Source organism: Chelonia mydas, chromosome 8 (assembly GCF_015237465.2).
Source record: "Chelonia mydas isolate rCheMyd1 chromosome 8, rCheMyd1.pri.v2, whole genome shotgun sequence".
Taxonomy (NCBI): Eukaryota; Metazoa; Chordata; order Testudines; family Cheloniidae; genus Chelonia; species Chelonia mydas.
This window is the reverse complement of record NC_057854.1, coordinates 72,276,711-72,411,102: the sequence shown is the minus strand read 5'-3', so window position 1 is coordinate 72,411,102 and position 134,392 is coordinate 72,276,711. Positions and strand designations below refer to the sequence as shown.

General features: G+C 41.4%; 2 protein-coding genes across 6 annotated transcripts; one reads left to right on the top strand and one right to left on the bottom strand.

Annotated features, from left to right (window-relative positions):
* Positions 1 to 12,984: 12,984 nt before the first annotated feature.
* Positions 12,985 to 81,968, top strand: ABCD3 (ATP binding cassette subfamily D member 3). Of its 5 annotated transcripts, XM_037906534.2 has the most exons (24): positions 13,149 to 13,287; positions 29,167 to 29,280; positions 43,359 to 43,395; positions 50,757 to 50,855; positions 52,670 to 52,758; positions 55,901 to 55,970; positions 57,027 to 57,124; positions 57,348 to 57,471; positions 60,575 to 60,631; positions 64,595 to 64,737; positions 65,101 to 65,170; positions 69,458 to 69,527; positions 69,660 to 69,757; positions 69,852 to 69,943; positions 70,681 to 70,772; positions 70,866 to 70,938; positions 71,646 to 71,709; positions 74,428 to 74,505; positions 74,613 to 74,678; positions 74,787 to 74,876; positions 75,555 to 75,674; positions 77,017 to 77,121; positions 78,532 to 78,588; positions 80,142 to 81,968. In XM_037906534.2, exons 4-24 carry the CDS (start codon positions 50,829 to 50,831, stop codon positions 80,217 to 80,219), a joined length of 1,761 nt encoding a protein of 586 aa, XP_037762462.1. In that variant the 5' UTR covers positions 13,149 to 13,287; positions 29,167 to 29,280; positions 43,359 to 43,395; positions 50,757 to 50,828; the 3' UTR covers positions 80,220 to 81,968. The 5 variants fall into 5 exon arrangements, 4 of the variants coding, with proteins under 4 accessions (XP_037762460.1, XP_037762461.1, XP_037762462.1 ...); XM_037906532.2 differs by lacking the exon at positions 29,167 to 29,280 and having other exon boundaries at positions 12,985 to 13,287; XM_027827515.3 differs by lacking the exons at positions 13,149 to 13,287; positions 29,167 to 29,280 and adding an exon at positions 17,702 to 17,793.
* Positions 81,969 to 112,276: 30,308 nt separating this feature from the next.
* F3 (coagulation factor III, tissue factor) lies at positions 112,277 to 122,637 on the bottom strand. The gene is made up of 6 exons (XM_007065182.4): positions 122,145 to 122,637; positions 119,874 to 119,988; positions 115,539 to 115,723; positions 114,912 to 115,093; positions 114,618 to 114,777; positions 112,277 to 113,253 (listed from the first exon to the last, which is right to left on the bottom strand). The coding sequence occupies exons 1-6, from the start codon at positions 122,230 to 122,232 to the stop codon at positions 113,108 to 113,110; spliced, it is 876 nt and encodes a 291-aa protein (XP_007065244.2). The 5' UTR covers positions 122,233 to 122,637; the 3' UTR covers positions 112,277 to 113,107.
* Positions 122,638 to 134,392: the final 11,755 nt, after the last annotated feature.

The window sequence follows — 134,392 nt, the reverse complement described above, 5'->3', positions numbered from 1 at the left end:
ACCAAGGGACACACCCCACCCATGTACCTATTCGCTACACCAATACTGACTTGGACTCTAAATTCATTCTATGGGTGGCTTATTCACTGACACTTTAAAAACTACCGCACCCCAATCTGGGTCTATGCTGGTTATGTACTATGTATGTATCTTGTGAACCTTGTAACCGATACTTATAATCTCTCATAACTCAAGCCTGACCCCAGATGTACAGTACCTTCCTTCTTAACTTGTGTAAACTTGATTTTAAACATGAACTGCTAATGTGCAGCACCAAGGTTTACACGAAAATTTCATTAGTTCGCTTTGGACTTGATCAAGGCAAACTATTAAACTGTTAATATCTGGCAGCAGGGTTCATATAAATCAGGGTTGGCCAACCTGTGGCTCCGGAGCCACATGCAGCTCTTCAGAGGTTAATATGCAGCTCCTTTCATATTACTATGAAAGCTACAGGCACCAACTTTCCAATGTGCTACCGGGTGCTCACTGCTCAACCCCTGGCTCTGCCCCAAGCCCCAGCCTCAGCCTCAGCCCCATTCCACTGCTTCCCCAAAGCCCCCGCCCCTTCCCCTGAGTCTGCTGCACCCTTGCTCCTCCTCCCTGCCCCCTCACCCCTCACCTCCTGCACACCACAAAACAGCTGATTGCGGGTTGGCAGGAGGCGCAGGGATGTAGGGTTAGGTGCTGATCGGCAGTGCTGCTGGTGGGTGGGAGACACTGGAGGCAAGGGGTGGGAGCTGATGGGGGGGCTGCTGATGTGTTAATGTGGCTCTTTGGCAATGCACATTGGTAAATTCTGGCTCCTTCTCAGGCTCAGGTTGGCCACCGCTGATATAAATGGCAACATTCATGGTCACAGAAGCTGGGAAGGGGCTCCTGAGGGAGAGAGACTAGGTAGCATGCAACAGCCTGCATGAGGAAGGACATTCTGCCCTGAATGGGCCAGATGGTTCCTCAAGGACTCACAAGGGAAGGGTGAGATAGGAGGTGTGGGATATTGCCATTTCAGATGTTTATTGTTTTGTATGAGCTGTGCTCTCCTGTGCCTTATATAATTAAGTATAAAAGAGCATAAAAGTGTTGGACTGTGTTTAACTACTTCACAACTGTTGTGTGTTCTTGAAAGAGTTAAACTGTAAACCAGAAGCTTCACAACTGTTGGGCAATAACATAGCGCTGGAACCATCTTGTGCCCCCAGCTTCCATCTTCACTCCCCACATCATACCTGCTCCCTGCCCCTTCCTCCCCACTTGGCCCTGGCCCTGCATGCTCTGGTCTACACTTGCCCCTCGGCATAGGTGTCTTGTGGATTGGGGGCTCAGAGTAGGGGAGGTTTTAAGATGTGGGTTTATTGGGGAATAGGGCTTGAGAAAATGATGAGCAGGGGCAGGGTGGGGATGTGGGGCTTCGGGGAGTGGAGATATTTTAGGGGGGTGTTTATTTGGTGTGTTGCAACAGGGAGTGGGCTTATTTGGGGAGATGGGGATTGGTGTGGTAGTGAGGGGATGGGCGGGTGGCTAAGGCAGGACGAAGTTTTATGGGGCTTGGGGTTATTTGGGGGATGGGAGTGGGTTGCGGTGTTTATTTGGGGATGGGGTAGCAGGGTCTGTATGGGTTTAAGCAGGGGCTAGGAGGTTCAGTGTGGACTGTGAGAGGAGGTCAAGGGGAGGTGGGTGAGCTGTGCGGGGTGGGGTGGAGGCTATGGTGGAAGCAGTGGAATGGGACTGTTAGCACAGGGAGCTGTGTGGTGTGGTGACTGCACCTGGCTGTGTCTCGCTCCCTCCTCCACAGCCTCTTCCCTGTCTCCTCTCCTCCCTGTATCTTGCTCCCTCCCTTGCTGGCTCCAGCTCTACCCTCAGGCCCCAGGGGAGGATGGACTCACCGCCAGTGCACCAGGGACAGAGCTGGCTCGTTGGGTGCTGGCAGCAGCATGCCAGAGCCTCACATCATCGGGAAAGGTGGGAATGGGGCAGAGTTGGAGGAGGAGGGAGAGGATTGGGGAAGGAAGGACAGACTTGCCACGGGGCTCTGGGGACTCCCTCTGCTCATCCTGCTGCTGGACAGCCCGGTGGCTCAGAGCCAAATTGGCCCTCATGCTACCAGTGGCAGGGTTTCACCTGCTGAGCATCAACCAAGCAACAGACACAAGCCAGGCAGCAGAGATACCAAGGAGCAGCAACAGAAAGCGCAGCTGGTGGGTACTCATTGCTGCTGCTGAATGATACCTGAATGGCATTCTGGCATGTTCCGGCTTGACTACACCACTGCTGTTGGGTGGAGTTATGGGAGAGGGCTGTGTGTAAGTAACTAGTGTATCTTGGGGGTCAGCTCTGGTTCTGGAGGCCTGAGGTGGGCTGAGAAGCCCCATTTCGGAGAAGGGGTGGCAGACTGAGTCATTGCCCAATAAATGTGCCAGAGGCCAACAGAGGAACCACTGCTGCAGCCTGCTAAGGCTCTAGAAGTTTACCACTCCCCAGGGCACAGACAACACCCTTCAGCTTTCTCTGGGGGTGCTCCATCCCCGCTCGGCCCTGCCCCCACTCTGCTTCTTCCCCCAAGGCTCCACCATTGCCCTGCCTCTTCCTGCCCCCACTCCGCCCCCTGCCCTGAGGTTCCACCCCATCCGCCTCTTCCCGCCCCCGCTCTGCCCCCTCCCCTGAGCACACTCCACCCTTGCTCCACCTCTTCCTGCGCCCGCTCCTCCTCCACCCTTCCAGGGCCTCTGGACCAGTGATCTGCTAGGTCACTCCAATCCCTGACTCTGGGAGCCAGCTTTACCCTGCTCTACTGTGAGAACCCCCTCTCCCGGGTTGTTCATGCACAGCCTCTAGCATGTAAGCTGCTCCCAGCTACCGCTGCTTGGATCGTGCAACCAAATTACACTAGCCAATATCTCCAGTCCCAGACACAACCCTAGGAACCGCCGACTTGCAGTGTCCATTTATGCTCACTGGACGCTGCAAGCTTATGAGAGTTTGTCAATTTAACAAAGAAATTGATATGTACCAGGCTTGTTATCCCAAGGGGAGTCTCTGACAAGCTTCAAATCAATCTCACTGCTTCAGGTAGAATAAGCAAACAAATTTATTAACTACAAAAGAAGCATGTGGCTTCCCCCTGCTGCAGAAGAATCAAGGAGACTCTCTCCCATTCTCTCAGCAGTTCCTGAGACTTTACCCTTTCCCTTGGGGGTCCCAGCATAAAACTTCCTCCTGCTGCAGGCAAATACTTTAACCTGAGCTACATGGAAAAAATCATTACAAGAAGCAGGTCGACTAGGAGGTGTTCTATTACCTCCACAGTCAAAACACTTTCTAAACTTTCCCACACCACATGGATTTTACCTAGTGATACGAGGAATCTGCTTTCGCCCACCCCCACAATCTCTGCCATTTGGCCAGATAGCATACTGGCCTTTGGGACCACATTCTGCTTAACCAGAGAGATCTGGGCCCCTGTATCCCTCTGCCCCAAGCACTCCCTGCCATTAATTTGGACAGCCTTAACATGCTCCATATCTGGTTCTGCAGAGGCTAATCTCACAAAACCAATATGACAGGTTTCAATTGCTTGGGGGGTTTCTGTGTTGAGGACAGCAGAACTAACGTGAGCTATTGGTTGCCTGCTTCCTCCTAGCACTGGGCATTTATCCCTCTTCTGATCAGTGGAATTACACTGATAGCACCTTCTGGGCTCTTCTGCTTTTACAGGAGATTTGGGATGAGGGTTAGAGGAATGTTTTTAGGTAAGAATGTTTAGGCTCCCAACCCCTTCTCTCTTCCCAGGGGCAAAATGGGATCGTCCCGTCCCACCAGTTTTGAACCCCTCTTTCTGTGGCCTGCCCTCAATAGATACCTGAGTCTGTTCAAAGGCATCAGCTAAAAAAGCCATCTCACCCACAGACTTTACATCTTTACCCCATAGACACTGCTTTACTTCGGCCTCACATATGCTTAGGAAATGCTCTTGAGCAACAAGATCAAGCATTCCTTCAAAACTTGCCACCTCTTTACCCCTCACCCATTTTCCCAACAAATCTTTCATTTTGTTTACACTCGAAGGAGTGGGTGAAACTGGGCGAGAAGAGGCAGGGCAGGGGTGGAGCCTTGGGGGAAGGGGTGGAATGGGGGCAGGGCCTGGGGCACAGCTGGGGGTCAAGCAACCCCCAGCACTTTGGAAAGTCAGCACCTGTGGATCAGAGATTTAAGATTAGCTTTCTACTCCTTCTTCCATGTACGTTGAAAGGTCAGAACTGACCTGAGATTTCAATGGTACAGCATAACAGCCCTTTTTTCTCTTCTGATCCTGTTCACGTATGGTTCTGCATATGAGCAGCAAAGTAAAATTGACAAGATCTTGACAAGATAACACTAAATTCCTTATTAATAAAATAGGCTTAACCTATTGATTATCTTGCAAACTATGTGTGACCCATACGTAACTCTATAGTTGGGATACACAGGAAAAGATTGAGGGCTTGGCTACACTTGCAAGTTAGACGCATTAAATCAGCCCCGGACGCCTTAACTCCTGAGGTGTCCACACTGGCAAGGCACTTAGAATGCCTGGACTCCGTGGCTGGAGCGCCCCGGTAATCCACCTCCACGAGAAGAATAGAGCTTGCTGTGCCCTGGCTGAAATGCCAAGATGTCAGTGTAGACGAGGTGTTCACAAAAGATGTGAATTAAAAATCTTTTAGTCATTTTGGTGCAAGTTAGTTTGTGTGACACTTTTACTGGAGGGGTGGGGGGTTAAAGGGGATTTTGTCAAAGTTAGCTTTAGTTAGTTGAGGGGATAGGTTAAAAACCCCTGTAGTGTGGGCACAACTATATCCGTATAAAAGTGCATTATACTACTATAATTATTCCTGTACAGGAATGGGAATAACGATACCAGTATAAAGCCACGTCTACACTAGAAAGGGTTTGCCAGCATAGCTATATCAGCAAACCTTCCTGGTGTAGGCCTAGTTTGCCAGCAAAAAAGTGCTTTTGCTAGTATAGCTAGTACTGTTTTGGCAAGCAAAATAAAGTAGATTGTCCAAACAGCTTTCATGCTGCTATAATTGCATCTACACTAGGGTTTTGCTGGGTGGCACCTGTGGATGGGGCAGCGTGCAGCAGAGCCGCCTGGTCGCGCCTCCACGTAGGAGCCGGAGGAGAACATTCCGCTGCTTCCGGGAGCCGCTTGAGGTAAGCGCTGCCCGGAGCCTGCACCCCTGAGCCACCCCCTGCCCCAGTCCTGATCCCCCTCCTGCCCTCCAAACCCCTCAGTCCCAGCCCAGAGTGCCCTCCTACTCCTCAAACCCTTCATACCCAGCCTGGAGCCCCCTCTCTCACTCTGAACTCCTCATTTCTAGCCCCATCCCAGAGCCCACATCCCCAGCCAGAGCTGTAACCTACCTGCACCGCAACCCCATTTTCGTGAGCATTCATGGCCTGCCATACAATTTCTATACCCAGATGTGGCCCTTGGGCCAAAAAATTTGCCCACCCCTGCCTTAGTCTCTGGCTAGTCCCCACTCTATGTTCATCTTCACTATTTTGCCTTCAGAGTGGTGCTTTGCATACCTGTTGTCAGTTTTCTCCTGTTCCTGACTCTTGGCTGGCCTGCTACTTCTGACTGGCTGTATCAGGGAAGGTAGAGAGTGCCAGATTGCCATTCCTATTCCCTACAGCCACTCTTAACTGACACACAAACTACAAAATATTCCTCTTTAAGGACATTTCAAACCCACAGTGGCTAGGAGTTTTCTAAACTACCAATAAATTAGCTGAACTTTTCCCAAGTCTGATTCCTTTCTTAGTTATTACAATAGTAACGGGTCATACAGGTACATGCTTCCTTGAAATCTTCAGCCCAGAGCCCATCCTGAATAGCTGGGCTGAGCACTCTGTTCCACCTGTTTAACAGGAAAACCTCTATCCATCCTGTCTCTCTCATCCCCCAACCCCAACCCTGAGTTCTGGGCATGTTATCATTTTCATCCCCCACCGACATAGTATAGGCATTTTTGGAGTGAGGCGCAAGAGAAAGTGGTAGGAAGAGGTATAGGCAATCAAATGGCTTCATAGTGCCCCAAATTTTTTTCAGTTGGCCCTGCCTCCTGCACTCTTTGCATCTTCAGTGTGTCTGCATATGCCTTTTTCTGCATTGTCAGGCAGTGCACATATTTTTGTTACATTTGTGATGATCTAGTCCCTGGAATCTCATGTTCCTGTATTAAAGTAGAGTCAGCATACAGAAAGACAAAGCATGCATTTTCTGGAGTCAGGACTACTTTATCTACTTTTTTTTCTCTGCCACTGACTCACTATATACTTTGGACAAGTTGATAATTTCTCTGTGCTTCAGTTTCCCCATATGTTAAGTGAAATCTCACAACAATGTTTTGAGGAATAATGCATTAATATTTTAAGGGCATGAGATCCTCAGAAGAATAATGCTAGAAGTATTATTGTTGCCCCTCTTATTATTCAGAGCCATGCGGATGTTCCAGTTGGTAGTAGAAATTGATGCAGTCTGATATTTTCTTTGATGCAATCTTGTTTACGAGGAATGTACAAAGTCCTGCTTTTCCAAATGCAAGAACTACTAAGAACAAAAGGAGCAATTTCTTAGATTACAACCCTAAGCCTCTTCAGCCAGCAGACACAGAAGCTCTCTCTCTCTCGCTTTTTCCAGGATCCCAGCGTGTTCACCAACTACTGCTGGGCTTTCTTGTTTTTTTTATCCTCTGCCCCTCTCTCTGTTCTCAATTTCTGTATGTTCCATCTTCCCTCACATGCAAACATACACCCCAACCTGGTGACACTAGCCAGTGGAACCACCTGCCCATGCAGTGCTAGACCTAGTGTACACTTAAAATTTTGATTGACCTACCTATGTCAGTCAGGGGTGTGAAAAAATTCACACCCCTGAGCACAACAGTTAAGCAGACCTACACCCTGCAATACATGCAGCTAAAATTCTTCCATCATCCTAGCTACCACCACTCAAGGAGGTGAATTACCCACATCGATGGAAAAACCCCTTCTGTCCATATAGGCAGCATCTACACTATGGCGCTGAAGCAGCATAGCTGTAGTCCCACAGCTGTTCCACTGTAACACTCATAGTTTAGACATAACCCCAGTTCCTAGGCAGATTCTATTAGGGTTTGGTTTAGGAGTGGCCCCATAAGTGTTTCTTTCAACTACCTTAAGTGAAGGGTGTGTTCACACATCAGTCTGAACAAGGTTGTAATTTAACCCGTAACAAATTTTCTCCCAGCTCATAACAATACCTCTCCCTGGAGTGTTTTCCCCAGGAATTGAAATTAGGGGGGGTGTCTGAATTTACGGGGGGGAGGCACGGTCAGGGCCTATGAGGGGTGAGACTGTGAGGATGAAGGTGGGCTGTATGGCACCATAGTAAAAACTGAAAAATATTTCATGTCCATTTTATTAGATTTAACTCATGTTTCAAAATCATCACACATATTAAAGTTGGCTACTCAAGTCTTCTATGAAGCGCTACATCTACATCCTTCTTGGATTTTTGTTATAATTTTGCACAACCTTGTTAATGAACTTCTTGAATGCAATGCGTTCATCTTTGGTGGCTTCTCGTGTGTCCGGTACTTCCATTCCTTCAATTGATATGCTCACTAGTTCATTAACATGATCAGGTAGAAGATGACTTCTTTCAGAACACAAAATTCTGTTCCATGATGAAAAAGAACGCTCAACTGTAGCTTTTGTGACTGTAGCATGAGATGAATTCCTACTTCTTTCATCCCAGAAAACACAGCATAAAGATTGGGTCAAGCCACTAGTCGTGATAAAAAAGAAGTTGAAGTCAAATCTTCATTCATTCGTTATATGATATTCCATTCTGTGTTCAAATTCTCTATTCTGTCCTGAGCACATGGCAGTCCCATTGCTGGTAGTGCCTCACTCCACTCAAGTGGAGGTGTTTTATAGGACAGGGATCTGTAAAAGCTACGCAGAGGTTCAGTAGAATCTAGAAGTTGCTGTTGTACATTTGTAAGAGACAAGTCTGTGTACTTTTTTAGTTGTCTTAACAAACATTTCTTGTCCTCTTCACGTAAGGATTCAGTATAAATGCCTTCATTAGTCAACTTCTGGACTCAAGTCTTTGCTTCTTGCAGTACTTTTTCAATGGATAGCTCTCTGATTGATCCAAATGTACCTTCTATTGCTGGACAGAGCTCTACTACTGTTGTAGCAGGTGCCTGCATGGCATTGTTTAATGACCCAAGTGGTTTCAACAGTAGACTTACAAGAGAGCCAATGGCAATAGACTTCTCTGAATGTAGTAGCAAAAGTAATCCACCAGCCTCACTACTTAGATCCATCCCATTTTGGTAGATACTTTTCAAAGCCAGTAACAATGGCTGGAGTAATTTTGAGACAACAGCCAAGGATCTCTCATGAGAAAGCCAGTGGGTTTTCCCAGGTTGGACTAATTTGAACTTCAGTCCCAGTGTATCTTCTATATTTTCCAATATATTCAGTCTTTTTGGACTCTTGCTGAAAAAAGAACATAATGAAGACATTAAATTTGTAGCTTTTTTAATGTCTTTTGAAGAGTCTGCAGCTTGTACTAGCGCTAGTTGGAGTAGATGGCCTCTGCAGTGTGTATAGGAGAGATTAGGGTTACACTTTTCTCTGAGCAAAGCTTGTACTCCACCATGTCTTCCAGAGAAGTTTGCAGCTCCATCAAATGCACAAGCAGCCATCTGTTTGGGGTCCAACTGACAAGCATTTAATTCTTCTAAAATGTGGGTTGTCACAGATGCAGCCAATGTGTCTTCTATAACTTGAACATACAGAAATGCATCTACTGGCCTACCACTGACATCAAGATAATGTACACAATGACTTAATACTTGATGCCCATTTGCATCTGTGCATTCATCAGCCATGTACGCAAATTTTTTAAATGTGGTGAGAGAGTTCTTCACTTTTTCAGCTGTTGAGTCTTTCACTGTTGCACCACATCCTTCTAGCCAGTCAGTTGAATTTCTTGCAGAAAGATAGTGAGCATTTGCTGGTCTTGTTTGGAACCAGTGTTCAACTTCAGGATGAACAAGTGACAATGCACTTAACATTGGCCTCCAGTTTGTAATGTGTGGTATCTCTTGCTTAAACAGAAAGTATGATGCCACAGCCATGTTTGTTCGCATGAACTGTTTTGTGTCTCCAGCATTCTTAACAGCCTCATTAACAGTCACCGGTGTTGTCCTTGGTCAGTGGAGACTCAAAGTTCAGAGGTGCTTTCACATGAGTTCACCTCCCAGGTTGGGGGCAAGAGGGCACCTTACTTGTTCCTCCAGCTGCTCACTGTTCGCTCTGGCCACTGTTTGTTGTGCCACTGTTCACTCCATCACTCTGTTGCCAATGGCTCTGCGCCATCACCTTCTGCTGCCACCTGCCACTGTGACCTCTGTGAGTTGGCCTCTGGAGGTTCCACCCAGCTCTCAGGGATTTCAGCTGAGCTCTCAGTGGGGGAACCTTGCTGCTAGTACAGACTGGGCCATCTCTTCCACAGAAACACTGTCTCACAACAGGTCTAAGCACTTAGACCCGATTATCAGTGATTTCAGCTGCAGTGGTCACTTAAGAAAACAAAAGACTATCTATGGAGCCTAATCAGCTCTGTCTTTAAACAGCAGAGAGGGTGAAATAGTACTTGTGACTCAGGCAGACCATCAAGCAAAACACCTGTCCCCACCCTCTCTCTTGATGCCCTCAGTGAGCACAGGCTACGTACAGTTCTACTGCCCTTTACTCATACAATAAAAATAACATTTCATTACCCCCCCCCCCACCCCGCATTCAAGTGATTTGTAACCCAACCCCAGCCAAAATCTATCACTTGGGCAACACAGCTCTGTTTGCTGGATACCTAGGTAGATTAGGTGTAAATGTGAATACAATCTGGTCCTGAAGCCTTTCCCCCCAGCCCCTAGCTCATCACTAGGTGTCAGGGAGAGCTCATTTAGACTTTGCTTACAGATCATAATTTGAAATTATTAGGTTGGCCAACACCACTGAAATGAATGCACTGACATTGTCATAAAAAACAACAGCTGTATAAGGAAGCTAGCCTACGTTCATACTTTTCAAATCTATTATACTTTTTCAGATACACGTATTTTATCATACACTTTATATACTTTTAAAGTGTGTATTAATGTTTCAATTTCAATTCAAATGTCCAAACAATCACTAAATTGGAAATACTGCATGTAACTAGTTCACAAAACTGGGGGGGGGGGAGGGGTTAGGAAAATTCAGGGGGGGTGTACACCCCCCAAGGAGGGTGTAGGGAAATCCCTGTCTCCCCCACCCCTACTGCCCGCCTCAGCTTCACCCTTCATCCTGATGAGGCCTAAAATGGCGATGTGCCAAATTCACATTCCCTTTTTCCTACACTCAGGCTACGTCTACACTTGCAGATGTAGAGCACTGGGAGTTAAACCAGCCCTTGGAGAGTGCAGCAGGGAAAGCACTGCCGTGTGTTTACACTGTCAGCTGCAAGCGCAGTGGCGTGGCCACATTAGCAGCTCTTGCAACGCCACAGAGAGTAGTGCATTGCGGTAGCTATCCCAGTGTGCAAGTGGCTGCAGCGTGCTTTTCAAATGGGGGGGTGGTGGAGTGTGACAGGGAGTGTGTTGTGTGTATGTGGGGGGAGAGACAGTGTGTTTTGGGGGGCAGAGAGCATGTCAGCATGCTGTCTTGTAAGTTCAGACAGCAGCAGGGGGAAACCCCATCAGCACCCCCCCACACACAAACATGCCTGCGTTGGCAGCAGCAGCATTCCACAGTAATGCTTTGCTTTGTGTCCCGGAGCAGATAAACATGCCGACTGTCAGAAACTGAGCTTTGAAAGGGGATATCTGCATGCCTGCAGCTGAGTTCAAAACAATGACCAGACAATTCACATCTTTTGTTATTCCATGGCAAGGCTGTATGTAGCTCTGCTTTTAAACTTGTGCAACTTTGCATGTAGACAAGCTCTTTACATGCAAACAAGGCCAAAGAGAGGTTGACATTGGAAGATTAAAATAGGAACTGGAATCAGAACTAGAAAATACGTTTCAGAACGAAATGTATTTCTTTGAGCTAACTTTTCCACTGCTTAAAAAAAAAATTGCCCACAATCAGTGGATAGAGACAAGAAAGGAAGAAAAAGTCTTTTAAAATAAGGTGGTCAAACGTCACAGTGGTGAACGCAGTTTAAATACCACAAGTTCTAAGGGCAAAAAGAGAAAGAAGCTAGACAAGCAATCTGGAAGCTACACAAGCAGATATTGTCTCAGATTACACACACTTGTTTTTGTACCTAAGGCACCACAGTCCCTCCCTGCTGCCTGGAAATACAGAGGCATGTTTCAAAGAGTACAGTTCCCAGCTAGGTGCCAATTTTTCAGCAGTTATTTAGGTGTCTAAATAGAAGTTGGCCTGTCACGTTCTGGGGTGCAATCTAGACCAATGAGGCGTTGTATCACCACCTGCCCTGCAACGTTAGGTGCCTCATAGTGCATTGCTGTTGTAGCACCCAAACTGGGCCACTCATAAACAGCATGCAGGTCACACCCTGAGTATCTGAGTATAGCTACAGCCCTGGTCCAGCAATGCAGACTCCAGTGTCAGCAACATACTAGCCACATTCTGGCTTCCAGCAGCCTTGGTTACTACCTGTAGGATGACCTCCACACACGCCCAGTGCAATTTTCCCCAAAAGGATGTGCTCTGCACTGTTCAGCCCTCTCCTAGACTGTTCAGCTATTAGAAGTCTGTTGCTCCCATAACACTGAATTAGTTTTGATTAAAAACTAAAACAAGTTTGTTTAACTACAAAAAGAGATTTTTCAGTGAGTACAAGAATAAGGTATTAAAATCAGAAATGGTTGCAAGAGAAATAAAGTTAAAACACTTTCTATTAGCTAAAAGTTACCAAACTAGACTTGGTTCAAGGTAAAATCCTTATTACATGTTCCCAGCAACACTGCTAACCAAATTCTCAGATCAGGAACTCCCCCAAAGTCAAACAGCTAGGCTGGTTCCTTTGTCTTCTTAGGTGAAAGGGAGCAAGAGAAAGAGACGCTGGGGTGTTTTTGCCCCTCCCTTTTGTAGTCCAGTCACCCTTTGAAAAGCATTTTCCTGAGGGTTTCCCCTAGATAAAGTTCCATCCCATTGAGATGGCAGAGTCTCATGGTGAAAGAGGTTCCATGCTGTTGCTTGCTAGAATGAGAATCCATCTGTTCCTGCCCTCCTTCTTTGCTAAAGAATGGCCACTTGACAGGTGATTGTCAATCAACTTTGATGATACCTGGCTAGAGGCCTTAGCTTGTCCTTTGTCTTTGACTTGTCTGGGAAACACGTCAGCCATAATTTCAGTTTATGTTCATATAATGTAGCTGCACATATGTCACCATGATAATATTGACCAGCGAGCTATTAATTTTCAAATGATACCTCACAAGGCATAGTTTGTACAAAGATTATTGCAATAGTATGCAGGGTGTGAATGCAGGGGTGAAAATCTGGCTCATCTGTGCTGTTCCAGGCTCTTGCAACTACTCTGTCTTTATGAATGCGTCCACTGAACTCAGTTTCTCAGAGATAAGGTGCAGAAGCAGAGGCTAAGGGAGGAGCAGGGATTGGGTGAGGTGCAGAAGCAGAGGTGAAGGGACTTGCCCAGCAAGATGGCACTGGAAACCCCTCACTCGCACACTCCCATCCTCCGAATCTATTGCAAACAGCCGCACCCCAGCCGCAGGTGACGGGTCTCTCTGGGAGCCGCCAGGGCCAGGGAAGCACTTCGTGGTCCCCTGTGTCTGCAAAGGGGAATGAGTCGTGGGGCACTCAGCCTAGGGCACAGGGGCCGAGCTGCCGCACGGCAGACGGGGCCCCCCCGCGGGGCCAGGCCAGCTGCATAACGGCAACCCAGGACGCGCGCCGAGGACAGCCTGGGCCCACCCCACACCGCCTTTCCCTCGGAGCCTGCCTGAGTGACAGGAGGGGCTGAGCCCGCAGTACTGGAGCCGGCCTGAGGGGGCGGGGCCTCTGCCCTGCCCCCCCGCTCCCGGCATTCCCTGCGTCAGCCTCCTTGCCTGGGCTCGGTTCGGGTCAGTCCCCCAGCCGCTGCGCTAGCTCTATGGCCGCCTACAGCAAGTACCTGACCGCGCGTCACTCCATCGTGGCCGGCGCGGCCGTCGGCCTCCTGCTCTGCCTGCTCAACAACCGCCGGAGAGCGGCCACCAGACACGGGTAAGGGGCGGCCCAGACTGGCAGCGCCGGTCCCCGGAGTGGGGGGAGGGGAGAGAGGGGGTTGGGCTGGCGGGGGGGTGGGGGAGGTGAGCGGGGGGGGGTGGAGAAGTGGGGGGAAGGGTAGTTGTGGCTTTTATGGAGGCGAGAAGGGGGCGCAGGAGAGACAGATGGGGTGGTTGAGGGACTGAGAAGGGGAGGAGTAAATGATGTTTGCGGGATGAGAGAGAGAGGAAGGGCAGAAATAAGATGTGGAGAGCCCTGCTAGTCTCCCACCACCCCTAGGCCTGGCCAGGAGAATGCTGGGGTTTATTTGTCTTTAATGCCAGAGGGTGATCTCCTCCCCCCTGTGCATGACATGTTCTGCCAAGAAACCCCCTTCTGTTCGGCAGACAAAGCTGGCTTTCTCCCTCACCATTCACTCTCCCTCAGTCTGGTAAGTGCTGCTGGAGAGAGAATTCACAGACATACAACTTTGAGAGTTAAGGTAAATTATATCCATCCTTAACAAATAATGGGCCCCGTTGCACAGAACGGTGATTGGGCTGTGAATACTGTACCTGTGTTCTATGCTGTATGTTATAATAGTGAAGTATGTTCCATCAATAAGAAATTCAGGGAGAGGGAGATCAGGTTCTGTATAGGGTTACCAAGTTTGGTTGGACGAATTCCTGGAGGTTTCATCACGCGACTTTATCTTTAATTAAAGATTAATCTTTAATTCCTGTAGACTCCAGGACAATCCTGGAGGCTTGGCAACGCTAGTTCTGTAGCATATGAGGTTGAAATTTTGGTATATTTGTTTTCATATGTCATTGTGTTAGCTAATCTGTGTAATTGAAGAGTGAGTTGTGTTATGAAGTTTTTCCTGTTGGGGAAATGTAGGAGAAGGTGTGTGATATGTTAGGAATGCATATTAAATTCAACCTGTCCTTTGCTGTCACTCTTGCTGGACTGAGTAATTGAACATGTATTACAGACACATGACATACTTAACACCTACACAGTACTTAACTTCAAAGTGTTGAATAAACATAAACAAATCAGGATGGTGGATCTAGAAGATGAAGAAAGAAAAGGAGGACTTGTGGCACCTTAGAGACTAACCAATTTATTTGAGCATGAGCTTTCGTGAGCTACAGCTCACTTCATTGGATGCATACTGTGGAAATTGCAGAAGACATTATATACACAGACACCATGAAACAATACCTCCTCCCACCCCACTCTCCTGCTGGTAATAGCTTATCTAAAGTGATCATCAAGTTGGGCCATTTCCAGCACAAATCCAGGTTTTCTCACCCTCTGCCCCCCCACAGACAAACTCACTCTCTTGCTGGTAATAGCCCATCCAAAGTGACCACTGTCTTCACAATGTGTATGATAATCAAGGTGGGCCATTTCCTGCAGAAATCCAGGTTCTCTCACCCCCTCACCCCCCTCCAAAAACCACACACACAAACTCACTCTCCTGCTGGTAATAGCCTATCCAAAGTGACCACTCTCCTTACAACCTGCATGAAAATCAAAGTGGGCCATTTCCAGCACAAATCCAGGTTTTCTCACTCCCCCACCCCCATACACACACAAACTCACTCTCCTGCTGGTAATAGCTCATCCAAGGTGGGCCATTTCCAGCACAAATCCAGGTTTTCTCACCTCCCCCCCCCCCCCCCCCCCCACACACACACACAAACTCACTCTCCTGCTGGCAATAGCTCATCCAAACTGACCACTCTCCCCACACTGTGCATGACAATCAAGGTGGGCCACTTCCAGCATAAATCCAAGTTTAACCAGAACGTTCGCGGGGGGGGGAGGAAAAAACAAGGGGAAATAGGCTACCTTGCATAATGACTTAGCCACTCCCAGTCTCTATTTAAGCCTAAATTAATAGTATCCAATTTGCAAATGAATTCCAATTCAGCAGTTTCTCGCTGGACTCTGGATTTGACGTTTTTTTGTTGTAAGATAGCGACCTTCATGTCTCTGATTGCGTGACCAGAGAGATTGAAGTGTTCTCCGACTGGTTTATGAATGTTATAATTCTTGACATCTGATTTGTGTCCATTTATTCTTTTACGTAGAGACTGTCCAGTTTGACCAATGTACATGGCATTGCTGGCACATGATGGCATATATCACATTGGTGGATGTGCAGGTGAACGGGCCTCTGATAGTGTGGCTGATGTTATTAGGCCCTGTGATGGTGTCCTCTGAATAGATATGTGGGCACAGTTGGCAACGGGCTTTGTTGCAAGGATAGGTTCCTGGGTTAGTGGTTCTGTTGTGTGGTATGTGGTTGTTGGTGAGTATTCGCCTCAGGTTGGGGGGTTGTCTCTCACAAATCTTGGGAGACAGGCCAGTCCTTGCCTACAGACAACCCCCCAACCTGAAGCGAATACTCACCAACAACCACATACCACACTTCAGAACCACTAACCCAGGAACCTATCCTTGCAAAAAAGCCCGTTGCCAACTGTGCCCACATATCTATTCAGAGGACACCATCACAGGGCCTAATAACATCAGCCACACTATCAGAGGCTCGTTCACCTGCACATCCACCAATGTGATATATGCCATCATGTGCCAGCAATGCCATGTACATTGGTCAAACTGGACAGTCTCTACGTAAAAGAATAAATGGACACAAATCAGATGTCAAGAATTATAACATTCATAAACCAGTCGGAGAACACTTCAATCTCTCTGGTCACGCAATCAGAGACATGAAGGTCGCTATCTTACAACAAAAAAACGACAAATCCAGAGTCCAGCGAGAAACTGCTGAATTGGAATTCATTTGCAAATTGGATACTATTAATTTAGGCTTAAATAGAGACTGGGAGTGGCTATTTCCCCTTGTTTTTTCCTCCCCCCCCCCCCCCCGACGTTCTGGTTAAACTTGGATTTATGCTGGAAGTGGCCCACCTTGATTGTCATGCACAGTGTGGGGAGAGTGGTCAGTTTGGATGAGCTATTGCCAGCAGGAGAGTGAGTTTGTGTGTGTGTGTGGGGGGGGGGGGGTGAGGTGAGAAAACCTGGATTTGTGCTGGAAATGGCCCACCTTGGATGAGCTATTACCAGCAGGAGAGTGAGTTTGTGTGTGTATGGGGGTGGGGGAGTGAGAAAACCTGGATTTGTGCTGGAAATGGCCCACTTTGATTTTCATGCAGGTTGTAAGGAGAGTGGTCACTTTGGATAGGCTATTACCAGCAGGAGAGTGAGTTTGTGTGTGTGGTTTTTGGAGGGGGGTGAGGGGGTGAGAGAACCTGGATTTCTGCAGGAAATGGCCCACCTTGATTATCATACACATTGTGAAGACAGTGGTCACTTTGGATGGGCTATTACCAGCAAGAGAGTGAGTTTGTCTGTGGGGGGGCAGAGGGTGAGAAAACCTGGATTTGTGCTGGAAATGGCCCAACTTGATGATCACTTTAGATAAGCTATTACCAGCAGGAGAGTGGGGTGGGAGGAGGTATTGTTTCATGGTGTCTGTGTATATAATGTCTTCTGCAATTTCCACAGTATGCATCCAATGAAGTGAGCTGTAGCTCACGAAAGCTCATGCTCAAATAAATTGGTTAGTCTCTAAGGTGCCACAAGTCCTCCTTTTCTTTTTGCGAATACAGACTAACACGGCTGTTACTCTGAAACCTAGAAGATGAAATGGTTTGTAGCAAGATATACTGTAGTAGGTGTAAATAGCAGATTTAAGTAAGAATTTAGCAATGATTGAGCAATAACTCAGTTTTATTTTGATGATTGTCTTTCATACAAATGATCATAAAAGCTTCACAATATTAAAAAATTAATTGATACAGTATATATGAAGAGCTACCAATAGGGCAGGTTCTGAAAACTGCTTCATGATGGTGTGTTGCACAATGACAGAAACAGTAAGAAAGGACTCCAACTATTGTAGGAAGTTGTCAGTTTATCAGAATGACAGTAAAAATGGTATTTCTCAGGCTATTTTTTTAATTCAGCAAAATATGCCAAAGTAATTTGAGGTGAAGAGCCAAACCTGTGTTTCAAAATTAAAGGGTTTGGGGTCTTATAGGATTTTTGTAGTTATTTCTTTCGTTTGCTTGGACAAGTTAGGCATAATATTGCTGTGCTGATTTTGTTTGAGGACCTGGAAGTGGTGAGATTGGAGAGGTATTCAGGTACTACAGTCCTAGGTTTTCATACTGTACCTATCTAAATATATTATACTTCTGCTGCAAGTGGTAAGAAGAAGCTCTGTGTCAAATAGATTTATTTTCATAGGTATCAGTGAACATGTAGAAGTGGGAGTTTAACCTTAATTTAAGAGACTTGCATTTGGAGTGTGTCATTGTGTGTGATGCCTTGGGTTTTGCCAGGTGTAACCCTAAAAATACTGTTCCTAATGATCAGTTATATACTTTAGAGAGGAGCCCAAATGCTGTTATTACAAGATGAATTAGAATGGTGTGGAGAGTGTACACATATCTGGGGAGAAGAGAACTTCCAACTAAACAGGTGATTTGAATTAAAACTGCCTGACCTAATTTGGCCCTCTTTCTGTGTCCAGACTGCCAAAGATATTTTCAAGGCCCTTACAAATGTATCTTGATTGCTGTAATTTCATTCTCCCCACCTTTGACTGATGCAACCTTGCCATCCTCAAATCTAATGCAAATGCTTCTGCTAAAATAATTTTCATTGCTTGTCACTTTGGTCATGTCATCTTCTCCTCAGTGTTCCTCCACTGGCTTCCTCTTCTCCAGTGCATCCAATATATATATGTCTCCTGTCAGTACTTTTAAGGCTCTCTACAGCTTAGTTAGACCCTATCTAGTAGTTCTAGTATGTTTTCGTGCCATCATCTCCAGTCTTATCACATATCCAGCCTGTCATAAATATAAAGGGAAGGATAACCACTTTTCTGTATACACTGCTATAAAATCCCTCCTGGCCAGAGGCAAAACCCTTTCACCTGTAAAGGGTTAAGAAGCTACGGTAACCTAGCTGGCACCTGACCCAAAATGACCAATGAGAGGACAAGATACTTTCAAATCTGGAGGGGAGGGAACAAAGGGTTGGTCTGTCTGTGTGATGCTTTTGTCGGGAACAGATCAGGAATGCAGCCTTACAACTCCTGTTAAGTTAGTAAGTAATCTAGCTAGAAATGCGTTGGATTTCCTTTTGTTTAATGGCTGGTAAAATAAGCTGTGCTGGATGGAATGTATATTTGTTTTTGTCTTTTTATAACTTAAGGTTTTGCCTAGTGGGATTCTCTATGTTTTGAATCTGATTACCCTGTAAGGTATTTACCATCCTGATTTTACAGAGGTGATTCTTTTACCTTTTCTTTAATTAAAATTCTTCTTTTAAGAACCTGATTGATTTTTTTCATTGTTCTTAAGATCCAAGGGTTTGGGTCTGTGTTCACCTGTAGAAATTGGTGAGGATTCTTATCAAGCCTTGCCCAGGAAAGGGGGTGTAGGACTCGGGGGGATATTTTGGGGGAAGATGTCTCCAAGTGGGCTCTTTCCTTGTTCTTTGTTTAAAACGCTTGGTGGTGGCAGCATATGGTTCAAGGAGAAGGCAAAGTTTGTACCTTGGGGAAGTTTTTAACCTAAGTTGGTAAGAACAGGCTTAGGGGGTCTTTCATGCAGGTCCCCACATCTGTACCCTAGAGTTCAGAGTGGGGAAGGAACCTTGACCTGGTGGCAGAGCAGTGGGATCATTTTGAGATCATTTTGAACCAGAGACCATTTTGAACCAGAAGCACAGCAGGATTTTAAAAGGTTTTGTAAAAGGTGATTGCAGCTGTAGATTCTGTCTTTCTGCCTGCGGGACAGAGCAGCAGGCATAACAAAAGGATTTTTCTGTAGGCTGAGAACAGCTATCAACAAAAAAAAGGGGGGGAGGGTATCAGGTTACAGCACAGCAAAATTGTACAAGCCAGTTTTTTTCTTGTTTTGTTTTCTTTCTAATTCTCAGGTGTAAAGTTAGTTAAGAACAGAGAGGTTAGGATGAGAGACTGCACTGTTCAACAGAAGTTGGAATTAGCCAGATTTGAGGTTGAGGAAAAACAAAAGGAACATGAAAGACTGGTAGAACTCAGACAGATGGAAATGGAGGCAAAAGAAAAATAAATGGCAGCCAAAGAAAAAGAAAGGGAGGCTGCCCACAGGAGAGAAATGGAGGCAAAAGAAAAGGAGAAGGAAAAAGAGAGGAAGCATGCACTGGAGATGGAGAAGGCAAAGGCTCAGCAGAATATATTGAATGACCCTAACAATCCTTCCCCAACAATCCACAAATGGGAGCGACTATGTCCACGGTATGATGAATCCAGTGATATTGCTGAATATTTTCTCACCTTTGAGAGACTGTGCACACTCCGTCAAATTCCTGAAGCACACAAGATGACCACATTGGTCGCAAAATTGACTGGAAGAGCTCTGGACATATTCAGTAAGATGCCTATTGATGAGGCTTCTGACTATAATAAATTCAAGGATTTGGGTTTAAAGCAATTTCCAGTTACACCTGAAATTTATAGAGTAAAATTTAGAGCCCTTAAGAGAGGACCTGGACTAAATAATGTGGCTTATATAAACCAGATTCATAGATACTAAGGTCAGAAGGGACCATTATGATCATCTAGTCTGACCTCCTGCACAACGCAGGCCACAGAATCTCACCCACCCACTCCTTCGAAAAACCTCACCTATATTTGAGCTATTGAAGTCCTCAAATCGTGGTTTAAAGACTTCAAGGAGCAGAGAATCCTCCAGCAAGTGACCCCTGCCCCATGCTACAGAGGAAGGCAAAAAACCCACCGGGGCCTCTTCCAGTCTGCCCTGGAGGAAAATTCCTTCCCTACCCCAAATATGGCGGTCAGCTAAACCTTGAGCATATGGGCAAGATTCACCAGGCAGATGAAGGATCTGTTAGATAAATGAGTCAAAGGAAGGGGTGTAATTAGCTTTGAAGGAATGTGTGGTTTGATGATTTAGGAGCAATTTTTGAATATGTCCAAGGAGGATATAAAACAGTGTTTAGGGGATAAAAAAAAAGACTCCGCAGAAAGTCTTGCTTCTTATGCTGATCAATACGGGCAGTCCCAGACTGCCAGAGACGCGGGGCAAACCGGAACAAAAGGGGTGGAGGGAGGAGAGAAACAACCCTGGTCGCAGTTGGAGCAGATGCCAGAAGGGACACCCTCAGACCACACCCTACTACCGGGGGCAGCCCAAGTCCCCAACTACAAGCCAAGGAATACTCCAGACACCTTATCGTCCTGCCACACTGTTCTCCAGCAACCCACCTCGCCCCAGTGACCCATCAGCCGGACGATGTTTTAAATGTAATGAGCCGGGGCATGTAAAAGCCAACTGCCCCAAGAACCCCCAACAGATTACAGTTCATTGCACCGGAATCACACCAGAGGTCCTCAGGCCCAGATGCCTCCCAGATACCCTCAGAGTGGAGGGAAACTGTGAGTGTGGGCAGGAAGAAGGTCACAGCGTGGAGGGACACTGGACCACAAGTGTCGGCTATCCATGCTTCCTTAGTGGACCCCAGTTTAATCGACCCAGAGATCCAAGTAACCATTCAACCCTTCAAGTCCAACTCTTTCAATTTGCCTACAGCCAAGTTGCCTGTCCAGTACAGGGCTGGTCAGGAACGTGGACTTTGCAGTCTATGATGATTATCCCATCCCCATGCTGTTGGGGGAAGACTTGGCCAATCATGTGAAGGTAGCCAAGAGGGTGGGAATGGTCACCCGCAGCCAGGCTAAGCAAGCTGTCACACCTCACCACACCACACACACGGAAGCTTCTACTAGGACCCGGTCAGAGGCGATGGAATCGGACCCCATGCCAAAGTCTGCAACAGCAGTAGTAGATCCAGTCACAGAGACCCAGGCAGAGCCAGTCTCAGAACCGGAACCAGCAGAACAACCAGACCCATTGCCAGCACTGAATCCAGTACTTGCAACCCCAACACCAGAGGGCACCACCGAACCTGCACCGGCAGCAGCAGATAACCCTACACGAGAGGCTCAGCTGGAGCCTGAACCCCAACATAGTGCACCAGCGGAGAGCGGTTCACAGTCAACGGAAACAGTCGCATCACCTGCATCGCTTCCAGAGGGACCAAGCCCAGGTCCACAATCCAATGAGGAACTGATGTCTCCAGCATCAAGGGAACAGTTCCAGACAGAACAGGAAGCTGATGAAAGCTTCCAGAGAGCTTGGACACCGGCACGGAGCAACTCACCGCCTCTCAGCTCTTCTAATCAATCCAGGTTTGTTGTAGAAAGAGGACTTTTATACAAGGAAACTCTTTCTGGTGGACACCAGGGAAGACTGGCATCCTCAGAGACAGTTCGTAGTTCCAACTAAGTACCGAGTAAAGCTATTTAAGCTTAGCCCATGATCATCCTAGTGGCCATGCTGGGGTGAACAGAACCAAAGACCATTTGGGAAAGTCGTTCCACTGGGAGGGAATGGGCAAGGATGTTTCTACCTATGTCCGGTCTTGTGAGGTGTGCCAAAGAGTGGGAAAACCCCAAGACCAGGTCAAAGCCCCTCTCCAGCCACTCCCCATCATTGAGGTTCCATTTTGGCAAGTAGCTGTGGATATTCTGGGTCCTTTTCCAAAAAAGAGACCCAGAGAAAAGCAGTACATACTGACTTTCATGGATTTTGCCACCCGATGGCCGGAAGCAGTAGCTCTAAGGAACACCAGGGCTAAAAGTGTGTGCCAGGCACTAGCAGACATTTTTGCCAGGGTAGGTTGGCCCTCCAACATCCTTACAGATGCAGGAACTAATTTTTGGCAGGAACTATGGAAAGCCTTTGGAAAGCTAATGGGGTGAATCACTTGGTTGCCACCCCTTACCATCATCAAACAAATGGTGGAGAAGTTTAATGGAACTCTGGGGGCCGTGATATGTAAATTTGTAAGTGAACACTCCAGTGATTGGAACCTAGTGTTGCAGCAGTTGTTCTTTGCCTACAGAGCTGTACCCCATCCCAGTTTTCACCATTTGAACTTGTATATGGCCGTGCGGTTAAGGGGCCATTGCAGTTGGTGAAGCAGCAATGGGAGGGGTTTACACCTTCTCCAGGAACTAACATTCTGGACTTTGTAACCAACCTACAAATCATCCTCTGAACCTCTTTAGCCCTTGCTAAAGAAAACCTAAAAGATGCTCAAAAAGAGCAAAAAGCCTGGTTTTATAAACATGCCAGAGAGCGTTCCTTCAAAGTAGGGGACCAGGTCATGGCCTTAAAGGTGCTCCAGGCCCATAAAATGGAAGCGTCTTGGGAAGGGCCATTCACGGTCCAAGAGCATCTGGGAGCTGTTAATTATCTCATGGCATTCCCCACCTCCAACCGAAAGCCTAAGGTGTACCATATTAATTCTCTAAAGCCCTTTTATTCCAGAGAATTAAAGGTTTGTCAGTTTACAGCCCAGGGAGGAGACGACGCTGAGTGGCCTGAAGGTGTCTACTACAAAGGGAAAAGCGATGGTGGCATGGAAGAGGTGAACCTCATACCCTTGGGCGTATGCAGCGACAGCAAATCAAGGAGCTGCGCACTAGCTACTCGCCGACGTTCTCAGCCATCCCAGGACTGACTGGGCATACCACTCCATTGGCACAGGTAATGCTCACCCAATTAGAGCCCACCCTTACCGGGTGTCTCCTCAAGCTAAAACTGCTATAGAACGGGAGATCCAGGAGATGCTACAGATGGGTGTAATCCACCCCTGTGGCAGTGCCTGGGCATCTCCAGTGGTTCTAGTTCCCAAACCAGATGGGGAGATAGGTTTTTGCATGGACTACCGTAAGCTAAATGCTATAACTCGCCCAGACAACTATCCAATGCCACGCACAGATGAACTATTGGAGAAACTGGGACGGGCCCAGTTCATCTCTACCTTGGACTTAACCAAGGGGTACTGGCAGGTACCGCTAGATGAATCCGCCAAGGAAAGGTCAGCATTCACCACACGTCAGGCTGTATGAATTTGATGTGCTCCTTTTCGGGATGCGGAATGCACCCACCACCTTCCAAAGACTTGTAGATGGTCTCCTAGCAGGATTAGGAGAATGTGCAGTCGCCTGCCTTGACGATGTGGCCATATTTTAGGATTCCTGGGCAGAACACCTGGAACGTCTACAAAAAGTCTTTGAGCACATAAGGGAGGCAGGACTAACTGTTAAGGCTAAGAAGTGTCAAATAGGCCTAAACAGAGTGACTTACCTTGGACCCCAGGTGGGTCAAGGAACTATCAACCCCTTACAGGCCAAAGTGGATGCTATTCAAAAGGGGCCTGCCCCAAAGTCAAAGAAACAGATCCAATCCTTCTTAGGCTTGGCTGGATATTACAGGTGATTTATACCGCAATACAGCCAAATCGCCGCCCCACTGACAGACCTAACCAAAAAGAAACAGCCAAATGCAGTTCAGTGGACTGAAGAGTTTCAGAAGGCCTTTAACCAGCTTAAAGCAACACTCATGTCTGACCCTGTGCTAAGGGCCCCAGATTTTGACAAACCGTTCCTAGTAACCACAGATGCGTCCGAGCGTGGTGTGGGAGCAGTCTTAATGCAGGAAGGACCAAATCAAGAGTTCCATCCTGTTGTGTTTCTCAGCAAGAAGCTGTCTGAGAGAGAGCGCCACTGGTCAATCAGTGAAAAGGAATGTTACACCATTGTCTACGCTCTGGAAAAGCTACGCCCATACGTTTGAGGATGGCGCTTCTACCTGCAAACTGACCATGCTGCGCTACAGTGGCTTTATACCGCCAAGGGAAATAACAAAAAACTTATTCGGTGGAGTTTCTCTCTCCAAGATTTTGATTTTGACATACAGCACATCTCAGGAGCTTCTAACAAAGTGGCTGATGCACTCTCCCATAAAAGTTTCCCAGAATCAACTAACTATAATCTCTAATTATACTACTAAATATTGTTAGTCTTTATACAGTTAGTAGTATATTTAGAGATGCCTGTGTCTTATTAACTCTGTTTTCCCCTAGAGCTCCAGGAAGAAATCACATCCAGTGTTTCACCCTATCTGTGATTTGGGGGGTGTGTCATAAATATAAGGGAAGGATAACCACCTTTCTGTATACAGTGCTATAAAATCTCTCCTGGCCAGAGGCAAAACCCTTTCACCTGTAAAGGGTTAAGAAGCTAAGGTAACCTAGCTGGCACCTGACCCAAAATAACCAATGAGAGGACAAGATACTTTCAAATCTGGATTGGGGGGGGAACAAAGGGTTGATCTGTCTGTGTGATGCTTTTGTCGGGAACAGATCAGGAATGCAGCCTTACGACTCCTGTTAAGTTAGTAAGTAATCTAGCTAGAAATGTGTTGGATTTCCTTTTGTTTAATGGTTGGTAAAATAAGCTGTGCTGGATGGAGTGTATATTTTTGTAACTTAAGGTTTTGCCTAGTGGGATTCTCTGTTTTGAATCTGATTACCCTGTAAGGTATTTACCATCCTAATTTTACAGAGGTGATTCTTTTACCTTTTTCTTTAATTAAAATTCTTCTTTTAAGAACCTGATTGGTTTTTTCATTGTTCTTAAGATCCAAGGGTTTGGGTCTGTGTTCACCTGTAGAAATTGGTGAGGATTCTTATCAAGCCTTGCCAGGAAAGGGGGTGTAGGCTGGGGGGGATATTTTGGGGGGAAGACATCTCCAAGTGGGCTCTTTCCTTGTTCTTTGTTTAAAACGCTTGGTGGTGGCAACATACGGTTCAAGGAGAAGGCAAAGTTTGTACCTTGGGGAAGTTTGTAACCTAAGCTGGTAAGAATAGGCTTAGGAGGTCTTTAATGGAGGTCCCCACATCTGTACCCTAGAGTTCAGAGTGGGGAAGGAACCTTGACACAGCCAATTATCCCACAAGTATGTGTGCTTTTTTTCCATGATGATCCTTTTACCTGATATAATCTTCCACCAAAAATCCATTCATCCACTTCCCTGTCCTCCAGACTTACTTACTTCAGCCATGTAGCTTTCAGAATGTTACCAGTCAAAAGCTAGGCAAATGATGAGTTACACTGTATGCACCATTAGGCTACATGAAAGCACACTTTTATTACTGTTGCCTTGCCCTGCTTGCAGTCTGTCAGTTTCATTCACCTATTGCATCTTGTCATTAATTTAGATTGTAAATGACTTGGGGCAGGATCATTTTACCAGATTTTTTTGTATGGCCTCTGAGTTATTAAACTATAAATAATAATCAATAGTAAGCTCTTGTGCAATACTCGAAAAATTCTTTCAAAGTGTGTTGCACCATTTAAATCCTGTGGGGCTATTACACAAGGTGTATGTGTTTTTGGGGGTGGGGGGACAGAGTGGATGTGCTGGGGGCTTCTTGCTGGTCCTGAACAGATCTGTCTAGAAGGGGTAACGGACTAGAACTATGGATCTAGTAGCTGGGTAACTGACTAAGGGGTGTGGAAGAGTTTTGGCCTCTATTCCACCTTATAAATTGGTCTTTTTTGTGGGTGGAATTCTTTCCTCTATGTAGCTTCTCTGTCAGTGTTGATAATATTGCTTGAGTGCAGGGAAAAGTGAATTTCACCTTTAAAAATTTCTGGACTTTGAAATCCTTTTGTTTGAGGAGTATCATGAAGGATGATGTAGGTATTGTAAGCCCTAATTTAGGAATCAAATCATATAAAATAAAGGTTAGAAAACCATTTTCTTAAGTAAATCAAGGAGTTGCTTGTTCGGAGAGCCAGAACACATGTATCTTGCACAAAGTGTCATAGTACCTATCCTAATTTTGCTTTATGCAAGGCAGTTGCAAAAATGTTTCTTCTCTGTCAACTTTCACCTGCTTGTTTGATGCCTTTGGGATTAAGGGCAAGGTAAAGTATGACTCAAGTCCTGTAGTAACATAAAAGTTCCTTAAGTAGTGTAATAATCATATATTGCGTATCTTAGTAGGGGAAAGGTCAATTACTACCTTCCAGTTGAATGCGTCTCAACATTTTGTTTAGAAGATCCACAAAACTAATGAATGATGTTATAAAACTTAAAAGTGTAGTATCATTTAGGAGCATATGTTCTTTTGCATTGTGATGCATTCTCCTAACCAAACCGTGCAGAAGTTATTAAAAAGAAGTGGTACAAAACATTTTTTTACTGGAACTACTCTGTTAGTATTCTATATTAAAACCTCTGACTGAAATATCCGTATAGTGGAATGTTTCACAATAAATTGTCCTGTTTTTCAGTCAGTATTATCCTCTCAGACATGATTTTTGTTTATCCGGAGTGGACTAGACTTGCTTAGTTTACTTCCAGAGCTGCATAAAAATATAAGTGAAGTTGTGGCTTCTGTTAGAATTTTAAATGTAGACACATGTGATACATAGAAACTAGTCCTATTTGAGAGATTACATCATGCTGAAATGTGGTTTTGTTTTGTTTTTTTTTCCCCCCCAAGTACATCAATTAAGATTTGTTGATGTGAACAAAAATTATTCCAATAATTGTGGTCAGTGTCTAACAGCTGAAAATCGTTGCTTCTGTTAAAGGGACTGACTTAAAATCTGTTTTAGCTTTTAAAAGCATGGGGTTCTATTCTCCACTGGCAGCCATTGAAATAAATTAAAAAGAAAGATTGGACAACCAAGAATGAAAACCTGCCTCAGTCCTTGCCCCATATCACCAGAGCTCAATAAGCAAGTTTAATCTTTTAGTACTTTGTCACAAAGAAGTCTGAATTTTGAAATGGCTATTAGTGTAATCAAGTAAATAATTGATACTGAAATAACAATTGTGTGAACCATAAAGTACATGAAAATATTGATAGATATATATAACCAGTGGAGATAATTCTCAATCCATATACCTACCATATACCTAGTATACTTAGTACATACTAACTTTATTGTGTCTAGGCAGAGATCTGTTTTGGTATGGTATAATTATAATATCTGATTGCATACAAACACATCCTGGGTGAAATTCTGCCCCCCGGAAGTCAATGGGAAAACTTACATTGACTTCAATAGGGCAGGAAGTTCCAGCATATATTTTGTCATTCATAGCACATCTCTTGGGATGTGTCCAACCAAAAAGAAGATGGAGGGATACAATTTTGCAAGATCTAAGAGCTCTCTATGTAAATTACCATCAGTGGGAAAAATATGCCCTTGACAGAGTGACCAAGGACCTTCAGGTAGAGACAGGGAATAAGTAAGCTGGTCATAAGCAACCTTCTTGTGGTTTCACTTTATTCTTCCGCTTGTGGTTAGAAGTAGTTACTGGGCCCAAACACCATGTGATTTGTAATGTAACAAAAAATGTAAAATATTTTTGATTTGGTAGTGGTCCCTGGTCAAAACATTCTAATGGGTAACTGTTAACTTTTAATTGGCTTTCTAGACATATTTCAGATTAATTCAAGGTGGTACTGGAAGAGTAAAATTCTTTGGTGTTTAAAGACCTGTGAATTCCAATGTAATATAATTATTGTATCCTTAAATAATTTGCCATACAAGAAGCAATTCATCCCTGAATATTTTACTTTTTGAGATTAAAACACTGGGCTAAGTGCTATTTTTGGATGCACTGGTGTCACCCTCCTTTTAAGTCAGTCACATCTGGGGGTAGAACTGGTAGTGACACTCTAGTTAAGGTTGCCTAACATTTTCCATTATAAGACTGTTTTGAGTTGCTTATATCTTTGTAAAATTTAAAATGGGCTGAAATTTTTCAAGTTGGGTGTCTGCTTCAAAATGAATTTTTGTGGAAAGTTTCAGCTAAAATGGTTCAACTGCTTCTGGGAATGAGGTTGGGGAAAATACATAGGGAAAACAATGTTAAAAATGTTGACAGTTATTGAGGCGCTCTAGAGCCTTCATGTTTTGGAGCAGGAATGTAACATTTGATAAGGGGTTGCCCTATTGTCAGGGATATACCTTTCGCTGTTCCCATGAAATCTGGCCGAATTTGGCCACTTTACAACTCTTTATGCAAATCAAATTATCACTAGAGTTTTGGAGGCCAGCAGCTAAATTTTCCAAAGATTCCCTCTGTACTGACCATATTCCATCTCCACACAGGTCCTACATGCCAACAGGACTAAGCATACTACATACCAGAGTTACAAGAGCCAAGCAGGACTTTTCCTACATTTGCTCCTCCTGGGTGTTCAATGGCACTGTAGCACAGGCAATGAGAACTGAAATCAAGGAGACTCCATACTGGTGCTCGGGTAGTGTGGAAAAGGAGAAAGGTGCCTACGTGGAATGCAAAGGGGGGAGGCACAGAAGCTGCCTGGAAGCAATATGAGAAGAAGGGGACATGGACTGGAGCATGGAAAGGGATAGTATAGGAGCAGAGGGGTAGAATAGGGATAGGCTGCTAGAGTATAGGGGCAGAATGTTTTATAACAGCGCTAGGCAACCTTTGCCACGCGGCCCGCCAGGGTAAGCCCCCCGGTGGGCCGGGCCGGCTTGTTTGCCTGCCGGGTCCTGAGGTTCGGCCGATCGCAGCCACCACTGGCCGCGGTTCACTGCTCCAGGCCAATGGGGGCTGCGGGAAGCGACAGCCAGCGCATCCCTAGGCCCGCACCAATTCCCAGAGCCCCCATTGGCCTGGAGCAGCGAACCGTGGCCAGTGGGAGCTGCGATCGGCCAAACCTGCAGATGCTGTAGGCTAAACAAACTGGCACGGCCTGCCAGGGCGCTTACCCTGTTGGGTCGCGTGCAAAGGTTGCCGATCCCTGTTCTATAACCATTGAGCACATTCCCTTCAAAAACCTGGACTTGACCCAGGATTTCTGAGCCTAACATTCCTTTGTTATCTCTAGCAAATAGCTGTGAAATTTACTGGCAAAACTTGACTTTTCCTCTAGATGGCCCAACCACTTCAAGGAGAACAATTTACTAGTGCTATGGGTTTTTTAGCTCAAGTGGCAAAGGTCTGTTCTGTAGACTTGAAGGTCCCGACCCTGCTGACGACACATAAGGTAGGGGATAAGCATGGTTCCATGATGGAATTTCTGTTTTTTCCGTTTGCTTTCCTAAAGGTTTAGGGAAATCCAAAAAAGGCATTAAGAAAATGTTATGGTTGAAAAGTGAAACACTCAGAAGTTAAGAAAATACCAAAATTAAGGTTCCCTATACAGTAGTATGTGATCATGTAATTAAAGACTATATCCTAACGCATAAAACGTCAGGAGACCAAATTAAGATTGTACAGGCAACCTTAGTTCAGTCATTTCCTATTTTTTTGAGTGTTTGACTTTGCAACTGTAACTTTCTTTTAACATTTTTAAAAAATGTAATAGCTACTAATTTGATTGTTTCTAAAGTTATTTAAGAAATATAGTGCTTGGAAACTAATTGAATTGTAAACTCAGCAGAGCAGCTATGTAGCTTCTGTGAACTACCTACTATTTCCGGGTGCTATATAATAAAATAAATAGATTGGTCTCCTTTAGATCCCAGTGTTCTTACATCACTGTAAAAGCTTCCTTACAAATGGACTTTGTTCATATTACAAATACATCATATGATCACTTTCAAACACCTGCTGTAGTTCAGGTGAAAAGCAATATATACTCTACTGTTGACCTAAAACACACTTGGAGCCAGGTCCTCTTAGTTGAAAGGTAATGTATTATCTGATTACAATACTTATGCTCTCTGATTACCCTGTGATCAGCATACCACATAGAAAAAGAAGCCTGGAAAAGCAAAAAAATGTTCAGAGCTTGAAATAAAATCTCTTAAAGAAACTTGATATTGATTCTAATGTTTCAGGTAATGAGAATTGTTCCTCTTTTTGTGTGTGTGTAGTAAAACTTGGTTGAGTAAAAATACAGCAAAAGAAATATATTTTACTTATTGAGTGCTGATGGTTGATTGGCTTTGTACAAATGTAGATAATACAGTACTTAGTACAAAGCCCCAGAATTGTGTGCTACTTTTGGTTTCTAGCTTACATATGAAATACATAATTGTCTCCAGTGAATGCTCTTTGGAAATAAGTGCTACTGATGTTACTTTTTAATAGTAAAATATGGGTATAGTTTAAAAGAAAATGCAATACCTATTGATTAGCAGTGTTAGAGAGTTTTACAATTAGTTTAAACTTTGTGCTTGTCTACATGGGGGTTTAATCCACACTAACTTGAGTTGGTCTGATCTGGAAATATCTGCATAAATGTAACACAACTCCTTGGAGCGCTCTAACTCTGCATTTATTGTGAACTTCGGAATTCTCATTCAATGAGTACTAATGCAAATTGAGCACTTGATGCAAATTGAGCTAGTGCAATCTATTGTTTATGTGCACGAATTGCTTCCGCACGCTACTTTGATAATCCTCCAGCAGCTATCCACACTGCATTGGAGATATGGATGACTGAACTGTGTGTTTATCTGTGAGTCCTCCCCTGCTCTGGGGCCAAACTGTCCAGATGGCCCCTCCCCCGTTTAAAAGCTGGCTCAGTCCCAGGATTGGCTTATTTGCTCAATATTCCTCTAGCACCCTTTACAACATGCCTTGAGCATTTGCTTAGAGCTGCTCTGAGACCCTAGATTTCATCGTCATCTGGGGAGAAGCGACAGTGCAGGAAGCTCTTGGGCCCAGCCACCATAATAAAGATGGGTTCATGGACGTTGCTAGTCAGCTGTTCAAGAAGAGTCACAACCAGGATGCCTTCCAGTGCCAGATAAAGAGCAAACAGCTCATGAGAACTTACATTAAAACCAGGGATGGTAGGAAACTGTCTGGCCGTGGATATATAACCTATCCATTTTTTGAGGAGGTGGACAGGATTTTACATAGTTAGACCACTACTGAACCCAAGGAGGTTGTGGACTCTGCCCTCCTCTTCTCTCTCTCCGCCCCCCTTCCCCCCTCCTGATTATTACATTTCCTGTGACTGCTCCTTGATTTTTTTTATTTAAAAATGCCGCCCTCCTTGCACTATCTAAAGGTACTGACCTCCCGCAGCGGTACCCTCCTCTTCTGGCACTGCAGCCCTAATCCTTGCCCTGTGCAGAGCGGAGGGGGCAGGGGGCTGGAGAGCAAGTCCGGTTTGCACTCACCCCATAGCAGTGGCTCCTATGTCTCACAGACTAGGCGTGCTGCCCTGCACTCACCCTGCAACAGCGGCTCCAGGTCTTGAGACCTGGCATGCGGGCTTGTAACACTGGTCATGTTTGCCCATGTTCCCCCTGTCATGACGGAGGGTCAGCTGGGTCTAACTTGAGTGGCGTGTGAGCTGGTGCTCTAGGTCACAACACGCAGACAGGGGAGCTGGACCTAGCTCTTTGAGACAGGAGCCACAGGAACTGCTGCTGCAGGGTTGGTCACAGACACAAAAAAAGACACAGGCAAACAGACAAATCACTCTGACTTTTTTCCTGCCATGACAAACATGGAGCCTTAGCTATGACCATCAACTGTCTACAAGCCCATGCCATAAAGAGCACATACCCATTTATCTATCTCAGGGAGGGAAATCAGAAATGCATGTTAAAAATATATTATTGCCTCTGGGAAACAGTAACCACTTAAGAACATAAGAATGGCCATACTGGATCAAACCAAAGGTCCATCCAGCCCAGTATCCGGTCTACCAACAATGACCAATGCCAGGTGACCCAGAGGGAGTGAACCTAACAGGTAATGGTCAAGTGATCTCTCTCCTGCCATCCATCTCCACCCTCTCACAAACAGAGGCTAGGGACACCATTCCTTGCCCATCCTGGCTAATCGCCATTAATGGACTTAACCTCTGTGAATTTATCCAGTTCTCTTTTAAACCCTGTTATAGTCCTAGCCTTCACAACCTCCTCAGGCAAGGCATTCCACAGGTTGACTGTGCACTGAGTGAAGAAGAAGTTCCTTTTATTTGTTTTAAACCTGCTACCCATTAATTTCATTTGGTGGCCCCTACTTCTTATATTATGAGAACAAGTAAATAACTTTTCCTTATTCACTTTCTCCACACCACTCATGTTTTTATATACCTCTATTATATCCCCCCTTAGTCTCCTCTTTTCCAAGCTGAAAAGTCCTAGCCTCTTTAATCTCCCCTCATATGGGACCCGTTCCAATCCCCTAATTATTTTAGTTGCCCTTTTCTGAACCTTTTCTAATGCCACTGTATCTTTTTTGAGATGAGGGGACCACATCTGTACACAGTATTCAAGATGTGGGTGTACCATGGATTTATATCAGGGCAATAAGATATTCTCCGTCTTATTCTTTCCCTTTTTTTAATAATTCCTAACATCCCGTTTGCTTTTTTGACTGCCGCTGCACACTGCGTGGACGTCTTCAGAGTTCTCTGAAGATGTCCACGCAGTGTGCAGAGGCAGTCAAAAAGATGACTCCAAGATCTTTCTCCTGATTAGTTGTAGCTAAATTAACCCCCATCATATTGTATGTATAGTTGGGGTTATTTTTTCCAATGTGCATTACTTTGCATTTATCAGCATTAAATTTCATTTCCTGTTTTGTTGCCCAATCACTTAGTTTTGTGAGATCTTTTTAAAGTTCTTCACAGTCTGCTTTGGTCTTAACTATCTTGAGCAGTTTAGTATCATCTGCAAAGTTTGCCACCTCACTGTTTACCCCTTTCTCCAGATTGTTTATGAATAAGGTGAATACGATTAGTCCTAGCACTGACCCTTGGGGAACACCACTAATTACCTCTCTCCATTCTGAAAATTTACCATTTATTCCTGCCCTTTGTTCCCTGTCTTTTTAAACAGTTCTTAATCCATGAAAGGAGCTTCCCTCTTATCCCATGACAACTTAATTTATGTAAGAGCCTTTAGTGAGGGACCTTGTCAAAGGCTTTCTGGAAATCTAAGTACACTATGTCCGCTGGATCCCCCTTGTCCACGTTTGTTGACCTCCCCCCCCCCAAAAGAACTCTAATAGATTAGTAAGTCATGATCTCCCTTTACAGAAACCATGTTGACTTTTGTGCAACAATTTATGTTCTTCTATGTGTCTGACAATTTTATTCTTTACTATTGTTTCAACTAATTTGTCTGGTACGGACGTTAGACTTACCAGTCTGTAATTGCCAGGATCACCTCTAGAGCCCTTCTTAAATATTGCCGTTACATTAGCTATCTACCAGTCATTGGGTACAGTACCTGATTTAAAGAACAGGTTACAAACCATAGTTAGTAGTTCCGCAATTTCACATTTGAGTTCTTTCAGAACTTTTGAATGAATGCCATCAGGTCCCGGTGACTTGTTACTGTTAAGTTTCTCAATGAATTCCAAGACTTCCTCTAGTGACACTTCAATCTGTGACAATTCCTCAAATTTGTCACCTACAAAAGATGGCTCAGGTTTGGGAATCTCCGTAACATCCTCAGCTGTGAAGACTGAAGCACAGAATTAATTTAGTTTCTCTGCAATGACTTTATCGTCGTTAAGTGCTCCTTTTATATCTTGATTGTCCAGTGGCCCCACTGGTTGTTTAGGAAGCTACCTGCTTCTGATTTACTTAAAAAAACGTTTTGTTATTACCTTCTGAGTTTTTGGCTAGCTGTTCTTCAAACTCCTTTTTGGCTTTTCTTATTACATTTTTACATTTAATTTGGCAGTGTTTATGCTCCTTTCTATTTACCTCACTAGGATTTGACTTCCACTTGTTTTTTTTTCCATACTCCCCCTGCCATGGCATCTGCAATGGCTAGACCTCCAGGACAGGGCTTTTATCAGTAGCTGAGCAGCTGGCTAACCTGAGGGGGAAGAAACGGAGAACACAGGATGACATGTTTGGCAATCTCATTGCAGACTTCCTTTCCCCCCCGTTCTCCCAAATGAAAGCAATGGAGAGCTGGAGATTGTTTTTGCGGTCAGAGAGGGAAAAAGAAGAGAGTTGCACTGGCCAAAGACACTGTAATTAAAGAGGGACAAGCAGAGGCAACTCCTGGAGGCAGTATGGAAGCAGAATGCTCTGCTGGAGTGCATACTGTCTGTTGGCCCACTGTCAATCTAGTGCCCTCAATCAGGACCCAGACAAAATCTGCACAAAAGATGTTTCCCACTGTACCCCGACAGCCATGCTCCCTTTCTTTCCCTGGTTCCAGCTCAGGGCATCGAGGACAATTGCACGTGGGAGCCCAACTCTTTGAATCATCAAACACCCCTAATAACTTTGGGCCCCAACACGCAACATAAGAACAGCCCTACTGGGTCATAGAATATTAGGGTTGGAAGAGACCTCAGGAGGTCATCTTGTCCAATCCCCTCCTCAAAGCAGGACCAATCCCCAACTAAATCATCCTAGCCAGGGCTTTGTCAAGCTGGGCCTTAAAAACCTCTAAGGATGGAGATCTACCACCTCCCATGGTAACCCATTCCAAAGGTCCATCTAGCCCAGTATCCTGTCTTTCGACAGTGGCCAATGCCAAGTGCCCCAGAGGGAAGGAACAGAACAGTGATCAAGTGATCCATCCGCTGTCACCCGTTCACAACTTCTGGCAAACAAAGGTTAGGAACACCATCTCTGCCCATCCCGGCTAATGATAATACCAGAAGGGAGAAGAATGAGAAGAGGCAGAGGCAAGAAGTATAGTTGCCTATGAAATGGAGACATCCCCATCCCCCTCCCCCCCCCAATCCACTACACTGTTTAACTTTAAGATGTTTCTTTGTTGTTCTAATCAGATTTATTTTTGATTTATGTATAGTTGTTTAATAAAAACTGTTAGAAATTCATTTACAAAGAATCTGCAGTGCATGGTGCAACAGAGCAATTTCCTGCAATATGCTTAAAAGACAATATTGTGTTAAGTTTATGTATTATTGTGGGCTAGGATTGTATGTAACCTCTTTAGAAGGGAGATGTGATAGATGTAAGACCTAAGAGTTCAGAATACTATACTGAAAATGTGCCAAACAAGTTAGAACCTTTGGGACAATAAGTGTTAAGAGGATTTTACTGGGGAATCTCTCGGCGGAGGTTAATGCAAATTACCCAGTTCTGGTTATGCAAAAACCTAGTCTTTTGATGATGTGCCCTTAGAAAAGGATGATTGTCTGCTGATTACCTGTTACAGAGGGCCAAGGTCAACAGCCCAAGCTATATAAAGAAATGGCTGATCTGCCCAGCCCAGGTCCTAGTTCTAGATCTAAGAGAGATGAACTTGTAACCACAGGGAAACCCCACTTGTGGGTTTTGAAGGACTAAAAACCTACCAGAGCCATAGGTTGGAGTTGAATTGACCTCTGGTAAGCTTTTTAGCATGTGTGTAGGTTGTTTTAATATTGTTTAACATATCGTATGCAGTATATACTAAAACAAGATAATATTTTTATATGTTTAATGCTTTTACCTTGAGAATAAATGTGCTTGCTTAGAAGGATCTTTGTTTAACTTATAACTGTGGATATAGTTGGTCATAGTCTTTGGAGAAAAAGCCAAGCTTTTGGAGAAAGCTTTGGAGAAAAAGCCAAGCCACTGGCCTGTTTAGGCAGACTGGCTTGCTAGGGATATCACAGTGTAAATCAGGGAACTGTGCAGCATTAAAATTTCCAGTCAAAAGGGAGTGAAACGTAGGTCTCCACACATGAGAAGACTGGGAGTTGGAAGTCTAAAGCAGGTGCCCTTAGTGGACTACAGGGGGGGAATACAGGTGCAATTGCCCTGAAACTGAGACACTTGGTGTTGTCAGACGTCACCAGTGTGGTGCTCTGCTCTATTCAATGTTGATAACAGTCAGCTGCGTGCATGTGTTCCCTCTGTGTGCTGCCCCAGCTCTGCAGATCACTGGCACAGCAGACCCCGAGAGAATGCCCAATGACCACAGACTCCGATAAGGTACGAAGGCACCTGGCCAGGTTTATTGTCAAACAAAGCACAGTAATAGTTTCCAGCAGACTTTACAGGACATACTGTGAATATGTGCCCCCTGACAATGGACACAGCTCAGTCAGTGGCGGGACACTCCATCGCCCCCTAGGCTGTACAGAGACACTGCCTCAGGGATGCATTCTTATAACAAACAAGTTACATATCATTCCTGACGTATTGAGGTGCAACCTCTCTACGTAGCAAGGTGCCGCCTCTCACCTTGTACATGTTGGTTTGAACAAAATAACTCTATCCATCATATTACCCTTTTGCCCCTGTCTTTAGGATGGGTCAGCCTGTTACTTGTTATGTGTGTGGAATGTGCAAGTATCGGAATGTTCTGGTATCTCTAGTGTCCAGTACCTTTTAGGTATGTATATTTTTGCAACATCAGCCCTTTCGTTGCCAGCTTCTGTGAGCAGGGCCTGCCTCTGGCTCACAGCTTGACTTTGCTTTGTTAGCAAAGTCTTGACCATTCATTTAGTTCAGGCCTTAGGCCTCATACCGGGCCTCTGATACAAGGGTTTATGTTTCAGGACTGTATCTTCCCACATTTGGTGTACACACAGAATTACTCCTGGGGGAATTTTGCACCACTGTGCAATACAGAAATGAATGTTGTTTGCACCCCCCCCCACCCCCCCCCAAAAGGGATGCAGAGATGTTGGCTGCCACTAGGGTCCGCTTGACCTGGCAGAGCCCAGCTCACAAACAGAAGATAAGGCCGGGGATGGGGGAGGGAACTGGAGTGTTCCTAGCAGCTGCAGTTCCCAGCACGCACTAAAGGAAGGAGGTGGTGGAACTGCGCAAGAAACTCTGTGCAAGCCCGGTACCCAGCATCAGACTGTTTCTCCCTCTGGATCCTTGGGCTCTGCGGGGTAGAGGGTTTGAATGTCTGGGCTGGGGGCGGGGGGGCCACAGTTGGCCTCTGGGGAGTAGGGGATGTGAATGTCTGGTCTGGGCAGGGGGACGGCTGGGCTCTGGGTGGGAGGGGATGAGAGTGTCTGGCCCCCCGGCTGGGCTCTGATAGTGAGGGGGCAGAGAAACAGGGACGGGGCTGTCATATGGGTTTCTTTAACTCTCTACTCCTGGGGGAATTTTTGTCTGTATCTGTATTGTTACAGACATTTGCTGACAAGTATTTTTGAATAAATTACCAAAATAATTGAAACTGGTGTGTTATATAGAGTTATTTTGACAAATATAATTTGCAGAATTTTGTAGAATTTTAAAATGTGCACAGAATTTTTAATTATTTGGTGCAGAATTCCCCCAGCAGTAAAAAATGTAATTTTTGCATACAAAATTACAAAGTCACAGACACAAGCTAAAAGGAGTGCCACAGTGTGCTACTTCTACCACCCATAAAGGAAACTGCAATTCTTCCAATCCGTTTCTCCTCTTCTTCCCCTCCCCATGGTCAACAGCTGGATGTACAGCTGTACACTTTCAAGTCTGATACTCAAAGTAAACTGTGGGACCATACCTAAGTTTTATGTGTATTCCAATGCAGAAACAAAGGCAAGTTCCAAAACACACTTACAAATTCAGGAAGTGGCTTTTCCTCCTGTAACTATTTCAGAACCAGTGTTTGCACAATACAATACTTAAGTGTTTGATCTACTTGCATAGTTTGGAAGTGAACATGGTTTTTCAGGGACACTGGAAACCTTTCACCACTCATTTCAGAGCATTGCGAGTTGCTTTCTCATTGAAAAGGAAATCAATTTCATGGAGTCAGGTTACTTTCTAAATGTAACTTATTTATTTATGCTGAATACACCAGTCCTTGAACAGAGGTCGTCACAAACAGCGTGAAGGCAATCCCCTTTCAGAAATCTCACTCCAAAAACTGATGCTTGGTTTGAAGGAAGCATCTGAAATATTGAGAATAGAGCAAACACTCTTGCTGTTTGCAACAGGCCTCCAAAATAACTCTCATTACAAAATTAGCAACAATACATTTTTTCCCAGTGTGTACGCTGTTCGCATTTAAGAAAAATAACTTGTAAGACTAATAGCACCATCTGGTGACTCCTGCCATAATACTGTATCCCTCTTCCTTGGCCCACAATCAATAACAATTACTCTACACACCATGCACTGTGCCTCTCCCTGTGAACACTTCTTATTAATAGCAACATATTATAGTAGTTCACAAATCCAATATGTCAAACAGTCCTTAAATGATTAAAATTTTAAAGGACAAACATCACCCAAATCAAACCACATAAACTAGGAAATACAGTATCATCATACAGAGGGCAGAGTTAAAGTTGTCTAGATAGCTCAACACCCAGTATTGCAATAACTGATGACTTTTTTTGTGGTAAAGACTGTCTGGGTGTGACCATTTGGGAAGGTGAGTTGAGTATGGCTTTATTCCATACTTCCTGATTTTTGTGGTTTTGAAGTGGGTGTTATTTGCCCTTAGCAACTGTAACTGTGCTTTTGTCTGTTACCAACACTTGCACTGAGTCTATAATTAATTATATTAATTATAGACTCTTCATTCAGAACACCCTTCTCTCTGCCACTGCAAGAAGACATACTGTAAATTCCGCTTATTAGCAACTCCTCTGTTGCCAGCAAAAAGTTGCTATTATCCGGCAGTTACTAATAAATGGAAGGCCAGTTTGCAAGGCACCAGCCAGGGAAGGAACTGCTGGGATGTGCCTTCCTTGGCTGCAGTCCTGCAAACCTGCTTGTGGCAGGGAACAGCACGGTGTGGGGCTGCACGCTAGATGTAGAGGCTTTCTACAGGAGTGGGAGTGTGGGACATTTGAAAGGGCTGCGCCATACTTCCTCTGCACTCTCCAGGAATCAGAAGTCTAGGTACAGTCCCCCAGCAGGATGCAGCCCAGGCTGTGCAGAGAGAGGTGCCACACAGCTCAAGCTTCTGGGCTGCAGCCCATTATCTCCTGTGTAGTCCCTATGTGTGCAGGCCGGTTTCCAGGGCTGCAGCCCCAGAAGGAAGTGCTGGAATGGGTTGAGCACTGGCTTCAGGCAAGTTTGTAGGGTGACGTCCAGGGAAGGTGCATCCCAACGCTTCATTTCCAGGCTGCAGCTCCGCAAACCTGCATGCTTGGCACTTCCCAGTGCTTCCTTCTCTGGCTGCAGCCTTGCAAACCGGCTGCAGGTGGGGTGTTTGTTAAATGTTAATAAGCAACATGCCATTGCCGATATCCAAATCCCATTGACGTTAAAGTCATAGAATCATAGAACTGGAAGGGACTTCGAGAGGTCATCTAGTCCAGTCCCTTGCACTCAAGGCAGGACTAAGTATTATCTAGACCATCCCTGACGGGTGTTTGTCCAACCTGCTCTTAAAAATACCCAATGATGGAGATTACACCACCTCCCTAGGCAATTTATTCCTGTGTTTAACCACTCTGACAGTTAGGAAGTTTTTCCTAATGTCCAGCCTAAACTGCCCTTGCTGCAATTTAGGGCCATTACTTCTTGTCCTATCCTCAGAGGTTAAGAACAACAATTTTTCTCCCTCCTCCTTGTAACAGTCTTTTATGTACTTGAAAACTGTTATGTCCCCTCTGTCTTCTCTCCTCCAGACTAAACAAACCCAATTTTTTTCAATCTTCCCTCATAGGTCATGTTTTCCAGACCTTTAATCATTTTGGTTGCTCTTTTCTGGACTCTCTCCAATTTATCCACATCTTTCCTGAAATGTGGTGCCCAGAACTGGCCACAGTATTCCAATTGATGCCTAATCAGCGCGGAGTAGAGCGGAAGAATTACTCCAGAACCGGATCCAGAACCCATCCCTGCGGGACCCCACTTGTTATGCCCTTCCAGCATGACTGTGAACCACTGATAACTACTCTCTGGGAACGATTTTCCACCAGTTATGCACCCACCTTATAGTAGCTCCATCTTGGTTGCATTTCCCTAGTTTGTTTATGAGAAGGTCATGTGAGACAGTATCAAAAGCCTTACTATAGTCAAGATGTATCACATCTACCGCTTCCCCCCCATTCACAAGGCTAGTTACCCTGTCAAAGAAAGCTATCAGGTTGGTTTGACATGATTTGTTCTTGACATATCCATGCTGACTGTTATTTATCACCTTATTATCTTCTAGGTGTTTGCAAATTGATTGCTTAATTATTTGCTCCATTATCTTTCCGGGCAAAGAGTTGGATGGGAGGGTGACACCCAGAGAGCTTGTGGTGTGGAATGGAGGAATGCAAGAAGCCACTGGTGTGCAATTCGCTTGGCCTACAGATGCTACAACATGTTCATGTTCTTCTGTCAGGACACTTTTTACATCACCATCACGATTTTACTCCCATCCAAATCTTTTGGGAATTTTCTGCTCCCTGCCTGATTTCTGTTACGACGCTTCCAGCCTCAGCTACATTCTCGGTTGCTGGGGGCAGCTGAACTAATATTCTGCCCTCTGGATACCTCTTAGATGGCCCTTACACCTGAACAGTCATTTTTATTTACGCTGGGTAACACACAGTGCTTGGTTTCAGAGTAGCAGCCGTGTTAGTCTGTATCCCCCCCAAAAAAGGCGTACTTGTGGTACCTTAGAGACTAACAAATTTATTTGAGCATAAGCTTTCGTGAGCTACAGTATCCACTAAATGCATCCGATGAAGTGAGCTGTAGCTCACGAAAGCTTACGCTCAAATAAATTTGTTGTCTCTAAGGTGCCACAAGTACACGGTGCTTGGTTTACGTAAGCAACTAAGTGTGTGACCCTCTTTGTATGTAAGAGATAGGCCTGGAATAGTGGAGAATCTTTTTCTAAACCCGAATGTATTTGGTCACAATATAATGCAGTATTGCTCACAGCCACCAGTCTTGCTATCTGATTTTGAGAGTATTCTTTGGCCTTTGAATCCACTGAACATGTAACCACAGTTCCTACAGAAAGCTTTACAATAGGATAATAGAATCTGGATTAGTGCCAGTGTGTACCAAGCTGAAGAAATGAGGCTCTTAAGGAGGGGAAAACACAGAAACCAAACAAACCCTACAGCAATCAGCCTTTAGAAGTTTGTAACAAACATTCTGTGACACAGCTTTTTATCAACCAAATACCCTTATAGCTAAGACATACAACTTTTACTATTTAAAATGACAATGGATTCACTTGTTAGTTTCTGATAGTTGTTAGTTCTTTGTGTTATGTAATGGAATTTACATTTCTCTAGTTTTTTTCATTGTAGGGGTTGATTATAAAACAAGCATTTCCTTGTCACTGCTGTGAAGTTCATGGCATGCGTGACTTGTGAAAACACTGAACCTTAAATTACCATTGCTTCATCTCTCCTAATTGTGCTGTTGTGTCACTGGACCTGTGTACTGGTATAGTTACACCAGCAAAGCCTTCCTTGCTCTCCCTGCTCCGCTTTGCAGGTCTCCTCTTCCATCTTTGTTTTTTCTTTCCCTTTTCCACCCCTTCTTCCTACCTCCTCCCCTTTTATGTAGTTCAGTTCTCTTCTTTCTTCTGGTTGGGCCATGACACACATGGATCCTTCCAGTAAGGGATTTGTTAAAACGTACACTTAGTTCTGGACCCTTTTTCAGTGCAGTCAGAACAGAGCTTTCAGGCGCAAGTGTTGGAGGATGCTACTGTTGCCGTGGCAGGATGGCTGGACACATTATAGGCACTTTAGTAGCCACCCAGCACAGACATTGGTGCTGCTGCTGGTGCCTGCCTCTTTTTGCCTGCTACTTCTGATACTCCATCTTGGGTTTCTGAGGTGACATCTGCAACTGCATGCTGTTACAGCCTCAGGGCCTCTGCTAAAAACTTATTTTGGAACTAATCCGTTTGTTGAGATAATTTAATTTGGGTATGCTCTAAACTTTGAGCATGTTTAAATTTATTCTGTGTACGTTCTGAATGTTTACCATCTTTCTTCCTTTCCAGTGATTCAGTGTTCTCATATGCCCAAGTACACTGTTCTAGAAATATTGGAGAGGGAGTGACTTTGTACTTTGAACTCCTAATTAATGACAATTGTTAGTAAATGAGTTTTTCTTTAACTGTTTCGAGAAATACAGGAGGGAAAAAAGTTCTTTCAGAAATCTGGTTTCAAGAAGTCTAATTTCTTCTGTAAAAGGTTTATCTAAAATAATAATCTCTATTATAATATTGTTTGTAGTTACATGTCAAATGCCATACAAAACATATTGGTTCAGCTTCTGTATATAGGGTGAAACATCAAAGCTAAAATGACTGGATTTTTAACTTGTACCTGGGCACAGATCTCTCCATTTTAGTCAGTGGAGCAACTGCAGATCTGCTTGGAGTGTCTTCATTTGTTAAATGAAAATCCCAGCAATGTATAATATAGAAAACAACATATAGCATAAAGTCCCAGGATTAAGTATTTTACTATCACTGAGAGTGAAAAAACGTTGTAATGTTTTTGTTAAATACATAGTTTTGAAAAAAAGAGTGGTCTTATGGCTAAGGCAGTGGTTTAGAACTAAGAAAATAGGAGTTCAGTTCCCAGCTCTGTCAGACACTTGCTGTGTGTAAGCCACTTAATCTTTCTGTGCCTCAATTCCCTCTCTATAAAATGGGGGAAGATAATGCTTTCCATCCCTTAAGGGTATTCAGAACATGACATCCATTTATTTGTGTAGGGTACTCAAATACAATAGTGATGGGAGTGCCTGGTAAATGCCCAGATTTATATACTGGTAAATATACTTGGTAAATACTTTAAGATTTACAGGTATGAATATGCAAAACTAATAGAAATGTGCTTAGAATCTTTGAAATCTGGACTAATAATTTCAGCAAATCAATCCACTGTTTTTGGTAATTATGTGCAAGAAATTAAAGGATTAAGAATAGTGTTCTTTGAAGTGATTAATCAAACTTGTCTAACATAAGCAAAAACATAATCCTCTTAATCTTTTTAAAGATTATAGTATCAGGTGAGACTTCTGACGGCTTGTTTAGTTCTACTGTACTCCTAAATGTAAACAAAATGACCAGAAATTCTGAACTAGATTTGGTACAGGTGCATAAAGTGCACTTACAATTCTCAGATTACATAAAATACTTTACTGTATAGTATATGTACTGTACCATATAGATGCCACGTCTTTCCTGAAAATCCCCTTGCTCTTTTTAAAACTTTCTAAAGAGGCCAAGATATTGCAAAATTAAGTATCAAAAAATGTTAGAAAAAAGCTAAGTAAAATCCTTTTTTCCTCCACAGTAAGAAAAATGAAAAACCAACATTGCAGAACAATGAGGTAATTATTTCTTATTTTTTATTTTAAATAATACCAATAAAATATGGTTTAGATTTAATTAATCTTCTTCTTCCCAAAATTGAACTTCTTGTATTCTTTCCAAATCTGAGCTATCGTAGTTGTAGAACTAATGTAGCTAAGAGGATGCATAGATTTGTGGTGGTTGGTTTCTAGATTTTGAGTACTGGATTGTGGGGTGTTGTTTTTAAAGAAGGTACTGAAGCTTCCTTTTGTAAGGGAAAAACACAAAGCATTTTATAAATTTAATAAATAAAATGGGTACATTTTGAAACTATCAGGCTTCAATGTCTTCAAATTCTTTAAAGGTTACTTTCCAAAGGAAAAAAAAAAATAGCCTTGTGCCTTTTTGCTTTGTCATGGTGTATAATCAAGGCCTGACGGGGTTTGTTTTGTTTGTTTGTCTGTCTGTCTTTCGTTAAATGTTCAGGTCTTGTGTGCCTGGGAAAACTCCATGATCACTAAAGAAGTAGTAGAAGTAGTTTTTTAGCCACTCTAGAATTTTAACATCTATTAAACTTTTATGCTTTATTAACATTTGGCGGAAGGACATCTTACAGATTCAGCATGCCTATCGCTTAATAATATGCCAAGGTAGTCTGTTCTAGAAATATGGGAAACAGAGTCTAATTAGTGATAGTTTTTGGTAAAGTGCTCTGAATTCCGGCCTAGACTAGAAATATTGCATGGAATAACTAAATGAACTGTAAATCAGTCAACCTACAGCAGTGCAAAGCCTTAATGTAAAAGCACATAAACTGTTTTAAATCCTGTTTAAATAAATTTACCTTAAGTTGCTAGATCAGTTTAATTGTATTTTTACAACTTTTTCAACTGTAGATCAGCCCTGATATGTAAAGAAAGTACACGAGTAAAACTGGAATACCAGATTTGGCATTCTTGTTTTTTTTTGTTTTTGTTTTGTTTTGTTTTTAAAAAAAAGGTGTTTTTTTTAAGGGCGGGTGGACCCTTGTCAGGCTGTTAATGCAGTATTAAGCAGCAGAAGCGCAAAAAAAAAGAGTACATTTTAGATAGTCTTTAACAAATATAAGGTCTGTATATTTGGGACCTTTATCTGTAGAGGCTGAGAGACATGAATTGTTTAGTTCCAAGATCATCTTGTACCCTAAGACAAGATAATTTTTAAAACCTTTCTATATCATTATTTTTTCACTGTGTAACAGATAATTTAGCTATAGCAAAGGAATGGCTAGAAAGATTCCGGGCCCAGTCTTGCTGAATTGACTACAATGGGAGCAGGGTCCAGCCTCTTTGTTACTATGAATAAATCTTATGACATGAGAAAATGCCTTTGCTCTTGATAGCTAGGGACAGATCTTAGTCTTGTGTACATTAGTGTAAATCTAGTGCAATACCATTGGCTTTGATGAAGTTACTGCAATATCACATCACAGTAAACAAGAGAAGAATTAAGACCATTTTGTGTGATAGAAGCAGATTGTAAAATGCTGACCTTTTTTGTATCAAAGTACTTTACTTTACAAACATTAAATTAACCAGTGTTACAAGTTTGGCCACGTGTCTTGTAACAATCACTGCCTATAAACACTGGCATTAGTTGATTGGAATAGTTCATTTGATGTTTAAAGAGATCATCACTAATATTTTTTCCCAATATTCAGTGTGGAAATTAGTGTAGAATCTGACATAATTATAATCCTTTTTAAAAAACAAAAGCCTTTTGAAAGTTCAACATTTTCAGGTTTCTTTTTTTTAAATAAAATGCACCTTTTTAAGCCAAAATTTGTGTGTTTGATTTTTAAAGTACAATATAAAATAAGATGAGTTTTCAAGAGTTGCTAAAAGTAAATGTCAGTACTAGGCACTTTATGCTGCATAAGCAAGGCCTGAAATGTGTTTTCTGCTTGTTTTTAATATTAGAAATTCATTTCCTTTCTAGTCCGGAAAGACTCTCTGTGACTGGAGACCTAGAGAAACTGATATTTTAAGAACAAAGCAAGTGAAAGTTAGGGCAGGGAAGTGATATTTTAGTCACTGTTTGGCTTTTTTATTAACAATGTATTTAATTTCAGTGACTAACACTTCAGTGAGAATGTATGTCTTCAAGATTTTATTCCACCCCTTCAATTAGTATGAGAGCTCATGATAAACATGATCTAGCACATCCTCCACCAAAACCAGAGAATATGGGGCTTGACATTTATGATACTTCTAAACTGAAAAGTAAGCACAGAAAATAAACAAAACAAAAAATAAAAAACAACTTTGGTGAAAAAAGAGCACAAGCCCAATTTTTAAAGAAATACTTTGCAGGGCATCTCTGTTTTTTTAATGCGCTGTAATCAGTGTTCCCTTTAATTTTTCCCGCCTACGTGCAGAATGAATTTTGTTACGTGCACCAATATGGAGGTGATGTATTGGTGCATGTAACAAAATTCACGTGGTGGGGGTGGGGCCCAGGGGTTTGGAGTGTGGGAAGGGAGCTCAGGGCTGGGGCAGAGGGTTGGGTGCAAGGGGTAAGGGCTCTGGCTGGGGTTATGGGCTCTGGGGTGGGGCCAGGAATGAGGGGCTTGGGGTGTAGGAGGATGGTCCGGGGCTACGGCAGGGAGAGAGGACTCTCCCAGCTCTCTCTCACCGCAGCAGCACCTGGGCCGGGGGCAGGAGAGGCGCCTCTCCCCGCTGTGGCAGTGCTGGGGCTGCAGGATAGGCGCCCCTTCCTCGGCCACAGCAGGTTGGGGGCCAGGCTAGGTTGGGGCCAGGGGAGGGGTGCTGCTCCCCCGTCCGGTCCCTGGGCGGGTTCCCTGAGTGCCTGCGTGGCGCTAAATAGGCTGGGAACTTAGGTTGTAATAGTTTCCAGAACAATTAAGCAGCATTGCACAAAAAGCAATTTTTTCGTATAATTTCTGCAACATAGTCCTAGGCCGGTGTACAGTAGAGAAATTTATCATGCTAAAAAGTGTTTATTGGCTCTGGCCTGTTTGTAATGTGTTCTGCGTCCACTAGTAAATGTTCTCAAACAGTTTAATAAATGTGCTAAATACCATTTGGACTGTACTTGCTTACAGCAGGGCTGAATACAATGCGTGAACCATTGTCAGTGATGGTATAGACACAGGCTACCTGAAGTTCAAGTAACCCTCTTAATACTTCAGTGCACAGCTATTTTTTTTGAAATCTCCAGAATGTCCTGTTTCTGGAAACTGTGTTGGGAACTGTGGGATGGGTATCCAGAGCAGGCTGCAAGTGGAACAGTTTAGATCCGTGCTAGTGTGGATGTGATGCAAACCTGCAAGAGCTGTTATAGACACAACAAACTGTATGCCATGAGTTCAGTTATAAACTGTTGAATTCTAGAGAGCAGAGAAGGCCTGAGAGTTTGGTCAAGCCAGTGGTCCAAGATAAACGTTCATTGCTAGAATTTCTTGTGGCCTAATCTGTTGTCTGTCCACTGCATTTGTAAATGATCCTGCAAACATTTGAGTTCATGTTTAAATTTATGCACCACAGTACCCCTATTGACTTCAGTGGGATATCTTGCATATAAGAGTGTGCAGAATCGGGGCCTTACTGTTACTATATTTGCTTGATTTTTAGATAGATTTGCTGCTAATTTAAATTTACCAAAGGAAATTGAAGCAGATATTTATGAAGTCGTTGGAAGGTGAACTATCTCCAGTTCAACAGGTTAATCATTAATATTTGTAGGATTTTCTTGCCATGTTGTATTAGGAGGAGAACATCACCAGACAGACATTTAAATTGATTTATTTAACTAAAACAACATTATGTATTCTGGATTTTTTTTCTTCAACAGCAAACATATAATATTTTAACAAAACAAACATGAATTTTTTGAATTTAGTTAAACATTCAAGTTTTTTAAAATCAGGTTTGGTTTTGTTAAAATTGTTTTTAACTAAAATAGTTAAATGAAATTTTTTTTAAAAAAAACAAAAATTAAACTATGTCAGCCAGGTCAACGTGAGAAACATAAAATATTGGCTTCTGCAGCTAACTTAGTTGTCTTCACCTTCATTTTCCTGTTCGTTCATAGTCTGGAAAAGAAAAACAAGCTTTCCTGCTTTTTCAGGTCCCAAACGCTTTCTCAATTTGGAATGAATTAGTCCAAAAGCAAATATTCTTTCTACACTGGCAGAAGAAGCTACTGCTGTTAAAAGTGAGATTATCATTCAACAGTCTCTGAATCCAAGTGCTTAAGTGACTTCCACTGGTGTGACTTTCTTTAAAACATCATCAGCAAACATATTTCTTGTATGGTTCCCCCTTAGCTCTGAAGTTTACTATAGTTGGCATTGTGGAGGGATGATTGCTGGATGTCCATGTCATAGCTAACTCCTCTTCTTCAGCAGTTAAGGTTTGACCGTGGTACCGAGTATTGAGAATATTTGCAAGAAAACTATCTGAAGATAGTGCTTGTCCCGTTCATTTTTTTTTAATGCTTGTAATTTTAACTCTGTTATTGCATATTTCTCTTTTTAAGATCTCACTCAGTTCCTTCGAAATTTCAACAGCATCAGCAATAAAACAGCTATTTCCCTGCATTTTGTTCAACGCTACAGATATAGGCTTCAGCATGTGAGGGAACTTTGGCCATCTATTTTTTCACAGTTTTGTTCACGAACTGTCATCTGAGTAGGCCAGTTCTTGATACAGTGCTCAGAACAGTCCACTACTGAGTTCCATCGCATGTCTTGTGGGAGAGTTAGCTTGGTTCCTCCCGCTTTTTTCAGAGCAGCTGCTGCAGAGTGGTTGTTACGGAAGTATTTTGCAATTTCAACAACAGCCTTTATTTCTGGAACACTGAAGTCTTTGGTTAGGAGGTGCATTAAATGAGCACTGCAACCTTATGTTGTTAGCTTGGGACTCTCTTCTGAATAATTTCGTCTCATCTTGGATACATTTGCAGTATTGTCTGTGACCAAGCTGTGTACTAGACATTTGAATTTTTTTTCACAGTTTGTTATAGCTTTTACTGCTACTTCTTGTAAGTATTCTGCTGTGTGTGCATTTACTGATGTATCAATTGTTTCTGTAAAGAAGACATTCCCTTCTTCTGTTGTCACACAAGCACATACAACAGGATCAGTGTGGACATTGCTCCACTCATCAAGACTCAGGTTAACAATTTTACCCTCTAGACCTTTTGCACACTGCTCAATTTCTCTTTCATACACTTTATCCAGCAATTTGCCTGCGACATCTATTCTGTTGGGTGGACTGTATCCTCGTCTTAAAGACTGTACCATATTAATGAAGTGTGGGTTCTCAATCATCCAGAAAGGAGAGTTTGTTGCATAAACAAACAGGGCAATTTTTTCACCAGTTACCTATTTTTCCTGCCATTGTAGGTTTTTCATTCTAGTGAGAGAATGGTATGGTAGATCTCAAATCAATGAAGGCTACGCTCAGAAAGACCTCAAGACTTCTAGAATGTGCTGCTCAAACAGTTACACTTTTGTTTCTGCTGCCTGTCCTTCCCTTCTCACATTTATCTCCAGACTTCTTGTCCAGATCTATTCTGCCCCCAACAATCTTCTATTCATTGAACTTTTTGAAACTTTGCACTTTTAGAGAGAGGTAAGGGATTGACTGTGTACACAAATTTGCAGAGGGACGATAGGGTTGAGGTCTGTTATTTCTCACCTCTATAATTTATTTATTTAAAAACATTTTTGCTGTTAACAACATGTTATCTCTGGAGACACAAATCCACAGTTTGAGAACTGCAAAACTAAGCATGGTATCTTATAGTATCTTCTAGACTGAGCACTGAGTTTCATTGGGTAGATAAAAAGATTAACCTAAATCTATACAGAAGCCCCTGGAACCCCATAAAATTGGGTTCCTAATCCATGAACTATTGGAACTCATTTACAAAACTTTTCTTAAACATTACATGAATATATTCTCATACTATAGAATTAGAATTTATAATCCCTATTCCATAAGGAGATATCTTAATTAAAACTATCTTTAGACAGGTTTTTTCCTCAAAGGATTTTATCAAAAAAATCTGGTTTAAATTAAAAAAAAATGCGATTTTTTTTTTTACTTTAAAAAAAAAAAATCATTGATTTTTATCCACCCTGGACAAACCTAATTTTTACTCAGTTCTGATGAGTCTTAAAATGAGCCTTTTGTCAATATCTCTTGGTCTATATCATCTGTTTTAAGGTAACTTAAAATATAGGTAAACTGATCTGATGCTAACGGAGCCCAGTGTGGAAGATTACCGTATATACTCAATCATAAGCCGGTTCATATATAAGCTGACACACCCCCCCAGACCCCCCTCCCCCAAGATGGATAAGTAAAAATGGAAAATTTTTATGACCCATTCATAAGACGACCCTATAATTCCAGGGTCGGCAAACTTTGGCTCCCAGGCCATCAGGATAAGCCACAGGTGGGCCGAGATGGTTTGTTTACCTCGAGCATCTGTAGGCACAGAGGTAAAGCTAAGTAAACAAAGTGTCCTAGCGCGCCAGCTGCTTACCCTGACAGGCCAGGACAGCAACTTGGGGGGGAAATTTTTTTGGGGGGGAGAAGCTGGGGGTCAGGGGAGTAACCCCTGTGACCACCTCCCACATGACCCCACCCCTAGCCCAGGACCCCCACACTCTCCCCATCCCATCGCTTCCCAACTTATCTGGGGAGGGCCAGGAGAGGATGTGTCTGGCCTGGCTGGAGCTGCTCCAGCAGGCTGGGCAGCGCTGCTGCAGCCTGCTCCGGTGGGCCAGACCGGGCAGTGCGGCTGCAGCATGTTCCCTGTGGGCTGGGCGGCATGGCTGCAGCCTGCTCTGGTGGGTGGGGCCGAGTGGCACGGCTGCAGCCTGCCAGCCCCGCAGCTGAAGCTGCTTTTGGAGGCTGGGGGGAAAGCAGAGTGGCCAGAAGCGGAGAGACTCTGGCCCCGCCTCTTCCCTTCTGGCTCTGCTGGCTGTGCTGCCTATCCTTGCTCCCTTTGTCGGGTGGAGGGGCTGTGTCCCACCTCTCCCTCTCTATACCTGTTCATAAGCCGACCCCCTTCTCTGATGCTTCCCTTTTTTACTAAAAAAATTCGGCTTATGAACGAGTATATACTGGTCTGCATTGCTTGTATCTATCTAGTTTAGTTTTTTATAACTCTTAATGTAACTAAGTATTGAACTACAATTTTATAAATCATGGCATGTAATTAAGGTATGTTGTAACATACTTTAATTACAGAGAAATGTCAAGATACCGCACAAGGCAACTGTTCATAATGTGGATACGACCTTTTCCCTATCTGCTTGTTGTAACAATTTAACTGAACACAAAAGACCTAAATTTTCTTGTCTCATGTTGTCCATGCTATGCAGAAAGAAGGGAAAAAAGAGCGAGCAGTCGTGGACAGAGTGTTCGTTGCAAGAATATGTCGAATCCTGAAAATAATGGTCCCTAGAACATTTTGTAAAGAGGTAAGCATTGCCATCCAGTTACAAATAAAAATGATCAAACTTCTTAGTCATATAGCTTTTTTTTTTTGGTAATCATAGCTCTGAAAACATAAATACATTGTTCTCTTACTTGTACTAGACTAGAAAAATAGCATGTCACTAGTGGCACATTAAAAAACATTATTTTTTATTAAATTTTAGAAATTGAAGTTCACAAGTAGATAATTTTAAAATTAAATAGTTATCTAGTCTGACTGTTATAACATAGGCCATGGAACTTTGCTTAGTAATTCCTGAATTGAGCCCAGTAACTTGTGGTTGAGCTGTAGAGTATCTTTTAGAAGGACAGCTAGTGCTGATTTACTATATATGATGGAGAATTGATTACCTTTCTTGGCAATTTCTTCCAGAAGTTAATAACCATCACTGTGAATCGTGATTTAGCTTTTGGGGGCCAAGTTCCGCCTACTAGAGAGCCATTTTGGCCAAAATCAATGAATGTCTTCCTAGGAAAACTGCTCAGACTGCAGTTTTTTGCAAGATAAAATTCTTTGCTGTATGCACCAACCGGGGGTCTCCATAAACCAAACTTGTATATTCTGTAAGCATCTGAAGATATTTTTGGAATGGAAGAATCAGTTGAACTCTGAACGAAAGTTCTGATGTACGGGCATTAGAGGCTCGTTACAGATTGCATTGTTTGGCTTTCTAGGCTGAAAAGTTGCCCCTAAATGCTTAAATTTGGTACATAAGCTTGTTCCTTGACATGTCTACGCTTTCTGTCCATTTGTTAGAATACTTGTCATGTGTGGTGTACAGTTTTCAGTGGTTTATATGTAAGGCTCCGTGGATTCCGTCACCTACATGACTTCTGCAGCAGCCCAGTGTGGCTGTTCCAAGAGCCCCCTGCGCAGCTCGGACAGCCCATGGGCCAGGCACACTGGCTGCTGCTGGGGCAGTCTCGGGCCCCCAGCTGTAGGAGTTTGGGTGTGGGGGGGCTCAGGGCTGGGGATTGGAGTGCAGGTCAGTGCTTACCTGGGGGGGAATCCCTGGAAGGGTGACAGGAACTCCCCTCCCTCAGCTCCTAGCTCCTCCCGCAGGCACTGCCCCCGCAGCTCCCATTGGCCGTGGCTCCCAGCGAATGGGAGCTGCAGAACTGGGGCTTGGGGCACAGCGGAGGCAGCAAGTGGAGCTAGGAGCTGGGGTTGCTGTTTTTCCCAGGATCTGGGTAGGAAACCTGCCCCAGCCCCACCAACCCCCCTCCCCCAGCACCTGCGGTGCCACCCTGGTTGCACCCCCCCAAGCAGCTGCAGCCCCTCCCCGGGCTGCGTCCCCCTCCCCGGCATCCACAATGCCCCCCGGGCCGCGTCCCCCTCCCCAGCACCTGTGCCTCCCCCAAGCACCCATGTTGCGCCCCCCCCCCCCCCCCCCAAATACTCAGGCCTCCCCTGAGCCACCCTTCCCCCCAGTTTTAGTCAGGGGTATACAATAAAAGTCACGGACCATGAATTTTGGTTTCCTGTCCATGACTTTTACTAAAAATACCTGTGACTAAAACATAGCCGTAGGTATATGTAATAAACCATAGCAGCTTTTAGAATGCAGAAAAGTAACCTCTTCTACAAAAGAGATCTTCCTGATAACAAGTGTAGTAATGGACTTTTGTTGTAGAAAACATTACATATTAGAATCTGTCCTATAAAGTAAGCAAAGTGTTTCCCTTAAAAAGGAGTGGAAGATTTCTACTTTCCTGATAATTTTCCATTAGGTAAACTTTTAATTTTTGTGTTGTCATTACTAAACATTAATTATTTGCTTTGCTTGTTTTGTATTAGACAGGTTATTTGGTACTTATTGCCGTTATGCTGATAGTGCGCACATATTGTGATATTTGGATGATTCAAAATGGAACAGTCATTGAAAGGTACCTGTAAATTATTTAAGTAGCTGCTTCTAAATATTGTCTTGTTTCTCATGTGAAATGATATTGTGATGATAGTAGAAGATAGGTTCTGTGATAAATATGAAATGTCTAAGCCAAATAATATGAAACGACATGATGTATGAACATCTGCAATACTGATTAAATGGTGATATTTTAAAAAGAAAAACATAAAACTACACTTATAGAATCCTACAAATGTAGGACTGGAAGGGACCTTGAGAGGTCATCTAGTCCAGCCCCCCTGTGCTGAGGCAGGGCAAGGACATCTAGACAGGTGTTTGTCTAATCTTTCCTTCAGAGCCTCCAGCTAGGGTGATTCCAATCTGTCTTGGAAGTCTAGTCCAGTGCTTAGGTATCATTACAGTTAGAAAGTTTTTCCTAATATTTAACCTAAGGCCATGTCTCCGCTACCAGTTATGTTGGCAAAATTTATGTTGCTCAGGGGTGTGACATAGCTACCACCGCTCGTTTAGGTGGGTTTATGATGTCGACTGGAATGCTCTCTCCCATTGGCATAGAGCGGCTATATGAGCAATCTTACACTGGCGCAGCTGCATCGGTACAGCTGCACCGCTGTAAATTCGCTAGTGTAGACATGTAGTGTAGGCCTAAACCTCCCTTGCTGCAAATTAAGCTGATTACTTCTTGTCCTACCTTCAGTCTATGTGGAGAATAATTGATCACCATCCTCTTTATAACAGCTCTTAACATATTTGAAGACTGGTAGGTCCCCCCCGTCTTCTTTTCTCGAGTAAACGTGTCCCCTTTTTTTTAACCTTTCCTCATAAGTCAGGTTTTTCTAAACCTCTTATCATTTTTATTGCTCTCCTCTGGACACACTCTCACTTTCCTTAAGGATGGTACCCAGAGTTGGACTCAGTACTCCAATTGAGGCCTCACCAGCACTGAGTAGAATGGGACAATTACTTGATGTGTCTTACATACAACTCTGTTAATACATCCCAGAGTATTAGCCTTTTCTGAAACTGCATCACATTGTTCTCACTCATTCAACTTGTGATCCACTGCAGCCCCGAGATCCTTTTTCAGCAGTACTATCACCTAGCCTGTTATTCCTAATTTTGTAGTTGTGCTTTTTATTTTTTTTTCTTCCTCGGTATAATACTTAACACTTGTCTTTATTGAATTTCATCTTGTTGGTTTCAGACCAGTTCTCCAATTTGTCAAAGTCGTTTTAATTTCTAATCCAATCTAGTCTTCTAAATTCTAGGAACCCCTCCCTGCTTTTGCCACTAATTTTGTAAGCATACTCTCCACTCAGTTATCCAAGAAATTGATAAAAATATTGAATAGTACTAGACCCAGCACAGACCGTGTTGGACTCCCACTGTATATGCCCCCCCCCCTTAACTTGTGGGGTGGAAAGAGGATTTGATTTTTTTTTAAATCTGAGTTACATGATTCTAAAGTGGGATGCATTTTTTTAAATTGAAGTTAGCTCTTTCATACTGTAGATATTATCAGTCATTCTTTCTTGTTTCGTGGATATTGGTGTCTTTGAGGGCACTATCAGCTCATGAGATAGAAATTAACTGTTCCTACAGAGAGCAATCCAGAATGCACTGCTGCCGTAGTGTTCCCTATAGTAGATGAAAAAGTCAATTTTCCCGTTGCAGTTGTGCAGTAATGTATTTTACAGTGCTTTTGACCTGTGTAATTATGCAGACATTAAAGCAACATTATTTTCTATGTTATCCACGACCACTGAAGGCAGGACAAGAAGTAATGGGCTTAACATGCAGCAAGGAAGATTTAGGTTAGATATTAGGAAAAACTTTCTAACTATAAGCATAGTTAAGCTCTGAAATAGGCTTCCAAGGAGGCATGGAATCCCCATCATTGGAGGTTCTTAAGAAAAGGTTGAACACACACCTGTCAGAGATGGTCTAGGTTTACTTGGTCTTGCCTCATTGCAGGAGGCTAGACTTGAGGACTTCTTGAGGTCCCTTCCAGCCTTACGTTTCTATGGTTCTATAATCAGAAATATATATACAGTTGTTGAATTATGTACAATTTTATTTTTCTTGCAGTGCAATCGTAAGTAAGAAATTCTTTTTACATTTATAGCTTCAATCCCACTTGGTAAATAGTTGTTGAAAATAGTAGCATGCACATGCTCTATTGATGCTAAATATTTCATAACTGATGCAGTACTGAAGCAATTTGCTTTTCATCTCAAAGAAGTTTTTGCCATAAAAGATTTATTTTGAACAATTTCAGCTAATTTTTTTAAAAAATCTCCATTGCTCCTATATTTTCATATTTGTTTTTGCTTCAAAATATGTGTTTACTGTGGTATTTAAATGGTGGTGTTGATTCTTCCTTCTTGCCTGCCATCTCTCTGAAAATAAAAATCTATACTTAGTCTTTCTCAACAAACAGACGAAGAAAAATAAATCTTGATTCTAAATGTAGGCTAACTGCTTGCCTAAAAATAAATTTACAATTCCCCACCCACCCATTTTAATGGATTGACAGATGGTCCTACTCAGTCTCCTTACACCATGTTCTGATATGGTTGCAAGTACTCATTCTCTTTTCCTGTCCATTTGTTTTCTCACATCTCATCTTCTCTGTTGTGTTTTTCTTTGTTTCTCTTCTGTGTATTCTCCCCCCCTCCTTTCTTATTCCTCTTTTTCTTTTACATATTTTGCTAACTTTTTCCACTTTGCACCTTCCTCCCCGCCCCCCCCCCCCAAGGCTGTATGCTGCTGGGGTGAGTAGCGTCCATTTGTTACCCAAGGTTACTAAGTAGCGTCCATTTGTTACCCAAGGTTACTAGGTTACTGCCATGGGAGCAGAGAAGAGTCTATGTGAGCTCCTCCTGTAGCCTCTAATGTTAGGGGTCACAACAAGAACAAGGAGAGAAGGCAGGTGGCTTTCAGTGAGCCACCTTCCACTTTACCTGACGTTGTTGTTGATACAACAGTTGGTACTGCAGTTTTCCACAGTGATCCTTTCTTATACCCTGTTACCTCTGCCCTCCTGAGCTAGTCAGGATCACCCATCTGCCCTCCCCGGGGAAACGCTGGTGTGTGTGTGTGTGTGTGTAGTACTTGCTTTCTCTCACAACTAATACGTAGCATATGGTGGTTTGCAGTGCTATCATTGGTCGCAGCAGAAAAGATTTCAAGAGGTACTTGTTCAACTTCATCGCTGCCATGCCTGCTGTAAGTGCTTTTTTTTTTTTTTTTTTGTTAAAAGTGATTTAAAATATACATTCAGAAATCATGAAGAGATTCCAAATGAATTTCTCAGAACTTTTAAAAGTAAACTGTTTTTAGAATGGGTGGTTTGATTTCACTTCTGGTTGTAAGAAGTAGGGAAATATTTGAGTGCAAGTTTCTCTATTGGCTGCCTATTGATACAGCAGAATTGTCTTGCCATTAATTAATCTTTTAGACTGCTAGGTTTGTCTGTTGGAATTGATGAGTAATTTAAAATCCCTGTTGCCAGTTGACGACAATAAGTTGTCAAGGTTTGTGATCAGGTAACTACTGGTATTTAAATAATTAGTTTTTGTTTTTCAAGCAGATTCAAAATAAAGGTAAGATTTTTCACATTAACCATCTTTCAAAACACATAGTGTTTTTAACATTCAGGGGTTTTTTTAAGTGACTTACAGCCTGTTCATATCTCCTAGGAATGCTAAAACAAATTGTTCTGGAAATAAACCCAGCACATTAAGGGGAATGATTCTCACTGATTAAAGAAAAATGCAACCAAATTTTAAAATAGGCCAGAATACAAGCTGATACAATTTTAAAGGTAGGGTGTGGGGCTGAGATGGTAAATACATTCTAAAACTGCTTATGAGAGTTAAATGTTTGGTTGTAACAGAGTTCTACGCTAAATCTATTGACACAATAAGACCAGTTTTAACTTTTATCAGTACTATAGTATGTACTGTTAGTACTCATTTGATGATCCAAAGCTTTTTAAAATTGAAATAGAAATATAGGCCATGATACCTGCAAATAATTATGCACTTACTTGACTTTAAGTACGTGAATGGTGTCATTGACTTAAATGAGACTACTTTGATGTTTTAGACATTTGCAAGATCTGGGTCTTAGTTAATTTAAATCAATTTGTGTACAAAGTCTGACTAGGTAAAATTGTGTTTTGAACTTTCACCAATGTAAGCAAGCAATTTGCATGATATATTTAATCCAACTGTTTTTGGTTTGTTTGTATTAACTTGTATTACTATTATTTATTCCTAGATCTCCCTGGTAAATAACTTTTTGAAGTATGGGCTAAATGAACTTAAACTTTGCTTCCGAGTAAGACTCACAAAATACCTCTATGAGGAATATTTACAGTAAGTCATAACTTTTTTAATGCTTAAAATATTAAAAGTGCGGTGTAATGTATCAACTGTAAAATAAATCCAAGTAAATATCAAAGAAGAGATGGGATAGTTTGTGGAGTTTATAAATGTTCCAAAGTGGCTTTCAGCTACTCATTTAATACTACTTGAATCATTGATTCATTTTAGGTAAAACATAGCAAGTTTCTCAATCATTGTTTTGTTGATGTTTTAGGGCTTATACATATTACAAAATGGGAAATCTGGACAACAGAATAGCTAATCCAGATCAGCTGCTCACACAGGATGTGGAAAAATTCTGTAACAGTGTAGTGGACCTCTACTCAAACCTTAGTAAGGTGAGTTCCTTTAATAAAACTTTAATCTTTTATTAATAGTTGTCATTTGGAATCATTAAACACTGTGCAAACATTTACAAGTGTCAAGGAATACAAATAGCATTGAATAAATGTATGGGTGATAAATCTTGTCAGAGTTTAGGAAGATCACTTTCATTTATGAATTATTGTATAGGATTGAGTCCACTTTATATTTAGTGAGTTCATTTCAGTCAGAGTTATGTGAGGGAAATATTTTTCCTTACACAATGGTCTCTTTCCTTATTTGTGATTTTTTTTTTTTTTTTTCCCCCTTCCATGCTCCTTCCACAAACAGTAATTTTTCCTTTGGTTTTCTTTTAATATTCACCATTTTGAGAAGGTTGTGAGAGCACAGTCTTTTGTCAATTATTTAGTTTTCAAGGGAAAGAAAATTCTCATTCTTATTTGTCTTTTCTCTTTGATTTTAATATGTGAGTGGTTTGTGTTTCAGTGGTGGGGAGGGGTGAAATGAATAAAGAAATGCCCTCTTTACTTAATGGTTTCAGGTGTGTTTCCTAACTTGGGAGCAGGGAAGCAAAAGTGCCTATCCTGAAGGCAGTTTTGTAATTCAGTGGAGGAGTTTTTTTTATCAAAGTGACTAGAAGTTGGCTCTATGTACAGAAGTAATTGGGTGGGTAAGTGAGCTGAGCTAGGAGGTTTAAAAATACTTATTAGGATGACTTTCTGTCCTTGAAATTACTCCTGCATGAAAGTTTGGTTGTACAATGCTAGATTTGTTGTGAATATAAACCTAATGCTTCACAATTTTATAATAGTGGCATCTAGTCGGGCATGTTTCATTGAGACTTGGTTGGATGAAGCAAGAGACTTTCACAAAATTGAAGATCAACAGAAAAATGTCTATGAAACAGATATTTTTCTTTAAAGGAACCAGTTTAATTTTATAGAAGAATATTCCCTTGCAGTATTTCAGTCCAAATATTAGAAAATGACTATAGATTAAAATGAAATATTCTTGTATATGGAATAGGTCATACAATAGGTCAGTGGTCTCCAACCTTTTTATACCCAAGATCACTTTGAATTTAAGGGTAATCCAGGATCTACCCAGTCCCTTCCCCGAAGCCGCCTGCCCCTAACACTCCCCCCGTCACTCGCTCTCCCCTGCCCTCGCTCACTTTCACTGGGCTGGGGCAAGGGGTTGGGGTTCAGGAGGTGGTGTGGGCTCTGGGTTGGGGCTGAGGGATTCACAGTGTGGGAGGGGGCTCCGGGCTGAGCCTGGGGCAGGGGATTGGGGTGCAAGCTCTGGGAGGGAGTTAGGGTGGAGGAGGGGGCTCTGGGCTTTGGCAGAGTGTTGGGGTGCAGGAGGGGGTTTGGGGTGTCGGCTCTGAGGGGGGGGAAGGGCCGCAGAGCAGCGCTGGCCACTTCTGGGAGTGGCGTGGGGCCGGGGCAGGCAGGGATCCTGCCACTGTGGCAGCCCCGTTGCACTGCTGGAGATCATGTTCGACTGGGAGAGTCTCTAGGATCGACCAGTTGGTGACCACTGCAGTCGGTGTTCATTGCACTCTATTTTTTTATAGGCAAATACAAACACAGCCTTTGTCCTATGACATTTACTTGCTTGACCAAACTGAGTAAGATATACAAAGTAAACAAAAGATGTTGAAAAGATTTTGAAAATTGTTTCATGAGTGGTATTGGTAACAAAAACTAAAACTATTAGATATGTTTTCTTTTGTAAGAAAGAAGGAGAGTCACACAATTGATATATCTCTTCTTAAGATGTAGTTACCATGAGGTATGTTTCTATGGTTCCTGCTTTTAAGATATTGGTGTTTATCGCATAACGTGTACTCCTCTATTTCTTTAAGTAGACACAGGTGGATAAGAGCATTCTGAGGGATACACAAATTACTGTAACCCTGTACGAGCAATTTTACATTGAATATGTATACAATCTCTGATGTAATATACGGCACTTTGAAAACATGCACTGGAATAAGAAATGCTTTTCCTGGTATGATCCATCAGACTTGTGAGATTAGAAAAACTCTATAGCTTTCATTTAGGTGTTAAAGATGAATATTAATAAAATAAATCAGAACATCATTATGAGAAAACAGTGACTTTTCCCCCATAGTGTTCTAACGTACATTGGAAACCTGTTGGAAGTTACATTTTTTAAGTTCTTGTTTTCACAACTCAATACCTGTGATCCATTAAAAAACAAACAAACAAAGCCACCCATCAGTTAGATCAACTTATAGTATTTGTAATGTTTTAAATTGCCATAAGTTAGTAAAAAAATTTTTTTTAACATATTTTGATCAACAAATAACCCCTTTCAGTTTGGCTTCTATCTCCCATAACAACTGTCTGACCACCATTAGGACACACCTCACAAGGGTGAAATCCTTCCGTCTGGTATATTACTGTGCCAGGGAGACCATTTTATGCTTGTGCAAGCAGCCAGCCAGGATGAATTCAGAGAGCACAAATGTGTTAGGCGATACATCTAGCTAGTATGCTGGGGATGTGAACTACATCTCCAAAAGGGAGGGCTTTCAGATTAAGGGCCAGTCTAGTATGTAGTAACTAGCATCCAAAATTGCAGTTGAGTTGCTGCAACTCAGAGAAGTGATAAACTGCATCAGGAGTGTCATGACAATCTGGTGTCATCCTGCCCTTTAAAGTTGAATGTCCCTTGTGCCATATGCATGGCCAGCTGTATGCTGTCACTCCTCATTCCAGACCATCCCCACTCTGCATGATTGTTTCTAGAAAGGCTAGGCTTTAGCCCTGTGTTTTTCAGTTTAACAAGCTTAAATCAAATTGGGAGGTATAATTTTTTTAATGTACTCTGCAGGGTGTGTGACGATTAGTATTAAGCACACATGATGCCATTTTCAATTGCTGAGCAAAATATGTAGCCTAAATTATCAGGCTGTCTGGAATGTTGCTTTTTGTTTCAGCATTTTGTTTAATTATGGAATGTAAACTTTTATAAAGTTATGTTAACTGAAGTATGTACCCGATTCATATGCTACAAAATCTGATTATTTGACTCTTTATATCCATGTTTTCTTCTGTGTCTTCTAATACTAACTTTTTTCTGTTGCAGCCATTTTTGGATATAGTTTTGTATATCTTCAAGCTGACAAATGCCATAGGAGCTCAGGTAAATCTATTTTAAAAAAAAGTGTACGATGCTTGAAATCTTTGTGTCTTGGCTATTATATCCATTTGGAGATCGATGAAAATCATACTTAGCTACTTTTAAATATACTGTATTCTTTCAAAAAATGGACATCTGTTTTCATACTAGTTATGAAGTGCCATAAAAGCTCACTATTTTGAAGGAAACAAAATAAAAAAACTGATATCTGAGAATTTGGAGACTTTCAAGAGAACAGATGACTTCTAGAAAGACCTGCAGGTTCTTAGTTTCCTTTCATCAGTTGTACAAAAGGCTTTTATCAGTTGTGCAGTACCTTTTCTAGCTGGATTATGTCTTGTACCACAGTTGTTTACACTCTACAAAAACATATTTCCTATCTCTATAAAACCTACTACACCAAAGGGGAGCTGTTTGTTGTACAGGATTTGGGACAGAAGACAGAAATGTGAGAAGCAACATCTTAGACTTAATATAAAATTTAAGAGTCAGTACAAGCTCTTTTTTAAATTATTTGCTTTATCTTCTCAGGGGGAAAAAAAATCCTCATACAGACGTTTTGTGTCTAATTCTTGCTTCATTACTATTTGCTAGTCTTACCTCTGTTCATGAGTTGTAGAAAGATAAAAGAAGTTATACTTTACAGTGGGAGCCTAATTTTCTTTCAAGGAGTACTCCTTCAGCACACATCACACTCTTTTCCCCTGGATAAATGTTGCTTACTGATTTCCCATAATTTCACATTGAAGACTGCACCAGAGAATTCATAGTAGGGTCTATGTCTGTGCCTCAAGAGGGAGGAATGTATGGGGTTGTCTTAGAAACTACAGGTGACCTGCATAATTATTAAACTTCAGAATTGTAGAACATGTGATAGTCTCAAGTTTCTAGTAGGAGAGTTTCTTCTCAGTTACATCTGAGAGAGCACATATATTTCTCTGTATTTAGAATAGCAAATGATATCATCTTGGATTCCACTATGCAACTGCTTTCAATGTTGCCTTGTTAACAGGGAATGCTGTGTACTGTACTTTTGCTATATGAAGGAAATGAAAGTTTTTTCTTTGTTTAGGGTAACTGTTTTAGTGGTGCTAAAGTTGTAGTAAACCTATGTGACGATGCTGCCCGTGGGAACCAGCTGAGGTCACTCAATTAGGGTGAACTGCAAACAAAACGGGGCAGACAAACCCCAAAAGCTGGTGGATATTTCAATACTTAGATATACCAAGCCAGCACAAAACAGCTTCTATAGTTACTGGTTACTCACTGGTTACTGAGAAGTGCAAACAACGCAGTTCCCTTAAAGTACCCAGCCTCAAGCCTCCTTCAGGACACACAGTCGGATATGATGATGATTACTGAAAATCTTATCTCATCATATAAAAGAAAAGGTTCTTCCAATCCCAAAGGATCAGTGACACACCCAGGTCCAGTTACACCTCTACCCCGATATAACGTAGTCCTCGGGAGCCAAAAAAATCTTACCACGTTATTGGTGAAACTGCGTTATATCGAACTTGCTTTGGCCTCAAGCATTTCCGTTATTAATAGTCACTTCCCACCCCCTGACTGACCGCTCAGAACCCCCAACCAATCCAAACCCCACCCCCCACCCCCCTCCGGCTCCCTGTCCCCTGACTGCCCCGACCCCTATCCACACCCCTGCCCCCTGACAGGCCCCCCAGGACTCCCACGCCCTATCCAACGCCCCCATCCCCTGACCACCCTGCCTCCAAAACATCCAACCCCCCTTGCTCCCTGTCCCCTGACCCCCACCCCCATCCCCACCCCACCCCCGAGACCCTCTGCCCTTATCCAACCCCTCGGCCCTGGCCTGGCACCCTTAACATGCCGCTCAGACACGCTGACGCACTGATCCGCCAGAGTGCACACCCCGGCCCCCAGAGCGCTGTATTACTGCGTTATATCCAAATTCGTGTTATATCGGGTCACGTTATATCAGGGTAGGGGTGTATAACTTAGATCTTACCCAAAATACGCGATTATAGCCAATTCTTATTAACTAAGCTAAAATTTATTAAAAAAAGAAAAGAGAGAGTCTTTGTTAAAAGATCAATATACATACAGACTTGAATTCAGTTCTTGAGGTTCAGATACATAGCAGAGATGAGCTTGTAGTTGCCAGAAGTCCTTTTAGAAATAGTCCATAGGTTATAGTCCAATGTCCATATTCAGGGCGACTCCAGTCAGTGACTGGGGATCTCAATCTTTATGGCTTTAAGGTTTCCCCCTCTTGAAACCCAAAACAGATCTGAGATGAAGAAGGATCGGGTCCCAGGGTTTTTATACATTTCCAGCAGCCTTTTGGCCTGAAAAACAGGCTTAACTTTCCTTCTCCTAAACATCATGGCATTTAGCACAGGGTAACTTATCCATTAAACAGTTCAGCTACAGGTTACCACAACCTTCAAAGAGACATATAGACATATAGACTATAATACTATTTCGCTCAAGTGTCTTCCTAAACGTTAAAAAAACCAAAGCTATAGCAATAGACAAGACTTGTTTGCTTACATCACAAGACCTGAACAAACATCTACCCTTCTATCTCTAACAATGCAGACTTACATTTCAAAGCTCTAATCATTTACATATCTTCCTAACCTCCTTTAAAGTTTGGCTATGGTTCAGGTCAATCTGTGAGTTAATTAACTCTTTCTGGCCCTGTCACCTTTTAATGAGATATTAATTTACACTCATAATGTCGTAACCTAAAATTAAAAGTCTGTTAAATTAGTAAATTAGTAAGTATTTTCCAATCTTACAGACTTTGTACGTTAACAAAAATGTACAAAAATGTTCAGTTTCCAGCAGCAAGTAACCATTGTGTGCATTGTTAGGTTTGGAAGAAGGGTAAGCAAGCTAGTTAAGTGGCAAATCTTTTGACGCTGAAAGTTTAACATGTTACATAAGCACCTTTTTAAAATGTCCAGGTTCTAGCTTTGAATTGAAATCAGACTTTAATCCTTCTTCATTGTGATGGCATGACTTATACTATTTTTTCAAAGATTTTGAAGTTGTAAAATTATTGCTTAAAGAAATGCTTATCCGTTTTGGCTGAGTGAAGCAAGGTCCAACACTTGATGGCATTCATCTGCAATGCTATAACTTTGGAATGCTGTGTCCGATCAATTACAAAATTCCATGGAATGTTATAGAAATCTATGGCACGAATTGGAATTGGTGCAAATTGGAATACTATTCCTTGATTTTCAGGAATATCAGGGCCCCCAGACTAATCTCTCTGCCACCCACGGCTGCTGCCTACATACATCAGAGCAGCAGCAGCTTAATTTGCTGTGTGGGAACAGTGCATGAAGTCTGGATTGCACCAGAAATAAGAGACTTTTAAAGGGAAGGATTATACGGTGGGAATCAGAGACCTGAGGATGGGTGGGGGAATAACTGTGTGTATGGCCGGGGGTGGGGGGAGGGAGCGGGGAGGTAGAATGGGGATCAAGTGTGGATGGGGCAAGAGTGTGAGGGTAGGGGGGAAGCAGCAGGGACTGGAGGGGTAGAGCGGTGGAAGGGGAGGAAGCAGGGACTCAGAGGACTGGGGTGCTGGTGGTAGTAGGGGAAGCAGGCACCTGGAGGGCACTGGACTTGGTGATCATAGGGGGAAGTGCTCCCCCTAACACACACACGGGGGTGGGGGGGCATAGAAGCAGGGATCTGGAGAGGGGAAAGCGGAGGGAAGAAATGAGCACCAGGAATGTAGGAAGTGGGAGGAATGTGGGAGACAGTGGTATAGTGGGTAGGGGGACAGAGTTCCTGAAATAGAGGGGCCGGGGAGGGTGGCACACAGGGAGCTTGGTGGCAGGAGGAATAGAGGGATGCAAGGAGCCTCTGGTGGGTCCAGTGTGCTTGACCTACAGAAGTTACAAGTTTGCAGCTCCTTAGTTCTAGAGTTTTTTATAGTCCTATCTTTTTCTTTAATATTCACAGGGTCCAGCTACCATGATGGCCTACTTGATAGTTTCAGGCTTTTTCCTTACACGTCTAAGGAGACCCATTGGCAGGATGACGATTGCTGAACAAAAATATGAAGGGGAGTACAGATTTGTCAATTCACGGCTCATTACAAACAGGTATGGATTTATTTGTTGAATAAATGAAGTCTTTGTAGTATTGCAAGGTACTTACTCAAGTAAATTCTAAAAACGTAGTGAATTAATTTTGAGGAAAATGTTTATATTTCTATGTGGACTAATTATTTAATGACTCCTATATCCATTATTTACTCATTTTAAAAGGCAAACTGTAGTTGAGATACTATAAAGCTCTGTCCTACAGTTGTCTTGTGGTAATATTATAAACTCATCTTTGGTGAGAAGGTAATTAAAATAATGTCTTTTATTAGAGCTTCATTTTTATAGCTAACTTTTTCAGGCTGGTCGCTCTGCAAGGATTGTCTATATTAAAAATTAAATGAATTGTCTTTTTTTTTTTAGTGAAGAAATTGCTTTTTATAATGGGAATTTAAGGGAAAAACAGACGATTCATAAAACCTTTCATAAACTGGTAAGAGAGCATAAAATACTTGATTATAGCTTAAATGCTAAATTTTCACTTAACCAAATTCTAAGGAATATTGTTATGGTGGTTCATAATGCTGAATTTGTGCTAGTCTTTTTGTTTTTGCCTCAATCCTTCCTTCAGCTGAAAACTGTATTGTGAGGGGGAGAAATCTTACTGCAAACAGTCCGGCACATATGCACCAAATTAATCGTAGCTTCTTAAAGTACGTCTACACAGGGATAAAAGACCAGCACAGCCACTGCTGGCAGGGTCAGCTGACTCGGGTTGTGGGGCTAAATATTGCTGTGTAGATATTCAGGCTTGGGCTGGAGCCTGAGTTCTGGTACCCTGCAAGGGTGGAGGGTCCTACAGCTCAGGCTTCTGCCCAAGCTTGACCGTGCACACAGTGATTTTTTCAACCCCAGAGCCCATGCCCTGCGAGCCCAAGTCATACGACCCAGGCCAGCAGTTGGTTTTTAATTCCTGTGTAGATATACTCTTAGAAATTTAACTCTAAATTTCCTGGATTTCTAATGAATTTTTTGTTAAACTCTGAACTTCTTAAAAGGTGAAGGTGTTGCTCATTCTTCAAGTTCGAAGATAACCATTACGTCACTGATTGATTTCGTTTTTGTGAACACATGAGTGATTGATCAGGCCAATTTGAGCTTTGAACAGTTTGTGACACACTGAACAAGAGATGCTGCTATGGGTTACTTGATTAACAGCAGACATGCTGCTGGTGTGAGATTTACGCTGCTGGTGCTTCTGCTCTATCTCAGTAGTTCTCTGCTTACAGACTGTAGCTCCAGTATGGATGACATTTTGCCAGGTAGAACAATCATTAGCAAGATCTTCCCATAACTCTGGATCAGTGTTGAAACACCTCAAAGGATAACTAGACTCCCTGTCTTTAAAAAGTTTCTTCTGGTCTCCCTGAGAGCGCTTTCTCTCCTTTAGCTCACCATAAAAGATCATCTTTGGCAGTCGCTCATCTGACATTCTGGTGACTTGGCCTGCCCATCTTATCTGTGACTTCATCAACAGAGTACGGATGCTTGGAATGTCTGCTCACAGGAGAACCTCAGTGTCTGGAACCTTGTCTAGCCATCTTATCCTCATTAGTTTCTTCAGACAACCCATGTGAAAGTGATTCGGCTTCATAGCATGGCATCTGTACACCGTCTAGGTTTCTCATGCATACATCAAAGTTGGCAACACAATGGCTTTGTAGACCTTCAGTTTTGTTTGTTGACAAATGCCTCTGCGCTCCCACACATTTGTATGTAGTCTGCCAAAGGCAAATTGCTTTGGCAATTCTGGTGTTCGTTTCATCCATTGATGTGAACTGCACGTGACTGTGTACTGCTGAGAGAGGTGAACTTTTCCACTGCCTGGAGGATTTGACCATTCACTGTGATAATAGGCTCTACATAATGCTTTTGTGGTGCAGGCTGGTACATCACTTCTGTCGTCTTGATATTTCTTGTGAGACCAAAATTGTCACAAGCGGAAGAGAAATAGTCTATACCCTGCTACATGTCAGACTCAGATTTGGCATTCAGGGAACAATCATCAGCAAACAGGAAGGTTACAAACAGTCATTTCCTGTACCTTCGTCTTTGCCTGTAGTCTCCTCAGATTGATGGTATCTGATGCCAATCCTGGTGTCACAGTCACGAAAGGCATCTGTAAGCATGGCAGAAAATATCATACTAAAGAGAGTTGGGGCAAGCACACAGCCCTGGTTCACTCGATTGGTGACTGGGAATGGTTCAGATGACTCACTGTCAACAGTCCATAATGGAAGTGAGCATGCCATTATGGAATTGCTGAACCATTGTGATGAATTTCTCTGGGCAACTGAATTTTGCCATGATCTTCCAAAGGCCCTCCCGACTGACCGTATCAAATGCTTTTGTCAGAGCCGTGAAAGTCATATACAGGTTGGAGTTCTGTTCCAGGCATTTCTCCTGAAGTTGATGAGCTGCAAACACCATATCTGTGGTCCTGTGACCTTTCCTGAAGCTACATTGACTCTCAGGCAGGAGCCCTTGGTTCAATGTGTTGCACAAAAATTCTGGCGAGAATTTTGCCAGCTGTGGACAACAAGGAGGTGCCCTGATAGTTGCTGCAAGATTGTCTGTTGTCTTTCCACTTGTACAAGTGGATGATGGATAGATCCTTGTACTCCTGAGATATAGTTCTTTGAGATCATGTTGACTGGAAACCTTCAGTCAATTTCAGAGTCACGTGGAAGTCTCTGCTAATATAGCAGACTTCTGCTAGTATAGCATCTGCACCAGGTACTTTACCAGTTGATAGCAGGTCGCTTTTGCAGTTTCAGATCAGCGTTGGGGGATCAGCAAGAGAGGTTGATATCAGTCGGGAGCTACCAGTCAATTGCCTCCTCACTAATAGGTGATTGTTGATTGAGGATATTGTTAAAATGTTCTGCCCACCTTTCCAGTAGCTTTTCTTTCACAATGAGCAGTGTGGCGCCATTGGCACTCAGTATTGGAGATGTTCCTGATGACCTAGGCCCATAGATTGTCCTCAGAGTATCATAGAGGTTCTTCATATCATTTGTGTCTGCATAGGACTAAATCTCATCTGCCTTGTTGCTCAGCCATGAGTTTTACATTTCTCTAAGTTTGCAATGGACAATCCTTTTGATGTTTTTAATCCGTGTGTAGAGATACCCTTAGAAATTTAACTCTAAATTTCTTGGATTTCTAATGTTTTATTAAACTCTAAACTTCTTGAAAGGTAGTGTACCCTGAAACCACTGATATGTGCCAGCACTTTAGTGGGGTGTGTGTGTGTGTGTGTAATTTACTACATAAATTAGTTTTAGCACACAGTATGTAAACTTGCAAGACTGCTACTGGCCAAGTGAATGATGATCTCACTAGTGAGGCAAGGTGCGTGAGGTAATATTTTTTAATTGGACCAACTTCTGTTGGTAAGAGACAAACTTTGAAGCAACACAGAGCTTTTCGGGTCCTGTAAAAGATATTACCCCACCTACCTTGTTTCTCTAATATCCTGGGACCAACGTAGTTACAACTACGCTGCAGTCTCACTAGTGTCATACAGAAGATGGCAGGTTTTGGAGCAGTCTTGAGGAATGTGCTATTTTGGACCCTAATGAAAAGATGACGTGCTAACTAACCTCTGTAGTAGCCCCTGTTAGTTAATTGAGTGGCTGCAATGCCAGTTTTGAGAGAGAACATGCATCTCATATTCCATAAAGAATGATAGGTGGTGTATTCAGCAAAGGAATAGGATCAAGTGGGAAATATGAGGGAAGAACTGAAAGCTGTGGACTTTAATTGGCCATACAGAAATGCATGAGGGGTCCACACGCTGGCAAAAGTTCATAATTTAATTTTTTCCCTAAAATTCTTGATTAGGCCCTCATCTCCCATCTTGATTACTGTGACACACACACGCACACCCCCTTTGGACCTTTTTGACACCCATCTTACCTCACTTGGGCCCATTTAAAAACTGTCACTACGACTCTTTCTGGCCTGTCGTTCTGACTGTGCGAACAACCGCCCAGTCTTTGAATCCATTCACTAATTTTGTTTCCCATAAGACCAAAATTCAGACTATACGTCCTCACCTTGAAGGTTCTTCAACTCTTGTTCCATTACCTATCCACTTTTGTTTCTTGCTGTCTTTGTCATCTTTGTTCTGCCAGTGACATGAGATTTTAATATCTCTGTCCACTTCTCCTATAAACATCTCCACACTTTTTTCCATTCTTCCTCTTAAGTGGTACATCCTCCTTGAATTAGTTTGTGAAACTATTAGTCTTTTTTCATCAAATGCCTCCACCAGACCCACTTCTGTTGTGACACCTCCAAAAAGGTGAACCAGTTATAGCTAGATGTTTTAGCAGTTAGGATTAGTTGATTTTATTTAATATTTTTTCATTTCCTGATTATTTGAAATTATAGCTAATCTATCTAACAGTGACCTTTATTTCACAACCCAGGTCCTTTCTTTGCATCACTTCCAAACTTTCCTCTTATTTACTGTTCAGTTGTTTGTGTGTTCTTTCAGATTACATTGTAAGCACTTGCAGGGTAGGGACTCTGTCTATCTGGATTTGCTCAGTGCCTAACACAATTAGGTCACAATCTTTATTGGGGCCTCTTTGATTTACTGCAAAATAAATTATTTTTTTAGAATTAAATTTGCTTCTCTATTGTAATTGCAGGGCGCATGGCAAATATTTGTGTGTGCTACATTTTTTCATATGTATTGTTTTTTTTCCAGGTGGAACATTTGCATAATTTCATCTTGTTTCGGTTTTCTATGGGATTCATAGATACTATCATTGCCAAATGTAAGTGTTTTCCCAATGCTAGTGGACTGTTTTTTATAGTACAAGTGGTGTTACAAATATTTTAATATGTGTTCATTTTATGTTCTGATTTAACTTTTCTTGCTAGAAAACATTTACTTTTAAATATTGCAGACCTAGCTACTGTGGTTGGTTACCTGGTCGTTAGTCGTCCGTTTCTGAACCTAGCTCATCCTCGCCATCAAAAGAGTACCCATTCAGAACTCTTGGAGGTAAGTAATGCAGAATAGAAATAAGTAAAATATAGTAATTGCTTGAATTTTGTTAGTTCACATAAGTAAACATAGTTGTATTTTGCTATTTAAGGATTACTACCAAAGTGGAAGAATGTTGTTGAGAATGTCTCAAGCTCTGGGCAGAATAGTCCTGGCAGGTCGTGAAATGACCAGATTGGCTGGGTAAGATTGATAACTGGTGTTCACAGCTGCTTAAAACTATTTTATTTTAGATATATGTAGTTCCTGTACTCCATAGCTGTTATTTATAAATGGATTGTAGTTTAAAACAAAACAAACGTGCACTCATTTTGCACAGTGCAGCAAAAATATAGACATTAATAAACATCTTACTGTGAGAATATTAGGGAAAATTAATGTTTTCAATTACATTGGTAATTTCTGAGTCTATTAGTGGTTGGCAGATGTTTTGAATGTGAGATCAGCAGTGATGGGCAGTATGTAAGTAAACCATTTTCCATCTTAATGTAATGTTGTTGGGAGAATATTTTAATATGAAAGTTTTACATTCAAGCTTAACTTTCTAAAGTGTTAAATATTTCACCATTTTAAGCGCCATCTTGGTAAACTGCAGAGGGTAGAAGATTTCTTTATTGGAATTAGGAAGCTTTTAATGCAGTTCTAGAGCAAAACTGATTATATTCCAGAGTTTTGCAGTATCCGGTGCTTGAGGTAATGAGCCCAAGACATACAACAAAAAATAAACACGCATGTTTTGAAACAGCTTGCATTCAGAAAGTACTGTATCCCAATCACACTGCAAAAATGTGATTACAGTTCTTCCTTATTATGATTTTAATTTTGACAGTTTAGGGTACTTATTAGAAGTTTATTTTTGTGCGTAACAATAAAATCCTTAATGTTTCTGAAGATTAATTCTTAATGCATCCTTATTTTAGCTTCACAGCTCGAATTACAGAATTAATGCAGGTACTGAAGGACTTGAACAGGGGCAGATATCAGCGGACTATGATATCACAACAAGAGAGAGGTAATTATGACAGAAGTTTAATGCACAATACTCTCACCTTGGCAGACATAAATCTAGTCTCTAATACTTGTTTATCTTTTTTTAAAATTTAAGATGGAGATAGAACCCAAACTATTCCCTTGATACCTGGGGCTGGAGAAATTATCAACACTGATAATCTTATCAAGTATGTATAGAAAGTGTAATGTATAGAAAATATAAACCTGCTTTTTAGTCTTGCCTTATATCACTATTTTTAATACAGTTCATTATATATAACGATATTTTATATCCATTTCCTTCTGTACAATGTCTACAGAATTTTTCGCACAATCCTCACTGCATAAGGCATTCTACAACCTTAGTACTCTCTACTGTGGACAACTGATACTACCGGTTCTCCAGAATCAATCTCCCTTCTGACCTGTCCTGCTGTCCCCTAGAACATGACTACCCAGATCATTATACTTCCTATCAGTTAAACTACATCTCTTACTAGAATTTCTGCATTGGCTTTCCAACATTCTCCATATACATTTCAAGCCACTTCATCTTTGAGGCACTTGACAGCTATGGCTTGCCTATATAGTTGTCCTTGACTTTTTTTACAACCCTTTTAGCGCCTTTTAGACTTTTACAACCCTTTTAGCCAAGTCTTGCTATAAATGCCAGGAAGAAGCTTTCAGTTAATGTTTGTCAAGATACCTCCTACTCTTCTTTAAATTAAAAAAAAAAAAAAAAAAAAATCCAAGAAGCAGTCCAGCTCTGGCCACATGCAACTCTGTACCTTCATAGCACCTGCCTGTGTTCTAGTATCCTGTTCTTCCACAGAGTTGACCAGTTGGTAAAGAACTATACATCATAGTAGTAGTAATGTGTCAATTTTACCCATAGGTTTGATCATGTTCCATTAGCAACGCCTAATGGAGACATTTTGATTCGAGACCTTAATTTTGAGGTAAGTTCTAAGATATAAATCTTCATGTAACACTTCAAAAATGAAGGTGACTGTTTCCCACAAACTTATTCTGTTATGAACAAAGAAAACAATCAAGAATAAGAACAAAAGATGTGTGTAGGATAGGGATACTGTCAGTGTGGTCATCATATTTTGTTAATTAACTCGGTTAATGAGATATTGGGCTATTAAAATGGATTTTTTCAAAATTGTATTCCCTTTTCACAGTTAATGCTTTCTTTATATGTATACCACTTTTTAACATTTTTTGCTTGGCATTGGCACTGAAACTTAACAACTATTTCACTTTGGGCTCTCTAGCACTAGCATGATGTTGTGGTAGTGCACACTCACAAAACTTGTCTTGAAGTGTCTGTGTGTATTTCAACTTTTATAGTTTTAGAAAACCAGCAATTTTACCTATCTTTGGGAATTTATATGGGACTTGTTCAAATACCAGTGCTACACCACTTTATCTGACACAAAACGTACAAAAATGATGAATACATACAGTAATTTTTTGAGAAAATCTACATGAGTAGGAAGGAGTAAATGTTTGTAAATCTATTTGTAAATAGAAATGTTTTCATTATATTTAAAAGCGTTCTCCTCTTTTCTACCCAAACACACATTTTTGGTCTAAACTAGTTGAAAGCATTCCACTTATGTAAATATGAGTAGAAATTACTGATCTTTTCCTTATCCTAGCATTCCTGCATCAACAAATATATAGCAGAAGTTTACTCACAATAGCATGAATAATTTAACCTAAGATGTAAAGAAATGAGAAAACAAGTTATGGAGTGGTAGAGGGAGAAAGAATATGAAAAGAAAGTGTTACTGGATATTAGTCTGCTTAATTGAAGTGTTCTTTATGATAAAAACCTGTTTGTGCCAACAATTGAAATAATAGAGTGTAAATTATGTGGTGTAAGATGGATTGTGTCAGCTCAGATGTACCACAGTTTGCAGTTTTCCTCTTGCTGTTTTTATACAGCATGTCCAACAGGTGGCACTGGAAGGTTTTTCCTGTGTTCGATTGTAACGATCGATTTATAGTAAAAAATTCGTCATTCTAGAAAACAAAATTGCAATGCCATAGGTGTACAATTAGTTAAGTAGAATAGTCAGTACCCAGTTTCATCTGATGCTTTTGTTCCAGTTATGACATAAAGCAGGAAAAGTAAAATCCCATTATAACAATTATACTAATTTTATATTCTATTCCTGAAGACCTGATTATATTCTTTTGCTTTCTAGAATGTCGTTATGGCATCTTGTAATTTTGAAATATCTTTAACTAAAAAGTTTGAATAAAAATAAGGCATTTTAATCCTATAAGTTCCTTTTAAATTGCCCATCAACATCGTAGGTAAATTCAAGGTCGCCCCCGCCCCCCCTCCCCCAAAATAAAGTTTGAGTTACCGTTAAAAATAAGAATCTGTAACTTCAGTGGATATGCCTTAAAAGAATTTAAAAAAAAAATCATAAAGCTAGGAAATTGAATTTCATATTGTATTTTTACAGGGTATCCTTAACTTTGCCTGTGAGATCTAGTCTTTTAAGTTCTTAAAATTGTTAAATCTTGGGGTACATTTGCTCGTGGGGTACATTTGATGTTTAAATTAAGGATGCTTGTTAGACTGGTAGATAATGCTTGATAAACAAGATGATTATGTATCTATGCTTAATCTCACAAGTGTCATAACAGGCTGGACCATTTAAATTTTAAACTTTAGTGATTTGCCCTGAATCTTGACATTATTATATAGTGCCTACCTTTATTATGTGTGCTAAAGGCAGTCAAGGCAATATGATCCCAGCCCTGAAATGCTAGTCTTCCAAGCAGGCAACCTGCAGACAAAAGTAGGGAAGGGATTTTACAAAAGCAAGATGATACTTTCCTTCTCTCCCTCCTCCTTCACTGTCTTGCCAATCTACTCCTTCCAATCAAACACAAAACTTTTCAGCAACGTTTTCTGCTCTTCCTCCAATGTGGCTTTCTCACTCAACTCCCCCGTACCAGACCAAACTGCATGCAGTCCCCCGACCCCTCCATCATGGCACATGAAGAGGCTTACTCCAGTTTTGAGGTCTTGTGAAGTCATGGTCTGGATTTTATAGGGCTGTGCAGGGATTATAATTTTCACATGGTGACCCATACAGGTTTAACAAATAGTCTAATTATATACAATTTTCGCACTATTAACTAGAGGTGGTCAGAACAGAAAAGACAAATTCATAAAAAAAAAAATTTCATTTCCATTTTATCTCAGTGTTTTAATCAATTTTCAAACCAGCTCTGCTATTAATTCAGGAAACTCTCATCAAGTAGTCGCTTACTAGCGCTCATTGAAGCCAATCAAATAAAAGAAACTTGAAGTTTCTAAACTAAGCTTCTTGTAGGTCGATTAGCACCCCCCCCTCAAAAAATCAGAAAACTTTCCAATAATTAAAACCTGATTTTTAACACAAGTATTTCCAAAATTATTTTTATTCAGTTTGCTTTTTAAAAAAAACTATGCAATAATTTTACTGTATCATCAGATAGACTGATTTAGTTTAGGCTACATTTTAATATTGGTGGATGTGTGTCAAAATTGGACTTATTGTGCAAAGGATGGCTTCCAGTCTAATTATGGGGATACTGGCATCTCTACATTAGTATAGATTTTCAAATTATTTTCCTATTGTTTAATGTGTTGACATGTATTTTAGGTTCAGTCTGGTGCAAATGTTCTGATTTGTGGGCCAAACGGATGTGGGAAGAGTTCACTTTTCCGTGTTCTTGGTGAGGTAAGGAAATACTAAAATGAAATTTATCATTTTAAAAAACACACAAGCCCCCACCCTAATTTTTTAAGAGAAATTTTCTTTCTATGACTTTTGTTTTCTTGTTGCAGTTGTGGCCTCTGTTTGGTGGATGTCTAACCAAGCCTGAGAGAGGAAAGCTTTTCTATGTTCCTCAGGTAAAGCAAAGTACCATAGTAATTGATATTTGTATTTTTTGTTACCTCTTTATTTGATGACTGTTACACAGGTCTGTAATGCTGTAATAATTTGTAATTTAATCCCAGAGACCATATATGACGCTAGGAACCCTCAGAGACCAAGTAATATATCCAGATACTGTAGAAGACCAGAGGAAGAAGGGGATATCTGACCAGGTAAAAGAGACATTCTCCTCAATAACCTTTATTTGCAGCCATTACTTTTCCTGATTCTTTGTAGTGTGGGGTTATTTATACTCTAAATTTGTTAAATGATAGAGAAACCCAAGTCTATTACCTGCGGACTCCTCCTGCAGTTTTTTTCAGAGGGTTTTTCCCCCCCATGTAGATCCAAACAGCAAATGTTGATGGAACCATGGCTTCCCTACAGCTCTTTGCTTTGGGAGACTTCATAGCATTTTGGTTTTTCTCTTAATTCACCTTTTCCATTTTTGAACCTGATTGGCTGTAAGATACAAAGGTTCACCAAATCAAAGGTCATCAGTTGTGGCTTTAAATGTGCCACATTAATGGGCTGCTACTTTCGCCATTTATCACATAGCCTCTAGTATTACCTGCCAGCAGATGTCAAGGATGTAATGTGTCTGTTAATGACAGTTTCACTGTTCATTTAAACTTGTTCTGAAGTATCATTCATTTTTTAAATTATTGGTATAGCAAGTAAGAACATTAGATTTGTTTACATTTTGAAATGTTATTTTTGGTACCAATATCTTGGGTGATAGAGTGATTTTAATATTTTATAGTATTATAGTATACTATACTAATCTGAGAAATTATTGCAACATGAAGTATGTTTAGGTGTATCTGTAAGCATTATTGTTTTGCTAAAAGGTGCTGAAGGAGTACTTGGATAATGTTCAGTTGGGTCAAATCCTGGAACGTGAAAGTGGCTGGGATAGTGTTCAGGACTGGATGGATGTGCTCAGCGGAGGAGAAAAACAGAGGATGGCAGTGCGTGTCTCTCTCATACTTACTTGGAAAATACTGTAAATTAGTATAACTAATCTGAAACGTAGATGATATCTAGTCAGTAAATTTTTTATTGCTTTATTCTTTAAAGAAATAATTTAAGGTTTTTATAATATTAGTGCTCATGAAAATAACTTAAATTACTACAGGTGGGCATTATTATTTTCACATTGTAATGTAGATTTCTGAATGCTTTCTTATCAGATCAACATATTCTCTTCTATTATGTAAGCTCGCCTGCTGGTAATAGCTCACCTTACCTGATCACTCTCGTTACAGTGTGTATGGTAACACCCATTGTTTCATGTTCTCTGTGTATATAAATCTCCCCACTGCATTTTCCACGGAATGCATCCAATGAAGTGAGCTGTAGCTCACAAAAGCTTATGGCTCAAATAAATTTGTTAGTCTCTAAGGTGCCACAAGTCCTCCTTTTCTTTTTGCGGATACAGACTAACACGGCTTCTATTCTGAAACCTGTAAAATATTTCTTACCCTTGGAAAGTATACAAAGAATACTATAAAGTGTTCAAATTTCAGTGAGGTTCAGTAAACGATGGTTAAAAAAAATTATTTCCCCTTTTAATTTTCAGTCAATAATTTCTGGTTAAAACTTTTAAGACTACAGTATTAGTTGTGATTGTTGAGAACACTTGACTTTCTACTAACAGCATTGATCATTATATATGTAAATATTTTGGCATTCATCCTTTTTCCTCTAGCAAAAATCAAGCCAGAATGATGGTATGGCAGTACATACACAACATTTCTGGGTTAATAAGTAACCAGATAATTGTGGAAGGCTGCTTATGTGTTACACATACACCTAAGATTATATTCTATGACAAACTATTACCATTTTTTAAATTAAGTATTCATATTGACTGTGAGCTGCCTGTCTGCTAGAAGACAAACTGACAAGACAGCAAAGGAAATTTTCATTGCACACTGGCTGTAACTCGCTGTGCTTCAGTATTACTCAAGTCTCTGATTATTGCATGGTAGTGTACATATTACTGTATCTGCTGAACACTTAGGAGTAATGGGATGAAATCAGACTAAAATGTCTTTAAATAGCTTCATAGTTTTCATTTATGCCTTTTGCGAGAGAAAGGTAATGGTAGCACAAAAACTGAAGTTTTTGAGCAATTGTGTAAATATTTCAAACCATTTGTTAAAATGTTTGTTATATTTCCAATAGATTACAATAGTTTCATCTCTTAAATGCTCATTTAGACAATAGGTTATGCTATTATAAAGATGAAGAAACTTGCATTGTGCTTGTGCTCTCTATTCACAAATGGTGTACTGTTTTGCATTCCAGATGGCAAGGTTATTTTATCATAAACCTCAGTTTGCAATTCTGGATGAATGTACAAGTGCTGTTAGCGTTGATGTAGAAGGCTACATTTACAGTCATTGCCGGAAGGTAACTTTGTTTTGTTTCTGTTTTTTTAGATAAAGAAAGAAGGCTGAGATGCATTTAAATTGTTCTTTGTGAATGTAATTTCTAATTCGGAAAATGTTAACTTGACGGATTGGTAAAACTGGACTGCAGCAACAATATTAGACACGATAATATTAAATTTCCAAAAACTCGATTAAAATGTGAAATGGAATCTAGATAACACCCAAAACAATCTTATATTTTTCTTATGGAAAATAACCTTCTCAGCAAGGCCAACAAAACAAAAGGACTTGTAAGTGAACCTATTTTGGAGATAGGAGCCAGCAACACTAGGGGAACTTTCAAAAAGTAAATGAAAAGAAAGTATTTAAAAAAGCATGAAGTTTTAACTTCTTTCCTATTCCCCATCCTCCCCCAGAATTCTCAAAAAAAAAAAATTCTACCCTCATATGGTTGGAGAAATATCAAGGGGGTTGATTTCTTTTTGGGGAAGGGGAGAAGGGTTTGAAAATAGAGCTTATAATGGGAAACTCGCTTTAAATTTAACTATGGAGCAGTGATGTCCTTGGAAAGGAAACAGAAACTCCTGCAGGAACTGAAACCTTTATCCAGATCTCTCCGTGGGAACAGGAGCAGGCCCTAAGATCCTTTTATAGTAGTAATTTTGATGCTGGATGGGCTCTCTGCAAAAGAGCAGCAGTTATTTCATTGTTTAAGTACATTTACCGTTTGGCTGCCAGGTTGTACTGCTTTCTATTTTGAGGATTTACCGTTGCAAAGTGGCTGATAATGCATCCCTCTGGAAAATCAAACCCCTTGTCAGCTGACTCTTACAGAAGGTTAAATTATTATCACTTTCATTTCTGTTTATTTTAACCATTTACAGCTTAACCATTCAGTACAGTTTCAACTGTTGCTTACTGCTTATTTTAAAGGTGAATTTTTCATTGCATTTAAGAAGCACTTCAAGTTCTTAAATCATTAACATCATACACTTTAGTTTGCAATCAAATACATTTAAAAACAAAATATTTGGAAATAATTTCCTCCTTTACTTACCTGCTAGGGCTCAAGTTCAGGAATTTGTTTTTTCTGCAAGAGCCTATGACATTGCTAACATCTAAGCACAGGGAGTGAATTTTTTAGTCTGATATTTTCAGCTCCTGCAGGAAAAACAGAACATTTAAATAAATCAGTAGGTTTAAAAAACCAAACCTAAAACCTCTTTTGTTTTTCCTCTAAAATGTGCAATATTGAGGCTACACACACATAGTATAAATGATTTAAGGCCTTAAAGCTTTTCTATTTATTAGTATGAGCTTTTAGTTTCATCTTTTAAAATGTTACCAAGTGTGAGGGATCGAGGAAATTAGTTGAGTTTGTCTTATGGGTGAAGTTTTACTTAATGTTTGTACTCTCTTCTTACTATAGGTTGGCATCACACTCTTCACTGTCTCTCACAGAAAGTCCCTGTGGAAACACCACGATGTATGTCATTTTTATTTTTGTTGATGATTATGTATATAGCCTTTTTGTGGGTATTAAATGGACTTAGAGTTCAGGTGCATTCAAATGTCTTGCCTTCCAACCAGACACACTCCTCTCAAAAAATAGTAGCATAGATGATATTTTCATAGTCCAGCAGCAGTATCTGAAGGATTCACAAAATTTACAGTCCTACATTTCTGTTCTGAAGGGTTATCCATATAAATATTCAAAGTTAGTGTTTCTTCGTCTATGGACACTGATTAAAAGAGCCTGTAGCTAAACAATCCTGTAAAACTTTTCTGGCGAAGGTGCCAATGCACATGTTTATAAAGGGCCTTTGTGCAATGCAAGATGTATTTTTAATTGTGGGGCTAATCCTTGTTTACTCTATAACTAAGTAAATTATTGGCTGGAATTTAAATTTTGTGTATGTGCGCTGAGGTACAATGAAGAGAACACTGCTATAAGTATAAAAAATAAATCTGATACAGTTGAAATACAGATGGCTTTTATAATCCTATAAAATAGTTTTAGCAAACGTTTTCCCTTCCAGTTACAATAAGATATGATTACCCCCTAGAGGGGATGTGTAGGTGGGGGAGCATAAAATCTGGAGATATTTTGTTCAGATAGGGATTGGGGAATTCAGTGTTCATGCAGATATTTGGGTAAAGGAATGTTAAACATTTTAAACATGTAAAACTGTGATACATGTATTCCTTTTGTCCCCCAAGAAAAGGTATTCCTTTTCTCCCCTAAATTCTTTTTCATAATTTCATCTGTTATAGTCCTGAAGTGGACAAAATAAGGATTGTAATTAATAATTGAAGAAATCATTTTAATCTTAGAAAATATATAAAATTTGAAGCTCTGTGGGGATACTCCTTTGCTAATTTCCGTCCCCCAGGACCAGCCAAATCTTTAACTTGGGCCTGATTTTCAAAAAGTACATGCTTAGTTTGTGTATGCAAAAATGTACATGAGGGAAGTCAATTGTCTAAGTCCACATTTCTTGGTCAAGGTATAGACTCCAGAGAAAATAATAAAAAAAACCCCAATAATAATAATAAGTAAATAAAAATATTTTGGGGTCCATTCAAAAGTGTCTGGTGGTCCAGGTTTGGCCCACGGTCTGCCTATTAACTACCCTGATGTATACCATTTCACACCTAATTTATGCACACATTTCTGCAATTCAGGTATTGGTGTAAGTGACTCACTATGTGTACAAATACCAGATTTGTACACATAATTATAATTATGCATGCAAATTAGACATCTGTCACAACAAACCAAATCCCAGTGATGAGCAGTATGACCAACTAGCAGAAGATGGAGACAGAACATATCCAAAAAATCATACAATGTTATTCCTCAAAGGCAATTGAATTGGGTAAGCATTGCAATAGGAGATCATCCTCTGACCAGTTGATTTAGGGTTTTAGTTTTTGTTCTTTAACAATTATTTGCTTATACAATTTATTATGATAAACAAAGCTAATATAAAAATATTTTTTGTCTTTGGTTGATGATGTACATTTTTCATTTCACAGTTTTACCTGCACATGGATGGTAGAGGAAATTATGAGTTCAAGAAGATAACTGAAGATACAGTTGAATTTGGATCTTAAAATCCATAAAGCTGCAACTACTACAGAGACTGATAATTAAAGAGAACATGTAGAAAGGAAAAGTACATAGCAAGATAAAACTACTTAGCTTGTTTTTAAACAAATTAACTAGGTATAGGATAATCCAAAGCAAGCTATTAAGCATTTATTATTATGTAGGATATTGCTAATTGTGTATATGTTGGTTTAATTATTAATATGTACTAAGAATGTCCTTATTCTTGTGGTTTAAAACCTGCCTAAATTAAATTGGGCTTAAATCAATATAACCTGATCCATCTTGGGATGTAAACCATTTGAAGTCAGCTGATTTGACTTTTATGGACCTTCCTGTCCTTCAGTGAAGAACTCTGTTAAAATTAGGGTTACTGCCTCTCCTGTTTCTGGCAACAGTTCTGGATTTTCACTGTCTAGTCTATGCATACTTTTGAATTATCCCACATGATGCAGGATGTCCTCCCCTTCATAGCTATATCCTGCTATCCTGTACAGTGCCAGACCTGGGTAGAGGCCAAGCTTTGTGATGGGTGTTGTATGTGCACCGTTCCTGGTGCAGGGTGGACTGAATCCAAGAGGGCAGGAGCCTAATTCCCTCTGCTATTAAAGAGATTAGGCCTGATCCACTGTGGATCTCTAGGCCTTTTCAGCCTGTCTGTCCACAGCTCTCCTGTGCTTCTCACTGTCTCCCATTCTTCCCCCATTCGACAAAAGCAGGGCTGCACTGTGTTCGCCTCCTCCCGCAGAAAAGTCAGTGGAAGCAAAGGGGAGAGTTGGGAAGAAATTGAGATGGAAGGGAACTGACAGAAAAAAAATAATAGTAGTGAAAATGGTATTCTGTATTTCAGGGGTCAGGGTCCTTGACTATTTTTCATTTGGGGTTGTGTAGACACACATGACAGCTCTGGGAAGTTGAGGAGTATGATTTTAGTTCCCACAGCAATGGTGGAGGAGGGAGAATGATAAAAGACCAGGCTGCCTATTGAAGTCTTAGGAGTTTTGCCACTGACATTAATGGGATCAAGAATTGGGCCCAAAGTGTATCCTTCTAAAACACTTATCATCCCTCCATGAAAGCAGTAGCAGACTTTCAATTGTCTCAGTAGCAGACTTTCAGTTGTCCTCTTTGCTCCCACTCCTGGGAAGTGTGGTGATGGTGGTCTTCCCTCAGAGTCCTTCTTTGTTAAAATAGGATGTACCCTGTCCAGCTGCTGTATAGGTTTGGGTTTTAAGAGGGAGTGATGATGGTAGCCTCTGTTTTGCTTTCCATCTTTTTATGTGATGTCTGGGGTCCCACATCTCAAAATTCATCAAAATTTGACTCCATTTCCTGAGGGGTTTTTAGGCAATTTTTATGTAAATTAGTAAATCGTACGACAGTGGTCCATGGACCACTAGTCCATGGAGTGCTGGTTCTTTCATTCCAACTGCCAAATTTTATTAAAAGACAGCTAAAAATACAGTAAATACTTTCTTAATATTACTTTTCCATGTAAACAATTACTGTAGTTGCCACATGATTTTAAGTGATCACAAATGCAAAAAGAGATGGTTTGTGTGATCAGGAATGGGAGGCTGGTGGTCCATGGGCCTGTGTACAGTTATAGTCCACACTGTGAAAACATTTAAAAATCCCTGCCATACACTGATGTTCTGGTGGCTCTGTAGTGTTGCACACATGATGTAACATAGGAATGCACTACATGAAGACATGCACTAAATACACAATAAATGTGATCTCTGTACATCTTTTATCAAGGTTTTCTTTTTTCTTTTTATATAATCAATATACACTTGGGTGTATATCTTCCTCTTAGTGACTAATTCAGCTCTTTGAATACTGAATATCATCTTTCGTATTAAGATTACTTCTTATTTTCCCCCTTTTATCTTGAAACTTGAAAACTTGAGGTTATTACACTTCTTGCCCATACCACTCACAATATTAAAATACTTTTACATAGCAGAAGAAATGCCAGTGACCTCATGTCTTAGTACAGGTATCCACTGACATAGGCAATAAATTCAACAAGTTAAATAGCATCAATAAAACTCCAAAAGGCATGTGTTTGAAGCTTAACTGCATCCATGGATCACCTGACACTGAAATAAACTCATTCCACAAGATGGCAAAGTTAGCTTTTTTTTTTTTTTTTTTTTTACCAGTTTTTAATTCAAATTCTTAAACACTGACATCAGACTAATTTATAGTGAAGCAAGTGGTGCTGCTATAGGTGAGATTATAGTGTTTTCATGATAGCCCTATATTTTCAGCGTTTACCATAATGGCTGTTTTGTGAAAGTTGTCACCCAATTGCAACTTTAAAAAAAAAAAAAAAAATGTTTTAGGAGCTTTTTAAAGAGACACAGCAAAGAATATTTCTCTACATTGAAATATCTGTTTTTATTCTTTTGACTGGAGAGAAGTTTTCAGTAATGCAAAGTAGTGGATTTGGGATTTTTTTTAATAGTGTATTTTTGACACTAACAAGCAGAAACCACTCAAAGTGCATTTATATATCCTCTTCTACAGCAAGTCCAAGGGTGCTTTACAATTCAAAATTGATTAGAAACAGCACTGAGCATAAACTTTTTCAATTTTGCCTTAAAAACTAAAACAGATCCAGCTTCATAAACAAGGAGAAATGGGCCGGCTCCTGTAGTGTACTGAAGTCAGTTTGAGAATCAAGGGTCATCTCCTCATTTAATTCCTAAAAGCTATAATTTATATTATGGATATATTAAAGAATAACCTGGTGAGCAACTAGGAACACATAGTAAAAACAATTTGGAAAGATCTTCTAGACGCCACCATTGTTTAAAGGATTACATAATAGTACCTTAAAATATAAACTTTTATTGTCAATGAAGAAATTTTTAATCCAGTGAAAATGATTGAATCTTAGTTCACTTATAAAATGGAGCTGTGGTATATATTGGTTGTAGTCTTTTTTTTTAATTGCTCAAGCTGGAAATTTGAAAATAATGAATTATAATCATAGTGAGAATGAAAGTATTGATGAAAGCATCTCCATATCCTCAACTATGGAGTCTCAAGCTGGTGACATTTCAAAATAGCACTAGTGGTAGTCAGAGATGGTTGCATTTCCATGGTGTTGGGAGATATTCCTGTATGTGTACATATTGTAGTTTGTAAAGCGCTGTGAGAAGAAAGACGCTATATAAATGTAAGACATTTAAGTGCCTCTGGATTAATAAATCTGAAGAGAAAATTGCATTAGGCTTTTTATATTTGTTGATGGTGTAATTAGCAATAGTCTTGTGTAACAATACAGGAAAGGTAGATGTTCGACAAACCTAGAACCAATTAATGAGATTTTTGAATTCTTTGGGGTCAACTTTATAAAATTCTATTACATCAGAGTATGAATTTCATACAGTCAGTCAGTCAAATTGTAATCAGTGTAAGTTAATGGAAAGAAGAGCTAAATGCTATAGGTGTGGGTGAGGTAATATCTTTTATTGGACCAACGTTTGTTGGTGAGAGAGACAAGCATTCAAGCTTACACAGAGCTCTTATGCAGGTCTGCCTAAGCTCAAAACTTGCCTCATTGACAAAAGTTGGTCCAATAAAAGATATTACCTCACCCACCTTGTCTTTCTAATATCCGGGACCAGCGTAACACTTCATACAACATAGGTATGGGTGCCACAGCAAATAATTCTGGCATGAAAAGGATAAACTCCTTTTCATTTTTGCCAGGCTGTATCTGAAAAAAGGGGAAAGACCTAATTTTAAAAAATCAGAGACTGAGTGTTTGAGCCTTTGACTATATATCCAGAAAAGAAAATGTTTACATTTGGAAAAATAGCTAAGGAGTATGAGTAGTAAACTCCACTTAAACTGAACTGAGCTGTGCAGACCAAAGCTCTATAGTTTAGCTCTATTACTTAAGCTGTAGAGAAAATAATTTTTACAGTCCTGTTTGGCTACCCTATCCTCTTGCTTCCTCAGTCTTCCTTCTCAGGGTAAAATTCTCCAGTATCTGAACATTTAGAGTATAGTTGTATGAAGGATGAACCAAGCTTTGCTCCATGAATTAATTCTAAAGCATCTTGTGATGTAGTTTACTTTTCATTCATTTTAATCCGATAAACCTATTCCTCATTCTCTTGATTGGGATCTAGATCTTGACTATAATCATAAGACTATAAAAAATGTGTTGTCTAGCCTTCTCAAAGGATATAGCCCTCTGTTAAAAATTCCTTAACTGAGAATACCATTTCACCAATGTGGGATAAGTATGTAGATTGGGGGGCGGGGAATACAAGATCAGGGCCTCGATTTGTTTTTGTTTGTTTTTAACTGACTCTGTGTGGGTATCAAGGTCTTAATATGTGCAGCTTTTACTACAGTACTTGTTTATAAATTTCAGTTGTTGAGTAAATCAAGTCACTGCCAGACACAAAATCTAATTAAAACCAGTATGTGATACACACTGCTCACATAAAAGACTAATAGTTTAATGGCATTGTTGTCAGACTCCCCTATAATGGTGTTGTGTTGATGGTCTTAGTGAAAACATACAGTACTGGGGGAAACGCTGGAATTGGATCCTGCTGCACATATCAGAGAGAAGTGAGGTTGTAAGTTTTATTCCAAATTGCAGGATTGAGTTCATATTTGACAAGATGTTACAGAACTTTAGTGCAAAGCAGCTGAAAACTTGATTCCCAGAGACAACCCTTAGAGATCACCAGTTAACCAGAGCTAACATTCAGGACCTGAAAACTGATCTATATGGTTGGACTCTTACACCCCTGCATTGTCCTCTTGAAATCAATGAAGCTTTGCATAGGCACAGAAGTCCATGTGCATGCATCTCACTGCAGGATCAGAACCTAAGACAGTAAGAGGTGATTTGTTTTTCATTATTTTTGTTGCAGTAGCACCTAGAAGCTTTAGTCATGGACCATTGCGTGGCTTCAGTGTAAAACGTGATCTGTTTGTAAAGAGCTACCCAAGATAGGCAGTCACCCAGTGCTGAGTCCCCGTAGCAGAGGACCATATGAATTGCAATGCCTGGATAATAGGATTTGATTTTTTTTTTAATGTAAACGCTAATATTCGTGAAATGTGCCACAAAGGCACCACTAGAAATTGAGTTTTTTTGTTGAAAAAGCATGAACAGGCAACAGCACTGCAAGCTTTTCTAAACTACTTTCCACTGTGCCTCAGTTGTGGTCTGAAGTGATCACTCCTAGAAATTGGGCATTTGTGTCCATTCTTTGGCACTTCTCATCATATTTTTACTAGGGATTCCAGCTGGTGTTGACAGTAGTTTAGCTTGTAATGTAGATGGTGCAAGATGAGTCATCACTATTACATAAAGTATAGTTGAGACCTTGTCGAATATAGCTCAAAGCATGTTTTGTCTCATGGCAGTGGTAGAAGGGACAAATCCATTTTATGCTAGCAGTAGAATCATTTTCAACACCAGCTGATTGAAGGCCGGAGGACCAGTTGCTGAAAAACGTTGTCAGCACTGGATCAATTTCCTAGTGTAGACACAGCCTAAAACAACCAGCTCACTTCATTCGTTCCTTTAGCCAACTATCAGATAGCAATAATTATTTCCTGTGTCAAATTTGAAAGAATAGCTTAAGTGAGAGATGTAATTTCTCTTTACTAATCTTGTGAGCAAATCCATTCCCTCAGTAAGACAAAGTTAACAGGCTATGTCTATGCAAAGGAAATTCACATTGATTCCTGCTGGGAATTTCACCAGTATAGATGCGGCCATGGTGGTAGCTTTAATCTTTTTATGTGAGTAATAGATTTTATGCAGCTCAATATGGATTCTGATGCTAAATACCTTAAAATTTTTTGCTTTTGTAAAGTTGTCTGATTTATTTAACACATGAAGTAATTTTCCCTTACAGTCTTTCTCCAGTTGACCTCATGGCACAATGAGACCTAGTTTCACAACATCAAGTTCATTTTCAAGAATCAAGTTTAAGGTCTCAACTTTATCTTCAAGATACTCCAGCAGCCTGGGATGAGCATATCTAAAAGACCACCTAAAGCTCCAGGATTAAGAGCATGGTCCACAACTCTGCTCCTCAGGCACAGTGGAACTTTCTACCACAACGTTTAAAGCTTGTCTGTGCAAGAGTCAGTGCTAACTCAACTATTCTGAAACTGTGGAATGAACTCCAATAGGAACTGAGGAAACCTTCACCATTTGCTGGCCTTGTGCACCAAAGGAACCCTCCCTCCTTCCTGCCCTCCCCCCCAGAAACCCCCCTCAAAACAAACCACTCCTTACACAATTCTTCCTCAGGGAGAGGAGAGCATGAACTGAATGTAACAGTTGTTACTCTTGTTGCTTAATGCATTACTGCCAGGTGCTCAGATATTACGTTCCCCTCTTTACAGTAAGAAAAGTATTCTATATATAGGTTTTTAAAGATAAGTGTCAAATTCCCATAGGTACCACTTGAAGATAATTTGTAGTATGAGGAGAATGGCAATGTAGTATTACACTATTAAATATAAGTTCAGCGCTACATAATAGGATGAAGTAGGGTGGTGAGAGAAGGAATAATAGTATCACACTCGTGTCTTCCTGTTTCTGTAACTCCATTCAGGAGGGACTTTTGGGCAGAAGTATAAGCCACCACTTGATAGTCCTTTCCACGAAATGGCAATTAGTAACTCTTTAGAAGATTATTTCCACTCAAAACCATAGGGAATTTTCATCTCTACACAGTGTTTATGCCCAGAAAGAGGGAATAATGGCCCCAAACTCTGAGGATGGGAGGGAGGGGACAGATAAATTCAGTGATTCCTGGTTGAAATGCTGACTCTCTGCAGGGGGTGAATAAGAGCTATACACCACTTGAATCATGCTTTGAGGCCTCTCGTGGTGTATAGATGGTGTGCTGGCCCTCTTTTTAAATTTCACCACCTTTGAATGGCTTCTGCCTGAGAGCTGGAGCCTGCTTCCCCAGAGCCACCCCAGATAAGAAGAGCAAGTGAGACTCACTCTCCTCCCTTATGCCTCTGGCCTGAACAAACTGCATCTTTAGTGTTCCCAGTGCAGCATACAGAAATGAAGCAGGGATCCACAGATTATAAAACAATGGCCTATCATACCAGCTGCTGCTGCTTTTATCTTATAAACTCTTCAGAAGTTATCATTCTAACAGAGCAAAAGGTTTTGGGTAGTCTTTTCTTAAAGCCCTGGTTCTGTACCTACTGAAGGTATAAGGCTTTGCTACTGCTCCCATTGAAGTTAATGAAAGTTTTTCCAGTGACATAATTCGGAGTGTGTCCTAAGAAGGTGCTGTCAAAATCGTCAATAAATCAGAGTTTTAAGTTGTCTGTCTAAACATCACTTCCTCTCTCTAGTAATCAGGCTTCACTGCCATAGTGTTTGTGATGTCATAATCCTATCAGACCTTCTTGGGGTGGGGAGGATAGACCTCAATTTCTAGCATGAAAAACAAGCAGAAGAAAAAAATATGGCTTAGTTTTTAAATAAAAAATAAAAACCCAGTCAACTTTTTCAGGCCTTTAAACATAATAAAGAAACCAAGGGAAAAAAAAAAGTGGGGGGGGGGGACACAAGGGGAGGGGACTTTTTTTTTTTTTCCCTCAAGGTCACTATTAAATGACTAAGGCTAAGATTTTGTCTTGGATATTTTTAGTAAAAGTCAGGGACAGGTCACAGGCAATAATGAAAAATTCATGGAAGCCGGTGACCTGCCCCTGACTTTTACTAAAAATATCCAAGACAAAATATCGGACCCTGGGCAGCTGTGGCGGCTGGGAACTCCAGGGCCCCTTACCACCCATGGGGGCTTGGAGCTCCAGGGTCCCCCGCTGCTGTCAGCTCTGAGCTGTGGGGCTTCCTCCTGCCACCAGCTGTGGCTCTGAGCTATGAGGGTTCCTCCTGCTGCCAACAGCGTAGCCTCCAGGAGTTGCGGGGGTCCCCCCTGCGGTGGTAGGGAGTTATGGGGGTCCCCATGCTGCCTGGAGGGAGCTCTGGGGGTCTCCTCTGTCTCCCGTGGTGATTGGGAGCTGTGGAGTGGGGGGTGATCCTGCTGCCTGGCACAGTGGGGGTACTACACAGTTCCCTGCCTCTGCAAGCAGTGGGGGACCCTGCAGCTCCCCGCGCTGGCTGAGTCACTGAGCTCTTTGGAAGTCATGGATTCTGTGACCTCCGTGACTAAATCCCAGCCTTACAAATGACCAATTTAAAACATCTCAAAGCCATCCAGTATAATTTTATTCAGTCTTTCATTAAAACTACACAGTAATAGGCAGTGATTTCTGCAGGTCCCTTGTGTGGTCACTAAAACAGGTTTCCCTCCCTTTGCGAGTTCACCACTGCCAGCTGTGACTTTGTCCCATAGACACTGAGTTTCCAGACCTTTCTATAGCTCTAGAAGGAAAGGAAATGTGTCAGTTTACACAGTAAATGCCTCTGATTGGCTAACATTCCCCACCACCCACGGAAAGGCAGCTACTGAGAGTGTTTCATGGGCTGGGGGGGCTTCCCACAGCAGCTGGAGGAGCAGTTCCCTCCTGTGAAGGGAGCAGGAGTGCTCCTGGCTCCAGCTAGGGCAGGGGTGGGCAAACTTTTTGGCCCAAGTGCCACATTGGGGTGCGAAACTGTATGGAGGGTTGGGTAGGGAAGGCTGTGCCCCCCAAACAACCTGGCCCCCACCCCCAATTTTCCCTCTCCCACTTCCCGCCCCCTGACTGTCCCCCTCAGAACCTCTGACCCATCCAACCCCCCCGCTCCTTGTCCCCGACTGCCCCTTCCTGGGAAACCCCTGCCCCAAACCGCCCCCCCCGGGATCCCACCCCCTATCCAACCCCCCCCTGCTCCCTGTCCCCTGACTGCTCCCTGGGACCCCCTACCCAACCCCCCCCCCACCGCCCCCTTACCGTGCTGCTCAGAGCATCAGGAGCTCTCTGCCCGCATGGCGGCATGGCTGCATGGGAGGGGGAACAGCGGGGGAGGGGCCGGGGGCAAGCCTCCCTGGCCAGGAGCTCAGGGACGGGGCAGGACAGTCCCACAGACTGGATGTGGCCCGTGGGCCGTAGTTTGCCCACCTCTGTGCTAGGGAGACTACCCGGCCCCCTGCGCTGGTTTGTGGTAGCGTGGGGGAGAAGAAACTCTCTCCCTGGGCCTCGGGTGAGTGACTCCCAGCTACCACCTCCATCCCTCCTCAGCCAGTACCAGGACGGGAGCAGAGGCCTAGCACAGTGTGGAGCAACAGCATGTGAAGAGGTGTGTTTGCCAGGCCTAGTTGCTGGAGTGTGTGAGGGGGCAGCCAGTTAACTAATGAGGGAGGAGCAGATTAATTCAGTTGCGGGAGTCTGTAGGGGAAAGAGCAGATCAATTGAGGAGGCCTCTTTTGTGTGTGTGGGGGTGGAAATGGCAGATTAATTTGAGGGGAGCAGCAGATAGCTTGGGGTGGGGCCTTTGTGTAGGGGTGGACACAGCAATTGATGGGGGTAGTGTCTGGAGTCAGGTGACTGGAGGTTTTCTAGCTCCTTTCCCTTGATGTGTGTGGGGGGATCCCAGTAGGGAGAGCACACAACAGCTCCCCTGTCACTGGACTGGGAGCCCACACAATGTCTCTCTAAGACCTTATCTAAACTGGGCTTTTGCCCGATTCTAACCACTGGTGTAGCTTTACCAGTGCAATCCTCAGTGTAGGCAGCCAAAGGCATTAATTGGATCCACTGGGTTTATCCCGGCTTTGAAAGCCTGAGGGTAAACTCCACTGGTGTGAAGAGCAACTTTGCGCATCGATGCTAGGTGTTGTGCTGGTACAGTTTCTTTAAAGGCTGTAATTGGGGCAAATCCCCAATCAAGACAAAGTCTTATTTCATTTCTACAAATTTCTGCATGTTTATGGAAATTATTTGTTATTTTGCTGGAAGATGTTGGCAGATACTCTTAGTACATGTTCGGAATACAAAAAGAATTATGGTAAAATTAGATGGGGAATTTTCCAAACTCCACTATTAATTTCTATTCCTCATTTTAATTTTTCCTTCTCTCTAATTTCTAATAATGGATGAGTTATTGTTTCAGCCCCTACTTGTATCTTCCTCTGTTCCAGCACTCTCACTGCGTACTACTGACATTTTACTACTCTAGTAACGTCTGGTGTCTTACTCTTCTATTACCATATCTTACGTTTGGCTTCTTATTTGATCTCATTCGATATTTTCTCTTTGTACCAAAAGTTCTTCTTCGAGTGATTGCTCATGTGCATGTCACAATAGGTGTGTGTGCTCGCCACGTGCACTCGTGCCGGAAGTTTTTCCCCTAGCAGTACCCGTAGGGTGACGCCACCATGGCGTGGTATAAGGGGTGCTGTGTGCTCCCCCCACCCTCAGTTCCTTCTTGCTGCCAGTGAAGGTGCTTCGGAACTGCAGTGCTCCAGCTTTCTGCTGTAGCTTTCCCTGTTTGGACTGTCGTTTAGGTCATAGATAGTTAGTACCTGTAGTGTAAAAAAAAAAAAAAAAAAAGTTAGAGTAGAGAAGTGCGCCAGGGTCAGGGCATGCCCCAGGGGCGAGGGACCTCTCAATAGCCCAGCCCTGAAGGCAGGGGGACCGTGGAGCTCCCATGTACCGCAGTGGTGGGGGACCCGGGAGCCCCAGCAGCAGTGGGTGCTGAACCCACCTACCCCTTTTGTCAGGGATATTTTTAGTGAAAGTCAGGGACAGGTCACAGGTTATTGCCCGTGACCTGTCCCTGACTTTTACTAAAAATAACCCTGACAAAAACCAAGCCTTAACACTAAGTATTTTCTTCAGTTGTGTAATATTATACATGAGCTGTAGATGGCGCCATAACCAAAATATCTTTACCTATTGTTCACTTGGGTCTGCATATTTTGTGTCACTTACTATTCATCCTTTTGCTGAATGATTGCCATTTGTTTTCCAAACCTAGCTGTAAAACTACCTTCTCAGAATGCCTTTTTCCATCATAAATATAGTATTTTCAGTAATTTATTTAATAAAGGAATTACACCTAAACCTGTACAAAGGATCAGTGACTAAATCTTTCCCAATCTTTGTCCACAGAAGAACTGAAAAGGTGCAATGCCAAAAATTTGAGATGCTCCTTATTAGGGTGAAACTAACAGATGAGCAATACGTAAATTTTTTATGCCAGATCCCATATTCTTTGCGCACCCAGCTTCAGTGGCAGTTTTTGTGTGTCCAGTGAATTGAAGACCTGTGTGAAGAAAAGAGAAGCAAAAGACTGGATAAATGTAGATCTTTAATTCTAATAGTGTGTATCATCTTCTGTTAGTAATTTAGACAATGTCTTTCACAGTCCAGTGTAATGTACATCTTTCTTGACAATCTCACTGTTGCTTCTCAGTAGCTTTCCAGTTTGCTTCCCACTTGTGCTAATTGTTTCCATTGTCTGAAACTACTTGTATTTCTCCGATGCATCCCCATTTCTTCTGAAATATCAAAATAAGTTTCTCATACAACTGTGTTATCTGGTACCCAAATATGGCGGTGGATGCACTAGAAATACCAGGATGGGTAGATAGACAGCTATGTGAAATAAAAGCTTGGCTTATAGTAAAAACAAAACAATTTCTTGAGGCTCTTCGCCATCAGTATGCTTGAGGTTATATTTTCAATATTTTTTTAAAAATAGATTGTTTTATTTTTCCAATAACATTTCTTCATGAGACATGCCAAATCTCGCTCACTGAGAGGGAAATGCATTCGTTTGGGAGCTGAGTAACTTCCAATAATCTCCCCCCTATAACAAAGAAATTTGCAATGTATTTCATTGAGAGATTTAAAATCTCCGTGATCAGTTTTTCAAATCTGGTTCATTCAGGGTAGTTCCCTCAAGGTCTCTTCATGGAGAGCTCTCATTGAAATGAGGCTCTAATCACCCAGGAGCCTCTGTGGTGGGTCATATGATCCCTCCTGCTCATGGGATCACACCTGGTTTTCAAGACACATGAACTCCTGCTCTGTAAGATAAAGTGACAGCATGCTGGAAAATATATGAACGTGGTTGGCTATTACTCCACATGTTGTTGCTAGTGAGAATTTAATTAACAATTTTAAAGGTATCTTTCAATGAATAGTTCAACTTAATCTACTGTTGTACAGCCTTTCCTTATTTATTAGCTTATTTTAAATGAATAAATGGCCATCTGCCACTTGTGTCTTTTTCTACTGATTGTACAAAGGGACAGATTCCCACCCATCCTCTTCCAAAGTCAACTCCATCACATTAAACTTTAGCTAGAAGTTTAAAATTCTGACACACCTTGTAGAACAATATGTAGTGTCCTACAATTCCTGTTGACTCTCTCATATTCTCTCTTCTGCACACACACAGGAACCAGTTGCAGATACTGAGACCGAATTAAGATAGGCTAGAAACAATATTATGTATACATTACATTTTATTTCTTCCTGTTAGTTCAATAAATTATTGGATAAGCTGTCCCAGTCATCTTTGAAATGCTGCAACATCCTCTGGCTTGAAGTAGGAGTAGAGCCAGATAAAACACCCATAAAAGCCTCAGACACAGGGGGTCATGATTCAAAGGAGACTTGAATCTCAGCCACACAATTTTTTTACTTCAACTTTCAACTGAAATCATGTTTCCAAACATCTGCTGACGTTTCTGTGGGTACAGCCTCCTCATAAAGAGAGGACTTGGTGCCAGTATTTCAGTGAGAAATAGTGCAGTATGAGGATGCTCATGCAGTTGGTATTTTGACGAAATGTAAGACATGGGGGCACTCAGGCATTCCCCTTGGGGAAGGAAAGGTCATTTCCATGGAAAATATCTTTCAAAGACCAGACTTGGGAACTTGCTATGGTTTCAGGCTACCACCTCTGAAACTTTTTTTGCTGGGGCTATATTTCTCCACCTGCTGAAAGAGAAACCCTAAAAGTTTGTGAAATTCTCAGGAGATAACTAATATAGTGCTTGTCATTGAGAACAATCCCCATATACTTTATATTCTGAAATACACCCACCTCTGGAGTGGAATTCAGCAGTCACACTGCGCCAATAATACTACTCAGCAATTTTTTAGAGAAATGAGATCTTCCCCAGTTGAACTTAAATGGGAATGTAAAATAGAATAAGTCCTGCCCTGCCCTGCAGGCATAGAAGACTTACAATGCAGAAGAACCTCTCTGTTTTCACTGTATAGAGTGGAAGGCTATGGAGAAAAAATGGGGGGACAAGGAGTGCATATCTGCTGCACATAAAACAGAAGTGCTGTCATCAACTCTTCACACCAGGGCCGAGCAGAGTCTTGGGAGTGGGGAAATGGGCCACAGAGAGACTAGCTACAGTACGATGATCCACTGATGTAAAATCTCTGCAAGAGAAGGAGGGATGTGGCAGCCACAGCTACTGTTACAACATGTGGTGTTTCATGTCCTGAGGACAGCATTCTACCTCTCCTGATCAACAGCGTTGCACTTTACAAGGTCTGTTTGCTCAGGCATTGTACAGGTGGCTAGGATTTGGGCCCATATAATTACCCAACTAGAAATTTTCCAAAGGGATTGCCCAGGGTCTTTAATAGATAGGAGTTTTACAACTTGGTCAAAAGCTAGAAATGTCTTCTCAAATGTTTAACATGGTGCAGACATCTGTACTGAGAAGGAGATAAATAAGCATTATTGCACACCCTTGACTCTATTTTGAATGCTAATTTCATTTGATATAGTTTCCATATCTGATACAAACTTTCTTATGTAGATGAATATGATTATGTTTGAGTGGATCACAAAACTAAGGTAGTGGTTTGTGCCTAAATACCATGGTGATTGGTGCATCTTCTAAGAATTAGTTGACCACACTTTTATATTTAATGAACATCTATAAATGCAGGTTTCAGAGTAGCAGCCATGTTAGTCTGTATTCGCAAAAAGAAAAGGAGTACTTGTGGCACCTTAGAGACTAACCAATTTATTTGAGCATAAGCTTTCGTGAGCTACAGCTCACTTCATCTGATGCATAAAAGTGGGAAAAGCAGTGGGGATGTTTTTATACACACAGACCATGAAAAAATGGGTGTTTATCACTTCAAAAGGTTTTCTCCCCCCACCCCACTCTCCTGCTGGTAATAGCTTATCTAAAGTGATCACTCTCCTTACAATGTGTATGATAATCAAGGTGGGCCATTTCCAGCACAAATCCAGGTTTTCTCTCCCCCCACCCCACTCTCCTGCTGGTAATAGCTTATCTAAAGTGATCACTCTCCTTATAATGTGTATGGTAATCAAGGTGGGCCATTTCCAACACAAATCCAGGGTTTAACAAGAACGTCCGAGGAACAGTGGGGCGGGGGGGTAGGAAAAAACAAGGGGAAATAGGTTACCTTGCATAATGACTTAGCCACTCCAAGTCTCTATTCAAGCCTAAGTTAATTGTATCCAATTTGCAAATGAATTCCAATTCAGCAGTCTCTCGCTGGACTCTGGTTTTGAAGTTTTTCTGTTGTAATATCGCAACTTTCATGTCTGTAATCGCGTGACCAGAAAGATCGAAGTGTTCTCCGACTGGTTTATGAATGTTATAATTCTTGACATCTGATTTGTGTCCATTTATTCTTTTATGTAGAGACTGTCCAGTTTGACCAATGTACATGGCAGAGGGGCATTGCTGGCACATGATGGCATATATCACATTGGCAGATGTGCAGGTGAACAAGTCTCTGATAGTGTGGCTGATGTTATTAGGCCTTGTGATGGTGTCCCCTGAATAGATATGTGGGCACAGTTGGCAGCAGGCTTTGTTGCGAGGATAGGTTCCTGGGTTAGTGGTTCTGTTGTGTGGTATGTAGTTGCTGGTGAGTATTTGCTTCAGGTTGGGGGGCTGTCTGTAGGCAAGGACTGGCCTGTCTCCCAAGATTTGTGAGAGTGATGGGTCGTCCTTCAGGATAGGTTGTAGATCCTTGATGATGCGTTGGAGAGGTTTTAGTTGGGGGCTGAAGGTGATGGCTAATGGCGTTCTGTTATTTTCTTTGTTGGGCCTGTCCTGTAGTAGGTGACTTCTGGGTACTCTTCCGGCTCTATCAATCTGTTTCTTCACTTCAGCAGGTGGGTATTGTAGCTGTAAGAATGCTTGATAGAGATCTTGTAGGTGTTTGTCTCTGTCTGAGGGGTTGGAGCAAATGCGGTTGTATCGTAGAGCTTGGCTGTAGACAATGGACCGTGTGGTGTGGTCTGGGTGAAAGCTGGATGCCCGTTGCCAGAATTGGACTGCTGAATTGGAATTCATTTGCAAATTGGATACAATTAACTTAGGCTTGAATAGAGACTGGGAGTGGCTAAGTCATTATGCAAGGTAACCAGTTTCCCCTTGTTTTCTCCTACCCCTTTCCCCCCCTCCCCCGTTCCTCAGACATTCTTGTTAAACCCTGGATTTGTGCTGGTAATGACCCACCTTGATTATCATACACATTGTAAGGAGAGTGATCACTTTAGATAAGCTATTACCAGCAGGAGAGTGGGGTGGGGGGAGAAAACCTTTTGAAGTGATAAACACCCATTTTTTCATGGTCTGTGTGTATAAAAACATCCCCACTGCATTTTCCACTTTTATGCATCAGATGAAGTGAGCTGTAGCTCACAAAAGCTTATGCTCAAATAAATTGGTTAGTCTCTAAGGTGCCACAACTTTTCTTTTTATCTATAAATGTCTTATACAGGATTAATAAATGATTAACAGATGTCTTAAATGTTTAATCAAGTGTAATAAATTATTATAGACTCCAGCAGTCAGTAGTTTGCTTATAAACAGGGTGGATTTGATTTAAATCAAATTTAAATCATAATTTAAATCACTAGTCAGGAAGACTCGATTTAATCATGGATTTCTACATAAAAGTGCATTCTTGTTGGTTGTTATAACCTTAATATATATTCTTCACAACTCAGAGATAGATATAGGTTTCATTTTTAGAAGGTACACACTATACATTTTTAAAGTGATTTATTTTGAAAACTTTTCGATTAGTTTTACAGCTATATAAGAAAACGAATGATTATTTGGTTATTTCATTTACCACAGGTAATTGAAGCAGATATTTATGAAGTTGTTGGGAGGTGAACTATCTCAAATGCAACACATTAATCATTAATATTTGGAGGATTTTCTTGCCATGCTGTATTAGGAGGAGAACATCACCAGATAGACATTTAAATTCTTTTATTTAACTAAAACAACATTATGTATTCTGGATTTTTTTTCTTCAACAGCAAACATAATATTTTAGCAAAACAAGCATATGAATTTTTGAATTTAGTTAAACATTAAAGTTTTTTAAAATCAGGTTTGTTTTTGTTAAAATTGTTTTTAACTAAAATAGTTAAATGAGAATTAAAAAAAAAATTAAATCAACTACGTCAGCCAGGTCAACATGAGAAACTTCAGATATTGGCTTCTGCAGCTAACTCAGTCATCTTCACCTTCATTTTCCTGTTTGTTCATAATCTGGAAAAGAAAAACAAGCTTTCCTGCTTTTTCAGGTCCCAAACGCTTTCTCAATTTGGAATGAATTAGTTCAAAGGAAGAAAATATTCTTTCTACACTGGCAGAAGAAGCTATTGCTGTTAAGAGTGAGATTATCACTTCAACAGTCTCTGAATCCAAGTGCTTAAGTGACTTCCACCAGTTCACTGGTGTGACTTTCTTTAAAACATCATCAGCAAACATATATTTCTTGAATGGTTCCCTCTTAGCTCTGAAGTTTACTATAGTTGGCATTGTGGAGGGATGATTGCTGGATGTCCATGTCATAGCCAACTCCTCTTCTTCAGCAGTTAAGGTTTGACCCTGGTACCGAATATTGAGAATATTTGCAAGAAAATGAGCTGGAGATAGTGCTTGTCCCATTCGTTTTTTTAATGCTTGTAATTTAACTCTGTCATTGCATATTTCTCTTTTTAAGATCTCACTCAGTTGCTTCCAAATTTCAACAGCATCAGCAACAAAACAGCTATTTCCCTGCATTTTGTTCAAGGCTACAGAAATAGGCTTCAGGGTACTCAGCATGTGTTCAACATTTCTCTTAAGCCCAATTTTTTCATGATTTTGTTCACGAACTGTCATCAGAGTAGGCCAGTTCTTGATATAGTGCTCAAAACAGTCCACTACTGAGTTCCATCGCATGTCTTGTAGGAGAGTTAGCTTGGTTCCTCCCACTTTTTTCAGAACAGCTATTGCAAAGTGGTTGTTACGGAAGTGTCAGGGTTCCTTCCCCACTATGAACTCTAGGGTACAGATGTGGGGACCCGCATGAAAGACCCCCTAAGATTATTCTTACCAGCTTAGGTTAAAAACTTCCCCAAGGTACAAACTTTGCCTTGTCCTTGAACCGTATGCTGCTGCCACCAAGCATTTTAAACAAAGAACAGGGAAAGAGACCACTTGGAGAAGTCTTTCCCCAAAATATGCCCCCAAGCCCTACACCCTCTTTCCTGGGGAAGGCTTGATAATAATCCTCACCAATTTGTACAGGTGAACACAGACCCAAACCCTTGGATCTTAAGAACAATGAAAAATCAATCAGGTTCTTACAAGAAGAATTTTAATTAAAGAAAAGGTAAAAGAATCACCTCTGTAAAATCAGGATGGAAAATACTTTACAGGGTAATCAGATTCAAAACACAGAGGATCCCCCTCTGGGCAAAACCTTAAAGTTACAGAAAACAGGAATAAACCTCCCTCTTAACACAGGGAAAATTCACATAAAACAAAAGAAACTAATCCGCCTTGCCTGGCTTACCTATACTGGTTGCAATATTGGAGACTTGGATTAGGATGGGTTGGAGAAGATGGATTTCTGTCTGGCCTCTCTCAGTCCCAAGAGAGAACAAACACGTAAACAAAGAGCACAAACAAAAGCCTTTCTCCCACCCCTCCCCTGCACCCCACCAGATTTGAAAGTATCTTGTTCCCTTATTGGTCCTTTGGGTCAGGTGCCAGCCAGGTTAGCTGAGCTTCTTAACCCTTTACAGGTAACAGGATGTTGCCTCTGGCCAGGAGGGATTTTATAGCACTGTATACAGAAAGGTGGTTACCCTTTCCTTTATATTTATGACTGGAAGTATTTTGCAATTTCAACAACTTTAGCCTTTATTTCTGGAACACTGAAGGCTTTGGCTAGGAGGTGCATCAAATGAGCACTGCAACCATATGTTATTAGCCTGGGACTCTCTTCTAAATAATTTCTTCTCATCTTGGATACATTTGCAGTATTGTCTGTGACCAAGCTGCATACTAGACATTTGAATTTTTTTTCCACAGTTTGTTATAGCTTTTACTGCTACTTCTTGTAAGTATTCTGCTGTGTGTGCATTTCCTGATATATCAATTGTTTCTGTAAAGAAGACATTCCCTTCTTCTGTTGTCACACAAGTACATACAATAGGATTATTGTGGACATTGCTCCACCCATCAAGACTCAGGTTAACAATTTGACCCTCTAGATCTTTTGCACACTGCTCAATTTCTCTTTCATACACTTCATCCAGCAATTTGCCTGCGACATCTACTCTGTTGGGTGGACTGTATCCTTGTCTTAATGACTGTACCATGTTAATGCAGTGTGGGTTCTCAATCATGTGGAAAGGAGAGTTTGTTGCAAAAACAAACAGGCAATTTTTTCATCAATTACCTCTTTTTGTAATCTGCTGGTTCTTAACACAAATTTATCTATGGTTGTTTCTGGATGATGGAGGGTTTTTTTTCTTTTTGCTACAGGTGATATACTGTGGCTATGTGAAATACATGATGTGACTGAAACACTATCATTGGCAGATAACTCTGAAACTGTAGAAAATGATGGTGATGTTGAAGGCGGATAGTCTTGAGAATCCTCTATGTTAAGGATGGATTCTCCGAAACAAAGTAAGTCAATGCAGTTATTTAATTATTATTACCATACTGCCCATTTAGTATTACTCATTGCATTCACTGACACTCAGTACTACTTTAAAGGTGAAATTGTAAAAGGAAAATCTGCCTATTTCAGCTATTTATTTTTTATCACAACTGCATCTAAAATGATAGTACCATAGGGTAACAACTATATTTTTTGCTCAAACATGAGAATTCAAGAATAGTCCAGAAGGAAGACAGACAGTCCTTTAGGAAAAGTATGAAATAAAAAAAGTTTACCAACCTGAAGATCCTGCATGTTCAGACATGTTCCTTTCATCATCTTCAAAGCAGCTTTGTCCTAAGAAGGAACGCCTCTCATGATGTTGTTTCGTTCGGGCAAACAGGCTTTGCATTTCTTTGTTGCACTGTTTGCATTTTGCACGAATGCCTGTCTTACCCACAGGTAGAGGAACTTCATTAAAATATTCCCAAACTGGGTATCTTTTACAGCCTGCTGCTATTATAGGTTTTCCCTTCTAATGAGAGAATGGTAGTGGTAGATCTCAAATCAATGAAGGCTACACTCAGAAAGACCTCAAGACTTCTAGAATGTGCTGCTCAAACAGTTTCATTTTTGTTTCTACTGCCTGTCCTCCCTTCTCACATTTATCTCCAGACTTCTTGTCCAGATCTATTCTGCCCCCAACAATCTTCTATTCATTGAACTTTTTGAAACTTTGCACTTTTAGAAAGAGGTAAGGGATTGACTCTGTGAACACAAATTTTCAGAGGGACAATAGGGTTGAGGTCTGTTATTTCTCACCTCTATATATTTATTTATTTGTTTGTTTGTTTAAAAACATTTTTGCTGTTAACAACATGTTATCTCTGGGGACACAAATCCACAGTTTGAGAACTGTAAAACTAAGCATCTCTGATGGTATCTTCTAAACTGAGCACTGAGTCCCATTGGGTAGATAGAAAGATTAACCTAAATAATCTATACAGAGGCCCCTGGAACTCCATAAAATTGGGTCCCTAATCCATGAACAATTGGAACTCATTTACAAAACTTTTCCTAAATATTACATGAATATATTCTCATACTATAGAATTAGAATTTATAATCCCTATTCCATGATGAGCTATCTTTGAGCTATAATGTATCTTAATTAAACTATCTTTAGATAGGTTTTTTTCCTCAAAAAGCATTTTATCAAAAAAATCTGATTTTTAATTTTTTTTTAAATAATTGATTTTTATCCACCCTGCTTATAAATGGTATATAAATCAGATGGCTGTAACACCATCTACTGATGTGCTGATAAATACCTATCCCACATATTACTCATGTCTGTAGCATGCTCATAACATCTATTAATGATTTTGTAACTCGTTTTATAAACTATTTGTAAATGTGTATTTAACTTTTCCGCATCTCCAAAGAGAATTAAAGCCCTACCTTTTAGTGTGGATAGATTTTAAGATTTCTAAGTGGCAACATTGTGCTTTGTCTATCCCATCATTCATAAAACTAAAGCACTTACAAGTGTGGGAATGACTAGTTTTGGAAATTTAATGACCTCAGCCTAGTTGAGGTTAAGCAGGCAGAGAGATACTTTCTTTAGAAAAAAAAGTTATTCCTCTACAAAAATTTAAATATATTGATCTGTTTAAAAAAAGATTTAAATGTATCAAACTTAAGGCTAATAAATGGGCAAGTAGAATATTTTAAGTGGTAAATGAATAAGTGATAAATGAAGTGCAGGATATTTTTTGGAGATTGAGTACTGGATTGCAGGATCTTATGTCCTCTGGCTGCATCTTATGAGGTTATAGATTGTGTAATGGTTGATATAACTTCCATTAGTATGTTCAGAAGAATTCCTTGGGAATTCTGTCTACTTTGGTCTATTACATTGATTGAATCATCTTTCAGAATTCCATTAATCTTAGCATTATAGGAAGAAGTTCTCGCAAACATATTGAAGTGCGATTCTTGCTTATTGTAGTAGTCAGTGGGAGTTTTGCTGTCAAAATTTATTGGAAGCAGGATCAGAGCCATATAACTTTTTTTTTCCAAAATAGTCAGATTTTGGAGGTTTGCAATGTAATGGAGAATAATCTATGCCCTTTCTTTCAACTTACAGTGAAACTGGCCCAAGAAATATTAGGCAACTTCTCGTAGTAGGAGACTCGTCCAAATGTAAAAAGTAAATTCTGCTGCATCTGTATTAGAAGACCATCATCAGGTAGCAATCAATTTTTGTTACTCTAGACAAGTCTCACTGTATATGCATTCCAGAAAATGTTCTTTCATTAATACATTTTTATTCTATTGCTTTCCTAATCTATCATGTTCAGGTTGATTTTAGACTACTATGGTATTAATTTTCTTTACTGCCTCTACAGTCCAAGCAATGTTTTCAAATTTCATGAATTTCATTTGTCTTAGTGAGATCTTACATTTTGGTTTGACTCATAATTATGGATCATTTTAACACTGAAAGAAAATGACTTAAGGATTGCTCATTTGGTACGTTTGTTTGGTAAGGTACCAAATGGTGCTTACAGTGTCCAGAAAGATTAACTGAATAGCTATTTCATGGTGTAAGTTTTGTGCAGAGCAGTGTTGAGTAACACACCGATGGTACTGTATTAGTACAACAAAGCTGTCTCTGAATCACAGCCCCACTTCAGTATTCTTAATACCATATTGGGATAGGAGAGGCAGAGTTCTTAGGCCAAATTCATCCCTGCAATAATACCATCAAAGTCAGATGAGGGGTCTTGGGATATGGTTGAACCTTTAGATCTATGATCTCCAACCTTTTTATGCCCAAGATCACTTTTTGAATCTAAGGGCAACTCAGGATCTACCCTTTCCCGAGGCCCCGCCCCTTCCTCAAAGCCGTGCTCTGCTCACTCCATCCCCCCCTCTCCATCGCTCACTCTCCTCCACCCTCACTCATTTTCACCAGGTTGGGATAGCAGGTTGGGGTTCAGGCTCTGGGCTGGGGCCAAGGCATTCGCAGTGTGGGAGGGGGCTCTGGACTGAGCTTTGGGCTGAGCCTGGGGGGTGGGGTGCAGGAGGGAGAGAAGGGTGAAAGCTCTAGGTGGGAGTTTGCATGTAGAAGGGGCTCCAAGCTGGGGAAGAGTGTTGGGGTGCTGGCTCTGGGAGGGGGCTCAGGGCTGGGGTGCAGGAGGAAGTTTCAGGTGCTGGCTCTGGGAGGGGGCTAAGGGTGGGCCTTGGGATGCAGCAGCAGGTATGGGGTGCTGGCTCTGGGAGGGAGTCAGGGCTGGGGTAGGGGGTGGGGGTTGTGGAGGGGGTACGGGGTGCTGGCTCTGGGAGGGAGCTCCAGGCTGAGGCAGAGTGTTGGGGTAGAGGAGGGGGTTTGGAGTGCTGGCTCTGGGAGGGAGGTCAGGGCTGGGGGTTAGGGTGCAGGAAGGGGTTTGGGGTGCTGACTCTGGGAGGTGGCTCAGGGTGGGGTTTGGGGTGCAGGAGGGAGTATGGGGTGCTGAGTCCTGGAGGGGGCTCAGGGTGGGGTTTGGGGTGCAGGAGGGGGTATGGGGTCCTGGCTCCAGGACAGGGATCAGGGCTGGGGGTTGGGGTGTGGCCTCCCTCCAGGCAGCACTTACCTCCGGCGGCTCCTGGTCGGCAGTGGGCGTAGCAAGGCTAAGGCAGACTCCCTGCCTACCCCAGCCCCACGCTGCTCCTGGAAGGGGCCAACACGCCGCTGAGGCCCCTGAGGGGGGCAGCGGCACATGGCCAATGGGAGCTGCAGGGGTGGTGCTTGCAGGCAGAAGCAGTGTGCAGAGGGAGACCCCTGCACCCCCCGCCCCCAGGGCCATGTTCCCTTAGCGGCAGCCCCGCTGCACCGCCGGAGATTGTGATCGATCAGGAGATCCTCTAGCATCGACCAGTCAATCATGATCGACCAGCTGGTGACCACTGCTTTAGATTGAATGGTTTATAACAAGCAGACCGCAAAAATTATTTGACTAATTATAAGCTTTATATGCTACATGGCAATGAAACAAATATTAGTATACAAACTGCTGCATAGAGTATGGAAGCCTCAAACCCTTCTAATGCCTTTTTTAAAATATGGTAAATTACTGCAGGAACACAGTAAAAAGTATTGACACAGAAAGTGGCTGTCACAGCCAGAGAAAACTACCTGTGAGAATGGCTAATGTGGGACATTTGTGGAAGCAACCAAACAAAATATGATGTATGAGAAACTGAAAACCAAAAAAATGGAAGATGGGCTAAATTATTTTGGGAAGCAGTGGTTAAATTAATGACTTGATGTACAGAGCACCTCTGAAAACCTAAGGCATGATCTTTTATATTGATACAGGGCCTTGCTGGAAAACCAGGCCACCTGTGCAAAATGTTTATTTTCTGCATGTGATAGGGAATTAAAGACTACAATGCAAATTCGCAGCTTGACATTTATATTCAAAAGAAAAAGTGCTAGAGTTTTAACATAAATAAGGCCAAATACATAGCAAAATTCAAAGAGGGACTTCATATATAAAAATGAAAGTACCCAGAATTATAATAGTTTGCTAAATAAAAAGTTTTGGAGTGGATATAAAGCTGCATGCTTCATGGTTTAACCCAGTCTCTAACTATTGGGCGTTAGGGTGAGACCTTAATGGGGACAGATTACCACCCATCTGCTTCCAGTGAGGTTTGTTGCACATTTCTCTGAAGCAACTAGTGCTGGTCACTGTTGGACACAGGATACTGAGCTAGAAGGACTAAAAGTCTGATCCAGTCTGGCAATTCCTATGTTCACAATGTAATACATATTAACATCATACAAATATTATATAATATCCTACCGTAATGGTCCATGTGATACAATAGTGAGATGTACAACACAGAGAAGCAGTCCCTTCCTGGTGATTTCTTGATCCCTAGTATCTCCCAAGTCCAAGGTTGTCCCCTTCAAGGATTTTTTTCTCCACCAGAAGCTGTTCTGGGGCTGGCACACTAAAATGTGGCAGAGCCCAAGGAGCTGTAGCTCTTAAGAGTATGTCTACACAGCTGTCGCGAGCGCGTCTCACAGTCTGGCCCCACAGATTTGTGCTGGTGGGGCTCATGCTAGCTCACTCAAAGTAACAGTATCAGGGGGTAGCCGTGTTAGTCTGTATCCACAAAAACAAGGAATCCGGTGGCACTTTAAAGACCAACGTATATATTTAAGCATAAGCTTTTGTGGGTAAAACCCCCACTTCTTCAGATGCATGGAGTGAAAATTACATATGCAGGCATTGTTATATTGACACATGAAGAGAAGGGAGTTACCTCACAAGTAGAGAACCAGTGCTGACAGGGCCAATTCAATCAGGGTGGATGTGGTCCACTCCCAATAATTGATGAGGAGGTGTCAATTCCAGGAGAGGGAAAGTTGCTTTTGTAATGAGCCAGCCACTCCCAGTCCCTATTCAAGCCCAAATTAATGGTGTTAAATTTGCAAATGAATTTTAGTTCTGCTGTTTCTCTTTGAAGTCTGTTTCTGAAGTTTTTTTGTTCAAGTATGGCTACTTTTAAATCTGTTAGAGAATGTCCAGGAAGATTGAAGTGTTCTCCTACTGGCTTTTGTATGTTACCATTCCTGATGTCCGATTTGTGTCCATTTATTCTTTTACATAGGGACTGTCTGGGATTGGCCAATGTATCTGGCAGAGGGGCATTGCTGGCACATGATGGCATATATAACATTAGTAGACGTGCAAGTGAATGAGTCTCTGATGGTGTGGCTGATGTGGTTGGGTCCTCTGATCTTGTCGCTAGAGTAGATATGGGGACAGAGTAGGCAACGAGGTTTGCTACAGGGATTGGTTCCCGGGTTAGTGTTTCTGTGGTATGGTGTGTAGTTGCTGGTGAGTATTTGCTTCAGGTTGGGGGGGCTGTCTGTAAGCGAGGATTGGCCTGCCTCCCAAGGTCTGGGAGAGTGAGGGATCGTTTTCCAGGATAGGTTGTAGATCGTTGATAATGTGCTGGAGAGGGTTTAGCTGGGGGCTGTACGTGATGGCCAGTGGTGTTCTGTTATTTTTCTTGTTGGGCCTGTCCTGTAATAGGTGATTTCCAGGTACCTGTCTCGCTCTATCAATCTGTTTCCTCACTTAATCATAGAATCATAGAATATCAGGGTTGGAAGGGACCCCAGAAGGTCATCTAGTCCAACCCCCTGCTCGAAGCAGGACCAATTCCCAGTTAAATCATCCCAGCCAGGGCTTTGTCAAGCCTGACCTTAAAAACCTCTAAGGAAGGAGATTCTACCACCTCCCTAGGTAACGCATTCCAGTGTTTCACCACCCTCTTAGTGAAAAAGTTTTTCCTAAAATCCAATCTAAACCTCCCCCATTGCAACTTGAGACCATTACTCCTCGTTCTGTCATCTGCTACCATTGAGAACAGTCTAGAGCCATCCTCTTTGGAACCCCCTTTCAGGTAGTTGAAAGCAGCTATCAAATCCCCCCCTCATTCTTCTCTTCTGCAGACTAAACAATCCCAGCTCCCTCAGCCTCTCCTCATAAGTCATGTGCTCTAGACCCCTAATCATTTTTGTTGCCCTTCGCTGGACTCTCTCCAATTTATCCACATCCTTCTTGTAGTGTGGGGCCCAAAACTGGACACAGTACTCCAGATGAGGCCTCACCAGTGTCGAATAGAGGGGAACGATCATGTCCCTCGATCTGCTCGCTATGCCCCTACTTATACATCCCAAAATGCCATTGGCCTTCTTGGCAACAAGGGCACACTGCTGACTCATATCCAACTTCTCGTCCACTGTCACCCCTAGGTCCTTTTCCGCAGAACTGCTGCCTAGCCATTCGGTCCCTAGTCTGTAGCGGTGCATTGGATTCTTCCATCCTAAGTGCAGGACCCTGCACTTATCCTTACTGAACCTCATCAGATTTCTTTTGGCCCAATCCTCCAATTTGTCTAGGTCCTTCTGTATCCTATCCCTCCCCTCCAGCGTATCTACCACTCCTCCCAGTTTAGTATCATCCGCAAATTTGCTGAGAGTGCAATCCACACCATCCTCCAGATCATTTATGAAGATATTGAACAAAACCGGCCCCAGGACGGACCCCTGGGGCACTCCACTTGACACCGGCTGCCAACTAGACATGGAGCCATTGATCACTACCCGTTGAGCCCGACAATCTAGCCAGCTTTCTACCCACCTTATAGTGCATTCATCCAGCCCATACTTCCTTAACTTGCTGACAAGAATACTGTGGGAGACCGTGTCAAAAGCTTTGCTAAAGTCAAGAAACAATACATCCACTGCTTTCCCTTCATCCACAGAACCAGTAATCTCATCATAAAAGGCAATTAGATTAGTCAGGCATGACCTTCCCTTGGTGAATCCATGCTGACTGTTCCTGATCACTTTCCTCTCATGTAAGTGCTTCAGGATTGATTCTTTGAGGACCTGCTCCATGATTTTTCCAGGGACTGAGGTGAGGCTGACTGGCCTGTAGTTCCCAGGATCCTCCTTCTTCCCTTTTTTAAAGATTGGCACTACATTAGCCTTTTTCCAGTCATCCGGGACTTCCCCCGTTCGCCACGAGTTTTCAAAGATAATGGCCAAGGGCTCTGCAATCACAGCCGCCAATTCCTTCAGCACTCTCAGATGCAACTCGTCCGGCCCCATGGACTTGTGCACGTCCAGCTTTTCTAAACTTCCCCAGGTGGATATTGTAAGAGAAACAGCAGAACTAAAATTCATTTGCAAATTTAACACCATTAATTTGGGCTTGAATAGGGACTGGGAGTGGCTGGCTCATTATAAAAGCAGCTTTGCCTCTCCTGGAATTGACACCTGTCAACACTGGTTCTCCACTTGTGAGGTAACTCCCTTCTCTTCATGTGTCAGTATATTTATATCTGTATTTTCACTCCATGCATCTGAAGAAGTGGGGTTTTTACCCACGAAAGCTTATGCTCAAATAAATTTGTTAGTCTTTAAGGTGCCACCAGACTCCTTCTTGTTTCAAAGTAACAGTGTAGATGTTATGGCTTGCACTGGAGCTCAGGCTCTGAAGCCTAGGGAAGCAGTCAGTGCAACAGCTACACAGCTGTTTTTAGCGCACTAGCCCAAGATATGCTAGCATTAGTCTATTGCTTTCAGCAGTTGTGTAGACATACCCAAAGTGGCCACTTGTACAAAGCTGCATCTTTCTCTCTTCCAGCTAGTAAGTAAGTACCTTGTTATGCCCCACACATCCTTTAGTTTTCTCTCCTATTGCTGAGGAGATGGCACATTATCACAGTTCAGAACATTATTGCTTATATTGCTACTACTGTGTGATTAAGGTCAAACACTCTAGCATATTTTTAGAAAGGTAGTATGGTAACTGTAGAAGAGGTGAACATAAACAGGAAGTACAAAGGATTGAGGTTGGAGCTTTTGTTGATGAAGCAAGACAAATGCTGAGAGCTCTGATCTGGGGGAAAAAAAAAAAGCAAGTGAACTTTCCATGCACTGCAGTCTTTGTAGCAAAGAATGTGACAGTACTTAGGGATGTTGGAGGATCTCAACCACTTTTTGAAACTTCAGAATCCATTCTCCATGAGTTAAAACAGGAAGGACAGCGCTCCATTTGCTTTATGTGAAGCATCCTTACAATACACCAAAGAGAGAGAAAAGTCCAATATGTTAATGGTAATATTGTGGCAAGATTTTCTGGCATTAGGAACAATTACTGTATTTTGCAAGCATGCAGAAGATCAAGAGAATTTGTTTGCAAACAGAATTTTTAATATGCTTTTTTCCAGGCATCAGCCCCATCATGCAGGCAAAGGGTAGATAACCATACTACCCATCCAAGGAACGTTAATGTAGCCTTGTTTCCGGTCATACTTAAAGTTAGATCCTGAGATAAAATGTGCATACTGAGACTCAGAATGCTCAAACAAATTAGAAAAGCAGATTATGCAGACTAGTTGGAAGACTTGGACTGGGAATGAGCTCCTATACCAATCACTCAGTCCTGGGATTAACACGATATAAATTGCTCATGGAGTGCAAAGTGTGTGTGTGTGTGTGTGTGTGTGTGTGAGAGAAATGCTACTGTTCCTGTTGGATTCCACCAAGAGCAAAACAGTGAAGAATTAGGCCCTTTGTATGTAATATTATCTATGGCTATGTTACCAAAGTGGCTGACTAAAGCAGCCTCACAAGGAGGGGAGCTGGCTGTATTTTTGATGTTATGCGGAAACAAATGAACTGAGAATAAAATGGAAGGGCAAGAAACCAAATCCACTACCATTTTTGTTGCAACAAAAGTGTCTGTGATGTGATCTGAACAGCGAATAAAGCATGCAGGACACCACCACATTGTATTAAAAGTTATTCAGTTAAATTAATTATATATTTTGTTAATATGTTTTAAAAAGCTCTCATAGGCTTTATCTGATATTGCTTAATTACAGTACACTGTATTGAAGTAAGTTAAATCCTGCTAGAGTCATTGTGAAATTAGTTCTGGCACTATGATTTACTTTTGGAGGAATGAATGAAATAAACAACTTTTATGCAATCTCAATGGAAAATATTAATTTTTCCACCCAGGTGAAGAAAGGTTTTAATTTAATTGATCTGTTGGTGAAATAATTTTGTGCAAAAGTGAGCACAGATTCTCTTCATAAAATGACTAATGTTCAAGTAAATTTGTGGTTTAAATATTTCACTGTGTAATATGATTGAGTATTTTAAAAAATACAAGCATAAAATTTACATTGCCAAGGGTAAATAAGAACTGGAAAAGCAAGTCCTCCTGGGTTTAGATTGGTGACTTCAGCTCTAGTTAACAACTCATCAGAAATAATCATCATATTAAAATTCTGTAGTGTGTGCTAAAGAAGGGTCTTAAAAAAAATCAGAGCACTAAAATAAACCCTATTGAAAATGTGATTATTAAGGTTTAGTCTAAGGAAAATTAGGGTTAGTTTGCCATTATTTGTGTATGTTTAATTTTGGCAGCCAGGAGAAGCTATGGAGAGCTGGAAAATGCTGATAATATCTTAATTGTGCTGATCCAAGGGCTGATTAAATGAAAATGCGGTATGATTATATTGAAAGAGGATGGGAACTTTTCATTGGCTTCCAGCCAAGCAGGAGGAGGAGCTGTGAAGGGCTCACATCTCTGCCTAACATAGCCATGACATATTTCAGTTAGAGGAGCACTGGGGATGCAGAGAGTGTCCCATTGAGAGACACTGAATTGCACTCTGTGGGCTGAAGGGAGAATTTCTGGCAGTTTCAAAATGGAGCTCAACTAGGGAGAAGTAGGGGTCCTCATTAGGCTTGAAGATGCCCTGCCCCCACCAGTGATGTGGAGAGAAATGCACAGCATCCTGCTCTGTACAAGGCTTTTTCTTTTATTATATTTTGGCCTTTTGTACAGTTTCACATTCCATATAAGTGCATACAATAAATCACAAATAAGGAAAGGATATGATTCCTTTCTGCACAGCTGTCTGCTATTCATTAAGAAGGTGAGTATGCTGAACTAGTTAAGGAGTAGGCAGATGTGAACAGGCAAATGTTGATTCATCTAATTATGGGAAATAAAATTCAGTGAGTTCAACACCTTTTTCTGGATCTGCTCCATCATACCTCACTTTCTCACACACACCCTCTTCTGGTGAATTCAATGAGGCACCCAAGCATGAGAGACTACTTGCATGTACATAACTACCCACACTGATTAAACTGAAGACTATGTTCCAAATTCTAATTTCTGATACCGTACACCCAGACAAGCCCCTTGAAAGCTGTGGAGTTGTGCAGGAACAAGTGAGAGCACGCTGAGGCCCTCTGCCTATTTTAATCTACTATAAATTTTCTTTGGTACAATTGTAATAGTCTCCTGTGTTGCAAGGTACTGGAATTGTGCAGTATTTACTACCAGTCTAAACAATAATGAGCATTACAAAAATGCAGGCATGTAATCTCTTTCACAGTTTGTCACTTATGCAATGCCATAAGCTCTTTGTCCAGAATTGTCATATGAGTAGTGATCCAAGTTAAGCTCATAATCACATTTCATTTCATGCTCTCAGCAGCAGACTTTCCCACTACAAAGAGCTGAGTTTGCTATACTAAAAGTAAAATTTATATTTTGCTTGGTTATTGTTGTACCTAGCTTATGTCTTTACAGGGTCTTGCTTTAATGAAGACTGCTATGGATAGTAACACAAAAGTCTGTATGTTTTCAATAATCACATTAATATATGCTGCATGTAGTCTTTTAGTCTAGGACTTGCCTGGCAGAACTCCATCCTTCATTAACTAGTACCAGGGAGAACAATGTGTGACGCAGAAAAGGAAATACTATAAAGTTTCAGTAGACTTTAGTGTGATATGTTACACTGATTATATTTAGAACTTAATTCAAGTACATGTCGTCATTAAGGTAGTATGCAAGTTTGTTTGTTGTATAGAAATATTGAATTCCTCTTTCTTAAATGATCACACATAATGCTAGAACATAATATTGAGAGGATTTAAAACCAAAAATTATTTTAATAAACCTGAGACATTAGTGGGCATCATAATAAAGACCTTGTTGCATTACTAATTGCCTAAGGAAATATATACAGAAGAGAGGGAGACCAGTGATATCTGAAGGAGAGTAAGCAAAATGGATGTGTCCCTATCCTTCCTGAAGAATTCTCTAGATAATTTTTCTGATTAAAAATGGTGCAGTGTTAGGGCTGGCTAGAGGTGTGCCAGGTGTGTGGTAACACAGGCCTTTGTGGTTCAGGGACCCCTACTCTTTTTACATTCCCTGCCCAACACATCAGTGATCTCCCTTGTCTTCTAGTCCTCCCTGCACACCTTGAAGATGCATTTAGGGGTCTGACATTCTCCACCCTCCTCCACTGACGATTGCCTCAGGCTTTGTCTACACCACTGGTGTGCAAACTGGGGGGTGACTTCTGGGGGTGGGGGGGGCGGTATGAAGAACCTTTGGCCTTTTGCCCTTTTAAAAAACAAACATACAAATAAAAGCACAGGCTGGCTTATTTTCAACAATTTGGTAAGTTTCATAACTACAATAGGCCTACTATGCCTTTAAAATTAATTTTGATTCTCATTAATTTTAAGGCATCTAAGGCAAGGCAATAAACCGGCAACATATATAATAGAGTTCAGAGCCCAGGACCTCTCAAGTGAGTCAGATGCTCTAACACTAAACTGAATGAATAGTCTCATCTCTGTTTTTCCCCTCCACCTTCCTGGTGTGACCTTCAAGTCAATCTAATTAGCAGTGCACAGAGTATGATGCCATAAAAAGTGTCAAGAAAAGAATTTGGATCAACTCACTGTGTTTGGCAGGTATTCCTAGGAGGATGAAATTCTGGAAGATACACTGTTCTGCAAACCACTTGAGGGGTGAATGCCGATTATATATGCCCCCTAGTTTGCGCACCACTGGGATAGAGTACAGGAGTCAGAGCTAGGAAAACTGGGTTTTATTCCTGGCTCCACTAGGTTGCTGTGTTGCCTTAGCCCAGTTATGAAACATCTCAGGGACTCAGCTACCTAATCTGTAGAACAGGCATACAGCTATTTACAGTACTTTACCTTCTCTTTTAGCAAGTCCTGTATAATGCAATAGAGAGATTATACTAATAGAATTCTATATAAATTGCTCTAAATGTTTATAGAATGTAATGGAATGGGACATGCCTACTATAGATTGGTATAAGAATTCTTCAAGATGGTATTCATTCCCTAATAAATTCAATAGGACTGTTCCTTAGAGCAGTTAAAATGCTTTGAGATTAGTGCTCTGCAGCTGTCAAACATAACTACAGTATATATTTTTAAAATCTCTAGAGATGATACAGCAAGCCAGGCTACACTAGTAACATATGAAGTGGGATTACTCAGGAATTAGTACAAAAGTAAGAGCAACCTAGGACACTTCATGACTTTTTGTCTAGTTCAAGAGTTGTGTCTTCTTACATAGTGTTTTCCCCCTCTACGGGGTAGTTGACTGGGTGTTCTATTTTACAAAGCAATGATCTGGGGCCCAAGTTTCTAAAAGAGGCCAAGCTCTGCTCCACATATTTCTTAGATAAAGTTAAACATGTATTTCTAGAATAAACATTGCTCTGCAATAATGAGTCTTGTTTTTCCATTCACCTTTATTTCAGTAAGAAATTATATTAAATAAGTTAACACAATATATACAAATATCACCAATATAAAAATTCCCATTTATAAAAATCATAAATATATTAGAAACTGTAGTAGTATGAGGTACCTCTAAATCACATCACCCAAGTAGTTCATTTATATAGACATCCCATTATAAAAATAAAATAGTGATCTCTCAAGTGTTTAATCATCAGTATAAAATATAAGTGCTAAATTCTTCTTCCTATTGAGTATGTGCAGGAAATTAGTTACCTATTGATTCAAATGAATTGCAAAGTACTCAGTTTAGCACCTGGAGTTGCCTAAAGTATATTTTACAGTTTAGACAGGCAATTCTGTCTCTATATTGATTGTTAGAAGTTTGGATCTGTTGTATTATGGTTTTGAATGTTAGTTTTTGATATGGTACTCTCACTTCCTCACAAGTGAACTTGTTAGGATGTCATATAGACACAGTCATTTAGTTTTGATAACTTATATCAACTGATATACAGAATAACCAATTTAAAATTGACTTCTCCATGAAGTGCAGAAGGAATAGTAGTGTTTTCATATTTGTGAGCTAACATTTCATCAGTTTAACAACATTGTTAAAATTAAAACAAAAGTAGTGTTTTTTGCTTTAAAATATAAAAAAACCAAAATGTTTCACAGAAACAGGAAATGAGCCTTTACACTTAAGTAAAGGCTAATAATATTTAGCGACAGTAGTTTTTTCCCCTCAAGTACCATAAGCTTTTCTGTCTGGGAATGCAGCAGCATTTGAAATAGTAACAAAAGGCACTTCTTGTGTTTTTCCTAAATATCATTAAGTGGCATGGTTTCTTTTTCCTTTGCAGCTTTTGTTTTCTTGCATTTATACAGGATCACAGACAAGCCAATGATTGTAATAAGGATTACAATGGCTGCAGCTGCTATGATAATAAACACTTCGGTTCCATACTCTGGTTGGGGAGGAGAAAAACCAAACAAAGAATTAATAGCTCATCAATGCATACAGATTTTCTATATAGTAGTAATTTGCTTTACCTTAACGTCATGACTAAATTGGGTCCCAGTCCTACAAAAATATTGAAGACCATTCAGGTCCCCTTGAAGCCAGTCCCTTCCTATGAGGGACTCTGCACCTCAAAGGATCAGGCCCTCAGCTATAGCCATAAATGTCATGCTTGTGCAAAAGTTTTGTACGCTAATAGAAACTTATTCTAGGGTTTTAAACTAACAAAAACAGTTTGGACAAAGTTTACTGAACTCAAATATTTTGTGATATCACATTGAAAATTCTATATTGAGGGAATGTTTTAATTTTTGGATGGTGGAGAGAGGACAATGAGGTTTTGGGAGAAAAGGTTTCTGCTTATTAATATAAAATGCACAGATTCTTTCCCAATAGGGAAAGAAGAGGGAGCATAAGGCAGAGCTGAGAGCACTGATTTACAACCTGATATGTTTTCAGTAACGTATTTGTCTTGATACCAATGCTTTAAAAAAAAAAAAAAAAAAAAAACCCACAACAACAACAAAACAGCCCTACACACATACACACACCCAAAAACAGTCCCCACAAAGCAACGACTATCAAAGCGCACAATGGATAAGTCTCCTTCCCAGTGCCATTCCCTCATTGACCTCTTCATTGTTTGATAAGGAGCTTATATATTTGCCTGGTTGGACACATTTTTAATGTACACAATTTGGGGAAAACAGTTAGGATTATGGGCGCTACAACTTGAAGGACAGTAAACCTTAAAGGATCACCTGCACTTGAGAAAATGACTAGAGCACAGGAAAAAAAGCAGGAGTTAGCCTCATTCAAATATATGCACAGCTCCTACTGACCGTTAAGTCTTACATAGTTTGCTGGCACGCATATCTAAAGGCTTCATCATGTAAGCACTCACTACTGGGCCACTAGTTGCGAAAAATTTCATTATATGTAAACTAGTATTTATCAAAGGGAAGAAAAGGGAAACAAGAAAAATATAGGCCCATTGATGAGGCAATTTGAAATCTCAGGTGAAAAGTCATCAATGCAGGCCCTGCAAAGAGGAAAAACATTTTTTTTTAAGTCAACAGGTAATTGTGGATGGTGGACAAAGGTGGAATGTTCAAAAGCACTCAGTGTTGGCCTAACTCTGCTCCCACTGTAGTCAATGGCAATTTTGTGATATGATAAAAATCTCAGTGATGATTACCTCATGGGAGATTTCTTCTCATGGGTTTTCTATATGAGAGGGAAAATTTTTTTGTTGGAATGCAAGAGATAGCAAGAAAAATAGTCTATTTACTTGTTTCACCAGATACTTACCATCCAAAACTTCTCTCTCATGGCTGGTACAATTCACCTTGCTCTTTTGACTTTTGCGGTTCTCTCTGCGAGAGAGAATAATTGCCTGTACATAGAAGCAGTAGTTCTTCCCTTTGTCAATGCTTATTTCAAATTGATTACTTTTTGTTGTTGCCTCTTTCTATATATAAAGGGGAAAAAAAAGACACTTTCAAGACATTCTTTATAAAAGTTTTAGCTCTTAATAGCATAGAAGTTTTGTAACTATAAAACATACAAAATTAGAGGTATAGGAAGTTGAAAATAAGGGCTTACCTTTCCTGTACTTTGATCTTTCCAATAATAGAGTGTATATTCCAGGTCATTTTTAAAAATCTCTCTGATACTTTTAAAGCTTTTATTGGGAAATCTGTATGGTATAAGTGGATCTTCAACCAACACCTTCAGCTTGGAGTCAGTTAGTTCATAAGTTTGAATCCCTGGTCTCCCAATTGTAGCTAATGCACACACAAAAACATTTTTAGAATTAATTCCAGGCATAGGAAAAACTTTATTGGCAAAATATCCTTTTCACACAACATTCTCCACTACCACCTCAAAACAAAACAAAACACCCCCCCTCACACAATCTCTCTACTTTACCAGGTTTAAACACATGTAACACAGTGACTGGCACAGTCAATGCATATTAATAAAATTTCAACCCAGTGCATGGGGCTCACACGAAGCTCTAGACACCACTTAAATCCTGTATTAACGGTGAAGTGGTTCATGAGGTTATGAAGTCCCCTGCAGTGGGAAAGATTTCAGCTACCGCTAAAAGGTGGTCAAACACCACAAGAGCAAGAACCTAAACAGAAAAACTCTAGGCTCAATCCAAGACCTATTGAATTAATGGGGGTGATGTGATGTAACAGACTATTACTAGGCAATCCTACTTACTCTGATTGTAAGGTGTGAATTTTGGAGAGATTGCATAGGACGGCTCCTCAAACTTTTCTGTCCCTGAAATCATTTCAGACACTATGTGTGCAGTATAGGTGTCTTTTACCTTCTCCAGTTTGTCAGTAACGTCACACTCTGTTTCTTTTGTGTGGACGCACACTTTTTCCCAGTTTGAGTTGATTCTGAAAGGAACCAAGAATGAAGTATTGATATAACACTTTCTGAATATAGTTTCATTCACATGCATACATTCATGCATAAGGTATACAATGCCTGGGATAAAATGGTTCAGTAATCGTCAAAGTCCAGAATTTTTACAATGTCTTCTGACTACATCATGCTTGTACCTGTAAACCAGTCTGTGAAGTTGAGTGGAAAAATCCATACTATGCAAACATGCTTGATTCACGGTTTAAAAAGCTGAACCACGCAACTAAAATTTAACTCACAGTGAAGCAATATGCAATATATAATTAAGGAAAGATGTTTTCTTCATGGTATGCACTGATTTGATAACATATTTTCATAAAAAGAAAATTAGTACTTGTGGCACCTTAGAGACTAACAAATTTATTTGAGCATAAGCGTTCATGATGAAGTGAGCTGTAGCACAAAACGCTTATGCTCAAATAAATTTGTTAGTCTCTAAGGTGCCACAAGTACTAATTTTCTTTTTGAGAATACAGACTAACATGGCTGCTACTCTGAAACCATATATTTTCATGTCTGTAAATTTAACAGGAAATTGTCACTCTGAATTATTTTGACACTGGTCATTCCCCCCCCCCCCCCCCCAATCTATATAGAAAGAGGTAAAATGTTCACAAATGCCTCAGTGACTAAAGACAATGGGACTTAGGCTCTTAAGTTACTTAGAGCCTTTGAAAATGTTACTCAAAAGCAATAATACATTTCCAGATATGTCCTAAAGTACCTTTAACTATCTTGAATGCACTTCTGCGAATGCGGAGGAGGGGGATCAGATATGGACACTATACATAGTGATAAAAAAGAGACAATTAACTAATCTAGTGAATGTTGTCACTTGTTTGCTAGATACAGTATTCTGCATATGGGTATGGGCATAATTAAAACCATGTAATAACATAATCAGTACTAGTCATACAGGAACAAAAACTTCAGTTCAGATACATTAAGTAATCAACTGCAAAAAAAAAAAATGACAAACTTCTCTGGGTGTCTAAATGGCAAAGAGGGGTGCAATTCATGTATTTTTCATAAATTAAAACAAGCAGATTTTTTAAATATTTGCAATCAGGGGGAAAAAAAGTGTCTTTGTCCCTTTTTTCTTTCTAATATAAAAAGGAAGCAAAAAAATTAATTAAAAGCAGAAATATTAAATCTGGCCTCCTTTGTTTTTGCTGGAGAATCAAAGGACAAGTGTGAGGGCTTTCATGTTGTTCAGTTGAAATGGCAGGCGTATTGAGTGTATGTTAACAGAGGGATTTTCCTCCACAAATTTTTCAGAATTTTTAATTAAATAGGAGTTTCCTGGAGGACTCTGTAAACCACTTTGAAACTAATAGAATAATGACATCACAGGAAACTGAAATCTGAGCAAAGACAGGGAGGATAATACCTGATCTTCATAAACGGGGAAAAAAAAACAAAACAAAACAACCCATCTTTGCAGGGGGTGTTTTAAATCCACAATAAGGAAGCAAAAAGACAAACTTTTAAAGTTTGTGTATCTTTAAAGGGGCCATGCCAACCTCCTGTCCTCTGCCCACAAAAAACAAAAACAAAAAAAATCCACCTCTCCTGTGCACAGTAACCTTTTAAAAATGCCTACAAATGAAGTCCTAGTTGAAACACAATGCCCTACAATTATTCTTAGCACAGGCACTGTTTCTGAAATCTTTGGACCCTTATTTGATGTATATAATTTGTAAAAAAAAAATTAAGGCTCCAAGGTTTAAAAATAAACCAAAACAGTGCTTGTGCTAAGAATAGTTATGTCCATATTAGCACAGCTTGGAGATCTACAATACTTATTTACAAATCTCATTGTACACCTGTCTTCAGTTTAAAAATTAACTATATAGGCCACACCCACCTGACATATATTCCTTGCAAGTAACAAAGGTTACTTAAACTTACATTGTTTAGTAGTTCTCTCAAAGTTTCTATCTTTTTGGAAGTTTAAATCAGCTAAAATACTATTTTTAGCTTTCTTGTGAATCATTAATTGAAACTAATTGTGTTAAAGACACTTCTGCCTGTGAAATTACATGCAAGAAAATATGAGACACACATTCTTGAATTAGGACCAAATCCTGCCTGCCTTACTTGCACAAACAGTCAGATTCAATTCAGTTATATTACATACTAAGAGAATTTGGCCCTACACGAGAGCCAAATAAAAGTAAAAGGTCTAGATTTAGGCGCCTAAAGATGAAAAATAATATCTAGTGGGATTTTTTAAAGTGCTTAATGCTTAACTCCATAATATCTGGATCTTACACAGCAAGTCAGGTGAGCAGACTGCTGTACTCACATGGGGTACCATTGAGATAGATGGGGCTCAGTGTGGGTGGTACACTAAATGTGCCTGGATCACAGTGCAGGATTGGGGCCTATGTCCATTTGTGTCTGTAGGCTTGGGCCCTTGGTTGCATTATACCAGTGATTTTCAACCTTTCATTTGTGGTCACTTAAAAAATTTCAAACTGAGGCATGAACCCCTTTGGAAATCTTAAGACAGTCTGCGGACCCCCAGGTTCCATGGACCACAGGTTGAAAGCCACTGAATTATGCCATTCTGCTTAAACATTTGCTTTTATATTAATTTTTAAAAGGCTGTGTAAGGAACATGACAAAGTACATTTAACCCTACCCCATGTGCACAGAGAAAAAAAATTCACAAGTGTTATTGGGTATTTCACCCATTACTCATGAAATTTAGCCTCCAGTTGTAGACACTGGAACATGCCAGAAACTATTACAGTACAATGCTTTCCAAAAGTGTGCAGAAGGTTTATAATGCAGTTTCTCTTTGAGGCATGTTCAGTCATTGTTTTTATGTTAATTCATAGACTGTGTGCACAGTGAACGTTTCATATTCGTCAGAGTTTTGTAATAAAAGATAAAATTATGCACTTAATATGGGCTTGGATTTTATTAGCCCAGTGTTTTGAAAAAGTCTAACATTAATTTTATAAGCCATGAATTAGAGTAAGTCTAGGAAGTTACATGAAGGTCATTTTTTAAGAAAAAGAAAAGGAGTACTTGTGGCACCTTAGAGACTAACAAATTTATTTGAGCATAAGCTTTCGTAAACTACAGCTCACTTCATCGGATGCATTCAGTGGAAAATATAGTGGGGAGATCTATATACATAGAGAACATGAAACAATGGGTGTTACCATACACACTGTACCCAGAGTGATCACTTAAGGTGAGCTATTACCAGCAAGGGGGGGGGGAGGGGGGAGCTGGGGTTTGCTGGAAGTGGCCCACCTTGATTATCACTACAAAAGGTTCCCCCCAACTCCTGCTGGTAATAGCTCACCTTAAGTGATCACTCTGGTTACAGTGTGTATGGTAACACCCATTGTTTCATGTTCTCTGTGTATATAGATCTCCCCACTATATTTTCCACTGAATGCATCCGATGAAGTGAGCTGTAGTTCACGAAAGCTTATGATCAAATAAATTTGTTAGTCTCTAAGGTGCCACAAGTACTCCTTTTCTTTTTGCGAATACAGACTAACACAGCTGCTACTCTGAAACCTGTCATTTTTTAAGTTTACCCAACTAGACTAAGTAATACTGATCCACTTAACTAATGCATTAATCATTAAATTAGAATAAAATTAGTCATATCTATGATATCTCTGCAAATTCTCTCAACATTAAAAAGAGGGAATTGTTTTGACAGATGAAAACTATGGTGTTTTTTTTTAAAATGTAGAAGATCAAATTCTACGCCGTCTTCGTGAAGGGGGTTGTAAACTGGTGCAAAATATTTTGGGCCAAGTTTTCCAGTACCGGGTGGCCTATACAGAAACTGCAGAGCCTGGATCTAGATCCATACATTTTATTTCTAGAACAAGCCCGGAATCAGGTACACCTGCATTTGGAAGCAACCAAAACTCAAAATAAAGATCATAACTTTCCTAAAAGTTCTCATATTTGGACTCTGCATTACATTCACAGATTCAAGATGTTCAAACATTCTACCATGGCTACACTTTTTTCTGCCTCAATCACAAATGTCTTTTTAAAATTGACATTCACTACCATCTAGTGAGCACAGAGAGAAGGGCAGGGGTACACCAGGCACTCATACCTACAATTATATCTACTCACCCAGATATTTCTACTGTATAGACATAGTTGGTTGGCTTGGGTTGCCACTGTAGTATTGTTTTGAAATTGATTGATGACCAAGTTATATTAACTGCTGTTGACAGTTCTGAATTACCTTTAGAGACAAAAAAAGAAAAGAAAGTTGTGATGAGTCACACTGTGTAGCGCTCTAGATTTATTATATTCCCTATTTAGCAGAAGTGAGGTTTCTATAAGGAAGTATCTGTGATTACAGTAAATTTCTGTTTGAGAGAAAAAATTCACAGAAATCACATTCATTTTACTTCTGCCATGGGAAATTCCTTTAATGCTGAATGTTGGAAGAAAGTTCCTCCAGTTCCTCTCCTTCCCCTCGGTGACTTGAATCTTTTGTAATTCAGCATAGTTGTTTTCCCTGGCCACCAAATCAAATGCGCAGAAAGACCATTTGATACATCTAGGAACAGTTCAGAATTGTGCTTGCTTCTAGTGTTTCCTTCTGCTGTTTAAACCAACACAAGCATTTTATAATGAGTTTGCAAAGATTTGAAGGAAATGTGAGATTTTGCATCATATTTGACATTCATATATACCATGTGCAGGATAGGTAAAATTCATCTGTAGTTATAGTTACTGTGGAATCCAATAACTGAGTTTCCCGATTTTTATTCAGGTAAATTCTCAGCCATAGTAATTGCATGTATTTGCATTTTTCTTCTTTTAAAAAGCACACAAACAAGCAAATTGCATACCAAAATAAATGCACAATTTCATTCTATAAAAGTGTCTAATCAGTTAAATAGTTATGCTTATGTAAACATGTTTATAGTGTTCTGTGCATAAAGAAAAATCAGTTAAGAAAAATAAGTGCATGTATATTTTATTATTGTTTACTCTAGTATTAATTTCCTAATTTTCAACCATTTCCAATCACAAAATTAATGAAGTCTAAATTCACCTTAAAGAACTAGAAGTATGTAAAAAACATACAACACTAGCCAAACCACGGGAGTAGTACATTAAAGTGTCATACATTCCACACAACCACAATCAAATAGAAGTAATTGTTTTAGAATTTTTTTTATAATCTGTTTGCTTATATGAATATTACCTAATTGATATAGTTTTTTTCTTTAACATATAGCCAAAAATTAGAGCTGTCCAAACTGGCGATATTGAAAAGAAACTAAATAATTCTAAGTAAAATGACAGGTTTCAGAGTAGCAGCCGTGTTAGTCTGTATTCGCAAAAAGAAAAGGAGTACTTATGGCACCTTAGAGACTAACAAATTTATTTGAGCATAAGCTTTCGTGAGCTTCAGCTCACTTCATCGGATGCATCTGTAGCTCAAAAGCTTGTGCGCAACTAAATTTGTTAGTCTCTAAGGTGCCACAAGTACTCCTTTTCTTCTAAGTAAAATGTTGGTCGGTAACCAGCACATAATTATGAATAAGTTTAACTGCCTTCACCTTACTGCATTTAAAATACGTTAACATAAAAGATGACCCTCTAACGTACCCATGAACACCTGTAAGGCTGACTCTTAACTTTGGAAAGCCAACTTTGTATTAAAAAGGGAGACAAAAAATACGGGACATTCCTGGAAAGGGGAATGGGCAAACCCTAGTGCGCTCATGGGCTCCGCTGGCAGATTTCAGCAGAGCCCTGTTGATTTCACTGGTGCTTCCTGGAGGCATGGGGTCCATTTGCAGCATCCGGCCCCAAGTACGTAACTCCCACCAAACATCCCTGCCATCCCCACCAAAGGAGGTAAGACAAGTTAGATCTCGGGGAATTCCGACACAACGAAGTAACTCTTGCCCTTTTAGCTACAGAAAAGTTGTATGGGGTTTCTGGCCACCGAGCAAACCACCAAACCAGCCACGGCATCTTGCGCCACACGGGACGCTCCCCCGGGGAGGGTTCCTGGGTTGTTTTATCCTCGAAATCCCTCATGCAACTTCACTTCTCCGTCGGCCTCCCCAGGCTCCACGCCGGACACTGTCCCCCAGTCTTTACAACAACCCCCCCAGGAGGAAGCAGCATGTCCCCCACGTATCTCTGTGTGCGCCCCTGGTCCTCTGCGGGGGGCAGCCCCTCGGGCCGGCACAGGGCAGGAGCCTGGTCCGTGGGGCGCCCCAGGCGCCGCGCCGGCTCGGGGAACAAGCCGCGGAGAGGCAGCTCCATCCAGGAACATGGGACCCGTGCCAGCCTAGCAGGCAGCCCCGACCAGGTGAGGCGCGAAGGCACCTGGTGGCGCTGGGCAAGCAGCCCCGGGGTAGTGGCACTCACCTGAGCAGGGGCCCAGCTGCGAGAGCAGCGCGCACAGGAGCAGCGCCCGGCCACGGGCTGCTGCTAAGGCAGCCAAAGCGCTCGCCATCCCTCGCGTCGCGCCGCGTCCTGCGCCCTCGGCAGCGGGGAAAGTAGCGGGGATCCGGCCCGAGCGATGCGAGGCAGGTACCTGTAACGTGGTGGTCGCTGTGGCGGCGGCTGCTGCTGCCTGAGCGAAGTCTGCCAAGGAGGCGGGGTTGACCCTATTTATAGCCCTGCACCGCCCCCGCCGAGTCCGGGGCCGGGGCCTGGCGGCTCGCGGAGCAGACGGGGCGGGCTGGGGGGATGAGTCACTGGCGGTGATTCAGCTGCTGTGCCCGCCGCACGGAGGTGTGGAGTTCAGAGCCGCTCCCCTCGGCCAGGTGCCGGGCGCCAGGGGACAGAGCGAGCGAGGCTGGGACCCCGGCGGCGGCGGCTGCTGCGGGATGAGCCGCGGACGCTGCTTCTACTGCTGCGAATGAGAAGCGGCCGGCAGAGAAGTGAAACCCCAGTTCGTGGGAGAGCCGGGGCAGGCGCTTCTCCTCCCCTGCTCCTGCTTTTCATTTCCTCCCAGCCTGGCGGAGGAGAGCGCAGCACAGTCCGGGGAGCTCTGCTGCTCTGACCCCTTCCCCTGCTCTAGCCGGACCAGCCTCGCGGGCCGGGCCTTCAGGAAGGCTGGGATCGCACCTCCGGAGTCTGCAGCCTGTGCTGCGGTGGCACCCCCTGCCCCAAGCACCTTAGTTCTAGAGCGGCCACAAAATCCTGGTTCAGAGTAACAGCCTGTTAGTCTATATTTTTTTTTGTGAATCCTGGTTCAGTTCATCTGCTGATCCTATGGGGGGGAGGGAGGGGGAGAAGGTAGAGGAAGAAATTCTGGAACCTCCTCATGGGCATGAAAGCGTTTTCAACTTTCCTCTGAAGAATCTGATACTGGCCAGTTCTGGGGCCATATGCCCCGGGGTTTGGAGCAGGTGTAGGGTCTCAAACTGGAAAGGAGAGGGAAGGAAGTTAATTCAAACAGGCTTGTTTCTGCAGTGGTCTTTCTTTTATTTAGTACCTGGATTCCAAGGTGGTAGAAACACCTTTCTGCACCATGTATCAAGGTGGCCAAACTTTCAGACCCTCTGAGCTGCATATGACAATCTTGAGAAGTTCGAGGGCTGGGGCGCACCTGGCAGGGCTCAGGTCTTTAGCCCTGCAGGAGGTGCCTGAGAGAGCTCTGGACCCCCCTCCACACTGGGGAGAAGCCCCTACTCCACCACCCCAGTCTGGTAGGTGGAGATGGGGTGGGGAGCTCCACAAGCCACACTTTAACATTATGTAGCTTGTGAGCTACAGTCAGGGCCGGCTCCACTTTTTTTGCCGCCCCAAACAGCCAAAAAACAAAAACAAACCCCAAACCTGCCAAATACGCCGCTGCCGGAGAGAACAGGAACATTGGAGGGAGCTGCTGCCGAATTGCCACTAACAGCGAGAGCCGAGTCAGAACAGTCGCCACCGAATTGCCGCCAGGGCTGCTGCCACAGTGCCATCCCAAGAACAGCCGGAGTGCCGCCCCTTCAGCAGCGCTGCCCCAGGCACCAGCTTGCTTAGCTGGTGCCTAGAGCCGGCCCTGGCTACAGTTTGGTCACCCCTGCCATATATCCATGTAGCTCATATCTGTATCTATATAAAGATCTGCCACTCTTTTTTATGCCCCAGTATTGGCCCCTTTTAATTAGAGCTGTGTGAAACTTTGGAACAAACCCCAAGATGGTAATTTAGTTTTATGCTTCATTACAAATTCAAAACTTTGGCCAGGTGAGACAAATTTCGTGAGTGCATGTGGGCTGATTTGTTTTTATAGGTGACATATGCACAAATAATTGGTTTACATAATTTACATCTGAAATCAGGTAAAACTGTGAATTGGGCTGAGTTGTGCTTTTGGTCCATTCAAAACCCAGACTCAAACATTCAGGAGGTATAAACCCCATCAAAGCAAAACCGGAAAAAATGTTTTGTATGAGATCAAGCACAGGGGTTTGCACAACTCTACTTGGGATGAATTTGCGAATGTGTACCATTGCCATTTATTGGAAATAATTTCCTGCTCATATAAGATATCAGAAAAACTAGGGGAATTGTTTTCATCAAATTAGAAACTTGTAGCTTTTGAAGATGAAAGTCTTCTGTGCATAGGTGCTAGAACTAGGGGTGCTGTAGGTCCTGCTGCAACCCCTGGCTTGAAGGGGTTTCCATCATCTACAATGTTCATGGTTTGGTTCAGTAGTTCACAGCACCCCCCCTAAACAAATTGTTCCAGCATTCCTGTTTCTTTGTAAACTCTCTTGCCTTCCCATGATGATAATCTGATATGGACCATTCTGTGTTCTCCCCCCGTCCCTCTACTTTTTTATATATTTAAGTATTTATACAGCACTCATCACCATAGCATTTGAATACTTCTCAAGTGTTTATGGAGTTGGTCTCATAATATCTCTGGAAAGAAGGAACATATTATACCAGTTTTACAGATGAGATGCTGAGAAGATAAGTAACATGTACAAAATCATGTAGGAAGTCTGTAACCATGTCTCATTGGACCCAAATCTTCTGAGTCCCAGTCAGGAGCCCTAACTACAAGCCTATCCATCCTCCCACTATACTGTCCTGACTTCTCCATCTCTTTTTCTGACGAAGACTGCTTCCTTCTCAGCCTCACTTTTTTTTAAAAAAAACCCTCAGCCTTAAAAACAGAAGTTCTTTATGCCGCATGTATCAGATACTAGATATCCTGTTGCACTTTCCTTCCTGCGTGCCACCCTACACTATTTTGCAACGACCCCTCTGGCATTTCAGTATTGTTGTATGTATTTGGTGATCTGAAAAGTGTCAACTAAATGTAAAATAGCAGCAATGCTATATAAAGAAAATACTATAAAATCAGAAAGGGTATGTAGATTTTATGGTATGAAGCGGACTTCCTCTGTAATCAAAGTTGAATTTGACAGAGTCTAATGCTTGGAGTCTGTGGGGGAGAGAGAGGAGACAAAAGGAAGGAGAGAAGAAAAAGCAGGTCAGTGTCTGTATATGTTTACAAAACATTTCGGTTTTAATTGCCTTTTACTTGCAGGCTAAGCACATAAAATCTTTTAAACAGTCAGTTCTGTTTTGTAATTTAAAAATAAGTATTAAAGGACCAAGCTTAGTTCAACCCCCTGTGTTGCATCATAATTCATCTAATCTATTTTAAGGTGCTTACAAAGCTTATAATTTAAAATTATTAATCAGCACCAGCCACACAAAGTCTCATTTTTCTTCACAGTTTTAGATTAAATTTCAACATTGTATCCCATTATGCAGCTGCACTTTTCCAGCAGAAAGCTTGCATTCTTTAACTCTGTAAAATATTCTTATTTTATATGTGGGATTAGATTGTCTTCTGCAATAAATTCGTTGATTACAAGATTATGACCTTGTAAATTTTTCAGTCTGTGTATTAATTTGAAGAGAAGTTTATATGGAGAAATCTTTTTCCTTTGGTTACAGAAAAGAGCCATTTTTGTGAAGTTTTTACTCTCCCTTAAACTTTTATTTCCATTTAAATTTCCTTACAGTTTTGCTATAAGGAATGGAAAGTAAGAGCACAAGAATGGCCATACTGGGTCAGACCAATGATCCATCTTTCCCAGTATCCTGTCTTCTGACAGTGGCCAGTGCCGGAAGCTTCAGAAGGATTGAACAGAACAGGGCAATTTATTGAGTGATACATCTCCTTTCATCCAGTCCCAGCTTCTGGCAGTCAGAGTTTAGGGACACCTTCCATAGACACAGATACTCTACAATAGATAATGTATTGGGTCAAGTTCTGCCTCCATTTCAGTGGAGTAGACCATGATATAAGTTAGGGCAGAAGTTTTCCGCCATGTATTAAAAGGTGTATGTTTATCACACATCTGCATGCCAGGGCCTGTACTGACCTGTAGCCCTTGCAACCCCCATGCCAGGCCAGAATTTGACTCTTTGTGTCTATTGTGAGGCAAGATACAAAAGGACATTCATTTTTAGGCAAAAGCAAAAATTTCACAGAGTTGCCAGTTCCAACAATTTTATCACAAGCCTTGCAAAATTCAGTGATCTTTTTAACCCCCCAATTCCTGGAATCTAAGTTTTCATTAAAAAAAGGAAATATGTTTCTAGCTCTCATGTTTGCAAAGAAAAGCTTGAAAATGTGACCTGAGTGTATCCTAAAGGCTCAAAGAGAAAATAAAAAGAATCCCAAATATATTTATTTTTTAAAATCTCATGATTTTACTCCTGTCCCATGGTTTTTGAATGATTGGGGGGGTTGAATGATTGAAGTCTATGGGAGTTTTACCATTGATTGCAATGGGGCTAGGATGTCACCCTATATTTTTAAGTATGGATGAAACACAGACAGTTACCATAACTGATGGCTGAGCTGCATCCCCTGGGTCACAAGGATGATCTTTTGGCCTCTTACATGCTTACATTGGAATGAAGGCTATTCAGCACGTAGAAGGTATGCTAAAACTGGTGCATACTCATGTATACATTCCAGACTTTCATTCTGCGTTGCATATTTTGGGGAATCTCAACCATTAACCAGGATGTAGGGGTTTTGTTTGCCATTTTTGTAATGTTTAGCAAATCAGTTTTGATCTATGGCCTGATTCTTGATAGGCCAAGCACCTGCAACTCCTATTGAAATCAGTGGGAGCAAGGGGTGCTCAGAACCACTAAAGATCTGTCTTCTTGTGAAGGCTTTGTAAAAACTATTGATCAGACAGTAGAATTTCCAGGAAGTAATAATATAAGCAGTAGTAGTCTGCAGTTATCATATATAAGACGTACTTATTTCAGAAGATAATTCTAATGTTAAGTCATGTAGAAAAAAAATCACTCAAGTGCTGTCTTACACATATCTGTCTTATAACTCTACAGGTCAGAAATCAGTAGAAAAAATGTGAAGTCTGACTTTTCTCTGTGAATATGAAGGAGAAGACACTGAAGTAAAACTTCATACTAATGTGAGGACAAACTGTGCCTGATCCTTACAGTGCCATGCAGGGGAAGGGCTGTGGATGGGAAAGGAAACAAGAAGCCTTTGCCTCACTGCCCTTTTCACTGTTTGTTGTCTAATGGTCATATAGAACTTGAGTCCCTGTGTTCTGGGGGGGTACTAGGGCTGCTCCTTTCCTGTCTTGTTTGAGGGCGCGGTTGCACCTCAAAGAGAACAGGGAATGATGCCAAGGTCACTATTTCAATATCATGTCCTCGGTCCAATAAATCCTGGCTGTGGTACTGAATCTTAGGCCCTGTCTGCGGTGGGAAAATGACCCATTTCTGACAATCATCAATACAGAGTGACCCCGTCTCCCCTCAACTAGTATTGAAAACAGTTTATCTGTTAGTACAGATGGGACAAAACCACCCACATCATTAGAGAAAGTGTGACTGACCTGGTGGAATGTAGTCCCAGGTGAGTGAGACCAACAAGAAAACCTTTATTGACAACTTTTGCCAATGACAGGTCATATTCCTTCTATAGAAGGACCATTTATGTTGCATTATCATTATCTTTTTTATTAATATGACAGAGATATGTTTGGCCTTGTGATGGGGTGTCCACCCTGCACAGGGCCTGAAGGGGTGAAGGTTGTTAGGTAGGCCAATTAACTACCCAGGCTGCACTTGGAGGAGGATCCAGGCAGCAGAGATTAATTAGATTAGGCTCAGCTGGGGGCCTGTATAAAGCCCAGGAGCTAAGCACAGAGCTAAGAACAGGAGCTAAGCACAGAATTGCAGGGAAGTAGTCTGCAATCACTCTCTGAGAGAAGGGAAGCATGTGGCTAGCAAACCTGGAGAGTGGGGATAGCCAGATAGGTAGGAAAGATTCAGGGGGAAAGCAGCAAGGTATAGGATTGTGTGCAGACATTGGCTGCTGAAGAGAGGGTCCCTGAGCTGGAACCTCGAGTAGAGGGCGGGCCTGGGTTCCCCTACCAGCCACTGAGGAGATGGCACAGACCTGGCAGCGGAGAGCAGACTGCCTGGGACAGTTTGCTGTGAAAGACTCTGATACTCTGGAAGGGGAGGACCCTAGTGATGTGGCCGGAGGGCCAAGTTACAAAGAGGAAGTTGCAGCTCCTGGAGTGAGAGGAGCTACAGGGTGAGAGAGAACAATGGGTGATGAGACTGCAAGATGAGGTGCAGCACTGGCAAGGAGTTAATTCCCAGAGCAGCCAGGAGGATGCGCTTCGGTGGTGAGTGGACCCCTCTGACAGGCTCTTCAAAAATAAACCAATCCATGCTCTATCATCATTTGTTCATTAGCAGTCTGATTGTACAAGAGACAACTCAGAAGTGAATAAACAGACCCAGACATCAGAAATCTGTGTGCTCATGGACTGGACTTTATTGGCTAGCAGTAAGATGTCTACTGATGAAAAGTTTCTATTTGTCTGTAGCTAAAAAAGAAGAGTCTTTGAGAGAGTATTACAGCAGATTATTAATCAGCTATGAGATTCAACAGGCACCAACCAAGAATAAAGAGATATCTTATAGCTGTCCTAGGATATGGACAAGGATTTAGATGTAAAACATTCTTTTTGTTCTGATAATGTTAAGCAACTTTTAAAAATTACTTCATAAGAACAAATGTAAAGAAATGTCGGAAGTACAGGCTCCCAATTTCTTTATCAGAAGAGATTAATTTGTAATTTAGGGCTTGTCTACACTACAGTTTATGTCAGTATAACTTATGTCATTCAGTGGTGTGACTAAGCCACCACCCCGAGCAATGTAAGTCACACTGATCTAAGCACAGGTGTGGACAGTGCTATGTCAGCAGGAGAACTTCTCCCGCTGACATAGCCACTACCTCTTGCGGAGGTGATTTTATTATGCTGATGGGAGAGCTCTCTCCCATTGGCATAGAGCATCTTCACCAGATGTGCTGCATCGGTGCAACTGCACCACTGTAGTGCTTCTAGGGTAGACTAGCCCTTAGTGTTAGATTAGTGTCCCTAATCACTTGCCACTGGTGACAGGTTATGTTTCCTCATATCACAACAATTTTGCAATTATATGACCAGCCAAGTTAGATAGCTAAGGAATAGCTTTTTGCTGAGCAAAACACTTTCAACACCATCCACTTTGTACACAAACTTCATACAAAATTACGAACACATAAATAGAATCTGTACACTGACACCAGTAATGGTAATGGGTCCATTACCTAGGGCAGATGGGGCTTTGAAACGGTTTTCCATGCAAAATCTTTATAACACTTAAACTAGTGTGTTTAACACTTTGGCCTTCTCCTAGAATAATTGGAATAGCTATTAAACAAAGATATATTAAGTTTGTTCTCTGCTATTGGCCCACCACAATTGTAAAACATAGTTTCTTGAGAAGGCTGAGCCTATTCCATTTCACCCGGACAATTTCAGCTTCAGCTGTGCTACAGGCAATGCTCCTGATTCTGTAACACTTCCTCTTGTTGAGTAGTAGTTAAGTTGTTAGTGTGAATAATCCTACTAATAGAGGCTGTCAATTTCAGGGTAACTGCATTTGTATTCCCCCATCCTTTGTCCACGCCAGGAGTGTCCAGTCAGGTCTCTAGCAAGCACTTGTCTCTGGGACCCATATCCCACTCCCTTCTGACTGGGGGTTTAAGGCTGCATAGTCCCCTGCCATACACAGCAATGTCCCAGGCATCCAGTCTACCTCAAGGTGAGCGCCTGTGCCTTGCTTTCTCTCCAAGGGCTAGGACCAGCGTATTGCTGGCAGTTTCTAAGTTACCACACAGCTCTTTCTCAGCAGAGTATATTCATTCGGAATAAAAAAGCATATAGAGAAAATACAAAAACATTAAATGGATTTACAAGCTTCTGAAACATACCAGAAATCACCTCATCTTCTACCTGGAGAGTTTGGTAGGCCAACATCCCTTCAGCAAGGGTTGAGGACTTTCCTTGGGCATAAGGCCCTTCCTGTTTGGTGAATCAAAAAGAAGCCCCTGATTCTGTTTAAACTCAGCCTCTTATACCCAAAGCCCTTTCTTTGGGTCTTGATCTTTGGAAAACCCAGTTTGAACCAGTATATGCAAACCAACTCAGAGGGTGGTACTTTTAGTCCCAGAGCTAATCACTCCCCATTGGTTTTAATTCCTGGAGGAGCTGTAGTAACCGTCCCTCATGGAGTAGAACACAATTGTAAACCATTCATAAATTCAATAATGGTCCCCAACGGTACTGCATAGGGTTACAGTATCCATCACAGAGGCTCGCTACACTAGGAGCACTTTGTCTGTATAACTATACCGGTATGCTATACCAACAAAATGTGCCTCATATCCATGCAGCTGGCAAAACTGTGCTTTTACTGGTATAGCTTATTCCAGCCTCTACCGCCAGCAGAGTAAACTGTACTGACAAAAGTTTAGTTTTACAGGTAAAACTGCGTCTAAACTAACAGTTTTTGCCAACGGAGCTTTGCGGTCAAGGATCACACCTCTTCATACCCTTGAGCAATATAGCTGTGCCCGCAGAAATGTGTATAGCATAGACATGGCCATACGCTCATGAATAAGACTTGAAATACTGGGTACAAATTTTGCTTTAGCCTTTTTTTTGTCTCCAAAAGAAATGTATACTGAAATACATTCACAATATTTATAGATGGTTGCTGCTTTCACCCTGCTTCTCAAATCTTTATTTAACAAACCCTAATGGCCTACATTATTGTGAGATGAATTTATATATCTTGTATCATGTAATTAAGTGCAGCAGGTTGTAGCATAATCAAATAAAGTGTGGTTTAAGAGGAACAACTCTGAAGGAATGAGTCTGACCTACTCATACCTACAGTAATGTAATACACAGTGTACCCTAAAATCTCATTCACAGATCTAATGCTGTCAGATACAGTATTCCTATAAAGAGGTGCATACACATTCCACTGTCTTTTAAGAACTGTCCAGCATTATAAAATTTAAACTTTGGATTAATAAAAGGCTGTATGGCAAATGAGGACATAACTGTATTTAGTACTAGTAAGTAATGCTGAAATAGTCCCAAATTACTGTACAGATCAATTCCTTATCCAATTCCAACCCATTTGCCAACAAAAAAGGCCCATTTTAAACATCACAAAGTGTGTGTGTTTGGGGGGGGAATTTTGTAACAGTAGCACTTTCCACCTGGGGATTCAAGCACTTTGCATATATCAATTAATTAAGCCTCACAACATCCAGTGACATGGAAGTATTATCTCCATTTTACATTTCCTTCTTGTCTTGATTTCCTGTTGACTTCTATTCCTTTGTTTTTACACAAGATTATCCTTCCTCTTTGATTAAAAAAGCAAAATAACCAGGGTTTGAACTCACTGGAAAAATGTTTGGCGGGCAGGATTCCGCCTTCCCCTTTGGCAGCAAGTTTTTTTGTTTTTGTTTTTGCCACTTGGGATGGCAAAAACGCTGGAGCCGGCCCTCACTATAATGATAAAGGAGAAAGCCCAAAAAATAAAAATATTTTTTTCAGATACCTCTTTAAATATCTAGAAAGTTGAGTAATCAATTTGTACCAGCCGTCTGCACTGGGGTGAATTTCACCCAGAATGAATACAGGGTATTTCATGTTGTATTTGCATTGGTCATACACAGTGTTAAACTCAGCAGGCCAAAGTTAGATAAATTCCTGATTACTCAAGAATGTGACTTCTGATACTGTGTTTTTAAAATTCATCCGCTATTACTTTAATCTTGGAAACATAGCTTGATATCATCCATTATTATTCTAGTAGTTTAAAGCCAGCCACTCCCAGAAGCAGAAACTATGTGGGGGTTGTTTTGGTCTGGATTTACTCTTGTCTCATGTTGGTACAGTAATCATCCCTGCATTTCAGCATGAGAAGCTGTATCCTTAGAAACTTTGCTGACAGTTTCAGACACTGAACATACTGATGAACATTCCTCTGATTAACTCAAAATTGCTGACTTCTCATCTGTTTCTCAATACAGATGTGAACTGTGATGTTTTTATCACTTTTTGCTGCCTTCTTGTTCTAAAGGGATTTATATTTACCACATGTTCATGCATTTAATTTGGTTTCCTTTATTTTGAAATATTTTACTCAGAAACAGCACAAGTAGGATTGTGTGGGGGCAGTTGAAATTGGAAACCGCTCCTTGCTTAGTTGGTTTGACATGTAAGGTTGTGGAAACCTTTTCAATGGGCATTCCTATTTGAAAAAAGGCAGTACTGGGCTGTTTTGATATATGTGTGTGCGCATATGCCTGTGTGGGATTAATACATTTAAGAAAAGTCACATAGCTAAAAGTGACTAGTAGGATCAAGGCACTAAAACAGCCCCTGTGCTCACTATAAAATCCACCGGTAGGACAGAACTTTCTTCCCCAGTGCTCATGGCAGCACACAAAAAGCTCCCAGTGTCACAGAAGTCACCATCTGGAACAAAATGCATTGCCAGGCTTAAAGTTGTGCCACCAGCCAATGGACATTCACAGGGAGGGAATAGCCCATGAACCTGAATGGCTATAGTAATACCAGAGCTATATTGCCATGAGTAGTAGGGTTCCTATTTAGTGCTATATACAGCTGCTGTGTCATGACTAATTCTCCACTGGCTACCTGGCAGGAGATCTTGAGTTGCTAATAAGAAATGCCATCATAGCACAGCAGATATTATGGATATAGAAAGAAACAGCAAGGGGTGTGAATTACCTTCTGAGTCTAGGTTCTTGTGACTGGCCTAACTAAACTGTAACATGTACTCTGTCCCAGAGTGGTTTTCCTCTTGGGATTTGCTAGCCACATTGGTGCAGTAAATCTGGCCCATCACTCAGACTGTATTACAGTTTGTCCTGCCATTGCACCAGGGATTACACCAACACAGCAGAATAGCATCTTGGATTTACTCCTTTTCTCATTTTATATCTGTTTTGCACCTCTGTTGCAGAATTTGTCCCTAAATGACTAGTCTGTCAACAAAGGTACCCATAGAACAACCATACTTTGGTCATTTTTAGATGTTTTCTTATTGTGTATGAACTTGTGTTGTAGAGGGATGCCTTTGTAAAGTCAGTGTGTCTCCTCATATTTACTCTGAGTTTACACAGTGGAGCTCCATTCACTTTAGTGGAGTTATTCCTAATTTACAGTGAAAGTGAGATTGGAATCAGACCTAATGTGCTTTCAGGTTTTTACGTTACTCAAGTTTGTCAAAAATTTTCAATGATAAGTATTTGTGAAAAGTTTCTCCTTCAATGCTAAATCCAGTCCTAGCACTCAACCTGTCCACCAGATAACCATAATACAGTAACTCCTCACTTAATGATATGTTCCTGAAAAATGTGACTTTAAGCGAAACGATGTTAAGCGAATCCAATTTCCCCATAAGAATTAATGTAAATAGGGGGGGTTAGGTTCCAGGGAAATTTTTTTCACCAGACAAGAGACTATATATATATATATATGTATACACACACAGGTTTCAGAGTAGCAGCCGTGTTAGTCTGTATTCGCAAAAAGAAAAGGAGTACTTGTGGCACCTTAGAGACTAACCAATTTATTTGAGTATAAGCTTTTGTGAGCTACAGCTCACTTCATCGGATGCATTCAGTGGAAAATACAGTGAGGAGATTTATATACACACAGAACATGAAAAAACAGGTGTTTATCATGCACACTGTAAGGAGAGTGATCCCTTAAGATGAGCTATTACCAGCAGGAGAGACGGGGGCGGGGGGGGGGAACCTTCTGTAGTGATAATCAAGGTGGGCCATTTCCAGCAGTTAACAAGAACATCTGAGGAACAGTGCGGAGGGCGGGGGGGAAATAAACAAGGGGAAATAGTTTTACTTTGTGTAATGACTCAACCACTCCCAGTCTCTATTTAAGCCTAAGTTAATTGTATCCAATTTGTAAATTAATTCCAATTCAGCAGTCTCTCGTTGGAGTCTGTTTTTGAAGTCTTTTTGTTGAAGAATTGCCACTTTTCCTCAGACGTTCTTGTTAACTGCTGGAAATGGACCACCTTGATTATCACTACAAAAGGTTTTCTCCCCCCCCACCACTCTCCTGCTGGTAATAGCTCATCTTAAGGGATCACTCTCCTAACCGTGTGCATCATAAACACCCATTTTTTCATGTTCTGTGTGTATATAAATCTCCTCACTGTATTTTCCACTGAATGCATCCGAT

Excerpts from the sequence above, each read along its gene's own strand:
- ABCD3 (XM_037906532.2), top strand. The coding sequence starts at position 13,175 with ATGGCCGCCTACAGCAAGTACCTGACCGCGCGTCACTCCATCGTGGCC. Across the intron at positions 55,971-57,026 it reads TCATCGCTGCCATGCCTGCT|ATCTCCCTGGTAAATAACTT; the intron begins GTAAGTGCTTTT and ends ATTTATTCCTAG. Across the intron at positions 70,939-71,645 it reads AACACTGATAATCTTATCAA|GTTTGATCATGTTCCATTAG; the intron begins GTATGTATAGAA and ends TTTTACCCATAG.
- F3 (XM_007065182.4), bottom strand. The coding sequence starts at position 122,232 with ATGGCGAGCGCTTTGGCTGCCTTAGCAGCAGCCCGTGGCCGGGCGCTG. Across the intron at positions 115,724-119,873 it reads TATACAGTAGAAATATCTGG|AATCAACTCAAACTGGGAAA; the intron begins GTGAGTAGATAT and ends GGTTCCTTTCAG. Across the intron at positions 115,094-115,538 it reads ATTCACACCTTACAATCAGA|CTACAATTGGGAGACCAGGG; the intron begins GTAAGTAGGATT and ends TGTGTGCATTAG.